This window comes from Poeciliopsis prolifica, unplaced genomic scaffold (assembly GCF_027474105.1).
Source record: "Poeciliopsis prolifica strain line A6 unplaced genomic scaffold, Auburn_PproV2 SCAFFOLD035, whole genome shotgun sequence".
In the NCBI taxonomy this organism is placed as follows: Eukaryota; Metazoa; Chordata; class Actinopteri; order Cyprinodontiformes; family Poeciliidae; genus Poeciliopsis; species Poeciliopsis prolifica.
Window position 1 is genome coordinate 1,951,805 of NW_026562410.1, and position 131,949 is coordinate 2,083,753.

The 131,949-nt window shown below is 38.5% G+C and overlaps 4 protein-coding genes across 6 annotated transcripts; all 4 read right to left on the bottom strand.

Moving 5' to 3' along the window:
• Positions 1-9,107: 9,107 nt before the first annotated feature.
• Positions 9,108-60,965, bottom strand: si:dkey-34e4.1 (carboxyl-terminal PDZ ligand of neuronal nitric oxide synthase protein). 2 transcript variants are annotated; one of them, XM_055052622.1, is made up of 11 exons: positions 60,617-60,965; positions 57,519-57,590; positions 32,543-32,635; positions 32,401-32,459; positions 31,725-31,833; positions 30,573-30,720; positions 28,856-29,034; positions 26,248-26,409; positions 24,825-25,029; positions 22,452-22,764; positions 9,108-12,702 (listed from the first exon to the last, which is right to left on the bottom strand). In XM_055052622.1, exons 1-11 carry the CDS (start codon positions 60,719-60,721, stop codon positions 12,153-12,155), a joined length of 1,995 nt encoding a protein of 664 aa, XP_054908597.1. In that variant the 5' UTR covers positions 60,722-60,965; the 3' UTR covers positions 9,108-12,152. The 2 variants fall into 2 exon arrangements, with proteins under 2 accessions (XP_054908597.1, XP_054908598.1); XM_055052623.1 differs by lacking the exon at positions 32,401-32,459 and having other exon boundaries at positions 31,725-31,805.
• Positions 60,966-64,729: 3,764 nt separating this feature from the next.
• On the bottom strand, positions 64,730-71,648 carry cacfd1 (calcium channel flower domain containing 1). 2 transcript variants are annotated; one of them, XM_055052602.1, is made up of 5 exons: positions 71,021-71,648; positions 69,035-69,107; positions 67,928-68,053; positions 67,664-67,771; positions 64,730-67,326 (listed from the first exon to the last, which is right to left on the bottom strand). In XM_055052602.1, the coding sequence occupies exons 1-5, from the start codon at positions 71,127-71,129 to the stop codon at positions 67,236-67,238; spliced, it is 507 nt and encodes a 168-aa protein (XP_054908577.1). In that variant the 5' UTR covers positions 71,130-71,648; the 3' UTR covers positions 64,730-67,235. The 2 variants fall into 2 exon arrangements, with proteins under 2 accessions (XP_054908577.1, XP_054908578.1); XM_055052603.1 differs by having other exon boundaries at positions 64,730-67,566.
• A 941-nt stretch (positions 71,649-72,589) lies between these two features.
• On the bottom strand, positions 72,590-76,628 carry ptcd2 (pentatricopeptide repeat domain 2). The gene is made up of 10 exons (XM_055052400.1): positions 76,487-76,628; positions 75,483-75,575; positions 75,282-75,411; positions 75,082-75,199; positions 74,899-74,977; positions 74,737-74,828; positions 74,090-74,203; positions 73,921-73,995; positions 73,731-73,844; positions 72,590-73,607 (listed from the first exon to the last, which is right to left on the bottom strand). The coding sequence occupies exons 1-10, from the start codon at positions 76,626-76,628 to the stop codon at positions 73,386-73,388; spliced, it is 1,179 nt and encodes a 392-aa protein (XP_054908375.1). The 3' UTR covers positions 72,590-73,385.
• Positions 76,629-80,524: 3,896 nt separating this feature from the next.
• map1b (microtubule-associated protein 1B) lies at positions 80,525-98,749 on the bottom strand. Its single transcript, XM_055052401.1, has 7 exons — positions 98,316-98,749; positions 96,161-96,262; positions 90,008-90,090; positions 89,111-89,251; positions 83,697-88,830; positions 83,350-83,579; positions 80,525-82,726 (listed from the first exon to the last, which is right to left on the bottom strand). The coding sequence occupies exons 1-7, from the start codon at positions 98,500-98,502 to the stop codon at positions 82,571-82,573; spliced, it is 6,033 nt and encodes a 2,010-aa protein (XP_054908376.1). The 5' UTR covers positions 98,503-98,749; the 3' UTR covers positions 80,525-82,570.
• Between the last annotated feature and the right edge of the window lie 33,200 nt (positions 98,750-131,949).

A 131,949-nucleotide genomic window follows, 5' to 3' on the forward strand; every position in this document is an offset into this window, starting at 1 on the left:
AGAACACCACCAGAAAATTACTTCTATTTTTATTCATGCATATGAAGTGAATGCTAAATAAACCAAGAGCTTCATGGCTGCTGGTCAGCAACATGATCGACGTTCTCCAATAACACACAATCCCATAAAATAAGAAGATAAATTGAAGCACGTAAATCAAGGCTTATCTGTTGATGCCAGGGACGACAGCGAGATGTGAACCTATGAATGTTTTTAGGCACATGTACATCTCCTCTCGTGCACGTACACTTACCTTCATGACAAGTGTTAGACGGAGTGCTGGAAATGAGGCCGGATGTTTCTCCGTTATGTGTCCGTCTCTGGAGAATGAAGCGCATGCTGCCTCAGCATCACTCCAATCAATCTGTCACTGCAGAGCAAATAACCTGATTAATCTTTAGAAGAGAGGAATTCATCTTAAAAAGGTAGATGACTTTTTTTCCTCTTACATACACAGATGTCCTGTTTGTACGGGCCTATTTTTTAGCCTTTTCTTTTTTATAGTCTTGTTCTTCACCTCAGTAAGACTGTTTGTGATGAAGTGAACAACAAAGAAGAAAGGACTTGCAGTTGTGTTAGTATTGTTAAGTCATGAAACAAAATGCGTGTGAAACATTTCAGATCTGAAGAGAACTGAAACAATCCAACTGAATAAAATCAACCTAACTAACATAACAGGCACCCATTAAAATCTGACATCTTAATCTTTGACATCTTCAAAGAAAAACTAATTTCAGAAACTTTTTTGTATTGTATTATTTTTCTTTTTAAAGCAACCTTTTTGTGTTGCCTTGAATCAAAAGGCTTATTTTGCAGATCATTTGGTTGTGTAAGGGAGTTTGCTAGTTAGATTATTAAATTTGATTCCTGTTTGTTTGTTTAAATTTTGTTGTTCTCTCATGGTAAAGTCTAATAAAGTGCATGTTTGATGCCAGTTCTGTGTAAAACTTGTAAGATTTTTGGCTGTTTGAGAGAAATGTCAGCAAAATAAAAATGTTAAACAATAAAATCCAGTGGAACAATTTGGATTTGGCTGCTTTCAAATCAACTTTTATAACCCTGTGAATACACTACTTCACAATGCACCAAACCTATATACCATGCACATACCATTAGGCGGTGGTCTTTGTGCTCACTTGGTTGCAACTCAGTGTGGTTCATTAGATGTCACTACATGAATCCCTCTTCATCCAAAATGTCTTCTGCTCATATGCAAAACAGCTAGAAACTGCTCCTGTTAGCATATGTTTGTTCTTTGAGAAGATGCTTGTTTCTTAAATTAGTCTTATTTCATCAAGCAAGATGTATTTTCCGCCTCAATGAAACAAAAAAGAATTAAAGATAGAAATTCTGATCCCCACTAAGCTTTTCTTCATCCATTTCTCTTTGACAATTGGAGCCAACTGCAATCACAGATGCTGTCATGAAATTCAGACGTTGCTCTACCAAAAGTTCTGATTGACCCAAATCCAAAATTGTAGATTTTACTGAGAAATGTAAGGTTTGACTACTTTAGCTTTCTGATCTCTAGGTAGAATGAACGGGGGGGAAACTGTAGCTTGACTTATGTAATGATGAGGGACCAATGGTGGAATCTTGTGTATCCAGGTACTTTAGTTCTGTTCTTTTTGAGGTCAAGCTGTGAGGCGAAGTAACCTCTGTTGTTTGCAACTGGTACTGACGGTCAGGGATAGGTGGAGATTTCTGCTGGTGCTTTTAAGAAAAGGTTAGATGTGACAATTAGACGTAGTTGAGGCAGTTGCAACAAGAATGGGGTCAGAAGAGAGAAGCAGGCGAACACATAAAGGCACACACAACCAGGTCGCCTTAATGAGATCTCCAAGGTGATACCCACAAACTCCTCCAGGTGGTTTCCAAGGTTTCCCCAGACCAAAGTGTATATATCATCCCTCCTGCTGGGTCTGGGTCAAATCTAGTGTTTCCTCTGAGCAATTAAAGCCTAGAAGACTAAGTAAAGAAGCATTGCAACCAGATTGTTGACTTACCTCCGGAAGCAGCAATCACAAGTTAATTAGATCTTAAGTCTTGTTGAGATTTCATTGTGTATTCTTGAATTTAATTTGTCTTTCACAATATTTTACTGACTTCCCAGATTCATCCACTCCAAACTATTTCCAGTGTGGATGTAGAATGCAACTCTAAGATTAAGAGGAGAGAAAGTCATGATTTACCAGAAGAAAAAAAATATATATATAGATATAAAAAATTAATTCATTAATTAATCAAGACCAGAAATACAAAAGACATGATCTCTAGGATTTTGTTATATTTAGGCAAAAGGGTTGTGGTTCCTGTCTGACCGAGTAACATGAATAATTCTTCAATTTATAAAAAATGTGCAATATTTTCCATTGCAGTGCAACTGTTAAAGCACTACACAGACTAAGATGTCTTTAGGGAAAACAACAACAGCAAATGAATAAAGTAGACGACAAAAAACAGATAAAAAGTTCATTTTCAGTGCAGGGTTTGTGTTGAAATTCGTCTCGTTTGCTGTTGTTGTTGAGGAGAACTTAATGAGTGCAAATGAAGTGTTTTATAAACATGAAATTTCCATTGCAGAGAGCCGTGAGTCACTTTTCCTGATTGTCCATGTGTATGAAGGCTCAGCTAAGCACTCAGTCCAGATGGCAGATTATAAGCAAGGTCACACACACACAGATAAACACGGTGGATCTTAATGAAATGATTCTCCGTTGTTGCAAGTCAATGAGTGCATGTCAGCCTGGTGTTTGTTTGAGTACCGTTTGAGAAAGCTGGCACTGAAGGCCTCACCTGCCTCATGAAGGGTCAAAGTTCATGATCTAACAATAGGAAAGAGACTGGGCAGAAATAGAAAATCCAAAAATTCTACAATATTGTTATCATACATGATTTACACCAGTTGGGAAATTTATTTTTTCATACACGGTGAGGACAGTTTTTCCCTTAAAAAAGATTTTAAAATTTCTATTTAAGCTTTTGTTAGTATTTTGTGTTGATTCAGACTATCTTCAATTCTGAAAACTGTTTATTTTAAGTAGGTGTGACAAAAAAGCAAAAGCATGGGAAATCTCTATATAGTACACAAGTGCCCACATACATTGAAGTAATTGTTAAATAATCAGTAACAAAAATAGTCCCAATGTCCTGCTGCTGGAGCCAACGTTAAGCATTCGGCATGCTAAGGTGAGGAAATCATCAGTGCAGGCAGAGCATTTGCATAGTGTAGCGTAAAACTAAGCATACTCTGCAAAAACACAATATCTTACCAAATATCTTTGTGTTGATTCAGTTTCTATCTTATTTTACTTGGAAAAACAAAACAAATGTACAAGTAACTTTTCAGCAAGATATAAGAGTTTATTATTAGTAAATAATTCCTTTATTATTTGATTTTAAATACAAGTTCCACTGGTAGATAAATTCACTTCTAATAAAAAATCTTTCTCATGTTCTAAGTTGGACAGTGTTTGATCATTATTTACTTAAACGTGAGCATCTTTCTACACCATTAAAATGTTCTATTTTGTACATTTGGGGACAGCAGATGAAAGATATCAAGCATATTGGACTCAGACAAAAAGTGTCGCTTTTGACAATAAAACCTGAGCGGTATTATGATGTCAATAATGTCAGCTGTTAGTTTTTACAATGGGCTTTGAGCACAGCAGAAAGATTACTTCACTTTATACAGAAAGGACATACATCTAGCAACACTCAATACAAAGCATTAGCTGGGTCAGATGAGCTTATCTGAGTGACACTCTTTTGCATGTCTTAAGTCAAATGTTAACCATCTTCAAAAGCAAATTATTTTTGGTGTTTTACACGCTACTGGTACAACGGAGGTTGGAGAACACCTTAACTTCTAATGTCATTCCATTTTTTTAATTAGTCATTCTTTAATTTAACCCATTCACCCGTTTCTGCGGGTGAAGCCAGGTGGAACTGCAAAACTAGTTTTTGGTCAAAAACAAGGAAACACAAATTTCAACCACAGTTTGCCAAAACGAAGCTGAAACAAAGGTAATTTTCCACCTGCTTCATCCAGATGAGACGTCTCACTGTCTAGAATCAGAGCTCGACATTGCAAAGGGTCCAACTTGGTTTTAAATTCTCATTTTCCTTCAGCTGTGTTTTGAATTAATTTTCAGACAAGTAATTTGAGGATAAACATTCTGCTTTCCAGCCTATCCCGTCTAATGGATCGGCTGGATCGTTTTTGGTGCCTCCTCACTATGTTAAAAACAGTGAATAAAATAATGTGAAGTGGACTGATTAAATGGGGCTTGGATTCAATTACACGGGTTGTGGAGGTTGCACAGAGAGCTAGTTACTACGTCCCAGATATTATCGGAGTCACAGAGTGAACATCATCAAATGAGCTTGCGATTTAGCTTGAGGGGAAGTCGTGAAGGAATAGCTTAAACACAACCGTAATCGTGCTCTTGAACAATCGAATGTGGAAAAAAAAAGAGCTAGATTGAGCTGTGTATTGGCTTTATCACATATGAAAACCCTTCACCTAAATTCAGAGGGGTAACGTTTCAAAGGTTTACTCCTCCAAACATTTCCCACACTCAAAAGGAGAGTATCAAGGAGATCAAATGCAACGAGATTCTCTGATTGTTTCATGTATCACAGGAATGATGCAGATCCTTGATGTGAATGTTCTGGGTTTTCTCTGTTGTTTTTTTTTCTTCTTTTTTTTGAGATGTAAATGCTAAATATTAAACATTTGACAGCACTAGAAGGAACAAGCTAAGATGTCCCTAATCATTCGATGTTGTGAACATCGAACGATCAGAAAATGAAAAAGGGAAATTCAGCCTCAATTAGAACAACAAAGACGCCATACTCCTACCGTTTTTATACTTTGTGAAGCCATTTGCAACAGATCAGTCCACAGTTTTATTATGTCCTTCCCATCCAGGGAGAGAAATATTTAAGAAAAATCTCAGAGTTACGCCAGATCAACTCTAAACCTCCAGATTCAAGATGAATCTGGAGGTTACATGAAAGCCATTTTCTTTTGTCAGGACTCTATTTCACATCATATTTGGACACCAGGGAAACAGGACATCATAGAACGATAATTACACTTGCTGGCCACTCTGATCAACTTGAAAATAATACAAATGAAAAAGAAAAATGCTCTAGTTTTTGTAGAAATCTTTCGGGCTACCAAAAGACAAACGACCAAATCTTTAAGAATTTTAAATGGAAATGTAAATTTCCCAATCTTCCTCTAATTGTCACGGCACCACACAATGCAGTCTGAGGTCTGAAGCCGAACCAGAGTCAGCAGGCATTAAAACCGTGTTTTTGTGCAAAAAGCTCTCATTTGACATCATCGCTAAAATTACTCCTGCATTGTATTCATTCATTCAAAAGCATAAACCTCTCAACAATCTGCTGTCCATTCTCCTGCCTATCATATCCCACAATGCCGAGTGCTGAAATGATCGCAGCAGTCAGGGGAATAAAAACACTAATCTGGTGTCAGCAGGGAGCGCTTTCTTTTGTATCTGAAAAAAGCTTGAACACAAGGCAACAGGAACTGCGGAAGAAGTGGCTGCGACCTAAATTACATTTAAATACAAGTGATGTGCAGGATGTCTTCCTGTTGCCATCCGTCTGTCAGGTAAATTCACATAAATCCACATTGTCATGTTTTTTGGGATTTTTTTTTTAGTGGAGCAAAAGGATTTGCAACAGAAAACCTGCTACACCCGCTTAAACCCTACATAATAAATCTATTTAACTACAGAAAGCAGTCTGCAAACAGGCTATTGGGTTCATGTGTACCATGTGGAAAATGGTTTGAAAAATTGTAGAGCATTTGAGTGCGTAACACACACAAAGAAAGAGAATTGAAGAAATAACTCTGAGGCAAACAGAATCACCTAGCTGTTAGCTCTGCTGCAAACTTAGGGTGGCACTAAATTATATCTGTCAATGCTTAAAGGTTGTCACAGAGGGATTGAGAGGGTTGAGCTAGATATATGAGGCACAGTAGATATATGGGTTTGGGTTAGTTATTGTGACCTCTCTGACCTGACTGGTGATGTAGACATCCTGCTGTGTTGCAGAAACTTATGAATCTTCATCATAAAGCAACCTTTTTGTCTTTTTAAACATACGTAAATTCATAAACTACTTCCAGGGCAGCAAAATAACACATCAGTGCACCCCCCCAACCCCCGAGAAAGAAAAAATCACAGAGTGCGAAACATTTATCACAGTTCTAGGTCTTCAGATCAGACTGAAATCTGTGCCAGTTTCTGCTCTGATGTACGGCGCTGCAACGAGAGACGGCCGCGCGTCGCCCACAGTAGTCAGGAGAAACCACTGCACCTCTCAGTCGGCGCTGCCAGAGAAAATATTATGCTGTAATTCCATCGTCCTTGCTTTCTCTGCAGACTATCAATTATCATATCCCAGAGAGGCCCGCTGGATATTTTGCTTACAAAAAAATAATGTTTGCATTGTTATTCATTCGGGGGTAAATCTGTGCAGTTTTTTTTTTTTGTGATTGTTGTTGCATTTTCTCTCTCTGTGTTGAACGAGGAGCTCGGTCTCTACAATACCAACAACAAAAACATTGGTTTGAAACAACACAAAAAATTCTTGTATTTTTCTGTTTTTCTTTTTCATCCACATAGATAAGAGAATGTCCTGTGAGCCACTTCCTGACTCTTTATGTTTTCCGTTGCTTGACGGTAAAAAGCATTTCTTTAACTCTGATTTGGTACTATGTGAAAAAGCAACACACAGCAGCACACAGTTTTTGCATTTTAAGTCAGCCCTCTTTCCTCTGACAACACTGAATAAATAAAATGATCTTCTCTAGTTGTAAAAAGAGTTTCCTTATGTGTTATAACTATAAATGCTGGCCTTTATGGAAAAGTGACAAGAAGAAAGTTGGTGTCAGCTTAAGTTAAGAGCACTGTAAACATGTAAGTGAAAAGTTTCTATGGATTAGTGGAAAGAGAAATTGAACTGTTGGATCTACATGCCAGAAAACTTAATTCGACGTCATCCCTATGGTGAAACATAGAGGACGGAGGAAGACCTGTTAAATGTTTTTTTGATAGATTTAATAGACTTGCACAGGATTGATATGCACACTTTAAAAGCGTTTTTTATTTTCTATGGAAGAGAGTGCGGCTTATTGCCAAATCCTACAACTGTAGTTCTAGTTGCTGTATGACTCACCAGCATGGATATAGCACCCTTCAGTTAACCTTCTTCAGCTCTGACCCTTCCTGTAGCCTTTCTGTTTGCTCAAACATCATGAAAGAAGCACCCCGTCTCAGTCATTGCAAATTGTAGAAAATTGTGTGGCTGTGTCGAATATCAGAAAGCAAGTAGGGAGAGATGCTTGGCTTTCAGAGAGCATGGATGACCTTTTTTCCATCGGGTTCGAATAGTAGAGGGAGGAAACATTATTACTTCTTCTCTCGACCTCAAATAAGAAATTTCTTCTGTGAGAAGAAATATCTTGAACCTGAGGTTATTGTTTCTGCTAGAGGGTCAGACGAGAAATATAGCTTTACGTTCAAGGTACTTCAAAAGGTTCCTAACAGCACAATGATGTCAGGGATGAAAGCCTGATAGAAATTCAGCTAAGAGTATTATCTGTGACTCTCTCATTCTGCTACAGGTAAAAAGGAAAAAAAAGTATGTAAATAAAATACACACTTAAGATGCAGGAGAACCTTAATCCTCTGATTTGTGGTTTTGTTTTTTGGCAAATTCCTCTTTCTGGTTAGTTTGGTTTCTGGCTATGTTCTTGCTGCATTGTCAGTCCTCTGTTGAATTAGTTTTCCTGCTGCTTAGACCGACTGTCGATCTATATTCAGTTCCATCTGTTCCTCATCAATAATCAGCCTCCAAGTATTGGCTTCACGCTGCACGGATCACTTTTCCGTGTTTTATTTAAGACCACGATGACTCGCTTCGCTGACAGATGTACATTAAAAAAACAATTAATCAAAGTGTGAAAAATCTAACGGCCAAACCCTCGTGGAAATGCCATTTAAAAACATATAGAAATTTTCCATACAGTTATTATGTAAACCTGTAGTTAAACCAATATGCACATCCAGTAAAAACAGTAGTACACAGTGGATAGGGTGAACTAAACTGGACTTGTTGGTTTCAAAATAACTAAAAAATAACAAGTAAAGGTCTTATCTTAACTGTTAACTTGCCTGGTAACAGCAGCAGACTGGCCTAAATGATCACAAATTAACAAAACATGCTAAACTTAAAGCATAACACCTTTTGAATTTGCTATGTATTATTATATCAGTTTATTGGAACTACTGTTTATTTCACCCTTCACTATAAAGAAGTAAAGAATTAACGTTTTTCTGACCAGTAAGGCCTTTTCCAGTCATTTAGAAAAAAAAAAAACTACACCCTCTTTATGGTTTTTAGTCTTGACATCTCCTCTGATGTAGATAACAGATTGAAATTTCAGAGCACAAGCCTTCTTGAATAATTAAAGAAAAAAGCAACAATACAGTCAGCCCTGTTTACTTTATCTGCAGACCAACTGGTGGCAGTTCAGAGCTTGTTGAGTTCGCCCGCGTCGCTGTGATCACCGGCCTCGCATTAGCTTTGATCACTGGCAGGCTCGCCCCGGTCTCCTCACACAGGCTAATGCCTCTTCTGCAGCATTAATGACTGCGTAAAGTGTGATGGCCTTGCGTTTTGAGCGTCTGTGTAAAACTTCAGAGCCGGAGCTGCCATGTGGCTCTAAGAGCTGCATCACATTGATCGCAGATCAAGAAGCAGTCCTGGTATTGAACGGGCTCCTTGGAATGGTCGGAGAGAGTGCAGGCGAGACGGCCTGACAGCATCATTGATTGTCCGGTTGGGGAATACCATGTTGGAAGGTGGTTATAAATAGAGATGCATCGAGGCCTTTCCTCGCCATTACCAATTTCTGGTGTTCTCTTAGGTCTGAGCTGCAGATCTGGACTTTTTTGATAACATTTTGCTTTAAAAGAAAAAAAAAAATACATGTAAAGGAATTTCTTTTTCCGATGCAGCAATTTAGAATCTGAGAGAAAATGAAGCACACAAGATTAATATCTATGTTGACATAATCGCAGCAATAACTGTGATTTCCACCTTTATTGGTTCACTTTCACTCTCCTCACCTTGGAATGATTACTGTCTGACTTGTTAATAATAAACAACAACAAAAAACACTTCAATTCTGTTTGGCAACATGAAAGGATCTCAGAAGGTCAAACTCTGCCTTTTGATCATTGGATACATGATAAACGATCATTGGACCACTTATCCAATGATCATTGGACTAATTGGTCATTTATCCAATTTAAATGACCAACATGTCTCCAACAGTGCATCAACAATTCACTCATGGAGTCACAAACAGAGCATCCAGAGCCCGTAGTCTCTGCTTCTCTCAACCGTCGTCAGTGTTCAAAGGCTCGACAGCGGTTGTCAGCAAAATTTGAAGATGTCATTTGTTTTCTCACATACAGTCTGGGATGACATATTTGCCTCCTTTAATAAATGAAACTATCATTTTGTATTTACTCCAGTTATATAATTAGTTGGATGGTTTGAAAAATGTAAGCATCATGAAAACGTACTTTTGAACAGCAGTAGTACACTGAAAATGATGGGAGCTCATGATTGCCTTTAATGTAGTCGATTCTGATCTCTGCCAGATTGATTGGTGCATTTCTTGCTACAAAACATGCAACCGTATCCATAATTTATGCTTGCTGTGCCAAGAGATGCTGCTTTCACTTTTGAGATCCTGGCTGCTCTGGGACAAATTACAGCTTTAATACCTCATAGCAAAGGGAATTCCTATTTGCCTAATTTCTAATAAATGCATTGCATGGAGGCCTTGAGGGCAATAAGCCGTTCAGCCTCGTCTTAATGCCTGGCAGTGACAGCATGTGCTGCGCGTGCATGCTTTTCGGCTTTCGCAAGGCAGAGAGAACTGCTAAGCTTGAAGACAGCACCTCTGGAAAAAGTGACACAAAGCCTTAATGTGACTTGTGTGGAAAACTTGGAGAATTATAAACAAGGAGATCCAATTCAAATGTTATCAACAAACCAGGGAGGATTTCTCTGCTGCTAACTCAGCTAATTCTCTAAAACTCTACCATACGTAAGCTTCTTGGTGCTTTCGGCTCAGTCTGTGGGTCCAATGTACTGCGGTTACAGGAAATTATATAGAAGACTGTCAACAAAGCTGACTTGCAGAATGAAGTACGTGCACAGACAGGTAATTTCAGCAGTCCAGTGAACGTAGGCGTCATACACGGCACATTAACCTTTCTATCATTCTGTGTGCAGGGTAATGTAAAGCCCAGACGAAACCTTAAGGCTCCCTGAGAATAAATAATGGAAAAAAAGAGAGTAAAGTGCCATAGTTTTCAGCTCCACCTCTTTATTGTGTTTTACTTTGTTAGTGTTGTAAAACTCCCTGCTAAACGTGATGTTGGGAAAAGCCTCATCTTTTGGTGTAAAATGTTTCCCTTCAGGACATTTTACTTCTGCACCCATCGCCTCCATCCCCCCGCAGCTGCTTCGCCTCGTATCTCCACTTTTATTGTGTTTCTCCATCTACTAATCAAAGTTCACAACAGAGCACTTTCGGCGAAGCCATAAAGAATAGCAAAGCAGCAAAGTGAACACATAAACTTCTCAGCTGTTTATTGCCGATCTGCAGAAGTTTCTAAATGTGTTTTACTTTAACCCACACTAAGAAAAATGGTCAACCCAATTTTACGATTTTATTTTTTACACTTCCGAGTATAAAATTCATTTACACCCGAAGTAGAACTATGTGTTGTTGCATTATGTGTGTCTACTAATAGGGGAATTATATGTACTTTTTTTGCTAGTTGATTGGAGATGCACAGAACAGAGCTTTGTTTTGGATTGTTTTTTGTTCAACTTTTAGTCATTAAGCTGTTGATATGATAACAAAAATGTAAAAAAAAAAAAAGAAAAAAAGAAAAAAGAAAGACCTGACAGTTAAATGTCATGTCAAGAATTGATCTATTTTCTGCTATAGGGACATCTTGATACAACAAGAACAACACAAAACACGCGTGTGGCATCAAACTATAGCAGTTTTAAAAAAGTGCAGCTTTTTAAAAACTGCTATAGTTTGCAGATAAAGTTTGCAGATAAAGGCATGTTTCAGATTTATTATTTTATTACAATTTAACAACTATTTTCATGATAATTTTAGATTGTTTATTAAATCCGTGCTGCTTGTGACAACATAAAAATGGAAATTTCTGTTTCTTGTAAAGTTTTGACATTGTATGTTGTCTCCTTTTAAGACGTGTACGTATTGCAACACTCCTCGTATTTGCTTTTAGTTTTATATAAAACCATTCAGTACCTCAGATTGTGGTATCACAATACTGTAGATATTGTGATACCACAATGTCATGATCCTGTGGTATTTTACTCTAGCATGAACATTTCATACCAGTCTGTATCTGACTCAACATAACCAAATCCCACTTGCTCTTGACAAAAAAAGAAACAACGAATGTGAGCCTGACCATATTCCCAAGAACAACCATAACAACTAAACTGACTGACTTTTATCTCTCCTCTGTCCGATCACTGACCTCCTTGTTCCTTTCTTCCCATCCTGCACTGCAGGAGATGAAACTTTTCCCAACATCGCCTCGATCCCCTGTTCTAGTCTTAACTGTGAATTTGACAAATTATCGTCCTTTTCCACTTATTTGCACCAAAGTGAAACATTATACAAAACAGCGGCTCCACGTCGACAGCTAGCAAAAATAAAATGTGTTTCCTTTGTTAGTGTAGAATTCTACAGTGAATTCAGTACGACGTCAACAGTGCAATATATTGCTACATGTACTCTGCTTAACATTCTAGGCCCTATAAAGTAAATTAGATCAGAAATTTTATTACAAAAATACTGAATCTATTTATTGGCTAATTACTGATACAATAGCAAGCGTTTTAGCAACACGTGCACTGTGTCACAGGTGAGTAGAACGACTTAAGATCCTGAAATGGAAGCCCTGTGCAAACATAGTAGGGTCTGAAAGCAAATCCTGGATTTTATTTTACGTTGACTGAATAACATTTAAGTCATCCTAACTCCGTGGGGTCATATTGGTGTCCTCCTGGCTGCTCTCCAGAAGCTCATCCTCCGAAAAACTGATATGAAGGCAGGTGTCATTCATAGGAGATGAAAAGCACAGCGGCCGATCACCGCTGTCAGGACGCGAGGCCATGGTGTTTGACTCCGTAATTGACGAATCAGAGGACGAAGCGCCTGCCCCGCCGTGCTGCTCCAGGGGACTTCCGCAGCTGCTGGACGCTGTCAAAAATGCCCCGTGGTCAGCAAAAAGGTCATCATCGTCACGAAGGGGCGACAGCAGGGACTTGGTCTCGGAGCGGACGCCAGAGTCCTCGCTGGCCGAAGACGAGGAGGAGCTGCTCTCACCGTTGCTGAGCGAGTGGAAATCGGTGGACGACAGGGAGCAGGGGGTGATGTCCGGGAAAGAGAGGCTGCTGCTGCGACTCGGGGCTGCAGGCGTGGGCACAGCTGGGACCTCTGACCCCGGAGAGAATGTCCTGCTGGATCGCTTGCGGTTTATGGAAGGTGGAGGAGGGTCAAGTTTGGGTATTTTCTCTTTATACCTACAAGTAGAAAAGAAAGAAAAACCCTATTAATAATAATAGTGGTTGTTGATTTAGGGTGCATTCACACCAGCAATGGTTAGTCCACTTCAATTAAACTCCAGCTCATTTAAATTTGTGCAGAGAGTTCAGTTCATTTGTGTAGGTGTGAATGTGTAATTAAACTCTAATGTAGACCAAAAGAGTGAACTCTGGTCTGCCTAAAAAACCACATATAGTTTCCATTAAACTGAACTCTGGCACAGGTCGAATACATATGTGGATGCAAGCTGATTGGAGACTGCTCCAAAAACAGGAAGCAAACCAAAGGTCATGGGATTCCTGGTAAATACAACCCAAACAAAGGCGAGAGTCTAGCAATAAAGGGAGAAATGGCTTGTGGTCTTTTACTAAAGACAAAAGAGAAATCTTACAATCACCAAAATCTGATGCCAATCCATTTTTGTTGAAATTTCTTGAAGAAAGTTGCTCTAAGTGTTTTCTTTGGGTCGATCCCTCAGTACAGATGAGGGATGGACATGTTTTTCACTTTGGATAATTTGACACAGTACAGTGTGAAAGCAAATTATAACTTCTGAAAATGTAACAATCGCAACTTTGGTCCTCACTCGAATCGAGCTGAATCGAATCTGCACCCAAACTAAGGGTGAGAAAACACCATTAGCTTCCTTTTTTAGCCAATTCCAAGCCAGCATCACTTCCCCACTATGAGGCCTCAAGCCACTTCTCCTCTCCATTATTCACATTATACCTCATTAACCTAAGTGCACGGGACATAAGCTAGTCCTACACAAGACACTGACTCCTGCTCTGGTTCGCCGTTGTTCTGTCTGTCAAGGAACTTATCTACAGCCCACAGGCTCACTGTGTGAAAATAGAAAGCCTCTGGGGAAGAACAAGAGCCAAAGCCTGGGGGATGCGGGTAAGGAAGCGAGAAGAAACAGGACTCGCTGATTTCACCACAATAAAGCCTTGACAAGCACCAGCGCACGCATCCACACACAATTATCGTCCTCCTCTTGGAAAAATGACTCCCGATAACAAGGCCCGTTTCCTCTGAGGATCCTCGCAGTTATAAGACTGCTAACTTTGTTCCCCCGAGAGATCCGGTCTGTGGTTAAGTTCATTTCTGAGTAATGAAATCACAGAACTTGATGATGCCTTCAGTGTCTGATTCAACAAGACGGCGACCAAAGCTAGGGAAATCATCTTTAGACACATTTATCATTTATTTTCTGAACCGAAAAAGGGGCACTGCACTTTACTTTTTATTTTGAAGACTACATGTTGTCAGCTATGCACTATGGGGTAATTGTAAACTGACTCAACAGGACAAGAATGTAAAGCATCGCTGAACAGAGGTGGGTAGAGTAGGAAAAGAAATGACTAGCATTACTTCAACTTATCTTACTCAAGTAGAAAGGATGGTACAGTAAAGCTACTTATAGAAATTTCCCTGAGTTGAGGAGGCAATAATTCATGACAGTGACGTTTTTCAAAATAAGTTGACATGTGGTAATTTGGATCAATGCTGTTGACAGTGTTGCTGGTGAGCTATATTTATCATCTGCTGACTGAAAAGCATAATTTTTGTCAGAAAACTGTCGCTCCAGACAATGGCACAATTCTTAATCTATTAAACAAATGCACCTGCTTTTACACTTAATGCCGATATGAGAAAAAGTAATAATAAAAAGAGTTTGCTTGACTCTATTCTAACAGGAAATTGCCAGGAAGTGTAACTTGGTGAAGGAATGCTTCATATCTAGGTCCGCCAAAGTGAAATGATACTCAGGCATACCTGAAAAAGGTCTGTCGTGGTTCTAACAGTGAAAATAGCTTTTATGTCTTATAAAACAATTACCAAGGTAATATTGTTTTATTAAAATCATAAGCTCTTTGCAGTGGAGAGAAAGAGTAAATTGCTTCTTTTTGTTCACCATTTTTGTTCATTGCCAAGTCGAAATGAAACCAGTTTCTGCCTCACTTACCCACCTCTTCCCAAATTGCTTCATTCCCTCCATTCTGCCTCCAAAATGAAAAGCAAAATGTGTTTGCATGCATCAAGCCTGCCTGGATAAGTGCAGGTGCAGCAGGGAACTTCTATATTTATTGTCTGAGAGCGCTAAAGTTTATTCACCTGTTATTGCGCTAGCATTACTTGAATTTTTTTATTTTCTATTTCATTTCCGGAGAAAATAATACTTAGCGAAATTGTTCTGATGCACACATTGGTACGTTTAACATAAAACAAGTGTGACCTCGGCCTATTCAATGCTTGATTTACTTGTTTAAGTTGATCTGAGTTTTGATAAATACTTCATTAGTAATTCATAATTCCTCTTTCTTAAAGGCAAAAAGACAAAAATAACAAGTAAATATAATTTATTTCAACGGGCAATTGGTTTCCAAGACTTAATATCTTATGTGTGGTGTTTATTATTTTAGCCAGCAATATGGCAGTGTGCAGCAGGAAGCAGGGAGCAATGGTTGTTACTCTGTTTCTCATTTAAATAACAAAGCAATTCTTAAAAGAGTTTGTATTTATGTACATCTTTCAAACTATGTGTGTCGTTGACACGGGGAGCTCCGATGCAAGACTGGCTTGACATAATCCATCTGAAAGAGCGTTGAGTCAGCAAAGCTAAGCATGCAAGTGACAAAGACACACATTTTAAATTGGATCACGAAAAGTGCGAGGGTAAAGCGCGCACACAAAGACGTGCTGCCGCCTCTGCTATGACAGCTTTACCGCTCGGCCTGAACCGCCTCTGATAAGAAACCTGGACAAGAGCATTTATTGTTTGCAAGCGAGTCCATAAAAGAGGAAACCCCACCCAGAGTGTTGGAGAAGGAGCCGCCATGCACCAAATTGCACTGCAGTGACTGATGATCCCCATGCTAATGTGGTTATTAATCTGCAAGCGCAACATCCGCATGTAAATAGAAGTTATTATGCATTCGTTAGCAGAAAAATCTCTGGTGAGTCCCACACTCGAGCCCACAGACACCCACACCCACCACATGCCCAGTCCCATGCTTGTGCCACAGACACATGCTGCTTATGATGAGTAATACTCACACAGAGGGAGAAGAAGGGGAGAAGAGGAGGAATGGGGAGGAAGAGGAAGGGATGGCAGAGAGCTCCCCAGGCTCCTGGGGGGAGAGGCAGCAAACGATGAGAGGGGCGATAGTGGGGACAGAGATATGGAACGCATGAGCTGGGAGGTTTTGAGGCAGCGGCTGCTGGCCGGGTGGGTTTTTATGGGGGGCAGAGAGGGAATTAGAGGAGGAGGAGGATGAGCAGGAGCGGGTCCTCACACCTGTACCAAAGAAAGGCAACAGTTAGACTACGGCCGATCGGAGGAGCCGAGCGAGGGAGGAAGGAGTTTTAAGGCCAGTGAGCATGCAACCATCTGTGACTTCAGAGCCTCTTTTGTGTTGGACATTTAAAACCCTGGCTCCCTCTCTGGCAGAATCTAAAAAGGACACAGTGGGAGACAGGAATGTAATTAAGTAAGTGGGCAGAGCTGCTGGTTTGGTCGGTATTTCTCGCTAATGTGAATTCATGCCTTCAGTGTTACACAATGCAAAAAGACTCTCCAGTTAGCACGGCCGATTTGATCAAACTTTGGAAATATTCCCACTGTGACCAGTTTAAGATTATCTGCTGGACCAAAGAGAAATTTGTTGCAGGAAAAGTATCTCCCAAAATCTTCCCACAGTTCAGGCCTCCATTTTTTTAAGTTGAATAGAGCATTTAATAGTGTTAAGATTATTAATCCATGCTATGTTTCAGTGTGGTATGAATAAAATGCGAGAAATAAATCTATTTTTGGATGAGGAATCATGTTTATCTTGTCACTATGCACAATGAGCTGGACAGATAGGGACATTAAAAAATCCCCAAAGGAAATTGCAGCAAAGAGTGGTGGCTATAACAATGCTTAGACAGATTTTTGTCTAATTTTCAGGCTCTGTTTGGAAGGAAAGTTTGCAAAAGAAGCTTTTCTGTCGTAACATCGCAAATGCAAACTTGTCAAAATGCCTTTGGCTGCTGTGTGCTTTGGCCAGACAAACGTAAAGTAGGACTGGGCATCAAGCAGTCCAGTAAGGTGCCCACTGTACAGTATGGATCGAGCTTTGATCTCATTAGGACTACGGTAAACAGTTTGAAATAGTGCAAAGATCCCTTTCTCTGTATATGAAATGCTGTATGAAAACTGAAAGACAAAAATCTTTCCAATGATCAAAAAGTATTATCAGAAAGGTGCTAACGAGAGTGCTGCAGCTGCAGATTATTCTACTGTTTTTAAAATTGTGCAGAAACTTGCAAGAGGGACTGATCTGTCATATGGTGATGGTGGAGGGGTGAAGAGAAACATGCATAAACTGGCAGCAGCAGCGAGACAGGAACCAGCAGCGTGCAGCTTTACACCAGAAATACATCAGCCAAATCAAGAAGCTATGGCTGAAATAATCTACAAAACATTTGTGAATATTTGACCTTTATTGTCCAGTTCTTTGCGGGTGTTTGCAGAGACACAATTATTTCTCAAGTTTGAACATGTCATGAGTATTCCTTCAACTTAGATTTTATAAATATGCAAACTGACAGCTGTCCAAATCCCAATCCTGTTGTGTTTCTTGCACTACCACCAACAAATATTTGTTTATGACTGGAAACTCACAGGACCTCTGGCAGGATCCCATCAACCAGTGCTGTTTCAGGCTCCTCCCTGCGGGGAAACTGTTTATTTTTGTACTAATTAAATGCCACTGAAAAGTTAATGAGGAGACCGGAGTAGCAAAGGTGCTGCAGAAGCTCCGATGAGTCCCCCCCCCCCCCCATGGAGTCTGAAGTCGAAATGACACAGAGGCACAGCGTGTTTGTCTTCTCCGTTCAATAAGCAGGAACAAAGCGAGCAATCAAGAGGGGAGCATGAATGCTTCCTGTTAGGAAAAGAATCGGCAGGAGCGTCGCATTTCAACAGGTAGATAGGAGGAAATACCGCTGGGCTTCTAAACAGACATGTCCCTTTTTTACTCAAGTCTTTGTTTCAGACACAAAAAGCAGAATCACGGAGGCATCTGAAAAGTGGACAGCATGTGGTTGGTTCGCCTCCAGATAAGAGACCGTGGGTTTTTTGGCTTTGTGAAGAATTTATCACACTTGTGCTTTATTTTGAATGTACGTGGGTGATCAGGAGACTCAGCAGAAGAATGACAACACTTCTATCAGTGATTTTCTAAAGTATGCCAACAATGCTTGACAGAGTCCCTTTCAAACATTATTCTAACAAACCCTTGAGCTCCCTATAGAAGATCATTTTCAGACCATCAGCAAGTCCAAAGGCACAACTGATAGTATCTATTTCCGAGCGAGCTCCACATAACTGTGTGTAAATCTAGCTGACAGTACCGGCTCTGCCTAAACGCCAGGAAGCATCATCTATTACACTCCCATCGAACCTGTGCAATTGGGTTATCGGCCGACAAAATCTGCTGGTGCAGCTCCAGCCGCGATGTTAAAGATGAAGGGGCAGAACAAAAGTGACAGAGGGAAAGGAAAAATCACAGATAATTTCAGGAAATGCGATTGTGCGCCGTACGACACGGCTGGAGCGAAAGGGGGAAGGGGAGGAGAGAGCAGTTCTTATCGCACATGGAGAGCTCATTTGTGAGTGAGATTGTTATTGATTCTCTGGACTCAAATGGTGAGATGGGCAAAACTTATGTTCATATTTGCTAAGTGTGGTCAGGGTGCAGTTTTTAGCTCAATCGGCTCGAGGGATTGCAAACTTTAAACAGATCATCACTTATAGTCAAATAAAATATCTTGGAAGGATAGACATTTGGTACAGCCAGTCATGATCCTTAGAGAATATAATGACTTTAGTCATCCTCCTACGACTTAGTGGAGCTTCTGGAAGCAAAAGTATTTTCTGATTACTACGACATCCTTATTTGATGTTACCATGCCACATGTAACTCCTCCATCTGTTGTGCAAAGTGTGACTCACTGCATGCTAGGCTATAGCTATTAGCAACTGAACATATGGTAGCCAGGAAAAAAAAAACTGGATCATCAAGTGTGGAGTCAATATTTTTGCAAATTTTACATAATACCAATTATTATGTCATAATAATTGGTATTATTATACCAATGATATGAGCCTGTGATGATAAATTTTGCTGAATGACCCAGAAGTTATTGGGATAAACGATATTGTTATTTTGAGATCATTTTTGAAGTAATACTGTATAATGATATAATGGTAACAGTATAATAATTCAAAGAGCAACTTTCAATTCTAATGAACATTTAACACTGGGACTGGAAGAGATCTTAAATATCCAGAAAATAAATAAACAAAAACACCGAGACAACAGGTCAAATTAATCATGACGTTTCTGATAGCAAAATTATCATTCAAAAAGAAAAAAAAAGAGCTATTTGATGCCAAAACACCAGACTGAAGACCTTTACCATACAGATTCTGGTTGAAAGAGAAATCATGTGATTTATTGCTTATTTTGACAGGCCTATATAATAATTGATTTTAGGCATTCAGATTTTTACAGAAACTACCTTTACTACTCAGCAATTTTGCAGTTGTGTAATTAGAAAAAGAAAAAAGTAATATCTTTTTCTGAATGTTTCTCTTATAAAGCAGATGACAGCGTGACTTGAGATTGCATACTTCTTCTTTAAACTGACAGATTTTTGGATTATTTTCTAAATAAGAGAAAAGGCCAAGGAAAGGTCACTTGGTTTTTGATGCAGGCATGTTTGGCTAAAAGTAAACACTTCATTTCAATTGGCAAGCACGGTGGGAGAAGAATGATGGTGATGTGGAGCTAAGAACTCTATCCAGATTATGTTTTGCTGAGACAGAATAGGTCACCCATTGACTCAGTGTATTTTATTCAGCAGTAGTAACGCTCTAGAGTAGAACAAAACTTAAAAGAAGTCAAACAGCACAAATGTGATTAACCTTTTAAGAGTTGTCTGTCACATATTTTATGTGTGGCCCCACATCGACCCCACTGAGCTCCACTCCATGCTGCTATTGGCTCTGTAAAGCTTGAGTCTTAAAAGCTGGCAGGTGTCGGGTATGGCTGGCTTTATTTGCGATACAAGAACAACCAGGGTGGAGCCCAGAGAGGTCGGCGTCACGGGTTTAAGACTGAGCTGTATTTTGATGTCAACTAATGTCAACCACACACTTGATCTGTATGACAAAGCAGACTCCGGTCGTACACGGCTGTTTGCATTCTTCGGCAACAGAGAGGACGAGAGTATGAATGTAGATCACAATGGGAGACGAGTTTGTAAAAGTGAAATGAATGATTCATGGGAAGTCAGGATCCTCTGGTTGATGAAGAGGGGCTGGGGGAAAAGGTCCGACCGGCGAGAGAGGAGCAGTATTAGTCCGCCAGTTTGCAGAACATAAAATCTGGCCACTCAGGCTGTAAACAGTAATCCAGTAGGGGAATCAAGGAAACAAAAGAAAATGAAAGCAATAAAATATGCGGTGCTGCGGTGGAGGAGGGCGGTCTGACTGCAGCAAAGGTGATGCAAAGGAGTCAGGCAAGGCAGCAGAGTGACATATTGGATTTCCCCAAACATTTTCCAACCTCACTTGAATTTTTTATTCTTTAATTGTTTTTAGCTGTTGAGTCACTGCACTAAATTACTGTGCTTCTTAAAAGGTCACCAAAGTTCAGCTGTTGTCATTTCATTTTTCAAAGTTGAAAACAAAGTTCTCCGCTTTTCACTCTTTCTTTCACTGAACTCAGTGTGTTATGAGTAAAATTTGCATAAAATGATGATGATGAGGCAAGCAGAAGTGTACGTGAAAAAATAGGAAGAAACGCTACTTTTTAATCTCGTCAGTGAAAAATGCGACTTCCTCATAAGTTTGTTTATCTGCAGCTTTTGTGAGACACTAACGGAAAATATGGTAAGATACAAGGAGATGAGAAACCATAGCAAGTTACAGAATTTTATTAGTATATGTATTAGTCATAAACACTGAGATGCATGCTGTTGCAGGAAAGAGGTCCAGTTTGTAAAGGGATGAGAACCATAACTGCCTGGGAGTCAGTGCAGTAGGAAAACCACAGCATGGGAGTCGGGCTAGGCTGCAGACTGACAAACACACACACGTATAGAATTACAGCATGCAGATACCAGTAACACACACAGCTCTGCTAAGTCAATCCCAGATCTGTCCTCCTTTCTCGGCTCTGAAATCAACTTTACTATGCTGCCCTCTGAGACAGAATCTGCACAGAATTTTCTGAGTAGAGCAAACCCTGGGAGTGAGAATGAAAACGGAGCATAACAAGAAGAAAAGAAAGACTTTGTGTCCTGTAAAGTTTTCATAATTTCATGTGCATGCTTTTTTAAGAGGATTAAAAACTCGTCAAAATGTGATTATGAGCCTTGGCTCTACAGTTACAATATGAGTCACATATTCCACACATATCCCCAAAAGTACAGAAGTGGAGGTGCTGCAAGTGCAAAAAAGAAAAGTAAAGTTCCCGTACCCCTTAAAAGCTAGATGCATTCATTATTAATCACCCCCATGAATAAAGTGGCTGTTTTTCTCTTTAAATGTGCTTTAAAAGCTGTTTAGAGTGAATTATTAGATTTTAAAAAAAAGAAAGACACAGAAACGGGAGTTAAAGCTGACAGAGTAACAGTGTTTTTCTTAAATCTTCTACTCTTACAGGCTGTTCTGATCCCTGCTATTAAGCTCAAATCTCATCCCTTCTTTGTTCGACTAACTCGAGTTTTTCTTTTTCTTCCCAAAATAATCCCTTGATTACACTTGTTCTTTCATTAAGTACAGCCGTTTTCTGCTGAGCTGTGCCGCTCTCCAGCAATAATAATAGTAAAAGCAACTGGATGTTTATGTCACTATCGCCTGGTTGCCCCGAACTGCGTTTGGGTTGACTTGATGATTGGCGAGAATTAGCCCAGATAAGAAAATGGCTGACTCCTTCAGTCCAAAGGTCACAGAGTTGACCTACCAGAATTTTATAAAGCGCTACGGATCAAGTTCAGCCTGGTTCGGGCCTTACAGTCAAGGGAAATAGATGCATTATATTAAGTTTAGCAAAAAGTTGTGAGAAATGTGATTTTCCAGTCAAGATTTCGCACGGAGATATATAAACAAACAAAACACCCCCACCTATACTTCTGCATCGACTAATGACTATCTGGGTCACGGAGCTACAATACCTCTATAACACATCACAACGAAGTATATGGACTGCAGAAGAACGCTTGTCGCAAGGATACATTGCAATTTATCCAGTAACACAACAATTTACAACAAAATTATAAAACAAACTATAGTGTGTGAGTTTTGTTTGATTGTTCAGGGACATCTGCTGAGTATTTTATAAAGTTGATGGTGATGGTAACCTTTCCATCTGTCAGTAAAGTAGCAACAACTTGTAGGTTTTGACCATTATTTACATTGATTGTATCTTTTTAAAAATATACTCCTATATATGTGGTAGGAGTACAATTGCCCCACTCCTAGCTCAGAATACATAATTTATGCTGGTCAACTATAATAATCCTAAATAAGCAGGATGCTTTATGTAAGGTTGTTTAGTGTTAGTATTTAAAGTTGCTGCGTTATCCTCCTGCATTTCTACACCAGATTAATGTTAGAATCCAAACCTGCATGGACCCGTGTGTGTAATCAGCATAAAATCTGAAGTCTTACTTTTCATCCAGGTTGGCAGAGTTCCTCGATGAGAACTGGACAATCTCACTGTTGGAGCTCTCCTTGTTATCCGCTGTGCCATTGGCTCTGATGAAAGGGTCCCGCTCGGCAAACGAGGCTGCTGGTTTACTGCTGTTCTCCAGGTTCAGCAGGTTCAGGAAGGACTCCACGCAGTCGACCTGGTTTGGAGAGAGGGGCCACGAGGCCGTGGAGGAAATGAGCGGCTCCAAGTTCTGATTGTACGGATTCTTCAGATTCAGGGATAATGGTTTCGCTGATGATGATTCCCAACTTTGTGTCGTCTGTGGAGCATCTGGAACAGACAGAGAGTACAACATGCTGCCCTTAGACTCCACAGGAAACTAAAGGCAGAAGTTGACTACAAATTGAATGTTGGCTTATTTATTATTATTATTTGCTTTGTAATGATCCCCCAAAGAGCTGACTCAGCCCAGAGGAGAAGCTGGCAGGGTCCCACTCGCCCCACTCAGGTCGTTTTCTATCAGAGGGGATGACATGACTAATACAAGCATGAAACACAACGTGACAAATTAAACTGCACACACACACAGAAAGAAATAAGAAATGTGCACAGACACATCCATGCACACTGCACCAAGTGAAACGGTGGTCATTTCTGGCAAGATCAGCCTTTTTCTTTTAATCTGGTGTAAACAGATGTATAAAAACAAGTTACAAAGGCCATAAAAAAAAGGTTTTAAATCTTATGAAACTCTCCCTTAATGCTAATAAAAGGCAGTAAAAACCAACTCTGCACAGTTTGAAATGTGAAATCGTGTTAGAAAAGATTGGCATATAAAACGAAGACGAGTCCAGGAACATTTCTCACACTCGGTTATTGGACCTTAAAAAAGTGGCAACATTGCAAAGTAAATGTTGCGTTTAAAGCAACGCCTTCTCAGCAGATCATTTTGTCTTCCGTTGCTTGTGGAGGACATCGGCCTGAGTAGCAGTCCGTGTTTACTGCTTAATTGATGGATGTCATCTTGCTAACATTCAACTACCACCTTGTTCTCTGTGCCTTGCAATTACAGCCTTTCTGCTGCGCTTCTCGTAAACCATCTACCAAAATCATAAGCTAGTGAAAAAATTTTGAGACCTTGATTCAGTTCAGACTATTGCAAACCTTAGAGTGTCAAAGATGCCAGAGATTTATGAGACATCTACATGCCCAACGGGGATGATGCTGCTTTATTGTGCCGCTCACCTTGCCAGTTTCAGTCTGAACCATGGTTTCTATCAAGAAGACTCTGTTCTAGCTTAAAAATAAGACCACATAAAAACCCTGGTCAAGCAGCTCACTGCCTCGACTAGATCTTGTGTGTTTTACAGCAGGACAAAGTTGTTTTGTTTCATGGCTTCCCAGAAATAAAAATCAACTTATGAAGTCACGTTGGAGCCAATCTCAGGATTTTCTGGTCCTTCAGCAGCTGACCTTCAGGTCATGACTTTATGTTGTTGTTTTTTTTTACAGAAAACAACATAATTTATTGTGAAAATGTTGTTTGTTTTTCATCATATTAATTTTGGGCTTTAAATGTATAACTTTGTCAATTGTTTTTAAGACACCATAGCCTCCACCATTAAACCGAATTTGAATGGTATTTGTATTATTGCTTATTCTGATTTTTCTGTCAAACATTGGATTAATGTTTCTGGTTGTCTAAAATGTATCTTATGAATATTGCTTCCCTAAAATGCTGGGTCAGGATGAATCCAACATTTGGGCTGCATCAAAATATTTTTCAAAAATGGTTAAATTAATAAATGCAATTGGAAGCTTTATGGAAGCATACGAGCTAGAAGTCTATCCAACAGCACAAATGTGAATTAGAAATCTAATCTGCCAAGTCAAACAACGGCTCAAAGTAAAATGCTTGGACACTGCCCGGTTTGAAGCCATGTTCTGTTTCACTACATAATAGCCACTTTTATTCTTTCTGTTTATTTTTGGAGAAAAAAAATCAAAGGCTGTGCCTCCTCTAAAAAGATATTTTTAGCCAAAAATAATAGTAATATAAAAAGCCCTGACCATCATCAAGGATTTATGGAATTGCTCTTTACTTGTACCTGGAGGGCAGTTTCCTTCTCTTCTGAACTGACAAGTGAAATCCTGAAAGTAGCACTAAGGGAAGGGTGGACTCCTAACAGCCTCTGCACCATTAAAACCCTTCCTTTAAATTGGCAGACAGCCACAGAAAGCAAGTGATGCTTGTGTTGCTACTGTCTGCTTCACCCACAGGCGAAGACAGGAGCGAGCAACAATGACAGCAGCACCTGAAAACGCTGACCTGACATTGTATGCATGAAAGACTCCTGGTGTCCCTTCCAGTCGTCCATCGGGTCACTTACTGTGTCCGTTAGCCTGAGTGTCCTGTTGCGACTGCTCTTCTTGCGCTCTCATGGGGGAGCGGCCCTCCATCTCTTTCAGCTGCTGCACGAGCAGCGCCAGGTGCTGCAGCAGGTCCCTGTTCTGCAGCAGCAGCTGGTGGATGCGGGCCTGGGCCTCAATGCGAGCTGCAGTCTCTGCTGCCACCTGGTCCTTCAGCAGCTGCACCTGGAGCCGCAGCGAAGGGCACAACGGATATGCTTGTGTGTAAATGTTATCCATTAAAAATGCCAATTTGATGATCTTCCCTGATCTACTGCTGCGTCTCACCTCCCACCACATCCACAGAAGAGCTGTGTGACTCTAGAACTGGAATTTTGTCATTGTCCTTTATGCTCATAATGCTGATTGACTTAAATTTGGTAGTTTCACATACATACCAATTTAATGCAGCTTTCAAAGATCCCATTAATTGACATTCATTATTTTCTGTACTTATTCTTGTTCCAGTGCTGCCTCCTAGGGGAATAAAATCAACATCTACTTGTTTTATAATTGCAGGTGAAATAAAACCTGAAAGATTTCAAGTCGTAAAACAGATTCAACTGGCAGATTCTTGATAAAAAATTAAAGTCCTTACTGACTAACATCTAATGAAAGATGTTTGAAACTTAAAATATTCTGATGGCTTTTAAAGTTACTGGCAAAGAGATGCCACTGGGCATGTTTTCTACACAAAAAATGGAGGAGGATGCATTTCTTACTGTTGTTCAGATTATTGTTGTATTGTTCAGCAATGGAGACTGCTGGGAGTCTATATTTAGTCCCCTCCAGTTTTTTTAAGGGCTTTATTAAGAAAGTTGGATTGGATTGAATCTTGGAGCTACAGGTTCTGCAGGAGCATCAAAATATTGCTACCCATTCAGAGATGTTGCAGCATGCATCCCTCTAGGCTCAGGGCCACATAATTAGTCAATATCAATACTTATTGATTCGTTCTTCTGTTTTAAATATCTGAAAGACTGCCAAACTGGTGACCTGACCTTTCCTGGTTTATCTGAAGTTTTTACTCCATGCCATTGTTTCCTATGCTAAAGCAGCTATGGGGCACGTCACTGCTGCAAGGCAAGTTACTCAACAGGTTGTTGCAAGGTGACTAGAGACTGTTGGTTGATGCCACACACTTTGTTTAGTTGGCGGTGAGGTGTTGAGCGGCTAAAGTCTTTCCTCTGCCTACATCCCCCAGAATGCTGTGGATTTTTAGATTGGAGTTCAGTGAAATTCTTGAATCTTCTGTCAGACGTATTGTCTATTGATATTGATCACGTCTCTATCATGATATTTATTTAAGTATATAGTTATTGATGGAAAGAGCAAAATTGCTAAATTGTTTCTTTCAATTTAGCAATTGAAAGAAATGCGTGTGGCTGCCGCTGTGTGTCCTACCTGCGCTACGGCCACCTGAGTGTGCTGCTGTTGCTGCTGCAGCTGCTGCTGAAGGAGCTGCAGGTAGTGCTGAGAAGCCAGTGGAGTGAGCGACGAAGAGCAAGGGCTGCTGGGAGTGATGCCTTGAGACGTCACAGTGAAGACGGACCGTCTGTCGATGTCCTGACAAATATTATTAAACACAGACAGAGATCATGAGTGTTTTTCTGTCTTCTTTTTTCAAATCCCACAGCTATTGACTGATTGATTGCTAAATCAATTAATCAATGCCACGGATAAACTGCCAGCACAGGGATCTGGGTGGAGATCCAAATATCAGATCTCAGACCAGCTGTGTCTAATAACAATAAACGGAACAATTCAAGCTCAGTTTCAAATCGTACCCATAAATACTCTGGTTCGTGGTTCTCCCTTTTTACCCCATGGGAATTTTAAAGTGATTTTCCAGCTGATCTCCAATACCATAATTTTCCCTGAGGAAAAAGTGCAGTCACGAAATTTGACCAGCTTTTTCTTTCACACCACCAAGACGAATGGAGAAAACGAGTAAATCAGCATATTGTCTGGGATCTCACTGAGAAACATAAGTGTGTAGTGAGAGGATGTGTTTGCACAAAAACACATGGGATCTATATTTGCACCTCTTCTTTCTGCCGGCATACTAAATGAGTCTACGCAATTCTGTAATGCCCATATTCCACCACTAGAGGGAAACGCAGCACAACAAAAACTAAAGGAAGCTCAAGGTGAATGACTAATAAGAGGCCTCTTATTAAAACAGCCTCCTTGCCTTCTGAAAAAAATAAATAAAATGCCAAAAAAAATAAAAAATAAAAAATAAAAAAATAAAAAATATATATTTTTGGAATATAAATTAGATATTTTTACTAATTAAAATCACATATCTAATTAATGACATAAGTGTCACGGACCACAACACATTTTCTTAAAGAGCCTGAAAGCATATTTTCCAATTAGTCTATGTAAAATAAAGATGTGCTAAAAACACAACTTTAGGCAAAATGTCTGACACATGCACAGACTCCTCAGCGAGAAATCCTCATGGAGTCCTAATTAGGATATCTTATTGTTCAACATATCTTTAACAGGCAGTGATTTAAAATCCTAGTCCTGAGTTATCACTACACAATTTTACTAATCCTTGTTTTAGTTTATGATACCACCTTTTATTCAAGTCAAACAGCAAAAGCTCTCTAAAGGAGGCACCAATCACAGAAATCCATGTTCATTTCTGGAAGAATTCTTTTCTCAGAAAAAAAATTAAATGAAAAATGTTCCCCACCCACATGTGGCTCACCTCCACACCTGACACAAGCATCACTTCCATCACAGTGTTTAAGTTTTCAAAATGTCATTGTTCAATCCCCACGTGGCTTTCTGCTCATCTTCCAGAGCAGATGTTTGATAACCCTTCAGATGGATTACTGTGTCGTTTCTGAGAAATCAAAGAGAGCAGACGGGGTTTTTGGGATTAGGTCTCCCCCTTTCTAGAAGGCGCGCAGGAATATTCAGGTTCCGCATGCTAATCCCTGCCTGTCTTTTTGCAGCGTAATAGTTCCATCTCCCACAGGGTCGGTGTCCCGTCTGTCAACGCATCAGACATAACTGCTTTACACTTTTAAATACAATGTAATCTATTTATCGGCTGCAACAAGGAGCTAGGCTTTTCACGCAAACATTATCTGGTATTAATCAATGGAGAGCTGAGGGTAATGATCTTGTCAGATACTCTACAGTTGCTAAGCTTAATGAGCCATCTGGAAGCTCTGTGCTCAAAAAGCCAAAAACCCGACGTTCAATCGCAGGAGCGGAGTCAATATCCTGCAGGAAACTTGCAATCATTCAAACCAGGAAGACTCTTACTACTAAAATGAAAATAAAATCAATTCCAAACTTTACTGTTGCCAGTTTCCCGACTTTGTTCTGTGATTCAGCAAAGGTTATATCTTCCTAGGGATTTTTATGGCAGACTAAAAGGATTTTCCTTGGCAGACTATTGCTCTTTTGCTTTTAAAGTAGAGCCACATATCTTTGAAAATATGCACTCTTTACTGCCTGGAGAGCACCCGAGAGCTTGTGTGGCTGGCCTGCAAACAAATGTGCGTTAAAAACTTGTTTCAAAATGATGTCAAAATAAAACACTCTGAGTTTTAAATGCTTTTTACAAGCACAAAATATGTAACTGTTTATTCTTTTACAATCTAAAGCATAATATTCCAAATATATACATTATGTGCTATTTATTAAAAGCCACTCATGAAATCTAATATATGTGTAGAAATTCTATGATAGGCAAGACAAGATGCAACAAAAAGATGATTTAAAAATTGTTCAAATTATTTAGAGGGACACCTAATCCCCCAAACCATGAGTTCTTTCTGAAAATACAGTAAAATAAGTATCAATTTACAACTGCAACTACATCTGCTCAAATTAAAAAGCACATTTCAAATACGGAGCTCCGTAATTCGAAAGCACAAACGTTAGAGCTGTTAATACTGAAGCAACGGTACAACTCACAACTCCTATTTCAGTTTACGTCGCTCTACTGTTTCAAGGTGTGACAGTATGTCCTTGAACATCTCACCATGATTGTCTGGCCTGGTTTGACCACATTGAGCTCTGCCAGGCTCTGCAGGATCTCACCGACTGCCTTCTCGCACAGCGAACCATCAATTGAAGGATCTCCTCCTCCTCCTCCTCTTCGCTCTCTTTCATCTGTATCCTCGTCCTCTTCGTCCTGCTCAGTTGCTGTGAGTTTTCGAGCTGCGGAGGAAGAAAAAACAAAAACACATACGCACACATGCACAATACTCCTATATGTGAAAATGTCTGATGGTAAATTATTCATTAAATTCGTATTACACGTAGATGGCATGACAGCTGGAAGCTATTTTTGGAACAAACAGTAATTTATCCAGGCGTAATGAAGAGCTTTTCGATCCCAGGGAGCTACGGACTCACTGTGTAAATTACAGTTATTAGCTCAGATGAGTTTCAGCCCACAGAAACTGGACTGTTGTTGTCTTAAGTTTGTGCCACATCATGTGTTACCAGGATGTGGCACAGGATATCCTACAGGATGTGCTGTAGGATAATTGGTCAAAATTAAAAAGTTTGATGAAGATATTACCTCTAATAAGACATAGACATGTAATTTTAGAAGCCCCAGTCAAATTTACTTACCGAAACCAAATATTTAGAGGTTGAAGTGCCTTGTGGTGGTGAATGCATGGTAATTCAATCAATCTTATGGTTTCTAGTACCACAGTGTATTAATTATAATAACAACTCTGGAATCATCTACAATTAAGATTTGAAATGAAAAAAAAAACAAAAACATAATTGAACACAAAATAAACCAAGTATCTCAAGCCATTTGTTTTTGTCTGTTGCTTGTTTTGTTCCACTGAGCAGCTGGAGTTCGAAGAAATGAAAAGCAATTTATCCACAGCTTCTGAGGTTACAGTAACTAGAAAAATAACACCTTTAATCCCAGTCTTCTTCTGTTTCTGCTTGAGACTGAAACAAAAAGTCAACTTTTGCCCCCATCGGGCTTCGTATCCAGGTCAGATCACTGCAGCGAATTATGCATAAACAATCAACTTTGGACTCGTTTTTATCATCGACACACCAACAACCAGCAGGTAGAGATGCCAGAGCTGACAGATTCTGGATTAATCATTGATGGTGAATTGGATCAGAGCTAATTGTGTCACCACATGTGTGTCAGATGTTCCCAACAGGTGCCGACATCTCACCAAAATAACCCACAAAGTTTGACAATTACTGCACTTGTTTTCTCACGTGACAAAAACAAATTCTGGAATGCTTACATAAGAATCTATGTAAGCATTACAGAAATTAAAGAGAGAAACCCTGAGTTAGACTTCAACTTCTTAAATTTATCTTACTTTAAAGTGTATCTTGTTTGTCTTAATTTAAAACGTCTCCAGCAAAGAATTGATTTTTTTTGTGTGTGTGTCAGATTTGCTCAAATTCTGAGTTGCGTTTTAACTAGTTACTGCTCAGCTCTGCATTTGAAGTACTGGCTTTTTCCTCGCTAGGCGGCCTTTCAGCCGGTGTCAGTTCAGAGCACAGCGGGCCTGCAGGTGGAGACACTCATTCACCAAACTGCACACAGGACTCTCCAGGAATTTCCTCTCCACACTATAAATCCTTCTCGGCTTCTCTGCCAGACAAAGTTAATCTTCCGGCAATCAGACAGCACCTTGCATTAGTTTTCAGCCCAAACGTCCGTATTCATCAGTGTGTTTTTTCTGTTACAGAAAGCGTGTCCTCACCGTGGTTGCCGGACTCCTCCGTTGACTTGTCGCTATCGCCGTCCGCCTGTCCGTCGGCGTACTGCTCCTGCTCGGCATGCTGCAAACTCAGCTTGTGGCAAACCTCAAACGCCTGACCCACAGTTCGCACAATACGCATGGCCTGAGTCTGAGAGGGAGGGAAAAGTTAGGTCACGGCTGACATGGAAGAATATCTGTTTATTGCTTCTGCTTACACAAAAGAGAAGTAACACAGAAACATATTTTACTATTCGGTTATCTTTTTTTTTGTCAAAAAGAATATATGACTTATATATGGAACAACTGAGCTGAGATAATATATGACAGACACAAAGGAAGGTCTCTAAAGAAGAAAAGGACAAGCTGGTTTTCTAAAATGTCCATTTGTACTCCTTGTCCTTTAGCGCAGCTGGTTTGTATGCACTGCAGGCTATCATTCTAAGTGGGCGAATATTAACTAAGCCAATGAAAATTGAATTCAAGATCCAATTTAAAACTCAAAACAAATAGTTGAGCTGCCATGAACAGAAAATGAATTTCGAAAGGAAACTTTTATTAAAATTAAAGAAAATTAAGTGCCATGGAAAAAGCATTAAACCCTTACAGATTTCTACTGTTTTTGCCTTTTTCTCAAACTAAAATGTTTCAGACCATCAAAATACTTATAATATTAGAGAAATAAATATATGATACATAGATTTCAAATAACTTTATTTAATAATTTGACTGAGAAATTCAAACCAACATGAGTTTGGATAATGGGATTAATCACATATTTTGGTTCAAATTCACTAGAGGTAACAACACCTGATGACTGCCAAACAATGACAATGAAAATATTACCTATATATAAGCTGTCTGACAACATAAAGTAGGATAAAACATCTAAAAAAACCCCACACATAATAAATAAGAAAGGGAAAAAAAATGGGCAAATAGTTTAGCACTGGACTGAATACAGTGATTTTAATTAGCAATTTTTATCTGTTTTTTAGTGTTTTGGTGAAATTCCTTCACTAAACTACCGCAGTCTTGTGCAGCTTGTGGATTAACATCTTGAAAGAGCATCACCCATTTTGATCCCATCAATAAGCAACCATAGGTGCAAGTTCTCTGCAATCTGCACTTACTGAGGAATAGACCAAACTGTACCTTCTTTTTAGATTTGAAGACATTACATCTGAATGAATTACTGGAGCCATCTCTTGCAATGTAGCTGAAGATCTTCAAGTCCTGGGAGTCATGTGATACATAGAAAATCCTGGAAATAATGACAACAGGCTCAAATTATCAGTGAAATAAAATCGTCAAGAGGATCCACAAGGCCCGCTACCACTGACTTTTAAAGCTAATAATAATAATGACATAACCAAGCATGAGTAAAAGTGTGAAAAGTTTAACTTTTTGACTTTACATTTTTTAAAAAACAAAAACAAAAACAAAAAAAAAAACATAATCCTCTTTAGCCTGCAAGTTGGTCCCAGTTTGAGGTCTTTGAGGGTTGACACTGGGTTAGATTAGATCATGGTTATGCATGCCCAGTTCAAATCTGAATCTCATTCAGAAGCTACAGTAAAACATAAAAAAATATTAAGTTCAGAAATCCTATCCATCCAATCTGATTGATATTCAGAAGAATGGGCAAAATCCACTCCCAAGATACAAATTCAATCAAAATAACTCAGGGAGGGATGAATGCAAATAGTCACTCCAGATTTATGTATTGGCATATTGTTTATCAAAACAGGTCCGGGTCGTTTTATGTTTCTGACCAATTTTGGAAGCCACAAGAGGAGATCTTTAATCTACAATTGAGTTTTCAGCTTACCTGTATATTGGATCATGCATGATTAACATCTTGTTCTCATCCCATGTCCATTCTTTTCTCTGTATAAAACATAAATTAGCATCGTTACACATAGATACAAAGTTATAACTTCAACTAGTAGAGTTTTCTGGGACTGGGACACCTTCTGCTTTTTCCTCAGTGCCACCTTGACTCCATCCACAGACACCACAATGCTGACCTTCTTCTTCTTGATGTTCTTGGCTTTGAATTCATACTGGAAAATAAAATCAAAACAGGAACAGATTATCAACACAAGACAATTGTTGGTTGCACTGAATTCTTTTTAGGGGCCCCACAGCAAAGGGGAATAAACGCAAATCTAGTCCCTCCTCTTTTTATTTCTGCATTGGTCTGCCACATAAATCCCAACAAATCACATTAGAGTGTATGCTGTTAATGTGAAGCAGTTCAGTGGGTGTGAATACATTGGGAAAAGCACTATACTTTTGTAAGCAGGCATTTGCTAGAAGCTGAACACATTGACATCAATACTTCTTACTGGATGGAGTAAAATCCTGTTTTGCCAGGACATCAATCAGGAGAGAAAATATTTCAAAAATAACATCTTTGCTAAGAAAACTGAATTGTTTTCACAAAAAATCTCATAAGAAATTAGGTTTTAGAGCTAGCTAATGTTTTCTCATCTAATAAAGTGTACCATCCAAGCTGAGTGATTATCCTTGTTGTGCTTGCTTAGTGCAAAACAAAAGCAGTGCATGCACTTAACACGTTTCCCTCTCGTCAGCTAGCCGCAAGGTCTGCTGAGGCACCTTGCATGTCTGCTCTGTCACCTCAAATCAGCGGCCAATTTAAACAAGAAGCACTTAGGTTCCTTCCAGTTGCAATCCAGGAAGGCGTACAGTGGGACTATTGGAAAACATGAGCTAAAGCTGTTCTAATTCAGCGGAGAGGAGACTGCTTTGCTTGGGGACTTGACTGCTGAATGGGCACTTAATGAACATGTATTTAATGTGATGAGAGGTCGGTTTGTTCTCATGTTTCTTCTGTTTTGCGTGTAGCAAAATGTCTACTGTTCTTTGTAAAAACTGGACAGAGAGAAACTAGCGAGTGTGTCTATCTATGTGTGCATTAACATAAATTGTAGCAAAGCCGCTCATGAGGAGAGTGGGAATGTGCATCACACCAGGAAGCATCATTACAAGAAGAAGATGAAAACCATGGACCTTAAATATTAACCATGATGCACTGCCTCTGCTGTAACACCTGCACACCCAAACTAAAGTTTGTTGCAAAGTGGATGCACTTTGCAACAAAAGGATAAAATCCTCTAATTAAAAAATTAGCTGCTGGGAAAAAATTGGCCCATATTCTTGACTGAACTCTCAAAAGTACATTGAAGTAAAGTTTTTTAGGGTTTTCTTTTTGAGTGGCTAACCTGCATCTTTACAGCAAATAAGGTTTTACTAGAAGCTTCATACTTTTTAAAAGTTTTATATAGTGGTTACCAGTCACTATGGCGTGCTGTTTTAAGAATATAAAGCTTGTAATACAGTAATAAGTCTGGGTTTTCAAAACATAATTTTTTCACAAGGCTATGTGACCTTAATTCCTGTAATTTGTAATTTAGTTGCAACATAATAGGAAGATCCATAATAGTTTAATGGTCACTTTTGGAGGTAGAGGACAATAATTTGCTGTTGCATAAGCTGCTAGGTTTCAAGGGTAATATAGTCATACTGCTAAAAACAACCTTTCTGATCTCCAAAGTAAAAAAGAAATAACTGCTGTATCATAAATGTTGTGGAATATTAAGTAGTCAATAGTAGTATCATGAAAACCCAAATCTACAGTCAAAGCAATTCTTAAAACTACCAAAATAACTGGAACTGTGACCCACAAGATATTTATTTTTCCACTATGCATCGGGAGAAACATAGTACAAAAAGAGCTCCAAAAAAAAGCTGCCACACTTTTTTTGTGAGACCACTACAATAAAAGACTAATTTGAAGGTTCGGTATCAGATGTGACATATATACCTGGTCCATCTACAGTAGCTTTAAAAGGAAAAGTTGGTAAATTTGCACTGTCAAAAACTGTCAATTTCAATGTCGGTTCTTTCACAACAAAAACTATGCATGGCTTCGTTTACAAACTTTTTTCTGGACTTTGAAATAAATGCATCTCACGTAAAGCATATGGAAATACAATATTCTTGTCAACTATCTGTTAACATTTCCAATGACGTACTGCTTTATGAACTCTGTAAGAAGGAAGTAAGTCAAGAATCACCAAATATTCTTGAAAACTGGGTGTCTGCAGGGCCTCGTTTCATATCTGTTTGTTGCGGTGGGCGTTGTGTCCGGGAGAATAGCCGGTGCTATAATTAACAAGTGCTATGCACACATAGTATAATATGTACTGTACGTTAAAATGTGCAATAAAGAGTTGGGCTGGGCTGCATCAATGTGAATAATTTTTCAAGGAGGTTTATTATGCAAATGAGATGTTGCAACGAAATAAAACAAATGTCATCACGGAGACCATGACCACTGTGAGAATGAAGAATAAAAGCGATGATTTGGACATTAGAAGACGTGACAAAAGAGGTGGGGTACCATCATCATCAATGGATCTCCTGGGAACTGCAACCTTCTCATTCAGCTGTGTGATGCTGCTATGCAACAATTAGCTCAGCATTATGTCAACAAGGCCCCTCAGAAGCCATTAGACGGCTATTGTTCTGTTTTCTTGTGCAACGCTTGGATATGCGCACTCTGTTTGGACAGACTGAGAGCAAATAAATGGTTCAATATACCAAAGCAGTTTTTTTTTTTTTTTTTGCACAATGTTTTACTTGCATGTTCATCCTCTGCTTGTGTCCGCTTTAAAAGCTGGGCTCTCCCTGGCCTGAATCCACGGTGATTAAAGTTTCAGTCGCTAATTACCCGGACCTGAGTCCTGGGAGAGCTGATTAAATGGAAAATAGGCGGGAGAAGCTGAAACACACCAGAGACACTAAAATGGAGTAAAGGGGTAGCTAACATGCCGAGAAGTGAAGTGCTGTTACCATAAGATGAAAGCAAAGTTTCAATAGTGAAATTCAGACGAATTTGTCTTTGGCTTCATAGAAGCTCATGCAGCCAATGAAAGAAACACTTCCTGTGTGGATCTGGTTCTATACCTGGAGTTTCTAATGAGTTGACCTAATTCAAAATAATGATTTTTGTTTGTGGTGTCAGCTCCCAAAAAGATGACAGAAACATCAATCTATTAAGAATCTGAGTGTCAAAAAAGACATTTAAATGCAAACAGTGCTTTGAGGAAAACATTTGGACTGTGTCCTTTGCACTTTAAACTATTTTTCTGCTCTTTAATCAAGTATGACATTTATAAATTCCCTTTTTGTTGATTTGAGGATTGCCTAACAAATACATCTACAATGTTAATTCCATTAGACACTTAGAAGAGGATAAGAATCTAACCATAAACAACTACTTTATAGTCAGTAAAAACAAATGGAGCAAGTAAGAAAATTGAAAAATTGGTGTTGGGATGATAAGTGCATTATTAATTTAAAATAATCATTAAGGAACACTGTCATCCTTGACCACAAAAATAAATAAAAATAAAAATAAATGACATTTCCTTTTGACAAATGTGACCTGTATAGCATTTGAAAATAATTAAATAAAATGAAGCTTTTGTTTCTGCTGGCACTGAGTCAAACTTTGTCTCTCCAAATCTCTTGGCATCTTATGAAAAGTGTCAACAAAATGATTCAATGCCCAAAAACCATAAGTGGCATAAACAACGACAAATAGCATTGATGTAATTACTGAATGGTTTTCATATGAACGTTAACCCTCACCATGTCAACTTTATGTAAACTGTCAAAGCTGTACCAGCTCTGTGGGTTGGTCTGAAGTCAGCATCAGCAATAAAATGAAAAAACGCGACGTCTTTTTCAAACAAACGTCTAAATTTACTTCAGTACTCATGTCAGAACAAAAACGCAGCTTTTCCATAATTGAAGCTTCATTCCAACATTATGCAGCAGCAAAATTCAATTTTCAAATTGCATCTGAAACTATGAAATTTTTAGCATTTCTTTGCTTAAGTGCAAACATTTATTAAATATTTATGCTTCTGATGCAATTATAGTGTAACAACAACAAGAATGCAATCGGCATCTGATGAAGGAGAAAGATATTTAATCTGAATGGGTTTTTATCCTGATAAAATAAAGGTAAAATAGTATTATATATATATATATATATATATATATATATATATATATATATATATATATATATAATATATATATATATATATATATATATATATATATATATATATATATATATATATTTTTTTTTTTTAATTACGTTAGCATTAAGAAATAATGCTAGGTTTAAGTATAGAGCTTAAACTTACTCCACTGTGACAGTTGGACAAACCCTCTGAACTGCAACAAAAATATTTAGGGTGGTAATTACGGACATGCAAACGACTTTGGCTTCAAGTTCTAAATTGCTCTCTTTAAAAGATTTGTGCTAAAGCTGTAAACTGAGCCCAAAACCCACAGAAGTGACTCGTGTTGTGGTACATGAGTGCAGAAGCTCACTGGAAACAGAATGGGAGTATTCATTTCAAATGCTGGCCGTCACCATTAGGACTGTCAGCCTCATCAGTCTCTTGATGCAGTGCAAAACATTTCCGTCACTTCTCCTCTCTGCAATGTATTCTAAAAGTGTCAAAGAGAATGGTGATGACTACTATTGTCCGCACTGAGTGAGGAAAGAAAGCTGGCTCTCACTACAGCCTCTGGGTTATGAGTTATGACAGCTTAAAAAGAGAGACAAACATTTCCTGCTGTTTCTATTTGTCATTCTGAAGCAAATCTATAAAAAACAACTTGGAATAGTTTATTTCTGCATCATGGCCGTCCTGCTTGCCCACTGTCCGAATGTTTTTGATGCTTTAAATGTGCACAGCATGTGTTTGCCTTCATCTGATTTTGCTGATCAACAGTTAATAATGGATGCATTGATCGTGATTAACCCCCAAAGGCAAATATGGGGTGCAATACTGGTTTCCATTCCATGTAAGGACCTACCAGTGGGTTCCATTGTGAAATAAACACGTGTAAGTCATGGAATGAAAGAATGATCCAAATGGGGCCTGTCTTTACAGAACTGTTTGCACTGATTATAAATCAGCTGGGCTGCCAAACATTCACAAACACCTTTTGTTGCCTCAATATGATATTGATGTTAGTGCCGATATATCAAGGCATACCTTATATCATCCCTGGTTGTTACCTTGAACCAGTATGTTTAATCAAATTGTGTCATATGTGATGCACTCTTTTGCAACCAAAGCTGAATGCTGCATTATTCCTGAGAGTTACAGTTGTTAGTAAATTAAGCTAGTTGCATTACTGTAGTCCTTTTTGGAGAGTTAATGTCATAGACAATCCAATTTGTGTCATTAAAGTGTGTGAACGCACTCCAGTCCTCCAGAAAATGTAAAATAAAACCAATGACTTAATAGACAAGACATAAATAGATGTAATAGTGTTTCTTATATCATGGAAAACCAAGCTGATTGTTTTATTTTGATAATTGGCTTTAGCACTGGCCATATTGCAGTGGAAAATCCTTCGCAGTGTCTCATGTTGATGTGAGGAACAACATTCCCACATTAGTGCATTCACCAACAGTGTTCCAGCTTACAGCAATGATTCCCAAACCGAGTCCTGAGGGCCCACAGTTCTACATGCTTTGCATAATGACTGACTCAAACATGCCTGATTCAAATGAACGAGTTACCTCTTCAGGCAGTCAGGAAAAGTTCTGCTGAAACATGTTAGAAACCCATGCTATTGAATCAAGTGGGTCGAAACAATGGAAATTAACTCATTCATATGTGCGACCCAATATCTATGCATGATTGATGAATGCTAAATAACTCCAATTCCTGCATTTTTCAATGGCAACCATTCCATGACTCTTCGTTCTTGTTAGTTTAAAAGCTTTACATTTCTCAGTCAGTGAAAGAGCTATTTTATATTTCACCATACTTTGGTTTACACCAATAAGCAGTCATTGAGTGTAGAGTCAGCTTCATCCCGGTAAACTACTACAGCCCTGCCCAGTAGAACCAAACCTTCCTATGGCATAAAGGGTTTAATATTAAGAATCTTTGCTTTTACAGTGTAATGTAACTCAGATCAAAATGTTACTAAAAAAATAAATTTTCCCAAGTGCAACTGTGTGAACAAGCCTCCCATTAGGTTGAAGTGGTTGTACTGTGGCTATGGTAAATAAACCCTTTGGCTCTAATCTGTCGCTGCCAACAACCTCTTAATTACAGGCCACTGAGTCTTACAGTCATTGTTACTTCATTTGTCTTTGAGAGGTCTTGCTTGAGAGAAAGTCAAAGGGTAAAGCTGAAAAAGGACCAGTGTGTGTCCACATGTGCTGCTAATGGACATCTTTAAAATGGATAAAACAGGCAGATTTAGCACCAGCAAATCACAGAAAGCGAAATCCTGGGGAAAGTGCCAAGAGACCGAGTGAAAAACAGTGGAATGTGGGTGCAATGTGGGTCACTGATGCTCCCTGTTCAACCATTAAATCCATATAGGAACCCACAATAGGCCCTATAGATCGCAGCCTAGCAACCCCTTCATTATAATCCCAAGGATTTGGGGAGTTCCAGGGAATTTCAATGCTTTTTCCCTGCGATTCAGTTTACAAGGAGCAGCCTGTGACAGGGCTACTGCCCACCATCTGAATCTAGAAAGACGAAAACAAAGTTTGCAAGTCAACATATACCCTTTACATCACTTGGTTCATGACTATTTCATTTGCTATTTGCTATATTTCTTCACAATTAACCAACCCAAACAACTGCTTCTCAGAAGTTCTTTGAAATGATAAAGTAAAAAAAAATAAATAAATAAAAAAAGCTGAGCTTTGATCACAGCTGCTCTGCTGTGATCTGCTGGTCTCGAATGAATGTAATTTTCCTCCTGGCCATGCAGGGAGAGCAGAATTACTCCCATGACAGCGGAGATGAACAAACCTTCAGAGTGAATTGGTACTTTTTTGTCATCAGTGAACAGAAAAGAGGAATAATGTCCTCGACCTTCACCACTGATCATGACCTTAGTCTTTATGACCATGTACAGAGAGTTGTTTTTTGCCTGAAAGTATCAAATCTGTATATGAATACCATTTATTTCTTTTAAAAAAAAAACTCTGTATATAAATAAAAACTCTGTATAAATAACAAGCAAATGCAGCAAAATAAATGCCCTCATAAAACTAAGAAGGCAAAAAGGGAACAAAAAAAAAAAAAAGATAAATGTGACCTGATCTGCCTGGTGTGTTTTGGTGTCAAACTGAAGCACTTATAAACACCTGTGAGAACCAAGCTGAATATTTAGCCCCTCTGGCAAACCACCAGTTTCAGATCTTGTCAGAGTAATCAGCTTTGCCCCACTGCAAACCCAGGCAGGCACTCCAAAGGCAATGACGCCCTTGGAGTGAGAATGGACCAACGCTTGAATGAATCGCTGAGTGGCACAGCAAACGGACAGCCAGTCCCAGAGCGCTGACGGCAGCTTCTTTGGGCTGGTCACATGGGGCCTGGAGGAAGCACAAAAGAACAACCTAAAGATGCCAGAAACTTGCTTCTAATAACAAACAACAGAGAGGTTTGCAAGGGGTTGAAGTTGGTGTCTCTAATGCACACTGAAAATAAAGGTAATCAGTGCTGACATAGGCCTGACAATGTTACCAATGCTAAATCAATTCGACAGTTTTTGAAGTCCAGTGAGTTGAAAGTTTAATAATACCAACATATATTTCAAACAAACCAAGATCCACAATGAGGAAGTAGCTGTGCTTTTTACAAACTCATATTAAGCCAATATAAAGCCGTTTTTAAGGTCATCTGCCTTATTTTTTTGCCTAAAACAGTAACCGGTGAAAAATGTGGTGATATTTGAGCAAACTCTACATACTTTGTGAATGTCTGCTTTGCAAAGCAGGCATTCTTAGTACACGGAAAGAGACACAACACCTCGTGTTCATTTCCTGTGAAGGTCAGGACACGAGAAAACTTTACAGTCAAGTGAAATGTGCTTAAGAAAAACAAGATTACTTGTTTTTATTAAGAGTAAATACCAACCAGGAGAGCCCAAGGAGAGCCCAATATTACAATTGAACTCAACAGATTTCAAATTAAAATAAATAATTGAGAACAACATGGAACTGACATGTTCAAATTCAACATGTTCAACATGTTCAAATTCCTGTTTTGTTTTTACAATTTTGGCCACTAAAGCCGATTCTCATTTTTACTCAAGCTATTACAGATGGAAGTGTGAAACAATGCAGTAATTAAATCACAAAACAAACTGTGTCTAAATGTCTTATGAAAATGTGACGAGTATAAAGGCAAATGAAATGTGAAACAATGCATGCCATTGTTGTATCCTTTCGAAGCAACAATACGATTAATAGGATTACTGGGACAAACATTGTCAGATCAGAGTCGCTAAAATCCTCTTGCCCTATGGAACGATAATTTGTTACCAACACACATCTGTACTGGTAGTGCAAGTTAATGCTTCATACAAACATGAACTCAGTAATGTGACAATTTCTTTCAAGATAAGGCATTAATCCGCAACTATTGAAATCAGCCATTGTGTTTTGGCATTTTCAGAGCCGCACCATTGAATCCCCAGTTTCAGCAGTAATAACACAAGCATGAGCAATGATATATTGTGTTACCAGACAACTTAGATAAGCTGCTGGGAAATAAATAGACCAATCAAGGATTATGATCTTAATTCCAGTACTCAGATGAGCGATTAAAGACCACCAAGGACCAACAAGAAATGGCTTGCATGCATAAATCTGTAAACATATCAGCAAACAGTGGGACTTAACATGGAAATCTTCACAACACACGAAATAGAAAAAGGTAAGACTCAATGCACATGTGAGGTGAAGGATGCTCAACTAGGACAGCTGGGGAAACAGACAAAAGGCATAACATTTTTAACAATGTTTCTCACAATGACAGGCATAAGCTCAGTGCTTCAGCACATGCTAACCCTGTCTTAGGGGGTCAAACACTGGGTGTGAATTGGGGCACCATCTGCGACTCACTTCCAAATTTGTTGCGAAAAGCCAGTTAAAAGAGGCATCGACAGGCTATGAGGCGTTCAAAGACTTCAACCACAAGTAGATTGAATGTGTGTGTGGGATAACTCAGAAACACTTGTGGGGCAATTTAGTAGCAGAATGTTGAGCATAATCTATCATAGTCAACCTTTTTTAAAGCCTACAGTCTAAATATGCATACATATTAAATATTTGCAGAAATATTTAATAGATTGCTCCCTCCAGGTCAGGACTCAGCCTGTGTCTCAACTGTAGCAGTTCAAGTATCTTGTTAATATGATAAGATGAAGCAGACGATAGATGGATTGAGGTGAAAAGGGATCAAAAAGAAGATTGCAAGGGCATTGCTAAGCATGTTTGAGATATCTGCATAGCTTTACTTGGAGGTTGTGCAGGTAAATCCTAGTGTCAGATCCAGAACATGCTGGAGAGCCAATACAGCCAAATCAGTCTAGAAATGCCTTAAGATCCTCTGGTCTGAGCTGGAAAGTGTCACTTCGTAAAAGACAATTCCTTTCTGGATCTGTTAACTCCTCAATGATGTCTTGGAAAAGTGAGACAATGGATACCTGGATACATGTCAGAACGTGATACTGTAAATCACCAATATCTTGCCTATTATCGTACATTTACACAAATTGAGCAATGTGCTTTCACTTTCAAAATAAAGGTTGGAGATTACCTGCTAAAACCTGCCTCTGAGTGCTTCTCACTGGAACGAGACCCTGTGGGACACCCACAGTGAGCCCCAGAGAATGAACTACAGCAACTCAGGGTTACTTCAGATAAGTGGAAGACATTTGATGGATCAATGGATTTGCTGTATATTTCTTTTTGGTAACACTTTATTTGAAGGGGTGATGTAATACTGTCATAAACATGATAATACATGTTGTGAACATGAAGTGTCATTTGGTAAATAATGGCACGTTCAATGCAAAGTTGACACTTTGTGGACTTTTAATGCATTAAAAGTGCAATTATTTATTGAAAGACACTTCATGACATCAGCCATAAACATTCATAAAGACTCCATGTTCATGGCAGGAGTTATGTCATGTGTGTCTTATGCACACACCGTCAAATAAAGTGTTACCTTATTTTTTTGTACCATTTACATTTTATTTAAAGAATGATAAAGTTGAACGACAGTGTGTCAAAAGTAAAATGCAGATTGGCACAAAGAGCAATTGAATCAGGCCTCTATTCAGTTAGTTGAAAGAGTCAAGTTGTTTTCATTTGATGGCCCTTTGAGGGCATCTCATCCACAAACACAGCAGCAGATTACAGACATTCAATGGGAACAAGCTAGATAAATGTCTTTGGTGTAGAATCAAAGGACTTTCTGGAGATGTGCAGGACGCAGACTGATAAGTGGGACGACCGCTCTGATGCTTTCCTGTTGTTACCGCGAGGCAAGAAAAAGGTTCTACATCCGCATGAGATCAGCTAAATTTAAAGGTCAGCTTGAAAATGTGCCTACAGTATCAAAGTTGTTTACCAGCATCAGTGTTTCTCTGCTTACCACCTCATGTTGGCGAATGACCTTTATGGAGCTAGATGTTTCAATCATCTGGAGACAGTCCAGTTTTTTTTTAAGTACAATGTGGTGAGTGAACCAAAAGCTGTTTAGATCTTTAGCCTCAAATGAAATTATGGCTCTGGGTATCCTGGGACCTATGAAACGGTGCAACTGCTGTCAACACCTTGCATGCAAGTCTGGCGTGGGTATTTAATCCAAGGACAAATGCTGCCTTGTTTAGCTGAGTTTTGATGATGTGAAGGAAAGACAAACACACACCTAGCAATAATAGACAAAACAAATCTCCAATCTCAGGAAAAGACTAAACTAAGATTCAGTTGGAATAAAAAAAAACAGATTCCACTTTGGTAACATGAAAATGTCTCCGGCGAATACGATTCAGGTCTCCTCTCTCATTATTCATTCAGTTTTTCTGCCCTGATTGGCTGATGTTCTGAGAGGAGATAACAATGAAAAAGAACAGAGGTAAATGTTCCCTGCAGTGGATCTCGGTACACAAGTAGAAGACTTTAGACAACATAAACTTCACAGTTTTCAGATGCAAGTTTCAGACAGCAGTCTAAAATTTTCTTAAATCATGCTGTATGTAGATAACAGAGTGACCAAAGGATGGACCAAACTGAATGACAGAGTGACAATCTCAACCTCATCATTGAGTCAACAAAAATTTCATTCACACAGCTTAGAAAGTATATAATTAGCTGTGCTTTATCATTCACTTTGTGACATTAAAGAAGAGAAAAACCAACCAACTATAGAGAGCAAGATTTCTAATTCTGGGAAATTCAAATTCACACAAGTTCAACATTATAAATACTGACCCAAAAACACATACACATTCCCACTCAATTTTAGACTGATATCTTTTTGCAACTCACAGAGAAATTACACACTCTTTGTAACTAAGAACAAGCTTCATAATTCTGGCTGGATACTTGACTACTTCTCTTGCCAGAAATGATGAAGCTCATATAATTTATGCTATCAATCAGTTAAACTGTTTAAGTGGAGTGAAGAAAAAAAATTATTTCTTTAACTCATATAAACTTTTATAACTCATAATTCTTTTATTTTCTTATGATTTTTTTTCTTTCTAATTCCTTACCTAATACCTACATAAAATAGTTTTCCTATTTTAATCCATTTTAGAGTTTCACCATCATACAACATGTGACAAAATAAACAAGGAATATACCTTGGAGCATATTCCAAGGTTTCACTGTCATAGGGGAAAAAAAATGATTGACTTATATGGAACGGCTGATAACCAGATGAAAGTTATTTAGTCATTCCAAGTGTTAAACAGGGAATTGTTTGAGCTACAGCAGCTCTGTGCAGGTAAGTGTTTAATGGAAATTTTGACACCAGGATGTCTGCAGAGATTTGAGCTTGAAGCTTTTAAAGCTCATCAACTTCATGCATGTTTAAATGAACACCAACCTGAGTGAGGAGGAGAGCAAAAGGTGCCACAAGTTTTATGATGAGAGAGAGAGAGAGATAAAGTTAAGAAAAAAAAAAGAGTGTGGGGAAGCTGAGCAACAGCAATGGGTGAACGAGAAAATTTCTGAAGAAATTTAAACAGGGCCTGCCAAAGTGCACATCGGTCGGAACTCAAGTTTCTGATGCTACAAATTAGCATCAATGCTAATGTGAGCTGCAATATACTCAATAACATACTGAGAGTCACAAGCATGTCAAGTAATATGGACTTATGCCATTCAGTGTGTTAAAATTAGTGTGCAGACGGGCAGACAAAATTCTGTCTACTCAAGAAAGTTTTGCTTTGATTTGAATTTGGCTCGTTTTTTTAATTATGTCACCTTAGTTACTCGAAATGCCAATAAAAGTAATAACTCCCCTCACAGGATCGAGCTGCACGTGTTGATATATATATTCTGAGGGTCACGCAGCAGTAAGAGCTGCATTAACGGTAGTATGAAGAAGTGGTTATTTTGAGGTGTAGAAACAATAGGTGCTTCGCAAGCCAGTCACTGCTCTCCCAATGACACCTTCTGGTTTTCTATTAGGATGACTGGAGGAAGATGAGAGAAATGAGATGAATAAATAAAACAAACACACACACACAGGGGCATAAATCACATTTAGAAGTAGGGCAGCCTATGCTGGCAGCTCAAAGGCCTGGAGCACTTTCCTGAATCATTATCCAACAAACGACACCATAACACAATGAGCTAGCTTATCTGCCTACTCATGCTTCCAGAGCGCTCCCCATGCCTGAAGGCGCTGCTTACAAACGTCTTAAGTGATATATAAAAATAACACAAGTCTGGTTAAATGAATGATTTAATTTGTGGAGAATATAAAAAAAGAGCTATATGAACAGCAATTATTTGACAGAAAATTATGCTTTGCAAAGTGTAAACCTGCCCTCGTTGCAATTAAAGTCTACCCTGGTAAAGATGTGCAAAAAGGCTTCCAGTAAATTTCCAGACGCAAGAGTTCCACTGAAGAAACATTTATTTATTATTCTGAGAGAACATTTTAACAAATTCATATATAATCAATTCTGTCTTCTTGGTTCCAGAAGGGAATAAGTAAGATGGGGAAACAAAACGGAAACGTCAAGAGTGATTGTCAAAAGTTAGGAAATTACAACAGAAGGAAATCTGCAACTATTAACTACAGCCTGTGTGATAATTAAGAAGTTTATATCAAGTGGAATTGTGATAAACAAGGCTGGAATAGGAACAAAACTAATCTCAACAATCTTTGGGGGGGTCAATAAGTCTCCATGACACAATTGCCAGCTGGCTAAAGTACCACTGAAATAATTTTGTTTCCTAAGTCCCCTGGAACTTTGCCTGGATCCATTTGGTATGTTTGGGTTGATTTTGGGTTCTAGAAATTTTTTATTTCACCTAAATTTCGGGTCATAGAACATTTTAAACTATCTGAGCCATTTCTTGTGCATTTTTTCCACCATCAGGTCCAAATGCATGCTGTTTATGTAGATGATGTCCCCTGACAATAAAAAATACTCTTTTCCTGCAGGAATGCTGATGCAATCTGCGGGACACACAACAGCAGAATGCAGAATGTGATTAAAAACGATTAAATTAGACCAATGGAGTAATATTACCAGCTTGTTTCATAGTAGTTACATTTCGAAAACCAAGTACTTTGTGTAAACTTTGCAGAAATGTGCAATGACAACTCCAGAGAACAAGAACAGGAGAAAAGGTCATGGAAATGGTGCAAGCTGAAAAAACAAGAAAGGAATTCCCTGGTGCTTTATGTTTATTCACTATTGGAGAAAAGTAGGGAAACTGCAACAGCTTTATTCTTGCTTAATATCTTTGCTACTTCCAAAGGCACAAATTCGTAAATGAGTCCCAATCTTGGGGTGTCGTGATTGTTTTCATTGCTTCTCAGAACAGAAACAGTAAAACAAGATGTACAAAGTTTGACCTGATGTTGCTGGACTTGTTTTGTGCAGCACTGTTGGCAATTTATTTTTATCATTAGTTAGGCGTCTTAACAGCCACATTTCTTGAACACTAAACTTTCTTATGATAGTAGTAGTTAGGACCACATCTATCTAAGTATTTTTATTCAAAATCACACTTAGTACCAAATCAAAAGGACAAACTTTAAGGGAAGGGGAAAAGTTCAATAAATCTAATAATTCTGCAGGATTATTCAGGACGGCCATACTGAAGCTGCAGTTTTACACTGCACAGAAATTGCTTTGAAGAAATTCAGATGGAGCCAAAAGGGAAAAGGAGTGAAAAATGTAAATCCCTCAAGTTAAAGAGTTCCACCTCCTTTCTGGCAATATAAGATACTCAGAGCACACAAAGTGGGGACTAAAAAACGGCTCTCATAGCCACAGCAGGCATTACAACATCATCCTGCCATCATAGCACGAATGTTTAAGGATTACCATTCACGTTATATTTCTACCTCAGCATCATCAGACATTGATGTTCTCCAGTGACTGATCTTTAAGTTGAAATTTGACCTGATTCAGCCACAAGATCTTAGATCTTACATTTCCTCCACTGGATGTTGCAGGAGGTTATAAAAAATGTCCCTTCAAAGCAGAAAAGTGAACATAACAAAGGTGACCTGAGTGTGTATCAAGTCATATCTTAACAGACAGGTAGGAAGATTCAAAGAAGCACAATGGGTTGTTGATGTCGATGTAATGTCAAATGTTAAATAAATAACATAGGGTAAAAAAGTATTCATGCCCTATAAATGTTATCACCTTTTCTTACATTATAATTGTAGATTTTTACGTATTTTAAGATGTTTTGTGGTAAAAATAAAGTATTTTAAAGTGGAAGTAAAAAACGTAAAAGTAACCAGGTGTGGCATGCCTTTTGTATTTAATTCCCTCATGCTATATCTTACTGCCTCTGCAATTTATTGAATATATAAAAATACTCTGTTGTTTGAAATATATGAAGTCCTTATTTTGTTTGGGGAAAATGAACATCTGCCCTGAACATGCAGCCATAGTTATAATAAAACAGATTTAGATCAAATCCTTTTCATGTGTTAAAATGATCCAGTCATTTTGTATTTGTAAAAAAAAAAATAAAAATAGCTTCAACGCGCATCACTTACTTCCATTTCTTAATTATTCGCCACTTTGTGTCGGTCCATCAGATAAAAACCAAAGGAAATGCGCTGAAGCTTGAAGTTTTGTTCCCTCTTTGTAATTCATGTTTACAAGCTATTTTATTCCACCGTGATTTATTAGTTCTAGACCCTATTTTATGGGTGCTGACTCACACCAAACAACACACGCCAACAACATCTTTCCAATAACGACACAAAAGCGGGAGCTCTTCAGCTGCCAGTATGTTGACTTTGCTATATTTGCACTTTAGATTAGCTACAGCAGACTCTGTGGCAGCCAGAAAAGGCACAAACAAATAGGAGTGTTCACAGGAAGCGCCCACTATAGCATAGCTATGAGTTTGTACTTGCAGACGTTCTGAAATACCTCTAAAAATGGAGCATCAATAATAGTGTAATCCCTGCTGCTGACCTGGTTTAAAATGTCACAGGTAATCACATCGGTCAAAATTTCCTGATTTTTTTTTTTTTTCCTCTTGAGAAAACTCACTTTGGACATCCTACATTCTTATAAACACTGGCGGCATCAAGTCTTATATAAGAGACATGTTTAACATTTTCATGCTGAGGCTTTTTAATGGTTAGGGAATGTTTGTAAAGCAAAACGCAGCTTCAGGGTGTGAGGCAGGATTGAGTTTTTGCCTTTTAGAAAGAGTTCTTCCTCAAGAGAGAGGTTTGTTTTTTATTGAATGTGATGGCATCAGCGTATATACACATATAACTTGAATTACACGTGGCAATAAAGGACAAGACAAAGCCTTTGGGTGGATTATGAAAGCAGAGATGTGTGCGCTTATATACTCCAGGGAAATAATAGTGGCCAAGAAGACTGAGACAACCAGATTGTGAGGTCATTCCGACGTTGGAGCGACAGACGTCTGACTAACCTCCAACATCCCTCTCGAAGAGAAAATAATTATTGGCGTTTCAAACTTTTAATGGGAAACATCTACTTTCTCCTGTTCTAGTTAGGCTTTATGAAAATAACTTCAAGGTCTACAAGGAAAAACAAACAAACTATTTAAAATGTTTTCCTGCGCCGTATCATTCAGGTGGCAGCTGCAGGACGGCAAACGCTTCCAGGTCAATGGCCAAATTTCTTTTGTGATGCCAAGTGTTAAAATGATTGAAGTTTGCCAATCTTTTACTCTTCCACATCACAGAGTTTATGTGAAATCCCAAAGCAAACCTAAAAGCACCTGAAAGCTGTGATAAACTTTAACACATTGCCTTAGGAGAGACTAAAAGAGAAAATGTAGGATTCACAGAGATTCCTACACATTTCATCAACTTGCAACCATTAACCTGAACATGGTACTAAGATTTTTTTTATTATGATAAAACAAAACACAACAAATCTAAAAAAAAAATATGGCGGATGTATTCAACTTCCGATAGTATGGCACCCTTAAATAGAATCCAGGGCAACAATTTGCCACAACAACTTAAATTCAATTGGAAATCTGTGCTCAGATTAGAAAGAGATTAGATCACAGATGAACACTCAGTCTTTATGTGTTCAATACATTTTTAGAAACACAACCTAAAAGACTTTCTGCTGTAAATACAACCGAAGGAGGTTATTCTTCCAAGTACTCACAGACTTTTAAAATTGTATCCATTTTCTGTCACTTCACAGTTATGCACTGCTCAAATATCATTCCAATAAGATACTGTAATGTGATAAAATGTGACAAAGTTAATGTGGCATAAATACTGTAGAAAGCCACAGTCATAGTGGACTCACGCTGGTCTTTATTATTATTATACAGACATTAATTTGGGTCAATGAAAACAGAGAAATATGCAATTAATTGAATTGAAATAAGTAATAAACACAATAGTCATGACTCAAAGTTGCTCAGCTACAATTCAGCCAGGCCTTGGATGATAATATTGTTCTTCATAAAAATATGCTTGCACTTTGAAGCTTGTGAGCATTCATACATAACACTGACTGACAGATGGGTTATTTACCATCTGTCAGTCTAACAAGTTATTAAGCATGAACACAGCAAATCCTGCACTAATGACACCTGATTGTAAAATCGCTCTTAATAAAGAAGAAAATAATCCTCTTTCTTTTTTGTGTTTGCACAAATAAAAAAACAGCACCGGCATAAAGCTGAGATCACATCTAATTCAGTAAGCATTTAGGTCACCTACTGGACTTGTGCGTCTGCCATTAAGCCAGCGGGAACCCAAAGTGAAAACAAAGCCTCCCATTGTGGTTCATCCCTTTTTAAAGACAGTATGTGACTCAATCACATGTGAGCCAACTAATGAACAGACAGACAAATCTGTCCACTGCAATTTTTATATGTAAACATATAACATATATGTATCTGAACAACACCAACTTCACCCCTTACTCAAACTCACCACCATCAACAGGTCGTGATATGTAGTAAAGAGTCTTGTACATCCCTGTGTATTACGCCTCTCTGCCTAGCAGAATATTTTAATTTCAGCCGCATTAAAGATTTTTCCCTCTTCTGATCGTTAAAGTCTATTTATGATGATACCAATCAGACTTAAGTCCAGATTCAAAATCTTCCTTTTGTTTGATAATGATTTAGATCTTGGTTCTGCTGAGAGCAAGCTACGCTAATGTGTTTGTAGAATGGAATAAAAACCTTTAGTCATACTGTTTCTCCTGCAGTGTTGCAATGTGACAACACTGCAAATATTTCTTCTTGAGTTTTGTGGCGCACCAGAAATTAAATTGTTGGAGTCCTGAGTTGCATTGATTAGCACCACAAGAAGGTTGCTGACGTAAAAGTTTGCCGGAGTCTCTCTGTTCAGAGTTTCTATTCTCTGTCCATGGCTGGGTGGGTTTTCTGGTGCTCTACTTTCCCTCTGCAGTCCAAAGGCAAGCTTACGTAGGCCTGTGATGAGCTGACAATCTGACAAGCCTTGTCTCCTGCCCTTTGGCAGCATGGAGAGCATCCACCACCCCCATGTTCCCAACAAACGATAAAGGAAGAGACTGGAAAATTAAAAATCTTCTGCCCTTCAAACAAACCTGGCCTTATTTACTAGTATTTGTCATAAGAAAACTTTTTCCCAACCTGTAGGATTATAACAGAAAAAGAACCTGACAAAAAAACAAAACAACGAAAAACAAAACACTCTTTTTTCCCCAGTCTGTCAGGTCCGGAGTGACTGTGACTTCGGGACAGATTGGCAGTAAATCATCTGCATCTCACCGAGTCGTGACAGTTCAACGAGCTCACGTACGACTGACACAGACTCAACAGTTTGGTGTCGAAAGCCAATAAAAAATGTCAGGGGTACCTTCTTCCCCGCACACTCAAACAGAGGCCCGCTCAGAAAAAAAGTCCCAAAACAAACAAAATCTTCCCCCTGGCAGACCACGCCAAGCAGGCTGCATCCTGAAGGACATGTGAGGGAGCCTTAAAATCCCATTAGAGCTGCTGAAAATTCAAAGAAAAACATGCATAGCCTGCTCTCAGCCCCAAAATCTATTCCTGTCAGCACCGAGTAGATAGCCAGAGATGGGCTAAATTGAGACAGTCTATTTTGGTAGGAAGAGAGTGAGGAAAGGGGGGAAAAAAGCAGTGGAGCAAAGTGAAGGAGTGGGTGGGGTAGGGGTAGAGGATAAGACACGAAGAGGGAGCTGGAGAGATAGGCAGAGGTAGAGGATTGCCTTCAACTTGTTTCTTTTTTTTGTGTGTGTGTGTGGAGAGACACAGATCCTCCTCTAAATAGAACATGTTCGTTTCCCAAAGAAATTCCACAGCACACACTCATGTCCCTTAGAGAGCCAGCGAGCCGTGGAGACGCCAGATCTGTCCATGTGCATGGAGCAACACCAGCCTTTGTTGTTCGACCTCGTTAATCGATCGAGGAGGGCGCGAGAGGTCTCGCCATAATGGAACGACCGCGGCTCTCAGGGACACACGCACACACACTGAGCGTGCATGCAAAAACATCTCTGTGAGCGCATGCTTTCTGAGCCACCGGTCAAACTGAATGCATCAAATTCTTAAAGACCAGCCCAGTGGGAGCGGTTGGCGATGATTGGGGGCGGGTGGGTGATTAAACAAAAAAGCGTTGGCTGAAAAGAGCCGCAGGATGCAGACTTGTATCTTTTCACTTCGCTGCCAGGAAAAGAGCGGGCGCATGGGTATGGGAATTGCTGACATTTTGCTCTGTAACAGCCACAAATTCCATTGGAATTTTATGTGACAAAAAAGTAGCATGTTGTAAAATGGGATTAAAATGAACCGTTTTCTTTATAATTTTCATAAAAATGGAAAATGAGTTGTGCAGTTGGATTCAGTCCCTTTACTTGAATATCCTGAATAAAATCCGGTTCCATCTGTCAGTCTCCTGAACAAAAAATAGAGTCCATCACTATTCCCATCACAAGACTTTACTTTGTTGTGCTAATTTTATTTTTCTATTTTCCCTGATTTACCCAGTACTTTGCTTCAATAACTCAACTCCCTGCCTCCCCAGTTGTCTCTCATCTGGTCATTATCTCACCTTTCTGGCATTCCAGAAATTGGGCTCCTCGACACATCCTTGGTTTTTCACAGTTTGTGTCAAATTCTCCAGCCTCAGGATTCCCAGTTTTTCTGTGAGCTTTTGTGTGATTTTGTACTGTGAGTGACTTTTATGAAATTATAAACACACACCATATTTTCCGGACTATAAGTCGCTCTGGAGTATAAGTCACACCAGCCATAAAATGCATAATAAAGAAGAAAAATACATATATAAGTCGCACCGGAGTATAAGTCGCATTTTTGAGGGAAATGTATTTGATATAAATCCAACACCAAGAACAGCCATGTCATCTTGAAAGGTAATAAAAATAGAATAGAGGCAACAACAGGTTTAATAATTGCACAGTATGCTAACGTTACATGACACATGAACAACGAACTGAGAACGTGCCTGGTATGTTAACATGACATATTAAGAGTTATTCAGGTAACTATAGTATAAATAACATGCTAACAAGTTTCCCAAACCATCCGTGTCTCCCCAAGTCACTAAATCGAATGAAATCTTCGTCCTCGATGTCGCTTTTAAACAACTCTGCTAACTCCGAAGGTAGAATAACACAGGCCTAGAGGGCCCTCTTGCGGTCTAGTGTGAAAATAACATGTGATATGATATAATGATGTGTTAATTTCCACACTTATACATAAGTACAAGTCGCACCCCCGGCCAAACTACAACAAAAACTGCGACCTATAGTCTGGGAAATACAGTACTCGGTTTGGTGCACTGTATACTTATATGCCTCTTGGTTAGGTCATTCTTGTAAGAGACAAGAAACAAATTGTCCCTGTAGTGAAGGGGTGTCAAATTCCAGTCCTCAAGTGCCGGTGTCCTGCAACTTTTAGATGTGTCCCTTGTCCTTCACGTTTGAATGAAATGACTGAGGTGCCTCACTAGTTTGCAGTCAAGCTTTAGAGAGCTTTGCTAATGAGCCAATAGCAGAGCCAGTTTCCCTAAAACAGAGAAGTCTTAAAGTTGCAGGACTGGCGCTTGAGTCCACTGCCCGAATACAATAATCTAAGGTGTGAGAATTTGTGTCCATGCCTGTGTTGCTGTGAGTCAAGAAATATCCAGGTCTAACTTCTGCTAAACGTGTCTCTACTACAAAGTACTGACTCAGGCACTGTACACTTTCTAGATTTTAATTTGTCTAAAGTTTTAAAACTATTTATTCTTTCCTCCCGTTCTCCGATACATGTGCTACTTTGTCTTTCACATTCTGTCCCTGTGAGTTTTATTATCATATTATGTGAAAGTGAATACTTTAGCAATAAACTTCACTCGACAACACTGAACTCCTATGTTCTGTCACACTGCCGTCCTCTGTTGACGCCTGCCACTGTTTTCCCACATTGACTCGGAGTAAGAAGATTAACTGAGGGAGACGAAACCAGCGCAGCTCTGCCAGCCAACACACGATCTCTCTCCGTTCCACGACTTCCTCCCCAGTCTTTTCTCCCGCCTCCATCAAGCTCAATTTTCAGCCTCTTTAATTACACACAAAACTCCAGTCAATCTCGGTTAAAAAGCCGTGCTTCCAAAATGAAAAGAGAGGTGCTTCAACTGTATGTGAGAAAGAGATGAAGGAAAAGTTAGAAAGGTTAGTCGATATTCATCTATTGCAAAGCTAACTGCATTTGATTTGGCAAATAAGCTTAAATGAGCTTCAACAACCTTCATCGCTAACATGTGTGTGGACTCCGAGTACGTGAGAGGGGTCGTAAAGCTCCGGCAAAGAAATTCCTCCCACGTAGATGAAACCAGCGGCTGAACAAACAGCTACTGGAGCTTGGACTTTAATAAGAGGTGTTAAAAGCAGATGGCGAAACCTCAAATGGAGGACATGACTCAAACTTCACAGCCCATAAATGAAAATTTACATTCATTTTGATTCATGAATTTTTCTTTTTCATTTCTAACTCAAGTTGTTTGAAATTCCAACAGCAACTTTGATACCGATGCCTAAACTTATATTTGAGCATAAGAACTAGAATCAAAACAATAAATGCATGTTATAGGTCACATTGCTTTACCTTTTAATGTAAATTATTTCTACTATTTAGGAACAATGGAAAAAATGTAATTTTTTTTTGTTTTACATAAAAATATGTGATGTTTTTTTTTTTAATGTATATTAAATTTTACCTTCAGAATCTGATAGAGCCATACCTAAGTGTCAAGGTGTTAGTTCGGTCTGTGGATTTTCATCACCATAATTGATAATGCCAAATATAATTTTTTAAGATTTTATCCTCTATGTTTTTCCAAAGATTCATGGCAAAAGTTGTGCATTATTTTAATTGCAGCATGTGCAAAGATTCTCTTCCCTGCAGTCTGTAGATCTGTGTGTGTGTCTGCGAGTGTGTGCCTGTAAGTCAGCTGAGTTCAGCTTTGGGTGCATTACTATTTCATATGAGACCTAGTGGAAAAAACACCTTAATTGTTTTTTTAAATAAATAAAGCTCTTTAAAGTTTACAAAGACCTAAGGGAGTCAAAATATCGTGCTAAAAGTTAAGCCGTAATGAATGAAGATTTGGATGTCCTGTAAGTTTTGCTGCAAACTGCAACAGTGAAAGAGTTTAACCAAGGTTAAGTGAGAACTCTGTCTCCTACGTTTTCATTGAAGGTTACACTAATTAGCTGCTTGCTTGTTTTCATGTGTTGATCTGTCTGCTTGTGCAAAAGCCAAATGTTAAATGTCTGGATCCCATTTTTATCACGTTAAGATAAAAAGGATGCCTAAATAGGGCAACAAATATTCTCCTTTTGAAACTGAACTTTCTATTTGTCACTAATTCAGTCCTGCCGTATTTAGAATTTTAAACACTCACACTTGTTGATTTTACATATAAAATCCATACTTTAAATCACATCGACTGAGTCTTTAATACTTTTGGTCCCATTGTAATGATATTTGAATGTTTTTTTTTTTTTTTTTTATCTAAGTGTGTTGGGAAAAGTGTGCCTGGCTAATGTTCTGCTGAGAGTCGGCCAGATGTGAGGATCTTTCCCACTCTCATATTAAATCATTAAATATTAAACTGACACTTACAGACTACAGACCGAGTGAAGCAGGTGGGCCGACTCTCTTTAAAAATAACAAAACCCAACCGCCACCTCGCTTACACTCACTGTAGAAGATCAAATTTAAAAGCCAACAATGTAATTGGAACTTTTCTAGCTATTTTTATTTTGAAACAAATATAACCTAAAAGATCTGTTCAGGTTTCCCTTCTGTATATAGCTCCATCCATCTTTCTATAAGCTCAGGCAAGCTTCCTTATTCCTTCTAGGGGAAGTGAAAAAGCTTCTCCTCACAGCATTATGCTGCCACCACCATGCTTAACAGTGGAGATAATGGAGCCTAAGGACGTTGTAAAATTATCAGAAAAACATGTGCATAATTGTCTTTCCACTTTACAATTTTCACATAAAGTCTTCGGTGTTCGGTGGTAGAATACCACCGAACACTATTTGCAATGCTTCGTATGGCTGATTTTCTTTTAACGCAACTAAATCCAACATCCATCCCAGCCTTTTGAAAGGACACGTTATTAAAAATTAAACAGTGATCAAAGTAAGAAAAAGCCCTCATCCATAAATAAGCAGCTTTGATCACTGCCAGCAGAGATCATGTCAAACGCAAATGACAATTTAATAAACCAAAAGACTTTTTGCATTAACCGGATCACTTAAACTCATCACATGACATTGCTTCTTTCATCAGCGCAATCAAAACTGAATTGTTCTGCAACATGCATTGAGATTTAATGTGAAAAATACATATAAACATGTGGGATATCAATTCCATAAACAAATGTTAAAGAGGTGGATTTAGTCTCTCTCCATCTGAAGGTTTCAATTCGTATTCCTATACGTATAGCAGTCTTTAACGAACCAATTTAACTGAGAGAAAAAGAAAAAGAGAGGAGAAAATGTTGGATGTACTTAATGATTCATCAAGGCATAGCTGCCAATCACAAGGAATCCCACATATTTCTTTTCCGCTTGTTTATTCAGTCTGATCTGGGAGGCCTGTCATTTCTGAAGCATGTTAGCCGTGTGAGTCACACGTAAATTACAGAACCGTCCACGGCTTCCTGTTTAGCTTTTGGTTGAAAGAAATAACCTAATTATTGCTGTGATATCATAGGGCAAATAAAATGTTCATATGGCAAAAAAAAACAACAACAACAAAAAAACAAGATGGAGCCTTGAAATAAGACCAACTTAACTCATCTGAGTTGATGTTTGGGCAATAAAAATAAGCATCACTTAGTTTAATCAAAAGCAACAACAAAAAGCGACACACACTTTACACCCTCATCCAGAAAGGCTTGCAATCCACCTCACTCTTTTAGTCGTTTCCTTTTTGTAAAAAGGCCTCTTTGGATTGCTTTCAAGTGTTGTGATCTGTTGTTCGGCGGCCAGTGAATGCACCACTGCACTGCCTGTACAAATTGCATCTGACAGCACACGCTTTTTATTCTGTGTGATTACAGTTTTAATGTTAAAGGCGTCTCCCTCCTCCATCACACAGTCCTCCCCAAAGGACTTCAGATGAGGGAGAAAATCCCAGCGATGTTTGTTTTTAGCAGCCTTAATGACAACACGTGTTTTACCAAATGCCAGCTATAACCCAGGTATGTTCATACCAATCTATTATAATGCAAATGACTGTTTATTTTTTTAAAGGAAATATCAGGCAACGTCTATATCTTGAACAAAGCACTCTGACAACAAGTAATAAATGCATGGATTCAGCTTCAGGACTTCCTGTAAATATAAAGTTATTTTAAGAAGTTAGGAAGATAAAAAGTCATGACCTGCTGTGTGTGTTTGGTTCAAATAACATCACAAGATGTACAAAAATCAAGCTAAAGACGATCATTATTCTCCCTATTGTAGCCTAGAAATCATCAGAACCAAATTCTGGCATAAATATGTAAGTTTCCATCTGTTGCATTATCTGCTAAGACATTTACCAATGCCAGCTCATCATGTTGATTCCTGTACCTCTTGTGATGTCACCAAATACACACAATGTGGAATCAAGTCTTTTCTGAAGAACATTACTGAAAGCTTTATTCTGTGAAAACCTAAAACGGAAGTCATTTTTTCCTTTCTTAGCTGTGTTTTCTTCATGAGTGTATATTTTACTGTTGGAAAAATATCTAATATCTTCAAGATGAGCCCATCTTGGTTTCACAAGTCTTTGTAATCTGATCTAAGTGTTGACCTTACCCTGATTCTCCTCATGGCTGCTACGATCTCCATCCGACTGTTGGGCCTGGGCACGTCAAGACTCCCCACATACTGTGCCAAACACGTACACACACATGAAAAAAATGAATAAATAAAAATCAGTCATCCATGGCACTCCGCACTGCAAAATGACAGTTTGACAAAATCAACTATTTCCATGCAAAAATGCACAGATTGTTTGACGTGACCAAAGTTCTGCTAATAAAGGCGCATTTTTAATCTGCATATTTTTTTTCTTATCAACTGTCACTCAGACTAGTAAAATTGCAGTCACAGTAACAGAATAACACAGCACAATCCCTACAACTGATCTTCCTGCACACTGCTAGTCAGCTGGCAGAAAGAGGCCTGTAGCACATTTGGTCTTAATTACAGTGAAAAAACAAAAAAAAAAGTTGGTTCGCATCAAAAATAAACTTAGAAAGTTACGAGTGGTACGTCAGTTAAACAGCTGACAGCAAGCTGGCTACATGAGCAGATAACCTAACTACTTAACCAGATAATCAGTTTGTATTTGATTACTCCATTAGTGTTACTACATTAAGTGCACAATGTAGTATTTTGTGCAATAATATCCTTTATGGAGGGTTACTTCATTTATTTCTGTACTTCAGTATATTATGCAACAATAATAATTAATTTTACCAATGTGTAAAGGCCTCTAATTTTTCAAGCAGAAGAAAGACCTGTTGCTGTTTCTATGATAAATGGAAACATGTAAATTGTTTTGTGTATGTTTGTTTTTAATTGCCATATTTATTCTGAAAAACCATGGCGTTTTTGATCAAGTTACCATATCATGATATGCATAGTCCCAAATACTGTGATAGATTCTGAGGCTTATTTAATTATGGACATTTATAAAGTAAGTCTTTAAAAAATTACCTTTTTTGATGCACTAAAATATCTTTGGCAAAAAAAAAGAGAAAGAAAACATGGTATTTATGTTCTAAAGTGAGATGAAAAATTGTATTGTTGCTTTTGGCTGAAACGACAGCTTACAAATGTTGAAAAATGGAACCAGTGGAAAGAATTGCAGTCAGTAGTACATCTCTATTAGCAACCATTCTCTGTATACAACACATACTAATCATTCAAGTGTCAGCATCTGCAGCAGAGTGTGCCTTCAAAAGAGATCAATGTGTGTAAGACGCTGCAAAACAATGACTTTTCATGCAACTTGTCAAATATGTATGGTTCTGTTTCAAAGATGAGTTTAGTGTGGTGCAGATGACACAGCCTTCCCTTATTAGTAAGCTCTTTGCGGCTTGCATATATTTGAATTCATGAGCGGCCCTGGGGAGCATGCTGCCTTTGATGTTGCTCTTATTTTGATTGCTGTAAACGGTCTGGGAGCAGAAAGTTTGTACCACTGACTTGGTAAAAAATAAGTCTTTGGCTGTTTAATATTTAGAGATTCACTGTGTGCACTCATTCAGTTTTATTCATTCATAATCCTGGAGTCAATTTATTAACTGAGATGTTTTTCTTTCATCAAAAAAAAAAAAAATGCGATGCTTATCACATGCACTTCCTGTTGGAGGATGGTTCTGACGCACTCCTCCATTCAGCTTTGGTGCATTGATTTTACTTTTAGTCGCTAATAATCTGTAAAAGTCTGGATTTTACACATGTACATTACATCAGAAAAATGTACATAAGCTTCACAGTTTACTTTTTAGACCTTGTACATCCTAACTTTTAGTTTTCTGGCACAGTCTGTTTTTGTTGTTGTTTCGTCATCCACTGAAGAAAAAAATGTTCCAAAATCTGCATGGGCTCAAAGCTACATCTGATGTGACCGTAGGGTATGTTTGCCTTTTTGACATCATAGTTTTCAAATAGTTTTTGTTTTGGTTATCTACTTTAAAATCTAACAAATTACAACACTTGTCAGTGAAAAGGGCTTATGAGTTATTTTGAGAAGTTTAGTTTTATAAATGTAAATAATGTTGTGAAAATATTTTGTATTGAAAAAAAAAGAAAAGTACAAATTCAGAGCTTCCCAAAAGCATGCGGGCAAAACCATGCTCAAATCCAGATGTAAAACTAAGAATTTAAGAATATCAGTTTTCTATTACTTTTGCACTTAAAGAACAGAACATATTTCTTATAAGCCAAAAATAACCAAATAAATAAATGTTCTCTTTTTTTATAGAAATAATAAGTAAAAATATATACTATATTAAGAAAATGAAAATCAGTGTTACTGTTATGGACTTCAGTCACAGGGAGCTTTACTGTTGAACAGGAAACAGCAATTTGTTAAAAACTGTTAAAACAAGGGAGTGGCACAGGGTCAAAGTTCAACAACAGCACATGCATGCTTTAATCTTTTCAACTTTCCTGGTATATAACTTGCCTGAATATATATATATATATATATATATATATATATATATATATATATATATATATATATATATATATATATATATATATATATATATATATATATATATATATATATATATATATATAAAGGTATGAATTGCTTTTGGATGAATAAAGACATTTCCATTAGTAATACAATAAAAATAGATGTTAAAAAGAACCAAACCAAAAATATTTTCATCCTGTCTATCGGTCTGAGATAAGTTGAGTATAAGAAAAACTTTTAACAAAGGATAAATGTAAAGTATCTTTCATGAAAAAAAAAACAACAAAAAAGCTGAATTTCCATGTGTATCTTGAAATTTGCATCCATAAGAGAAATTGTTTTATGCAAGGCTAGGCACCATCCCTGCCTCTTGCCCGGGGCTCACATCAACTTAAATTTGGCCCTGGTGCCAGTTTGTTAGTTGTTTTCCAATTTAGGACTCATAATTGAACGAGTTTGGGGAATGTTGCCAATGGATCAGCTGTTGTTTTGAGATTCCAAAGATAAATCCAATCAGAGGAACGTTCCTGGGATAAACCTGGAATAAATGTGGGAGCAGCTGCTGCCATGAGTTTCAACTTCATAATGGATCCCAGCTGCTCCGTCCAGTACACCTGCCACCGCCACATGGTTGGGGAGGGGAGGCTGGGGGGAACCAGACTGCCTAGAAATAACGAAATTGACCAGGTTATTTCACCTTGGCTTGGAAGTAAATCCCATGCTGGTAAGCCACCTCGTTGTGCAGCGGCAGCCGCGAGTCCGCCACATCGTCCACCAGGTTGTACCTGTTCCTCATGGGCATCCCGGGCTCCCTTTCCTCTTGCACAGTAAATAAAAAAATAAATAAATAAATCACTGAACAGAAGCTTAGCGGATCGATCCAGAAAACGCTACAACAAGCCGGGTGCGCACGGCTGCGTGAGGCACTGCTGCGCGGTGGGAGCGCGGTCCATGGCCGCTGCCCGGGGCTCCAACCCGTCCCGACCTCAGGAAGGACAAGACTGCGCGGCTCTTTTTCTCACACACAAAAACAAAAGCAAAAAAAAAAAAAACACACAGAGGGTGTCCCCTGCACGTTCAACCTGCCAATAGGGCAAAAATAAATAAATAAATTTTAAAAAAGCAGGCAGTGTGTGCGTGTGTGCTTTCCCAGGGGAAATCCTCTCTCTCCTCAGGTAATGAATCCCGCTTTCCCTCTGAGTCCTGTTTGCATTCCCGTCCAGTTGGTCGGGTTCAGCACTGTTCTGCAGACGATCAGAGAGCGTCCACCCCCCTGCGCACCCCGGTCCCGCTCCTTCCCTCCCTCCGCAAAGCACAAAGCGACTCCCTCATTGGAGCGAAGTTCCCAGGCATGATGCAACCGGGAGCCGGGAGGACAGCCAGCAAACAAAGTGAGCCCTCCCCTCAGGAGCTAGACGGGAAAGAAAAGGATACAATCATTTCGATGATTTCACTGTGGGAGGGCAAATTCTCCACATATGAGACGAAAATGAGTAAAATAAGTCCGGGAGGTTACAGAGCCTTGCAAAATGCACCTCAGCTACAAACAGAAATCAGATTTTTTTATTTTTTTTTTTAGACAGATCAATGTAAAGGGAACATTATATTCAACTTTGAGGTTAAAAAAAAGAGAGAGATCTGTGTTGCTTTATCCACTTCCTTTACTCTGATACCCTTTTCAATCAAAGTACAAAAAACAGCCTGCAGAGTAACACAGCAGACAGGTCAAGGTTAAAGTTGTGGAGGTTTAAACCATCACATATTTAGTAATCTGTTAAAAATGACAAGCCTAGAGGGGAAAATGCCTCAGTAAGAGGCCAGAAAAGAGCAGCAGTAATGAGAAAAACTATCCAGAGGCCAAGGACCCCTCTGCAGGAGCTTTAGAGGTCAACAGCTCAGGTGGGAATCAATTGACACACCAACTATTGGTGGGAAGTAAAAACAAAAAGTATTTATGAGTAAGAGGTAACAGGAAAGTTATTAAAGCTAAGCAGTGAGACGTTCTTTTTGAAGTTTGACAGAAGACAAATGACTGATCAAAGTTGAACTTTTTTTGAGCACAACATCAGTGAAGCACGGCAGTGGCAGAATCATGCTGCGACATCAGCTTCCTTGACCAGAAGATGATGAAGCTGAATAGCGGAAAATCCTGGAAGAAAACCTATTGTGGGCTGAAAACAGAGGGCACAACAGAGGATTAGCTCAGATAGAATAGCCTAGTCAAAGTCCAGTGCATCCGTTTTTTGGATTTAAATGTTTTTTTTTTATTTTTTATTTTAGATATGTGCTGTAATCTAGCCATTACTGGTTTTCTTTCATGTCTGGGTTCAGTGAGCTTGTTGCCTTAAACACAGGATCATAATGTGACGTCCAGCTCAATAAGTTGGTAGTTGAAAATTTAAGTGAGAATCATTTTCTACATGCATACTGCCCTTATTTATTTATTGTTTTGTTTTTCCAATGAAGTATGCCTGTCTTCCCTCAATTAAATAAAACAAACAAACAAACAAACAAAAACTCTTCGTTTCCTCGTTCTCATATCCTGAGATTTCTGATAAAACCATTACAATTCTCACAAACATCGAAGATATTGTTTTAATCTTTTGCTTTCTTTCTGAAGAACCCCCAAATAGCCACTTGACAGAGACTGGTACCAGTGTACCAATAACACATAAGCTTAATTTTAAAGTGGAAGTGCTGTTTGACACTTCCCTTTCTCACGGTAAAGTTGCGAAATGGTAGAAATGCTGTTGATATTTGCTCTGCTTTTGCTGATGGACTCTGTCGTGTCCCACCCAAAGATCTGCAAAGATCTTAAAACACCAATTGACAAAACATGATTATCCCCTCTTTGTTACTGCAAAAGAAAGATCTTTACTCTTTTAGCCTATGATCAAAGTTAACTTACAGCGCCCTCTGTTGGTTTCAAAGCTGACTACAATCAAAATATAGTTTGTGTTTTTGAAAACCCTTCCCATCTGAAGGCCTGGCTTGAAGTAGATCTAGATTTGGGAAACAGAAGAAATGTTCTGTTGATAAATCATATTAAGATCTGCTCATCATGGTAGTTTTAAAATCTGTCCAGTTTTGAAAAACTTGATATAAATCTGGATTGCTGTTTCTTTGTGTCAGAGCGAATTTCAAAAATAATCAATAAGACAACATGGCTATACATTGTTGGAGATTTGAGTAGCTTTTCTTCTAAACTTATATAAATTAGTCCTGAGGACTTTGTGGTCCACCTAAACAGAAGCATTTCTACTTGGATTCCTGCAGATCTCTAGATGTTTTTATTGGCACTGTTTTGTGTTTGTTCAAATTTAAAGCCTGGATACTTCAAAAAGTATCTATTAGCTGCAAACTGGAAAAGAGAAGAATAATGAAGGGTAGATATGCTGTAGTAAACTTGCGACCTACTTCAGAACTTTAATAGCCCACTTCAGCGGGTGGGAAATACAAAGATGTTTTAAGATTTTAATTTCCATAATTTAATTCCCTTTACTTACATATCGGCCTTTTTATCTGGGGCATAAAGATAAATTACCAGAGCATAACAACACGAGTTATCTTGATTTGAGACTACATTACAACTTTGTGCAGCTGGCAGGAATAGCAAAGCGATACACAAGTGTACAGAAGTACAATGTGAAGAGTCTGGATTCTGTTTTGAAGAGCAAACATTGTATTATCATTTGTAGAAAGATGATAAAGATATATTTTTTTTTTCACAAAAAAAAGCAACAAAAACATTTCAGTTATGTAATATGTCACTGAGTTTTATTCAGAGATTTTATGGGTCTTAGAGCAAAACTTGAAGGGTTGTGCATCATCACCATCCCAAAAGTGTCTTTTCATGGAAAGAATACCCTTCATATTCTATGAGTTGCAGTCATGAGGCGTAATTTATGTCGATGTCATGTTACCAGAGGCTTTGTCCTTTCATAATACATTAGATTGTGCACTGAAATGATGCCGCTGCTCTTCTCTAACAGTGAGTCATACATCACTGCAATTACGGTAATGTCTTTTGAGGACTATTATGGTCAGGACCACCTATTAGTTGCATAGGATAGAGGTTCTGGTAACACTAGGTCCTGTGGTCCTGATGTAACACTAGACCTAAAATTGATCTGATTACATTGATTCTCTTTAAAGTGGAGATTATAAAAAAAAAAAAAAAAAAAGAAAATCTAAATAAAAGTCTAGTTTCTTCCAAGAATGTAGAACATATCTTGGGTTTTGATGATATCCTCTAGGCTGCCAACAAATGCATTGTTGTTTTAAGTCTTACACATAAGCTTAAAGGTCTGGTTTCTGTAAGAGACACTGATTTCTTTTAAATTAATAAATACATTTGGAAGCACTATAGTAGTGTGGCTATTCCGTGGAAAATCACATTACACTAACAAAACTACTAACACATGGACTGCATATGATTAGTGTACAGTCTCCATTTAGGAAGTCATCAGTAATATTGTCACTTTCTAGTAAAATCCTGTAACTTCGAAATAGCACCAAGTTTTCATATTACATCCACATTTTCACAAATTCAGACAATAACGGATTTTATCAGGGTCACGTAAAGAACTTTGTCAAGCAAAATCGCAAAAACATAATCTTAAGCACAAACCTTTTGTTCAACCCCTTTTACTAAATTCAGGGATGTCCAAAACTAGTTGGGTTCAGAAATCAGTCTGATCAATTCTAGCAATCAATCTTCCGAGGCTAAATCTGGTTTTGTGTGATTCCATTTTAAACCATAAAACCTTGGTGAAAAACTTCACGCAAAAAACACACACAAAAAACAGCGCTGGTAGTAGCAAGTTTATTTCACCAAATTCAGAATCAGACTTCACATCACAACACACAATGACTGTACACGTACCTCTTACAGCTAAAATGGCATTAAACACCCGCCGGCAACAGATGAATCAAGCGGGCGAATTGCTTGAACTAAATAAAGACAATAAATCAAAAGTGTGTAGACAAGGAGGATAAACAGTGATGTTCCTTAAATATTCACCAACACCGGAGATTGCTAAAGTGTTTCAACCGGCTTAAGTTGTTTCAAAGTCGTGCAGCTGGCGCTGTTTCTGTATGATACCTGAGAGCTGTCCCTGGTGGTCCATTAAATAAAACCTGATCAGAAACTGACAGAATAGAGACTTTTAGACAGCAAAGGCTGTAAGAGACACATGCAAGCAGCATTCGTTTTTCTGGGGCAAGGCAATAAAAACAGTTAAATCGTACAATCTCCATCTTGCTTTAATATGATGATGAAGGTAAACCATCACTCTGCCTAATGAGAGAATACACACCAAAACAGTCCCTGAAGAAAGTCACTTCCCTCCATTAATAATAACCTAATTCATTTAAAGAAACAAAGGGGGAAAAAAAAACAACTTAAAATGTTTTACAAATGAGCACACATCCCTGCTCACTATTGGCTACACAGGCTGAGCTACACTAAATCAGCTCATCCTGGGATACAAAAAAGAAAAGGACACAAGGTCTAACACAAAAATAATAAACCTCAGGTGTGGAAATCTTTGGATAAACCAGATACATTCAATCCCTTTTGCTTTTGTTCATAAATGCCCACAAGCCACACTTCAGAAGTTTTTGTGTGCCATTTTATTATACTACAACACCTCTTCCTATTATGAGCTCCAGGTTTGGCTGAAATAGGGTTAAAAACTCTGGAGATTAAGAGTCTGAAACTTTTAACAAGAATTGATCATAGCCCATAAAGTCAAAACTGTTCAAACAGTGACAGGAATGCAAGATTTCTCATTTGATCAAACAACAAAATTCAAACACAAGTTGTGACAAAAGACAGTGAAAAGGTTAAGGAAACACTTTAGGTGTTAGTGATCTCCATATTTACTTTCACCCCGGATAAATATGCATTGAAAGCTTTGAAATAGATTTTAATTTTTGAAGCAGCATAACCTCACACCGGAAACTGTCCTGAAGTTCTCAAACACATTGAATCAACATTTCTAAGTTCATCCACTGCCAATCCTCCAAATGTATGTTTGGTGGGAACATAAAATTTGCTCAACACAACCTCAGTTTTTTTTTTTAAACATTGCAATTATTCTTCTCGCTGTAGATTTTATCCAAATTTAGAAAAGAAACCCACCTGCCTGACTTGAGCAGTATATTTTCATGTTTGCCCCCATTTGGACATTTTTCTGTAGGAGGCTATTGTGGTGCGGTAAAAAATTGCATTCACTTTCGGGCTTTTTAAACATCGTTGCCTTCACTATATCTGGTGTGATTGGGTCCTATAATATCAGTTTTAAATAAAAACTGGCACAACAACAAAAATAAGGAATAAACTAAATGCAGACACCATCATGATTTATGAAATTGCACTGCTTTACTGCTCTTTTATTTAAAATTTGCCCTTTTCTTTTTTTACAGAAAGCATCAAACATTTGAACGTCCATATAGTGGGGCAGACCTGTGGGTTGTTTTTGATATACACTCAAACTTTATAACAGAAGCATTTCTGCATGTGTACAATTTTTTCTTTATTCTTCAGACTTTATCATTCTTCATATTATATTCCCAGTAAGACTCAGTAGTTTCAAACAACATAATTTCATTTTCCTTAAAATGCAGCCACACATTTCTGTAGTTATGAGTGGCCTTTTCATGCAGACCAGAAAATTTTAACCTCCGCACCACGATTCTGGCTAGCTTGGCTTTTCGCTCCAAGTCAGGTGGAGGTTTCATGTAAAAATATATATTTTGCAGTCAAATTTGTTTGCTACAGCTGGTGGGTCTCTATCGGTCTTATTGTCATTATTAAATGAGAAAAATGTCAAATCTTTTGCTGGTGAGCTTCCGCCCCGCACTGCATTGCTAATAAAAATGCCCAACTGCATGTCTCTACATTGCCTGAATAAGCTGAGCTGAATTATGTTTCTATCACAATCATTTCACGTGTAATTTACTGGAAGGCTTTGGGGGAAAAAGTTTTTGTAAAGTAAATGTTGGCTCAAAAACAACAACAACAAAAAAAAAACAGTCAAAAACTAAAATCTAAAGGAAGAATTTAAAGCACAACCTCAAAAACATTGAGCCATGGTGATAAATTCTATCGTTTGGATTGGAGGTAAATAAATAAATTCAACATTTGTTGACCGTATTGGTTCAAAACAAAAGAAATGCACCAAACACCAAAGCAGTTAAATAAACAACTATGTAGTGTTGGAAAGAAGAGCAAGACAAAAGGTAGGATGAATGTGGAGGTCCAAGTATAAAAACTGCAAAACAAGACGAGGCGAGGAGGAGAAGAAGATGCCTCACTCCGGAGCTCCATTTACTGTCCCTGCCGACCGCTCTTCGTCTCCCTGCTTCTGGTGCTGTAGTCTGGCGTAAGTCACAGCGTCTCCCCTAAGATGGCAGGGAAAAACAAAGAAGAAGGAAACAAGAGAGGAAACGGGATGCAAAGGAAGGGTGGTAATGAAAATAAGTGGAAATAAAGAAAAAGCAAGTGTACGAGAATCAGAATTAGAAGGGATTAGTACAAAACTCACTCAGTTTAAACCTATTTGCGTCAATAAAAGGGAAGGTCATTAGGGTGGCATTGTGTTAACTGATTAAAATGTTGTGAACTGCATTCAATGTGAGAACCTGTTATAATGCGAGTCGTTGGGAAATAAAAAAAAGACATGTTTAAATACAAAGGTGTAATGTGTTGCATGCTTTTAACCTATAGAAGCCATCTCACTTTTTGCCTAAAGATGCAAGGCCATAAAGAACTCCTGTGGCAAAGGCGATGGCGTTTCCAAACAGCGTTGTAATGGAGAAGCTCAGGAACACGGGAAACAGGGCCATCCTGAGGAGAAGCGACCAAAAAGGACATTAAACGAAAGACAAACGTTCAGAACATGCAGAATTGTTGAAAAACAGCACTTTGGTACATAAGTATTTATGCTTAAAAGTCCAGATTTCTCGGATGCCAGCCGTTTTGACAATGGATGCTTGTTCTTACCCACAGTAGAAGAGGGCTTTCTGCCAGGGCTTGAGTTTGTCTGCGCGGGCTGCGATCGCATTTGCAAACTCTATGAACTGGCAGCAGAATGGGACTTCACAAAGGAATAGCACAAAGGCATTCAACCTTGAGACGAGAGGGCGGGGCCACAAGCACAGCAGAACAGGGAATTATTGGCAGCAGCGTGTCAATCTCAGAAACACAAATCAATGAGAAAATAACATAAGCAGTCCAAAAAAAATTCTTTAACATATTAATTTATCATTAATATTTATATTAATGATGAATATGCCTCGCAAAACAGAGGGTGTGAACAAACTTACAAGTGACTCTGTTTGGGTGTGTTTGTTGGAAGGCTTTTCAGACAGACATAACTTCCTGTTTTGTTGTGGTCTTAATGCTTAATATTTGATGTACTATTCTAAATGTGAGCCCTGAAATTAGAGGTTTGACTCTCAATACACATGAGATTGTACAATAAAAACCATTCTATTCCATTAATGCTTCTCAATATTTATGTTTTCACAATAAATCCCAGTTAGAGTTAGGTCTGGTCTTTGACTAGGCCACCTTAACATATAGAACACACTTTCATCTAGAGCAGTGGTTCTCGATCCGAGTCGTCAGGGCCCACTGTCCTTCATGTTTCTGATGTGTATCTGTTCCTGCAAAAGTGGTTTAAGTAATTGCATTACCTCCTGCAGAAGCATGCTAATCAGCTATTTTTTTGTAAATCAGGTGTGCTCTCACCTAATATAAGCAGTGGATCAACCAGCACTGATTAAAGATTCCACTGAATCTCTGGCTGAAGGTTTATTGACGTTGTCCAGCTGGAAGGTGAACTTTCACCCCAGTCTGTAACAGTTTTGAGTATTGGCCATACTTGCTAGCAATGCTTAGAATGAGTAAATATGTGCATGAAACAGATTTATTATAAAATTTAACCTCCTCTGTATTATTTGGTTGGGTTAATGTTTAGAAAAAAAAAAAAAAAACAATGTGATTTTCATTTTGTGATTTTCATTTTGTGCTCAGCAAAACAAAATGAAAAAGAAAAACAAAATCACATTCAGGTGAGAATTTCCAAATACAACTTTAGAAACTTACACCATCCACACTCCAGCAGCGATGTTTAAAGGGTTCACGGTGACGCAGTTCCACACTCCCGAGACAGCGCAGGCTGTTTTTTTGTGGTAAAGCAGATGGCAGGTCAGACGCAAAACATTACGGCGCACCACAAGACATTAATCTGTACAGTAAACTCCTCAGAGGAGAGGGGATCGCTAAATGAGGCTATGAAAGAAATCGACGTCAGCCACTTTTGAGTTTAATAAAAACAAGACAAGTACTGCAGACAGCAAGATGTCTCTTGAAATCAGCACATTTACACTCCAAACACACCTGGAACACACCGACATCATACATCATATGGGAACGTTTTATCACAACTTTCGCTTCAAATAACTATAACAATAAAAAAAATAATTACAACTGTTTTCGAGGCTAAATATGTTTGTATCTTATGAGTAAGACTAACCACTTCATGACAAGAATGACTAATTTTTACTAACAGCTTTTTAAGCTTTTCTTATTCTTAGCTTTAATAGCAGGATGCAGGAGTGGTTAATCTAAACAAAATCTGACAAAACATGACATGCATAAACATCAGAAATGAATACGTGTTATAATATAAGCTGACTTTAAGCAATTATGTTGAATAAAAAAAACTCTGAGATAAGTGAAACACGAGTGTTGTGTACATATGTTCTAGGAAAGTTGTGAAAAAAACTCAGAAACATGATCAGAGTGGAATTAGAGGGAGAGGGTGAGAACTGGCATAATCTCACATTGCAGAGGCGTGAGAGATACAGCAAATAAGAGCAGAAAAAAAATAATGAGATTGTGTATTAAACTCCTCTGGTATTCAATTACTGCACTGCAAAAATGATAGAAGAGAAACTTCTAAATAAGGATAAGGCTTGAGATCAATCACGATTCAACAGTTAGAAGGAAAAAGTCACTGCAAACCAAGAAACATGTAAGTATTCTAGTGTAGCCTCGTGTCTCCGTCCGTTTTGGGGTGGAAATCTGAAAAATGATTCATGGCTTAGTTTCAAACGTGACGTCTGTGATGACAGAAAATTAAAGCATATCAATGGTCATAAATGCTGCCATTGATATGTTTTTTTCAACTGGAATTAAACAATCCAAACCCATATCACTGAATATAACAATACAGTCATATGGATACAGAATAACTGTATGAGACTGAATCTGAATTGAAGTATTTGAAAAATGTTAAGTGATTTGAACTGAATCTGGACCAAATTGGAATCTATACATATATGGATCTGAAATTGACGTGTTTGCCTTGAGGTGACGTTTGTTGTGAATTGGCATAATATAAAACGACTTGAACTAAATGTAACTGAAGATTTTCACCCTATTAAAAACAAACATTATGCACATCTTAATATTGAAGACATTTTAATTTACTTGGAAAAGAAATGAGCCCACCTGCCACCTATCTTTTGCATTTTCACCATCCACTTTTTTGAAAAGAACTGCTTCAGCACCAAACCTCACAGAGTCTCGAACACTGGAAAAAAGACCATTGCTCCCTTCCACTGTCCATCCCTCTTAATAATACAGAAGTCATTGAATATGCAGTGGTTCATTTGATCCAGGGACTGTGACTCTGGTGTCACTGGGGAGGAGACAGGGAGGGGACGGAGGGCTGCAGTACTGCTGGAAAACTGCAAAGGCAGCACAAAATCTGTCTCATGCCGAGATGGATTGTGCTTTTCCTGAAGGGAATATTCAGCTAATTAGATTTTGTGTCGCTCTTCTTCAAGAGTATTAAGGCAGGGGTGAAGGGGGGAAAGCAAACAAAACAGGCGGCGCCCTACTGCAGTGAGGGGACAATGAACAAGCAGCAGGGACAAAAGACCCTGTCCCAACACAGCCAGGAGTAAATACACAAAACAAATTAAATATACCAATCATAAGGACAAGAATAAACTTGTTACAGTCTGGCAAATAATAAAATTATACGTAAAATGTATAAACTTGAAGACAATAGAAGCTACTTACATATTCCTCCCAAAACCCCTGCGATTTTGCAGAGCCATCTGTACCACCAGGTCATGCCATCATCCTCCGGAGCGGCTTTGCTGGGCGCTGCTGTCTCTTCAGAGCTCATTGTGTTTCTGTTTTTTTCCTGCTACGGCTTTCAAAACACCTTCTGGCAGATTTCACAGCCTGAAACCACCCAATAATATCCAAGTTAAGTTCGCTCCAGGCAACAAAACCAGCTGCCGACTAGCCTAACACGCTACTGCGCTCCAGGTCGGTGAAACCAGATGCAATTCAAACTTTCTGATCTTTATATAAATACAGATATTTTCCTTTTTGTGTGCTGGTGTCGGCTGCCTTCGCCCACGGTTCTGTCCCCGTCACTCCGAGCCAGCTAAGCCTGGGCTAGCTGATGGTCACAAGCGGTAGCATCGCCACCAGCAGCCGCTAGGAGCGGATGTCACCGACGCGTGTGTCCTGGAACTTCCGAGCCGCCTTGTAAATTAATAACACATCCAATGCAAACACCTTATTACATCGGATAAGAGTTGATTTAACGGGTTTTGATTAAATAAAAGCAGCTTCGTCTTGTTGCTCACGGTGGGAGCTCTGCCAGCGTCAGCTGTGCGTGGTGGGAGGGGCTTAAACTGCGTCATCCTTTGTTTACAGTCAGCAGAGCTATCTGTATGTTTAGCTTTAATAGGTTTATGCTTCCTTAATGTATTCAAACCACAAAAGTAGTGGTAGTCATAGTATTATCGCGGTCAAAACGTATTATTGAAATTAATTTCAAAGAGTACTAAAGAGTGATATACTTCAAGCCCATATCTGTTTATTTCCAAGAGTAGGCTTGAAACTGAAGAAATCCCAAAATGCAACACTCAAAAAACTTGAATAGTAAATAACACCATTCAAAAAACATTCAACACAGAAATGTTAAAACATAAGCAGTTGCTCAAAGAGCGCTCCATTCAAGCGTCACAATGGAAAGTTCAGTGGAAGGAAAACATGAAGGTATACAAGCAACAGGAATTGTAGAGATCCATGTCATTTTCTGGTGTTGGTTCACTGTGTTTCATCAAGTTCTACTGACACATTTTCTGAGGTCAGAGTTGGATTTGTAAAATGTCAAATATAGAAATGTGCATATTTAAAAAGGTTATTTTCAATTGCACTATTAGCCTTTATTTTGAAAAATAACCTTTAAAAATATGTACATTTCTATATTTGACATTTTACAAATAGATTATGTTGTACTGGGGACAAAAAGCAGTTCTGATGCAATATCCCTTTGGAGGCTTGGAATGTCTGAGATTTTAGAACAACTCTGATCTCCATAAAGCCAGAAAGAGTGTCAGTGTCACCCCAAATTGTCTTTTTAAACAATCTTTGTTTTGATTGTAGTGCAAGTGTAATTGTATGGATGATTACAATTACAAAAACATCAGTGACGCTTTAGATTTATTTAGAAAAGAAATCCTAGGCTACTGAAAATAGCAGAGGTGTTGTAGTCATTCTGGGGAGCATCAACAACTTTATCTGCTCTATGATTTAAATCAGTTCAGAGTGAGATACTTAAGGCATGTGTCCAGGCTGAAGATATTTATTGGTAATATTTTGCAATCTTATCAGTTTAATCCTCTGCATATGATTTTACACTCAGCACACAATGACACCAAAGAAAATCTTAATTTCTTAATTATGTTCATTTCAAATCTATTTTATTGTTAAATATTTGCTCACCTTTAATCACTCAGACATCTATACCGAATATACAAAAAACAACCCCCTCAAATCGCTCAATGTTAACACAGGATTCTTGGAAGAATAATACAAATACTGTCTTCTTACAGACGTTTCAGCAAATGAGACATGGAGCCAAAGAGCATACATTTCTCTCAGAAATAGATAATTAAAGGTAATAGGGATGTGCAATGTATCTACAGATTACACTTGATCTGACTCCAGGAAGTATGATAGTTTTGATTTAAACACTGTCCTTTTCTTAAAGGTACACAGGGGCTTCAAATAGCCATAGTTATTCTAGTTTTTGTTGATAATAAGATCATGTCTGACCTGGGAACAAAGACAGAAACGATCTTGATCCCAAGATCATGGGATCCTGACGAGATTTGTGTTGGTAAATTTTGAAAAAATTCTTCAATGTTTAAAATAAAATAATAATAGTAATGAAAATAAGTACTGCTTCAGTCTTATTTATCAAATTTAGCATTTTTCTGTCTGTATGAGGTAAACAGCACTGGCTTTCATAATTCTGCTGGTAACAGAGCCCATATTAATAGGGTGTAATAACATCCCCAGAAATTTCACATTAGAGTTCATCACCAGTGAGAGAGTTGATTTTAGGTGTTCGCCTCTGGCTTCACTCTGACAACAGATTGGACTGCAATGACCTCAGAGTCCTTCGGCTGGTCCTCCTCATCACGTTCATCACAATCGGTTTCCTCTTCCCTGTCGGGACACGGCACAGCATGTCGTCGAGTGTCTCCTGGGTCACCTGACCGGCCTGTTGGAGCTGAGTCACCACCTGCTCCACTTTCATCTTGAAAGGTCTGCCTTCACTCCTCAAAAGGAGCAAATCGACCTGAAAACCAGCCAATAGGAAAAACATTTTTCTTTTAAAGTCTGCATACCTTAGGACCTTTTTCCATCTTGTCACATTACCACCGGTCATATGACAAATCTGATACTGTTTGTAATCACTTACCACTTCCTGGGAAAACTCTGGCTTTTTCACAAGAAATGACAAACTGGGTGACATCGCTGCCGACAGCACAGAAACAGCCTCTAAAACATCTCCTGACATGGTAAGTATCAAAACCTATCACATAAAAAAACACATATCAATATGTATACTTGACCAAAAAAACCACCAATAAATATATATGCACACTTACGTTAAAGTTTTGGCACAATTTGGAGTCAGTGCTCATAATTTGTGTATACAAAGTGTGTGCCTTTTCTAGGTCATTCTGACACAAAAACAGAAGAAAATAGGGGATTTTTTATTTTAACAATTTGCACGTATTTCTGCAACATCATTAAAAGAGCACATATTCAACTCACCTGTCTGAGTGCTAATGCAATAGCAAAGCAATATGCATGGCGAGTGACGACTTGGCCTCTGGTCTGTTGTTCTTCTATTAGTGACATACTGATTTTGTAACATTCTGCTGTGTTCTGAGCAACAAAAAACAAAAAGATCAAACTCTAGACAGAGAAAAACTTGGGATGGTAAAATGCTAAAGCATGGTTAAAAAAAACAAACAAAAGCAGTACTACTCCATTAACTTTTCCACATTTTGTGATCTTAAACAGTAGCTTTAATTTATTTTAATTAAATTTAAGGTCATAGACAAACAAAAAGTAATACATTATTGAAACATGTACTCAACTAATTATTAATTAATCTCTATTAACTAATTATTTATTATTTGTTTCCTCAGAAAAGCTGTACAGTCTAAAATTAATTCTACTTACTATTAATGTAATTTTATTTTTAGGCAACTGAGGCTAATATTGGAAATGCATGCCACACATTTCCAATATTGTATTGTCACTCCTCTTCACAATTGTAGATTATTAAATTTGTTCTTTTGCACTGCTCGATCCCATAAAATCCCAGTAGAGCACAAATTGTGGCATTGATGGGACAAAATGTGAAAAAGTTTAAGGGGTGTGAATAGGGCTAGGTACTGTAATTTAATCATTACCAGTTTATAGCAGGTAGCAATCGCTAGTGTGAGTGTGTCTTTGTTGAATGGTACTCCTTGGCTCCTCATCGTTCTAAAGACGTCCATAGCGCCTAGAACAACAAACGTTTTTTAGAATATTCCCTCCATGTAATGATACATGTAGGCTGACCTGTTCCTTACTTTCATATGAGCCTTTAACAAACAACATGTTGATGGCGATGTTAAAAGAGGTTGAATCAATAAAAAAGCCTTTCATATTCTGTACAGAGTAGAAAGAAAGAAAAAAAAACATTATTTGTACAAGTTGTTTTTATTTTGTGTTGTAATTTAATATAATTATTTATCATTTTTTTGACTCGTTACCTTATCAGTTAAAGTTGCAGCAGCCATTTCCTCCATGCCAAGTTCATAGCAAAGCCTCATGAAAAGTGGGCCAAACCTGAAGTCTCCATACAAAAAGTTCCGGTTCTCCGCATGATACCTTTTCACGAATGGAATTTATAGTTTTCTAGAAATAGTGAAGACTTTAGTCTAGCTTGCGTGTAGGACAGAGTAGCACTTACCTATAGATGGCTTCTCGGGCTACTAGCATATCGTCTGGCTTTTGACACAGGTGGAGAAGCAACTTTAGGTCATCTCGCAGAATCAGCTTATTTTGTTGCATCTTCTTTCTGAACAGCTCAATATAATTGCCTGTGTAGGTGTATTGACAATTTTAATTTAAGCAGATTTCCCATTAAAATTGAGGCTGAGCAGTTTCTCACCATCTGATCCTGTAACAAGGTGAGCCACAGCTAACTTTCTTTGCTGGAAATCTTCCAGTTTGATAACATCTTCTGACAACAAATGCCTCTTAGCTGTGGATAGAAACGAACACAGGTAAAACTAAGAGTGGGAATTTTTTTTAGTAGTAGCATTTCCAGATTAAATGAAGATTGCAAAACCTGCCTGAATTTACAAGCAAAAGATCAACTGTTTTTTTATTAGTAAAATTAGCAGAAAAATCAACAACTGCTATAAGTAATGCGGAATATTGTGTGTATTATTAGATGATAATAATTAGCAAATATTACCGAAGAAAAAGCAAACATATTGTATAAGATGATTGTCACTCATTTGGTGAAAAATGTAAAAAAAAAAATCTGCTTGAATAAACAAGACAGGTTTAAAGATGCTAAAAATTCCAAGTGAGGTTCCTCAAGGTTTAGTGCTGGGACACATGTTTCTTCTGTATCACCGATCATACTTGAAAAGTTCATGAACTATCATTTGTGGTGCTCACAAATGAAACTGAATTATTATGCTTTCTCCACTTCTGTTTTGGGGGAAGAGCTGAACAATATTGATCACTTTAAATGTGTATTTAACATTAGGATGTTCAAAGGGCCTCCACAAAGTTGTGATGTTTGGCAATGCAATGCTGCTTAACATCGTCAGAAAAGTCCATCTATGGAACACTTTCAGTAATTAAATTAACAAATGTAAAATATTTCAATATATATAGGAATGTTTTAAATTTCAGGCCACTTTGAATTGACAGCTGACACATTTTACAATCACAATCATTAGCCTTAAAAAGCAACTCAGGCCTTTAAGACATTTTTTTAAAGCTAGTTTTTCTGAATAGGTTCGTTTAATGTGAATTAACATTTGCTGTGCTCTTTTCACGGTCTACAAATTGTAGCTTTACCCTGTCCTGTAAGTGTCTACAATCATGTGTGCCGTGAAACAGGACAGTCGCTGTCGATTTTCCTTTGGTTTCTCTTACCTCCAATGCGGCCCTGAATCCAGCTTGGTCGTAAAACTCCACAGAACAGCCCCTTGCAGGGTTTAGAAAGTAACGACCGACAACATTTAGCAGCCAGAGTCCCCAGCAGCGCCATGACACTCGCGGACCGAACCGTTGACATAGAAACAGAAAGGGTGGTACGTTGCGTCGTCTTCGAGCTCTTATCAGTGAGTTTACTTCCGCTCTCAAAATTATTCATAAACCTCGGAAAATACTTTAGAGATTTAATTCATCTTAAGTATTTTTGAACAGGTAGCACCACGGTTGTTTGACATATTTTGTTTTGCAGATACATTTTGGTATCTTCCAACATGGCGCCACACTCTGTGATCTTAATTTATTTAGTTCTCAAACTCTACCTGTAGATGGCGCTGTGATACCATTTCTGGTCATTTCAGAAAAGTGTTACAATGAACATCTGTATTACATAATAATAATAATAATAATAATAATAATAATAATAATAATAATAATAATAATAATAATAATAATAATAATAATAATAATAATGTGAAGAGCCATATTTTTCCTTCTTATTTAAATTGTCCAGATCCACAAAAGCGACATACCATTTTAAAACGATAAAATTAGAAGTTTCATTGTTTATTTTATTATTAAACTTACATTTTAGAGTTTCAGAAAAGAAAATGGAAAATAACAAAAAACAAAAACAATAGCAACAACAAAAAAACAAAACAGCAAATGAATCAAACCTGTACAAAAAGAGTATGAATAGATTTCCCCCCCACATTTAAGTCAAATTTCAGAAAAATAAACATATTATATTCAAATGACTAAAGAAAAAAAAACTTGTTACTTTTTATTTCTTGCACCATCAGTGTTATTCTGTTGTGGGATTTCAAAGCAACGAACAAAGAAAGACTACACTTTTTTTATAATCTTTATGTTTAAAAACATTGATTTGTTACTTATAAATTCTAGTCACTTTCAAGAGCTACCCTAAAATAGTAACGACATTACAGATTATTGCAATTGAAAAAAAAACCTTCAAGCTATGTATGGTATTTTATACCAAATGATTATGATTTAATACTTTTTATAGTTTATTATTGTATCATAATAGGCTTGTCTTTGATATAAATTAGACTTAATGATTTAAAAACTATGAAATAGGAAGGTTAACTGTAAATTTTGAACTTTGAGATAAAATAGTGGAATATAATCTGATACAAATAATCGTGTCAATCTGGTCTAGATCTACTGATTCTTCATTACAGGAGGCTGCAGGAAGCAACACTTCCTGCCTTTTTAGATTTGTGCCCCCGCTGACCTGGCAGGATTACGTAACAGAAAAGGAGCGTCCTTAAAAGGTTTCTGTTGTATTTTTCTTGTAATGGCTTGACGTCAACACACATTTAAGATGAAACCAAGCCATAAAACAAGTTGCAGTCTTGCTGTTTATTGATGCATAATTCCAGTATATACATCTCAAAACTAAAATGTATCGGGCATGCTCCCTGCAGGCTAAATGAATAATACATAGATTTTTTAAAAATGCTTTCTTTAAGTCCTGTACAGGCAGTGGAAAGGCTTTGGTGGAATTACTTTCAAATTTGATGGCATTTTAAAAAGGACACTGGTGAGTTTTGAAAAATTAACTCTCCACATTGGATGCTTCCACAATAAACTCCAATGATAAACAACAATGCAGAGAGGAAGAACTGGGAGGTTCCCCACTGTTGCCCTAGCAACATGATCTCAGCCCATCCAGCTGAGATAGCTCAGCCAATAAGATACAGGTCCCTTGGATAATTTATGGCATCCTGGAAGGTGTATGAGTCTCTTTCTCTCCCAATTTATCCCTCTGCATAAATATAATTCCATTCTAATTGCTCATCTGTACCTAGAGGCAAATAATTCAAAAGAGAAATATCATCATATATGTGGATATTGCAACACCCAGTGTCTGATTTGACCAGACAAGCAGCCAGGTTGAGCTGAGGGAACCGCAATTTTTATATCTTCTTTGATTTATCCTTACATGCACTTCCCTTTGGTTTTGGAAAGTGCCTCGGGTGTCCCGTCATCATTAATGAACATGCCCACTGAAACGGTTTTGAAATAACCTGAAAACAGCTGGAGCTGACTATACCACTGCTGTTGAAATAAAAAGACAAAGCCTCTGTTGAAAAACGGAAGATCTGGGTTTGTTGCCAGATGTTTATGAGATTCACGTTGATAATAAATGCCTGCTGGTGGACGCTTTATCTAGAGAAAGTCTGGGATGTTGTCTCATTCGTATAATTTTTTTCAATAATATTACAGTACGTGAAACGAGACAGAAAACACGTTCACTTAAAGACTCTGCCAAAATAACCAGAAGATTGTAATTTAGCTTTCTAAATTTGCTGTAATTCTTATAAAACAAACAAACAAAACATAGAATTACAGCTGGAATTAAAGCTTACTAGTATGCTTTTTCAAATGCCATCAAATTTGATTCTCATTACTATATGCACAATTGTTATTTTTGCTTTTTATATCTAAATCAAAATGTATGTCATCTTAAAGCACACAGGAGCTGTTCAAGACATCTCAAATTTATTAAAGCTTTATTTTGTTCTGAGCTTTGGGGGTCTGGAAACTGTCTTAGCTGTCACCAGTGAAGAGGTGGGCTACAGCCTTTGCAGATTGCCTGTCTATCACAGGACCAGAGCAGTCATGCACGTGATAAACAACCTGAGTTTGAGATCAAACTAAAACTGCCAATTAACCTGACATGCACACTTGCAGCTTCATGACAAAGCTTAAGTAACAAGGGAATAGCCATGGGCTTGTCATGAGATTGTTATGGTCTGATAACCTTGACAAAAAAAATGCCAGTTTCAAGATATGTAATGTAACATGTGGACTTATATTCAACAGTGGCATTTTGAATAGACGGTACACATACAGCTATTAAAAAAAAATAAATAAATAAATGAAGGGGGAAACTTGCACATAGAGATTTTAAATATTTATATTTTCTACAGTGCAAGCAGGACTCAGAAGACATTTTTAGCTCATCTGTCAGCAGTAGTTAGCTGAGAAAATTTAGAAGGAAATGGACATTTTGTCCTTTTTGCCAGATATAAGTTAACATCTCCTGATGTTAACTGTAAAATATTTCAACATTAGAAATGTTGAAATATATATATATATGTAAAAAAATATATATATATATATATATATATATATACATATATATATATATATATATATATATATATATATATATATAAAAATATATATATATATATATAAAATATATATATACATATATATATATATATATATTTTTTTTTTTTATTGTAATTCCATAATGATATCCTGACAATTTTAGAAAAATCACATTTTCATCACACAGCTGCTATAAATACAGACAAACAGGAGACAGATTGATAAGGCAGACTGGCATAAACACATTAGGATGCATGGAACTGGGGAATAGCTCGGAATTTCATGTCAGATGAAAATTGCTTTTGTCAGTCCAATGTCTCGCAGTATTCTTGAACAAGCATTCAGACATTTCCCGTTTTTCCATGACACCTATATGCTGTTCTTGTCCCCATCAGCTGGACAAGATGCTGTCAGAAATATGTCATGAATAATAAGTACTAAACATGTCACGTTTTTTTTTTTTTTTTTTTGGCTTAGAAAATATTTTTCCCTGCTGCCAATCAGTGCAAATCAACATCAGCTGGTCAATTGATTATATAAAAAGTTGTGGCATTATTAAGGCATGTTGTGTAAATTGTCTAGATCCAGCCCTAAAAGCTTCTTTGAGATCTTTTTAACCGTTTTGTTGTAAAATTTTCAAATGGTACTGGTTGCATTTCTAAACTTGAGACGCATTCCCAAAGATGAAAGAACACCATTTTAACATAAACCAGCCCTGGTCAGGATGATATTGCACATTTACTCATTTTCTCCTCTTTCTTTGTGTTATTTGTTAAAAACAAAACAAACAAAAAAAAAAGCTTTAAACACTGAAAAGAAACCTCAAGAAGACAAATCTTTATTCTTTCACAACAGATTTTATTGTGGCTGTCCTTTCATTTGTGGTTACTCTTACATAAGATTTGCCATAACAGGTACTGTAGAGGACAGATAGCACACAAATATCTGAAAGCACTAAGTAAACTAATTGCTATAGATTATACATGAGTGTGGGGAAAAGGCAGAAGGGATGCCAGAATCACAAGACAAACATATCACACAGCTGCAAACATTTTTAAACTTCTTCCGAGAGAAAGACGTGATGGGAGAAAAGGCAGATAGAGATTCAGAGAGAAAGAGAGAGAACTAGAGGAAGTGTAGGGAAGGAACCAGAGAACAGAGAAGAGAAATGTCAGTTCAGTTTGACAGTACGTTCGTGGTGATGTGGTGGTTTTGAGGTTCCCTTGCGGGAAAACCAGTCTGTGGTGGTATCATGAAAAGCTGACGTCATTTAAGAAATACCCAATGAGATTTCATTGGATAGCCCAAAATACCAGAGCATGTAATCAGGATGTGGTTGCTTAAATGTTCCTCCATATGCTGGCCTGTCAGAGTTGATTAGTGGCCAGAGTTACTGTAAGTTTGATGTGAGTCATGTTTGTTTTTTTAAAGTGTCTAGTGTTTGGTTTTACATACTTTTGTCAAAAAACACACAAGCCATTCACTCTCACTTCTGTGTGCTGCCTCCCTCGTGACCGAGATTCTTCAAGAAGTTGGTTTGTCGTCATTCTCACCCATGTTTTTTTTTGGCTGAGAATGAAAATGTATGACACATTGTGCCCTAAGTCATGTTTTCTGTTACTACAGTGCCACTGGCTTTTGTTGGAATTTGTGTGGAGTACATATGTCACTGAAAACTTGCAAAAATTGCTGATTGGGTGCATTTTTTTCCCTTTTCAAAATTAGTCTTTTGTTCTCTCATTGTAATTTCTTGTAGCTCTTAAAAGCAAGTGTGAGCAAAAACCTCATCAAAAGTAAGAAAAGTTCCAGTATAGCATAACTCATGCATGCCTCCCAACCACTCTATTGGCCACAAAGCTATTTATAATCATAGCACAATTTTGAAAAACAAGACATTGTAAGGATTATGAAAATATCCTGCTTTGCCGGCTTTACAATGGGAAAAGGCTTTAAAGCTCACTGATTACATAAAAAACACTTCTAAGAAATAAGATTTTTCTTGAATTAGCATAAAATCTGTAAGTAAAACAGATATTCCAAAATTAACACCATTCTTCTACATTTCTTTTACAGACAATGAAGTCTATAAAATGATTTTTCACACTGTAGAGTTTTCTGAACCTATTGATTGATGTGAAAATTAAATAGTCATAAACAAAAGTTTTAATTCACTGTTATAGCTCATTGCAAAACAAAAAGTTACATAAATAATAAAATTCAACTAACTTAAAAATTAAAGGAAAAAAAAATTTCTATCGGTAGCAGCAGTCATTATATTAATGATCATTAAACTCAAGCATCTCAGTCTATTATCATCATCATTTCCCTCTCTAGCTATTACCATTTAGTATTTATTGAGTCTTCAGAGTTGTTCATCCAATCAGGTCTTCTACATTCACTTTGACTCTCTAAGGCAGTTACAGAAAGACTTTTTCCTTCCATTTGGTGTGGGTGGAAACCACACCAAATGTGGTTTTCTCCCTAACCAAACGGAGCTTGTTAGAGTTAGAGCTTGCCAAAAAGCTCTAACTAAATATTACAGAGCTTTATGATAATACATCAGAATCAATAAATATTGACTAGAAGACTCAGAGGCCAACAAAAAAAAAAGTACCATCATTATGTGACTATATCAAAACCGGCAGGTCTGGACATTCAGGGGGTGCTGCTGGTTTATTTGGGTTTTCATCTCTTTGCTGTTTGATCCTATTATTAGGATCAAGCTGAAACATGAAGGCCCTAATCTTCTTCTTTTGGTAACATTAGTTAACGGTCATTACAGGTTTTCATTTCATTCAGTGGTTTTGTGTCAGTTCAAGGTTAGTGCTACATGAGTTTGGTTTTCTTTGAAAACAACACTCCTTTCTGGTGTTTACAATAAGGCTACAGCTCTATCTTACAAGCTGGGAAGGACTCATCTTGCATGACAACTGTGCTGCTGCTGGCCAGAACCATGATGTTCAGCTCCTGCTGCTTGTCGTGGGTCTCCTGGTACCACTCCCTCATCACATCTGTGTCATGGGTTGGAATTAGAGTGACCTTGAAGAAGCAAAGGGGAATTATTTGATGAGAGTGCATTTCTCCATCTGGTCAGTACAGTGATTGCAGGTTTAAAGGAATAGTGCATATTTCTGCCATGGGGTTGTGTGGAGTACTTTTGAGTTTTCAGTGACTGAAATGCAGTGGGCAGCATTTCAAACCTCAAAAGTGTTGTACTTGTTTGTCTTTATTGTGAAGTTACTCTGAGTATTATTAATCTCAGGGTGCCCAATTTATTAGCAAGTTTTTCATGAGACAAACCCATGAAAAACAGTCTCATTGTATGATAAGAAAATTTAAAAAATATTTATTGTGCAGGACAATGGCAAAACCAAGAAATATAAAACCACAAATTCAATGAATGTTTTTCAGTTTCATCTAAATCAATTATTCTACTTGGAATTTATAAAAAAAAATGTAATGTCAGGTTTTCCAATGTTACACCATAGGTATGATTCTGATTAATCTTAATTAGTCCAAGAAAATCCTTCTTCAAAAACAATTACGTTTTTTAAACGTAATTGTTTAAAAAACAATTGAACAAAAAAATTGATAATTTTTTTTCTTTTTACAGATTTAAGCACTGAATGTATTTACAAGCTCACTGGTTACTTAAAACTTACCTGAATGCCGTTTCCCCACTGGGATTTTCCTTCAAGTAAAGCATCCAGGACAGCTCTGCTGGGTTCCTGAGCTGATTGATTGTTGCCACTGACTACATAGTAAGAGGAGCGGACACGTTTAAAGAATTCAGCATCCACATTCTTGGCACTGCAGTGATTGGGAATGTAAACCAAATCCATGTACATAGGAGGGCAGTTGGACAGAGGCGGCACTTTCCCACTTCCAGTACCTGAAAAAGATTTTTTATTTTTATTTTTTTGGTCTTAATCAAAATTTCAACTGCATCAAATACTGTACATACGACAACACAAGCATAAAAGATGATCTTGATTAAAAGAATACACACCTAATGCAGAGCTTTTCACACCTTTGGATGCAGACGTATTGGTTGCATTTTTGACATCTTTTCCTTCTCCAGCACCCTTCTTTGGAGAAGCAGTCTTTGAGTCCTTAACCTTTGACAGACCACTCTTCCTGGCTGGCGATGAGGACATTTTTGATAGCTTTTTCTTTCTGGTCTTGTCTCCACCATCTGTATTCGCATTGTGAAGGTTTTCTTCAGCCTTTAGAGCTTCTGGATCCACCATACAAACATCATGATTACCTGAAGTTGGAGCAGAGTCCCTGAGTGTCAGTGGAGGTGGATCGGCATGCCTGTATGTCAGAGTTCTGTCACTGGGTAAAGTTTCAGAGTCATCTTCAGAGTCAATGTTTGCATCTGCTGTGATGGAAGGGCACTCTTCTGTTCCTGGAGGTACATCTGAGTCTGTCTGTGATGGGGCAGATTCACTGATGGATGTGGGTGGGGTGTCCTCACATTGCTTGGCGGACAGCTTACCTCCTGGTGGCGGGGGTCCACCACCTGACTTGGTCAGGGGTTTCTCCTCATCCAAGGCGTTTTCTTCATTAATAAAGTATTCTAGAGGGTTTGGGTTGATGAATGACGGTGACAACTCAGTCTTGGGGTGACGGTACTCACAAGATTTCACAAGGCAAAGATCAACATCTGTCTTGGATGGAGGACAGGGGCTCTTTTTAAGGGAGTCTGGTTCCCTAGAGCCACAGGGAGAATTGAAATCATAAGGCTCAAAGGAGAGAGGTAGCTCTGATGGTGAAGGAACTTTTGGACTTGTAGAGTTCTTTTCAAGTATAGAGTCATCACATTTGAATGGATTTGTTTCTGTTTTTGGGGAAACAGTGTCTCCTTTTGAAATATTGAAAGTTGTAGATGGGGATGAGACTTTGGGAGGTGATGGTGAGTTGTCAAGTTTCCCCTCTGAATCCAGTTTGGCTGTGGTTTCTGAGACTGGGCTTTTGCTTGTATTAGCTGGGGGACCTCCTAATATTGGGGAGGGTTCATTGGAATGGGGAGAAAGGGTGAGAGATGAGGCCTTTGGGGTGGATGGAGACTTATCTGTCTGCTCCACAGCAGCATGTAGGTTCTCTGTCATTTGACATGGAGTTGTAACAGAAGACTGAGATGCATCTGAAGGGGTTGCCGAAGTGGTGCGGGCTGAATCACCTCCTTCAAAAAGCAAAGGGTTTTCTACACATTTTGGTTCTCTAGATGCCTTTATCTCTGTTACATCTGAGGGACTGTAGTCCACTTCCGTTGGACCATTTTCTGTAGCATGAGAATTGCTGCCCAGTGACTGGTGCTCTGGAGATTGCTTACTGAAATCCAGGGCTAAGGAATGATCGGGTGACTCCTGGCCAAACTCTAAAGACATAGTGGAATGCTCTGGAGATTTTGTGTCCTGTGTCTGCACTTTGCTTTTAGTCTTGGGTGAGATTTCTGGGGAGATAGACATAGGCCTTGGACTGTCTTCCTTGGTTGGTGATCCCTCTGCCTCATGAAAGGTGGTTGGAGTCTGAACCACTGAGACAGACAAAGAGTCATCAACCTCGGTTGAGTGAGGTGAGCCTACCTCAGCATGCAGAGAAGGAGAACCAGTAGTCGGTTCTGGCAATGAACTAGTGGCCAGGGAAGCTGTGGATGCTGAGGCTAAGTGTGAAAATGTATCTTCTGCAACCACTTCTTCAAGGGGAGTTTCAGACTTATCTGATGTAGTGCCCTCTGAAATAGACATTTTACTCTCTTCTTTAAAAGTTGTAAAAGTCCCAGAGTCAGATTCATGTTTGTTTAGTGGTGCTGAGGACAGCAGTGAATGGCTGATCTCTTCCTGTTTCTTAGCTTCGGCATCGATGGGTGATGACTCCTGTGGGGATTCAGGCTCAGGTATGGATGGGCTTTGTGGAGCAGAATCAGTCCTACCTACTGGTGATGATTGTTCTACTACTGGATCATTAGGCTCAGGAGTAACTCTACTGTAGGAGTCTTCTTTATCACTTGTGATCTCCACAATAACTGGACCCTGTGAGCTGTCCTCTGGAAAAGGTGGTAGAGTTTCTACTTTCTCATCAACTGGTGACTGATAGTAAGGAGTGTGACCAGAGGACTGAGGCGAACTAGCTCCTTCCAAAGGTTTGTCATCAGGGCTCTTGTAGGAATCAGCTGCGGCTTGGGTGCAACTTGCCAGGGTGGATGACAGTTCTATTGGAGCAACCGTCATTGAAGAAGAATGAATGATGTTCTTAACTTCCACTGAGGGAGAACGAACAACAGGAGATGATGTGGATACCGAGCTAAGTTTTACTGAGTCATGCCTTTCATTTGACTCTTGATCAGTTGGAAATTTTTCAGCTTTTCCACCTGATGAAAGCTCTTCACAGAATTGATCTCCTTTTAGAGGTGAAGGGGGGGATACTGTTAAAGCAGAATGGTGATAGTCTTGGCCTTCTGTGACATCACTCTGAGAAAAACCTGTACCCGGTATATCTTGAAGTGGAGAAAGGTTCTTTTTCTCAAACTCTCCTGACTCTGATTTCCCAAACCTTTCAACATCCTGTGATGGAGATCCTGTATCATCATTGGGTGTTTCATCACTCAAAATGTCCCTGGGAGTCAACATCTCATCCATGGGAGTGGGCAAACTGGAGATTTCCATAGTGGACTGCGTGTAACCTGATGTAACTGTATACTCTTCTGCTGGTTCATCTCGATTCTCTTCATCTGAAGTTGTGAAGCTTTCAAAGCCAACAGGAGGGATTTCATCATGGGTACATGCTGCAGGAGAAACTGGGGAAGAAACTTTGGGTGAAGCTGATTCAAAGAGTTTTTGCTTCTCTCTTGTGTCAGGATTTAGATGCTCCTCTACTACATTTTTATTTGTGATATCATCATTGTCCTTCGCTTCATCTCTTTGTTCCAGTTCATCATGTTTGGCTTGGTGCTCATTTTGGTGGTTATTTTCATCTGATTCTGCTTCCTGTGGCTCATAAACCGCCTCTGTCTCTCCCTTCTCATCATAGTCTCCTCCCTCAGATGTCTCCTCCATAACAGTGCCCTCATCCTCAAACTTCTCACAAGCACTGCCATTGAGCTTGCCTTTCAGGACTTGCTCGTCTGGAGTCCCTCCACTGTCACCTTCTGCCTCTGTTGTTGTTATGCCCTCATCCACAGACTCTAGTCCTTCAGGTGACTCTTTGGTTTGTATCACTTGTTCGTTTTGGGCCATCAAAGCCACTTTCTCCCCATCTTGCTGTACAGTTGCATCATCCTCAACAAACTCTTCAGCTCTAAGTTCCTCAAAGTCTTTTGTGAGGTCTTCTGGGGAGGACATCAGAAACCTTTCTTCCTCTGGGTCTTCTGCAACAATGGCAGTACTTGCTGCTGGTTTGTTTTCTACCTTTGTTTCTTTTTTTATCACCTTTGACTTTCCTTTATCTTTTAACTTTGATGCAGCTCCCAGATCTCTCTTTGAAGAGTCATCCTTTTTCAGTGGTTTTGGTTTTAGATTTTTTTCCTCACCTGCATTGGAAGTCTTTTTAACATCTTTGGAGAGTCTTTTTGCATCTTTCTTTAGTTCCTTCTTTTCTTCCTTCTTCTCCTTCATTGGAGAATCTCTTCTTGTATCCTTTTTTAAAACTTTCTTTGCCTCGTCCTTCTTTATTTTTTCTTCCTTTTTAGCTTCATCCTTCCTTGCTACTTCTTTTTTAAACTCTTTTTTCTTTTCTGCTGATGGTTTGGCTTCCTTTTTAATTTTTTCCATTTTGGACTTTGCTTCAGATTTTTTTTCGGGAGTTTCATTTTGTCCAGTTTGATCTGCATTTGCTTTTGGTTCTTTCTCCTGTGGCTTTGCCTTTTCTTTTTTCAAGGGGACCTTTTCCTTTTTATCTAACTTCAGTGTTTTCTCAGGAGTTGATTCTGTGTCTGTCTTTGCCTTCTCTGGTGTTTCCTCCTTTGAAATCTTTCGCATGGCTTTGCTTGGTGATGGCTTTGGGGTAGACTTTAGGCTCTCTTTACTGTCTGTTCTGTGTTTCATCTTTGCTTGCTTCAGCGTTGGTGTGGATGGAGTACTGGAAGGCATAGTTTTTTGAGTGACAACTGGCTGCTTCAAGAACTCTAAATGCTTTAGCTTCTCTAAGCCTTCAAATATTTGGTCCTGGATGGCATTTCCAGGAAATAGAACCCGTACAACCTTATCGGAGGGATTTGCGGGATGCCACACAATGAGTGAAGAGATTGAAGTTAAGTAGGAAAGAGGGAATTCAGACTCTTTTCCATTTGGTAGAAGAATGGAGGTAGTGTCGTTTTCACTTCCTGTCCACTGCTTCATAAAGTGCTGCATCTCCTTGCTGTTTTTTGAAGGATTGAGCACATACATTTCAAGCCTTCCAACACCCATTTTCTGAAAAAGTGTGATAGGTTCTATAGCGTTTCCTACAGGCTTCTGCAAAGGCTCGATCCTTAAATTTAGCTTGTTGAGGAACACCTGGGTGAATGCTGCCTCCTCAACATTCCTACACACTTTGTAATCAGGTTCAGGGTTTTCCAGGTTCTCGGGAAAATTCACAAAGACAACGCCAATATCTGGAGAAATCATATTCTTCACCCAGTCACTGTTAGCTGTCGAACCCTGCGATTGCTCCTCCTCAAGCTCTGCAATTTTCCGCTGCAGCATACTGTTGATGCCTGGCAAATTGTCTTCACCAATATGAGTCAAGAGGATGGAGTCCACCCGATCTAGATGTCTCACCAGCTTCCAAAAGCACGACCTCCTGTCGGAGCCACCGTTAATGAGCATGTTGAAGCCATTTACAGCAAAGAGAGCAGAGTCTCCTCGACCACCGGGGAAAATATAGCAGCATGGCTTAGAAAGTTTCAGAAATCCACCTGAGGTTGGGGGCTCCAACATGTCAAAAGGAGAAGGGATCTCTACTGATTCTGATAAATACTCTGTGAACTCTGAGAGACCCTCCATTTCTGGGAGGATGAGAGCCGAGTTTAGTTTCATGTTGATGAAGTCCTGTAGGTTGTGTTTGTCCAAGTTGGAGTTTTTCCAATCTCCTTGTTCGGGGCAAGAGAGTGTGAGGTTGGCTTTGTTTGCTGGGGGGATAGTACTGAGTAATTCACCAATCTGTGCAAAGGAAAGAAATAAATGGAGTTTTATTTTTGAACAAGAAATAAATCCACATTGTATCTTAGAGACACTACATATCTTAAAACAGAGACACTACATATCTTTTTCACAACATTTGAATTTAGACTACGTCTGATCCTCCAACCATCATCTATAGTTTTATAATTATAATGCTACTGTTAGCAGAGTATGGCTGTAAAGATTTTTGGTGATGTTTGGAAAGTGTAGTGATCAGTTTTACTGTCGAGCTACCGTACCTGGTTCCTGACTTACTCACCTCTTGATCAGTAAATATATCTATGAAATTGCAGAAAGAGAAAGATCCAGACTGAAGAATCAGTTCCCCCGTTTTTTCTGAGCACTGCCCTGAGAGGACCAGTAGCTTGTGTCTGGCTGTGTCAGAGATCATTAAGCGAGCCTGCAAATTGAAAGAGAGAGAAAGCAAAAATAACAGCTGTAGTGATAGGAATACACGTGGGGGAGGAAAAAGATAAATTACAACATCTTCAAGTGCCTTAGCAACAATGGATTTCCACTTACTTTTTTAGAAAGACAAGTGGTGACACACGCAAGCATAACATTAATGCAAAGCCAGATTGTTGCAGCAATCAGCTTAGTGGTGAGGTTTGTATTAGACACCACCAGTTATGTGTAAGTCAGATCCATTAGCTAATTAGCTGACACAATCTCTCACTGTCCACTCACACTGTATCTGCTTTCCCCTCCCTCCTTGTATTTTGCTCCACCTCAGCAGCATTAGCCACTCTGGCGACAGGCTCAGTGATTCTTGCAGTGCTGTCGCATATTATTAATGCACATTAAATTATAGCCATAGATGAGGGGCTGGCGGCGCCAGTTAGAGTAATGACACAAAACAAACTCTTGTTGGGCCTCTGCTCCTGATTGAAGTGCTAAGAACCAAAAACATACATAAGCTGAATAGTGAAACATTAATCCTCCCTGTAGGTTTATTTCCTCCCGACTTTTTCATATCTTTTTCATTAACTACTAGAGCAATCATTCTTGTCGCACTGTAAATCGTCTGTGAACGTCTTAATGAACAAAACAATAGGAAGTCAAGCTAATTATGTGATTGTTTTTTAAAGAAAAAAAGACAACAGAAGAAGATATAAGGAAATGAGACAATGCCAGCAGCGGATTTGGTTCATTTTACCTCGGTGCTGACGGCTTCATCTGAAGGGTTAATGAGCACAACCGTCTCGAGGATGTTACTTTTATGGTGAAGAATTCGTTGCCCTGAAAAGAACCAAATGAAATATAATCAGTGAAGACTTGGGCTATGTGCATTTGCTTCCTAAGAGATTCATTTTCTGCGTTTTTGTTGATGTTTCAGATAATCCGTCAAATGCTAACATGAGCAAATGACACATTATACGAAGTGAAAAAAATATTCTTCTTGGATTCCCATGCATCATCCACAGTTTGTTCCTAGGGCCGCCGTTTTGGTCCAGTTCTCTTTCTATTTCATGAACACTTGCCTTAGCTGTAGCAAGTGAGGCCTGCAGTCCTTTTAATGTTCTGGTTTCTTTTTTGACCTCCTGTATGAGTCATTGGCTTTGGACTAATTTTTGTAGGCCTGATACATTTTTAGAACGATGCTTTACATTCCCGTATTTTCTGTAAACCGGAATAATGGTTCACTTTGGTTCTCTGGAGTCCTTAAGAATAATTTGCAACGTTTTCCAGCAGATTAAATGTCAATATTTGTCATCTATTTTTTTGTTGTGATATTTTTTTTTTGCCTACTTCATGTTGTCAGACTCGTGCTACTTTAGAGATTTCTTGATCACAAAAACAGTTGTTTGTTCACTCAAGTTATCTTTGCCTGGTTATAGTATTTGTTTGATGCTTCCTATTATGGGAGATGCACTTTAACCTTTAAGTCATGTAAATAGCATTCAACATCTTGACTTTTTGTACTTTTGGCTTGATAATTTAAGCAAACATTTTGGCGATTAAACAAGAAAATAATCATGATTTGGTTGGTTTCAGAATCATTATGAACAAACAAAAAGCCTTTCAAAGTCACACTGAACTTAGTTATTGTGTGTAGGAGCTGTGCCCAAGTCAGTTTATCATCTAATTTATCAACGGTGGATGTCCTGACAGCAACAATGTGACTGTGCAAATGTTAACAGCCTCTGCAGTGTGAAGCAAGATGGATGAGATCTCTGAAGGGGGGAAGGACAACACATTCCTTAATATGAGTTCTTGACATTAAAAACTGTCTCAAGATTAGATTTCTCTTTATTGGAAATAGGTGGCAAAAAAAGAGAACACAATTTCAACAATTTGTCTCGTTTTAATGATTTAATTTTAAACATCAATATAGTTTTACCTTTAGGGATTATCAAACATTTCTTTTCACATAGCAAATCTGTCAATCTGGACAACTATCGGACAAAAAGTGAAAGGCTCTCAATCACCTCTGGTTCTTGGTGATTGATTTTGATAATCAATGTGTTGATTAGGGGTCAGTGGGGGTGGCTGGAAACAGTTCCTAGTGAGCCTTTACTGAATCAATCCCACATCTCTCTTTGTATGTTTGAACTCACAGATCAAGCATACAAAATAAAAACAATGGCTTTTACCAACAAATTATGATAGAATGAATGGAAGTGATTGTAATACTTTTACTCTTTATATTGGCCATTATAACTGATGCAACATAGGGAATGTTTAGTTTAATGTCAGACTATGAGAATTACAAAAGTAACTTTATATTCAATGTATGTAAAGATCTGTTTTCAACTATATATATATATATTTGCTTTTCAAAGACTATACCAGAAGTTTAAGCTGGACTAGAAATAGGTTGGCAAGCTATGCGACCACAATCAGTGTTTGGGAAATTAATAGAAATATTTTTGGGTGTGGTTGGTGCTCAGCAATACCAAAGAGCCAAATGTGAGTGTATCATATTTGCATCAGTGTGATGAAAGTTTCATCTCAGCTGGAGTAAAGTGTCGGGTCGACCAGGACCGCTGTGACTTGTTCTGAGAAAGTAGCTGTCCAAACTGATGATCCGAGCTCTTCTGAGAACAGACGAGAACAATCTCTTGACAGTGTAAGTGAAATAGGAGAATAAGCAATCTCCCCAGTCTAATTTTCATCCCACTCATGCGTCTATACCCTAGCAATATATAAATCTGTGATCGATAATGTATTTATAAGGAGCGCCTCATTTCCCGATGCCTCTCGCTGTTAGTTCTGCTCCAGCTACTGGTATGGAACATAAAACACAGAAACCCTTAAATAACTTGCCACCAGGCAGCCGACCATCACTGTTAGTCTGAGCCACTTCATCAGAAATGACAGATTCTGCCATGAAGCTCGTTTGACTCTGCCATTACTTTGATCAAAATAAAAACATCCAGAGAGACTCTATCTCAGCAGGAGTTAAGGTAATGTGACATGCATCGCCAAGCATTCTCCTTCCGGCTGAATAGAAAATGTGAGGCTGGCACAGCGATCCCACTCCGGACTGAACCGGATGGGAACATTGATCAGGATGGCACCACAACAAAAAAATAAAACCAATTCTTACAACAGCTTAATATCTACTGCTTCTATTTGACTTTTTTATACATTTCAGAATGGTAAAGGAAGTTCATCATTACATCCACTTAGAGTCATCTGGTTTTTCTTTGGCTTTATCCCAATGGACTTTCAGTATCACTTGTTCCTGTGTCCCCAAACAACCGGGTTAAAAACGAGAACCAGCACATCTAACACGGCCAGTTCATGAAGATAATGGCACCGCTGCTGCTTTTGAGTGGCCTGACTTACTGATCAATCAATCCACTGCACCATGTTATTGAAGCCGATCGAGAGCATCTCGAGCAGTCATTGTCGTTTGGTGTGAACTCATTATATCCTCAATATTCTGGGGAGATTGTTTTATATCCTATCCAACCCTTTCAGAAAAAGAAAAAGAAATAAAAAAAATCTAATTTTTGTTTTCCATTATCTGGCCACAGATCCACAAGCAATTTTCATATTCTTTTATGACCTATTTTCAAACTAACTAATTAGAACTAAAAATGCTTTACTCTAAAATCCCAGAGGCAAGCAAGCATCCTTAATGGAGTTGAGGTATAAAGACGACGCTGAGGTTTCATTATTTTCTCCACCTAAAGCACAGGGCTGGGAAATCTATAGCTGAAGCATTTAATATCCAGAAGGAGGAGACTGAGGGGCTCCTGGTAAGGGTCAAGGCTTCCTGCACACACTGTAATGGATGCTCTGTCCTCCGTCAGGCTGATGGATGGTTGCAGCTGATCCCAGGGTTCTTCTAAATACTATTCCCATATCAGTGAAGGTGCTTAAAGCTATACGACTGCTGAAAAGTAGGAAGATATTAAATAAAATTATTGAGCTTTTTTTTTTCTTTTTTGGAGTTAATTGCTTTTCTTCAGATGACTATGAATGAGGGATGCAGAGGTTGCTTGGAGATTATTTGGTTGACATTTTGGGATAAGCAGATATACACTTAGGCTTTTAGATTGATGAGAAGCTGCTTCCGAAAAGGTTATTATGGATTATGCTAATTTATTTAAAAACCACTGTGATTAATGTTTTTGTTTTGTCCAACAACCTCTTTCTTGTGGAATACACAGCACCCTCCAAGCCTATCAGCAGCCAAAAATCATAAGATAAAACGTCTCACACTGATTTATTTTAGAAGATTACAGCAAAGAGTTGCATCTTGCTGGGGTTTCACTCAGTCGCCATAGCAATAAGTTACAAACTAAATGTATCTTAGCTTGTAAGATACAAGCTCTCATTCTTTAAACTAGAGAATGAGAGCATTTTTCTAAGTTCTCATAGGCATGAAGTATAACAGAGAATATTTTTGCACCATTTTTTGCAATAAAATATAACCTTGTTTTGAGCCGTTAAGCTATATTATTATTGCATGCAATCACAACTGACTCAAGTGGCAAAAATCTCCTTCTGTAATTCTCAGAACAAAGCAAATTTTAAACAAAAGGTTTTTGGTTATTTGCACAAATTTCCTGTTGAGGATGGACTAAGAACATGATTTAATCATTTTAGAGTTTAGTTCAAATTCAATTTGAGAAAAGATTTGAATTTACACAGTGAACAAAACAGGAAAATATATTAATCCGACTTTTACTCTTAGACAGCTACGGGTGAAAAAGCCATTGCTTCTTTATGAGATTTTAATCTGCCATTTTGTCTTCATCTTTCCCCCTAATCTTTTGCATTTTATCCCCCTTGCAGTCACCTCCCCCTGGTACCCTGCTTGCCTCTTCTCTCGCTTTTACATCCTCCCCCTCCCTCCTTTATGTTCACGGACAGACCCTCGCCACTGGGGATCCCACGCTGCTAATTACTCCCAAATCAACTGTGCATCCAGGCAACAGCACATCGGGAGAAAAACGGAGAGCAAGGAATGGAGGATGGGATGGGGAAAACTGGAGCGCCTCTAAACTTCATTTTAGATTGAGTTCTGCATTAGGTGTAGTCTAGTTATATTTCAGGACAAAATAGAACTGGTCCTTTCATCTGCTGCGTTTGTTGGCCGGATGAGTGTAGTTCGCGTCCAAGGAAGTGTTAAATCCTGCTGGTGAAGCAGAGCCAGACAGAGGCTTTCATTGCCACGGGGGTCAAGGCCATGTTACACACTGACAGACCACATGTCTGGGTTGGTTTAATGGAGCTGCTCTGTCTTTACAGTGACTATTTCATTTTTACTCAGCAAAGGGTGGAGACGTTAAAGCACGACATCACAAAAAGTTGAGAGGGATAATTGGGGTGAAGGTTGGTTCTGTTTCTAGCTGAAACAGAAGCATGAAAGGATGAGAAATTAGCTGTTTTGGATACTTTTATGGCATAGGGGTTCTCAACCTTGTGTCACTGGTCTTTAATTCAAAATATATTATCATTAGCACAACTACAATCAGCTGATAATGTGCCTTTTTTGTGCTGAAAGCTCTGTGTTCTGACAGTGTCCCTCGACCACGCCCTTTCTCAGACAGACCTCAGTTACACAGAAAAGACAAGCCAATGACGTCTATCAGTTGTTGTTTTTTTTTTGCTTTTCTGTCTAAGCCACTTAAGATTTAAAAAAAAGACCTAAATCCACATAATAGGTTTGCCAAGATGTCTTTGCAATCGTTTTATTAAGACGCCAGAGAGTTTATCACCATCGCTTGGAAAGATATGTGCCCATAAGTTATTGTGTTACTGTGCCAAGACATACATAAGCAGACCGAAAGGTAATGACTAAAATGTGGGTCACTAAAGGAGGAGCTTTAGACTGAACAGAGGAAATAACAGCTGCATTTTGCTTTGTAGTGATCTGAAGAGCTACCCCTGCAGCATTCAGCAGCAACGGGCGTGGCTGATCAGCCTCTCGAATTCACCTTGTAGAAAAAAGACAAAAATCCTAGATATGCTAAATTTTCTCCCATCCATCTCATGATAGTCTGTACAACTGTAAACTACACAACAGATTTTATTGCAAAATTGAAGTTTTAAACAGTTCAGTGAATATTGTTGCTTTTATGATCTGGATTTACAATTTTTAATGTGTAGAAATTGTGAGTTTTTTTATTTCCAGTCAAACAAACTCTCTGTCCAAAACGAAAGAAAAAAATATTGACGGATATAATGTTGAAGTTATTCATCCTCTTGGCAGATAGAGATGTTTTTTTATTCAACCTAAAACAAAAACTGTTTTATAATTACATTTTATTAAAAATAAATATGCTGAAAATTGTTTATTATTCATTTAATTCCCTTGTCAATAATCAACAGGCTTCCTACGAAGATTCTCGTTCAAGTTCATTTTTATACTGCCTAAATCATCCCGAAAAGTTCACATTATTTACAATCTAAATAAAAATGTGGGTCAAATTAAAAGACTATATTAAACTTTAATTAGCGTGTGATGTGAATGATTTTCAAGTTATCTATAAATTGGAAAAGCTACAAGGACTGCATTAATTACCATTTTTAATTTAGTAAGATTTCAGGTCCAAGATATTTTCAAAGACGTGTTATTTTGGACTCATTCATTACGTTCTTAGATTAAGAATACAGAAACCCTACCTTCCTTGATACAAATCAAAATCTACAGCAATCGATTTCTCTAAGAGGACAAATGGACACAAACCCTGCCAGTAAAATGCCGCCCACAGAGCCAGCATTTCCCCACACAGTAGGGCAAGATTGGGATTCCCATCTTTTCCCTTTAATCTGTCTCCCATCTGTGCAGGAAGCTGAGTTGCACGTGTGAAATTATACCAGCACACACCGAATTTTAGCTCCAGTTTACCTTTGACGTCTGCGGAGAATCGAGCCGAGTGTCTGGAGACAAAGAGCTTGAGCTCCTGGTCCAGGTTGCAGTCAATGAGGTTGGTGTCCCATGAACGGATCCCTGGAACACACATACAGAAATGTACCTCCTGCATAAGAATCGTTCAGATCACACAGCATGTATAACACTTAGAAACCTCTCCACCCACACGTCTATGCTGTTGATCCTCTGCTTCCGGTTCATTGGAAAATCTTGGAGCGATCGTGTCTAGACTTGCTACAGATTTGGCACGAGCAAAGGGATCCATAGTGGGAAATATCTATAATGCTTTTTGTGCTTTGCCCCAAGGCCAAAGGCGATGATGGCCTCAGTTCTGATGAATCATAGTATCATCCAATCTACACTACTGTATATATGAAACAGTTGCTGCCAAAGAAAAATCCATCCTACTGGTGGGATGTTAGAGAAAAAGTTGATTGTACCATGTTGGTAAAAACAGATTTCAAGAGCTTATTACTATTTCAGAGTCATTTTCTATCTTCATTGCAAATTAATTCTTAATTTCCAGTTTTATTGCTTAACTTATAATTGTTTGTTTTTTTAAGTGAATAGATTATGCCTTGCGATGACCTCATGATTAAAAAAAAATAAATCAAAAAATATGTTTTGGGAACCCGGATGGCCAATTCGTTTGAGGAATGAGGCTCTGTTTCAACTATAGTTTGTTGGAACACAATGATAACGTGGTTAAATGTGAAAAACAACATAACTTTAACACAGGAGTAATTACACTGATGAAACACATGGTAAGAATTTAACCAGTTAAATTGATATTTGTTTATTGATCAATATTCATGGATGTCCTTTAATATCTGAAATAAACACAGGCCTCTTCCTTAACATCACATAGCTGGGCAGTAGAATAATTAAGACTTAAAAACCTAGCTTGCTAGCAAATTTAACGTTAGCATCAGCATTGTCGCTAAGCTAACTAAAGCTGAAGAGCAAAGAACCAAATTCACAAACTGGGATGCATTATTAAAAGTTCAATCATTTAAATATCCAATATTAAATACAGTCCAAAATTCATTTTTATGGTGCACACAATTTTTTTCACTCTAATTTACCAAGGCCAAGAATCAATGTTTACAATCAACATGACCAGAACATAGAAATTTAAGGCTACAGGCTGTACAAAAAAAAAACAAAAACAAAAAAAAACAAAACAAAAAAACAAAAAAAATCCCTGTTCCTTATGAAGAAGCATAATCAGAATTTTAAGTTAATAAGAAAGTCAGGATGTCTTTTATAGAAAACTCTGTTATGGTGTTAGTGTATAAGAAGAACTTGATGAGTTGCCATATTCTTCTCTTCCTACTCCCCTTCAACACAACACAATGCACTCTGATCCAGAAGGCAGGCCTCGGCAGTAACTGTATTAAAATCATAATAAAAATAAATAAAAAATACCAGCCCCACTCAGCCCAAAGATGGGTCCTCATGGCTATCCGTAGGGACCGCAGTGCGGACTGAGCCACGCCCACAAGCCGGTGTGGGGATGAGAGAGCTGGATGCGGGATAAGGATGATGATGATGATGATGATGATGATGATGATGATGATGATGATGATGACGACGACGACGATGATGGAAACATGCTCCCGCATGATGCACGAGAGATGATTAGAAATCAGATCAGTCTGAGGACACAAAGCGTAACGCAAACTCCGAGCACAAAATGAGCGGCCACATGCCCCCACCGCCACCACCCTGCTGTCTGCTCTCAACTGTGGAGTGAGGAACAAAAGCCCACGCATCTGCAAAGAGCCCGAATAAGGGGACAAAATCGCAGCTGCGCTGGACTTGCAGCGGTGTGTGATGCGCTGCTTTCTGACGCAATGTCCAGATATGGACCTGAATCATTATCATCAGCATGTCTCCAATGCGTGGATGACAACAACCAGGCCGAGAGGGGTACAAAGGAAACCCTACTGATGCAAACCGCTCAGATCCGATAAGGTGGAGCGCTGGTATATTGAATAAAATCATCTTTAGATCAAACCCTATGAGAAGTGGGAGAGGGTCTTTACATCTGAGTAATTTGCGCCGTGAGTAAAGTCCTGCAAAGCAAACAGATGGGAGGGGAAATGTCAAGTCATGAGCTCCACCTCACCTTTCTCTATGTCCGCAATGGCACACTTGAGGTGGTCCTCTGATATGATCTCCCCGATGACCACCAGCAGGTAAAACTTGCTGTCGTTGAAGTGCTGTGAGGGGCTGGAGGACGTCGGAGAAGCCCCGCTGGTGTTGCTCTGGGCGCCCAAGGTCTCCATTTCTGCACATTCTACTAACGTGGCCATCCTTCTCCTTTCTGTTTTCTATACGTGTCTGCGCTTTTCCTATGGATCCCACCAGCAGCCTGCCTGCCCCCTCCCCTCTGTCTTTTTTTTTAAATATATTTTTTATCTTAGCCTGCTCCTCGCCAAAGAGCCAGACATGCGAGTGGAGCGCTGATAGGAGTGGCTCCAGCTTTTTATACCGGCAGATACTGTGTCATGCTCAGTAACCCGGGAGAGAAGAGGGCGCCGGGGCTTTTTCTTTTTCTTTTTTCTTTTTTTTTTTTTTTGCACACTCACTCCACAGCTGATGTCATGCGCGACGAATCAAATGCCGCCGGAAGTCAGCGAGATGATGGTTTTCGCATATTCACCGTGGAGCTGGAGATATCATTTGTCCCTCGCACACTAACATTTGACTGGCAGAAGACAACAACAAACAAAGAAATGATTAAAAAATAAAAACAAAAAACTTCTCCAACAAAAAGCGCCATCAAAGAAACAAAGAAAGCAAAGTTAAGACCGGAAAGACTTCTGTTCAGCAGCTACACTTTGACATGTGTATCATTTTATAACTTTTTAAATCATAACAGATAAGAACAATATGTGTATGGAAAAAAAATCTCCAAGTTAAATCAAGATGATTTTATAAGCAGTTACTTTGAAAAAGTAACTTTAATCAGATTACTGACAACTCCTTGAAAAAATAACGTAGGTTACTGGTTACTTGATTTGGAAAGTAACTAAGTTACAATAAAAGTAACTTTTTAGTTACTTTCAGCAGCTGCTAACAACAACGCTCTGCCACCTGTAAAAATTATCAACATCATATTTCCACTTATCAGGTTGAACTGAAGGGGAAATTGTTTAATGGTTACAACAGTACAAAAGAAAAAGTTCGTAATTTGTGAGTTTTTGTGTGGTCCAGTGTTGTCTGGAAAACTCTAACAAGGATTTTAGGTCTAGAAGAAAAGGAAAAAAGAAAAATGGCATGAAAAAAGCCCAGAACTACAAACCACAAACTTCAAACTATTTCTGTTAATCAGCTCTGACCAGCATGATGCTGCCACTACAATTTGGGGGCCTCATGCTTAGGTAATAGAGTTACTTTTCTAAGGATATAGACCGAAAACTTCAATTCTGGTAAATTCTGAGCACTTTATAAATGCCAGATTTGCAAAGTGTGCAGCTAACAGTTATACCTTCCACAGCGTTTCCCACTGGGGCTGCAGAAGAAGTGATCTCTGATATCCATGATGCTGAATGAAAAAGCTCACCATGAAGATTCTGTTTACCAAAATACTTATGAAAATCAGAAGAATTCATAACTATGCATTACATTGTGTTGTTTTTTCTTAAAACATAAAAGGCAGAAATTGCAAAAATGTTCAAGGGGCACGTTGATTTTTCCACAGTTACTTAAAATATTCTATTCTATTAGATGTCCTGAATAATGATATTTCCTTTTGTTATATGATGTAATGCAGAGAGACATGCGGCATTGTGCTTCAGCACCCCAGTCTAACAGGGAGTTTGGAGAGATTCTCTTTGATTGTAGAAAGCTTCCTCCCAGCACACAACAAGTGTTTATATGAAAGAAACATCTGATCAGAGAGAAGGTTAAAGACGGGCAACTACAATGAATTGCAAATGAAAAGCACTGAGATCACAGGCTTCTCCTCTGTCGCGTTTCATTAGACAGGAAGTGTGTCTGTGTCTGTGTGTTTCTCTGTCTGTAGATGGTAAAAGCAGTGAAATCATTGCCTTTGATAAGAGTGTTAAAAGTTTCCCAGTTTTCCCCAGAGGAGAATGGAAGAGCACTGAAAAAAAACAAAACACTCCTCGCAGTGTAATAACCACAACTGTCATCGTAGTTTCTTGGAAAAAATTAAATAATGATAATAGTCACAGTATAGGATGAAATCTGAGCGAAATGAAAATGATTTATTTTTTCAACACTTTTAAGAAATAAAAACTACGATAAATAAGTACAAAAATAAAATAATATAGTATTTAAACTGTGGCAAGCACTACAATTCAGCCCCCTGCACTCTGATACCTCACATTTCAGTTGAACCAATTACCACCCACATAGTAAATCCAGCTGTTTTGTGAAGGCCATAGAGCTTTATGGTAAAGCAATTGAAGACAAGCAGCATCAGAAAGACCAATACAGCGTTCCTTTACAGCAGGGAAAGGCAGTATAACAATATCCTAATGTCTGAACGCTGAAGAAAAGGCATTAGAAGAAGTCCTGTTTAAACTGTACACAACCTATTTTGAAGACAGTGTGGAAAAAGGAGTTCCAGTCAGATGAAACAGTCATCCTGAGCACATCATCCACCATCCAGACTCATGAGTGGCACTGATGCTCATGGCATCCTCATAGAGGGAAAATGGTCTGAGTTGATGGGAAGATGGTCTACCCTACAGCAGCATTGCCCAGGTCGATGTTGTTTGTGAGAATGAATTCTCAAAATGTCACTAAATGTCAAACTAAACATACAGCTGGAGCTACTGTGAAAGGTCTCGATCAAATCACTTTCATGTGCCAGTCAAAGTCTTACAAAGTCTTACCTGGCAACGCTGGTGTGCAGCAGCTCTTATTTGTGGTAATAAGTGTACATGTATCCCTTTCTTTCTACTTTAAAAGTCACAAGTTTGTGTTGGTCTATCACATAAAACCCAGCTAAAATATAATAAAGTTTTCTGGAACGTGACATGTGGTTTAGTATTCATCTTGTTGTCACACAGACAACTGTCTCTTCTCCATCAACCTTAGAAATGAGAATGGTTAATGGGGAGTTTGTCTCTGAAAAATCAGCAGCTTTTGAGTCTTCCTGCAGAGCAAACCAGGGATGCTCGACGGGACTGGGAATTATCAGGAGGAATCAATGCCTTAGGCATCTTTAGCTGTGCACAGGTTTTGCACAATGGAGGGCTACATAATCCTGCTGGGGGGAGTCTTGCAGTGTTCAGGGGTTGTGGTCGGTCTCGGTAATATTGATGTTGATGTTAAAGTAACAAGATCAATGTATTTGCAGAAAATCATAACCGATGAGTAGGCATAATCATACGTGCAAAGATGTCCACATGAATCTTGATTTTTTTTTTTCTTACATTTTCTTTGGTCCTTTGTGTTGTGACAGAATACAGATGGGGGGTTCACTGCTGGTGTGTTATTGACTTCGCAGTGCAGGCTGCTGAATGTGAATATTTCACAGCCTGTGTGGCCTGGTGGGCTGAGGTTGCTCTCAGTCTCCCAAGGCCACGGGGGTTGTATAAAGCATTTATTACAGACTTCTGGAAAATGAGGAGACATTAAAAATACAACAAGGTGCCACCGGTAGTCTCTAAGACAGAAGCAGGAATGAGGCGGATGTGTGTGGATGGGGGCTGAGGAGTGTTGTTGATTTTGGGTCAATGGTTGATAGACTGAACAGTGAGGGTTTTGCTTACACATGTGCGTTGGCTCAGAGGCACAATGTCTTAAAACTGAAATGGATGGATTTTAATAATTCAAAACAGCTCAAAGTCTGTTGGATCCATCAAAAAACATCAACCAAAGCACTTCTTTAGTTCTCTGCCCTGTTCAGTTTACAGTATAATGTGCTGAGTGAGTCAGGGACACAGAGAAATTCAATACACCAGCAACATCTTTGAGAAAATCTGTATAAACCTTACAATCAACTCAGTTCAAGCCATTTAGATGAATGCATTCAGCAGTTTAATACCTCCCACTTTTCTTTTCTTTTTTTAACATAGATTACTAATATTTCATTAATTTTTTTACATGCAGTCCCCTACTTTAGAAACATCACTACTGAGAGTAATGTTTGACCCAACTCATCCTGCCAGCTAACTTTGCCACATGTTGGAGTTTTTAAAAATATCCTTTATTACGAGTGCAAAGGGAGATTAAAGTGTACTTCATGAATCAATTTGAGTCTCTGAAGTATGTGTCACTTCTTCTAAACATCTGCTTTGTACATGTCAAGAGTATTTTAATGAAAGGGTGGTTGGAGTCTTATGTTTACTGGTTTTTCAAGTACATAATGAACATCTCATATCAGGGAATGATCAGTGTATCAGATTATTAGCTGAATTTATCAAAAGATAACAGCTGTTGCAGCTTCTTAACTCATTAGGAATACTGAGGAGAGTGGATCTTCATTAGTGCAGACAGAACATTGGCAGAGCACAGAATGAAATTGAAAAAAAATATTTTTTTTGCTGCAACAATTGCGGCGCCCTTGCGTAAATTATGCGGCCGTCATGACTATGTAGGATTCCGTGGGGAGTTTTCAGCAAGGAAGGGGGCTGGTGGCGATCTCCAGTGGTAACTATGAGAAGTGCACTGCTAGCAGGTTGCCGCTCCATCAGCAACAGCAACCCAACCCCATCTCATCAGAAACAGGCAACACAGAGACAAACTCCCGTAGAGAGACGGATATCAACTGTCTCCGTCTTTTAAAACCATGAAGTATGATGTTAAAGTGTTCTTTACCAAAAGCAATGTACCTTTTTCTCATTTCTGTACCTTTGAAATGCAGGGCAAATGTGCAACACAACAACGAACAAGTAAAGTTGGGACAACTTGGTTACACAGGTTTAATGGAGGGTCTTCAGAGTTATTGCTATTTTTATAATTTTGCAATGCTTTGGCTCTTATGTATTTGGATAAACAAAAATGTCTGACTAGTTGAGAGATATGTGAAAACCTAATTTAGGATATTTTACAAGCAGCTTTGACATGTATTCAACACATCATTAAAATATCAAAACCATTCTTCTATTTGTCTTTTTTAATACAATGTTTGGAAGCCTATCCTCAGGCTAATGCACTGAATGATTTACAAATGCCAGGCAGAAAAAAAAAAAAGTCTGACCTGCTTTACTAGACGTGCTGCACAAAGACAAGCTAACTGCACAGTTAACAGTGTGTGTGTGTTTCTGTGTGTGTGTGGGTGGGTGAACCAGCTCAACCTTGTTCTATTTGTGATTGTCGACTGCTGTGCAGGAAGACACTGGCTGCCTTTCAGACTGCTTCAGCCAACACATTTCTGCTCCATTGCTTCTTGGATTTAGTTTAAACTTAAACGCCTCAGAATCTGTTTGTCTTACTTTTCAAAGTGCAGACAGAGAGCTGCGTGTTCTTGGGTCTTAGACATTTTGATAGGAGCAAACATTTTCCTTATGACATTTAAACATCTTGTCAGCCCATTAGCACAAAATGCTTTCCTCCACTTACAACTCAACTCACTTCTTAATCTCTTTAAATATTAAAAACGTCTTGGTTCAGCACAAATCCTGGCTCTAATTTAATACTTTGATGTCAAATTATAAACAGTAAATGTCAATAAACCATTCCGGCTGTTAGAACACATCAACATGAGAAACAAAACAAAGATGCACAATCGTAAAAGTTAATTAAAAAAAAAATATATACAATAAATGCCCATCAGGACAGTCTTGTAAAAGACAAGTAAAAGAAGCTTTTCTCAATTAATGCATTTTTTGATTAAAAAAAGAAAGAAAGAAAAATCCAGCAGCTCACAGAAGGGCAGTGGATCAAAGGTTTCACTATGAGGTCACATTTATTTATAATGAAATTACTGGAAAATAAAATAGTTGAATGTTTTTAGTGATCAAAATAAAACAAACCCCTTTACCTCTAAATGAAAATAACTTGTACAGTATTGGTAGTTTTGGTGGTACATGTTCAGAAGCGTCGTTAAATAACAGCACCCTCTTGTGGTGATCTTTCAGAACTGAAGAAAAAACTATAGGTTCTTAAATAGTAAATGAAATCCCTTTCACCAAGACAGAAATATGAGGAGCAAGACACACACAGTATCAATTCAGGCTGAAAACCTGTGCATAGTGCATCATTGTGTGACTTTATATTAATTTCTTTATCCGACAAGTCTGTTCAAAACATGACAAAAACTCTGGGGGAGAAAATAAGAGACCACTGTAAAAAATATCCGTTTTTGCTTTTAGCTCTTTAGTCCTCCGACAATATTTCCCCTAAATTCCAGATTAAATCTTGCCATTTCACACATGGTCTCGAAAAAAAAAATCTAAATAATTTATTGACTTGACCTAGAAGGAGCTCATAAATCAGCATGGGATGGATAACCCTAAATTTTGAGGAAGTCGCACACATATTGAGCTCCTCTCCATCACTGTGCAGCTTGTATCCAATAGTCCTCAGAGAGCATTATTTGCATGTTTTAGTTCTCTCCCTGGTACAACACACCTGAATCAAATGATGGTCAGTAGCAGCCCATTGCAGAGCTTCATGGGGAGGGAGTTGGGCCATTTGAATCAGGAGGGGATCGATATTATCTGGTTCTTTACAATATCGTCAGTTACCTTTATTTCACCACAAAAAGCCAATCAAAATATTAATCTTTTTTAAAATGTATTTACTTTTTGACTCAGACATGAGTTTCAAGCAGAGAAAACCTTATGAGTTCTTGATTGTGTAAAAGTTTGTAACTACCACAGGGGGGCGCTGAAGCGCTGCGGCACGAAAAAGGAATCCATTTAAATGCACTGTCTATGCCAATCCCCATTAGAGCTCTCGGGACATCACCACAGTGCTTTAATGGCTGTTATGATGACACATCGGTGGGAAACTCAAGCACAATAAAAATCTTCATAATTAGGTTACATGGGGGAGAAAAAAAATCCTGTGAAGAATTACTTATTTATGAAAATAAAATCTACTTATAAAATGAATGCAGGACAGAATTCTCTGTGTGTACTATAACTCATATTTATTTTTTTCCCTTCTGTGTTCTACACAAATAAATTATGAATAATCCTATGCCATAATTGACAGCCATTAATCTATGTCACAAAACCCTTGGACTCATATGTAGCGCCAAACTTTTACAATTCAGAAAGCATCAAATGTTGGTCAGTTTTACAGAGTGATGACACATTTCCACTGTGGCCGACAGCTAACAGTTGCTGTGAGCAATGTCTAAAGTGTTTCAAAAATGCATTCACCATTATTGGACTAATGAGACACCGCTCCACATGTTTTTGATCAGGGGTCCTCGAATTCAGGTCTCAAGGCCCAGGGCCCTGCAACTTTGAGATGTCTCTTGTGTATTGAACTCTAGTTAGAGTCCAAAGTTAAAACCACTTAATACAACTAAACTTACAATTATTAATCTGGATTTATGCAACATTTTGCATAAATAAAAAATGAGATTTGGTTAAGCATTCTTTATTTTACTGCCAGTTTGTATATCCTTTCTGCCAACACAGACATGGACAAGTTGTCTAAATGACCAGGGAAAGTGATACCTTCATGCCACACTGAAAGGAAATGGCAAATGAGAAACAAAAGTCACTGACATCTGTCATTTTGGAAAGTGTGAACACTAATGAACCACACCATCATGTAGAAATAGAGAAAACATGGAAGAGTGGAAACTCTCTCAGGATATGGCCCCAAGCTGACTCACCCAAAAGACAAAAAAATAACCCTGAACATGTCAAGCACAAGAGGAAGCTCAGTGACCATGATTTGAGAAAATCACTGCTGACCAAAAAGATCACAAATTTAACAAAAACAGGTTGATAATTCCCGAGACTTTTATGGAAAATATTCTGTGGCTTTAAGAGACAAACAGTGTAACTTTGTGGTAGGTGTTCTTACAGTTATATCTGATATAAAATCAGAGCTGTCTAAAAGGTGAAAATAATTATGCCCCAACCAGATCACGAATTGGCAGGATACGTCTCCCTCAGTCTGTGTTTTCACGGTCACTTTTAGAAAATAAAACGATATGGAAATTCCTTTATTCCTTCAGCTTCCAAGTTATTGATTTCCAAAGCAATTGTACTCAGTTGCAAATGGGGGTTTTAAACTATTTATTTGCCTTTCATAAAATCTTCCTCATTGGGCTTTTATCCACTACCACAAACACAATGAGCCCTGCAGGCCATATATTTCCTGTTCAATGTTTTATTATTAGTGTAATTTGGAAACCTGACACTGGTCTGATCTGATCTGCACTGTGTCACTGGCATGTCAACGGCATTGCTAGATTTCTGGCTTGCTGTCTTTTTAATTATGATGTAGAGTTTAGTCTTTGTAGCAAAGGGGTCTAACTACATATGAATTGCCTTTTGGGATTAATAACGTTTTCTGAATTTCTGGATCTAGTGTGATGTTAGTAGCTTCTTCTCACTTTTTCCAAGGAATTGGCAACTTTGTGTACAGAAAGACAATTATATTAGCAAACAATTTTGCAAAATAAAAACATACAAACCGTCCATCTCTTTTAAAACTCAACTTTTGCTCCTTTTTGCACTTTCAGGTCGCAGCTTTTTTGTCTGAGCTGGAGTCAACAGTTCCAGATAGCGAGGCCTTGCAATGTTCTTCTTCTTGATAACTGTGGACAAGTAACAGGCTGGCGCTTGGATAACTTCAGAGCGTTGCACCCAAAATAACAAAAGGGCACAAGGAGCAGGGCTTGGTACAAGAAAAGCACCGTCTGCTTTTCTTGCTGGCCAGTTACAGATTTCGGCCAGTTGGTTTGGTAAACTTTTTATTTCTCACTTAATAAAACCACATTTATAAAACTGCATTTTGTATGAACCAGGTTTTCTTTGGTAGGTATGAAAATTTTATAATGAAACCTGAAATATTTCATAAAATAGCAAAACCGCAAGACATCTATGAGAGGGCAAAACATATTTTCACTCACAGCACACGTCTTCCAAGCCTTTTGAATTTTTACAGAAAATAGTTCAAATGCACTCAGACACACATTCACACACTGATGGAGTGTGAATTGTAGCCACAGATGTCCTGGGGCAGACTGACAGAACCGAGGCTGCCATGAGTTGGCGCCTCTGACCTTCATCAGTAGCCAACGCGGGTGAAGTGCCTTGCTCCAGGACACAGATACTCAGATCAGTAGAATGGGGGTTTGAACCTGCAACCCAGCTGGTACCGGATCATCCCCTTCTTCCTCCCAGACCTCTAGTTTGTTATATAATAGTCGTAACAAATGCATGTATAAAACACTCTATATTTATGGTTAAAACTTTGCAACACTCTGCAAGTCCTCCTATTTATCTGCCCATGTCCAACCGTGCTTATCTCACATATTCCTAAAATACATGTTGCTCTGTTCCAACACAACATCCATTCTGTCCTGTATGCCGCTCTTTGGCTCTCCATCCTGGTTCCTATCACTTCAAAAGGCTCAGCTGCGTCTTATCTGACTGCTTTGCTTCAAGTTATCTGCCAGCAAGCTGACTGATGTTCATCCAAAGGTTTCCCACAAAACCTCCCACTCACACTTTCACACACACATAGGTGCATGCTCAAAATAAGCTTTACTTTGGCCGACTTTGTTTTCATTAACCTGCCCAATGAGGCTGTTCAGCTAGCTGTCAGCAACGCTCGGAGGTTCAGCAACGCTCGGAGGTTCACCCACCGCACGGTTGCAGCAGTGAAAACCAACACTTCAGACACAGGAAGAATATGAATTGAACAGAGGTGCTGATCTGGTAAAGCCAGGGGTCCGACACCAAAGTGCAGAAAGTGCACATTTCCTGAAGAAAACCCAATAGAGCGCTGTGCATTCTAGGCTTGTCCATGGCTGCAAGACTAAAAATCTGAATTTTTAACACAAATTTGAACTTAAACTATTATTTTGCTGTATAAAAAAGAGAGCAAAATCTTCAATGTTGTACATAAAATTATCGATGGAATTTAAGCTACTCAATTTCTCCCGACGACAATTTTATAGCAGAATCTGTAAATTGTACTCCCTACTACTAAAAACCATTTTATTTGCTCGATGAAATGTTTATTCATTTCCTTCTGCAGTGCAAAATCCCAACAGAGGGGAAGGCAGCATTCTGCTTGTTCAGCATTAGGCAGCACCACAAAGGATATTAGAGTAGATTTAGGTTGCTGGTGATGCTCTGATACTGAAGCAGGCGAACAGAGTTCAGCATCTGCATCGCTGAGCAGGCAGAGCTGACCCCTCAGTCTATTTTAATCGCTCTGTAATATTTCCTAGCGTTTGTAAAACAGAAAAAAACTTCCAAAGTGAAGACTTTTTAGTAGAAAAGTTCAACAAACATGTGGTCGGATGAAACCAAAATTGAACTTTATTAAGCGTTTAAGAAAACTCTTTGTGTGGCCAAAAACTAACAACATCTACAGATCAGCCGCAGCATGAAACATGATGGTGGCAGCATTGTGCTTTTTTTCTTTGTGAACTTATGGGAAGATGCATGGAGTTAAATACAGGAATGAAAAAAAAAAATCTGCGAAAGGCTGCAAGACGATTTGAGAGAGGAACGGAGGTCTCAGCTTCCAGCAGGACAGCGACACTGAAGATACTCCCATCTACAAGACGGAACCACTCAAAGTCAAGTTGAAATTTGCCAAATGTTTCAGTGTCAAGGATGAGTTGAAATGCGATGTGCACAGTTGCTTTGTGGTATTGTACACACACATCAGTAAGACGTGTGTGTCTTACTGACACACACGTGTCACTTATAAAAAGAGAGAGCATTTCTATGAACTTATGGACCCTGCTCTTCCGAGGGCCGAGGGCTTCTGACAGATGGCCTGTGTCTCATGTCTGTCAGCAGTTAAGAAGGGAAATTACCCTCTTCAATGGTCAGTTTGACATGCAAAAGTCAAAATGACTTATCTCTTGCTGTGTGTGCACCCCCCTGACCTCCCGGCCCTCATCAGATCCCCAAAGCAGGAACGCAGGATCTGCTTTGTGCATGTTTCATCCATCTAGACCTGCCAATACGTGACAGAACTCTGTTTATTTCCAAGTCTACAGTGGGATTAGTGCGGAGGGACGTTTATTTTTATTTTTATTTTTGAGATAAGAATCACTGGGAATAGATTTTGAAAAACAAAATGCGCACTCTCTAACCCCAGACGAGAAAAAAAAAAAAAAAACTGACTGGCGTATCATGTTTTCTAAGTTTATCCTCAAGAACCACAATTATGCTTCTCGTTAATCTCCTGTAAATCAAACTGAGTGGGACCACATCAAGCATTGCTAGTAAAAAAGAAGAGCACAAAGTTTGTTATAATCAAAATTCTTCTGTCAGGATGACTGGACAGGTAAACACTGGTGTAAGATGTTTCTAAACGTTTTTAAAATAAATCCGGACACTTTGGAATGGGCTACATTTTTCAGGAGGTAATCAATGGACAAAATTAGCTGAATAATAACCTTTTCAATCCATTAACAATAACAAATGTATTACATAATACGTTCCAATCCCTCTTGTCAAAAGGTAATGAACAGCAACATGCCTCTCCAGCAATCTTGCATAAATTTTTGCCCTCCGACACGCAGCGTAGTCGGTCTTAAAAGACCTATCATCAGACTCAGCCCCAAATGCACTCGGCCGCAGTGGCATTAAATTTCCCTCCCTTCTCTGGGAAAGCATTTATCTTTCACAGATCACAAACAGAAGGTTAGCTTGAATATTTTTGGCTATGAAGGGACATCAGAGCCTCCACCCTGAGTTTCAACCCCTTTCCCACAGATAAATGGAACAGATGTGGTCTGTTGCTCGATTTTGTGCTAATGGCCCTTTTGTTGTATCTGATCGACTGCGCAGCACACGAACAGTAAGCAATAATGACGCCAACAATCAACGTTCACAAATTCAGCTTGACAGCTCAATCCACACTGACCCCAATTTTCAGATTTGTTGTTGTTTGCTGAATACGTCTTCAATAGTAGGGCATTTTCGAAACAGTGGGTGAAAAGTGAACATCAGAAAGCTGCACTGTAAAAAAAAAAAAAAAAGAAAAAAGTTTAAAGCAGCTGGAAGTGTGATACCTAAGAATACATGATGACAAAACGATATCTTGCCACTTTGGAGGACAGTAAGGGAAGAAAACATGTTCAAAGGTCATCATTAGAGATCTACAGCACCGTCTTTGCGTCAACAAGTTTGCATAACAACCATTAAATAAAGGGTCTCAAACTTCACGCCTCAAGGCTCGGTGTCCTGCATCTTTAACATGTCTGTGCATTGGCTCACCTGGCTCCAATATTAACTCACTTGCAGAGCTCTATAGAGCTGGACTGGATGCCAGTGAGGCAGGTCAGTAATTTAATTCAAGCGTGTAGGACAAGGGACACATCTAAAAGTTGCAGGACTCTGGCCCTCCAGGAATGCAATTTGAGTCCACTGAGAAAAGCTATCCACATGCTAACTGGCTGTCAGCAACAAAACTATTTCTGTCCAACCATCACAAATGTAAACATGCAGAGTTCGCTAAGCTCAAATCTAACTAGATCTGAGCTAGTTAGATTAAACTCAGCTGAGACGGAGTTTAAGTTTTTGACAACAAACCCTCTGGGTGGGTTTGGGAATAATATGTTTGAAAGATCTGTGATGCTGTGGGCCCTGCATCACTTCCAAAGACAAGAGATCATTTTAGAGTACATGACATCATCAACTCTGAATGTTACATTTTATTTTTGATAATTAAGAATGAAAAAAAAAAAGAGGCAAATTTAAATTGGAATTTGGAAAATTTCAGCACCACAGATTTTAGCAGTTCACTGAAAGCAGGGACAGGTTTGTTGATATGACAATGAAACAAAATATACAATAATTCTCAAAGACAAAATGGAGCAAACTGCTACCAGGGCTTAAGGTTCATTTTTCAGCTGGAGTAAACATGCAGCTACAACAGAAATGTTCACATGTTTGAAATCCCCTACACGATTTATGTTTAATTGCACTCAAAAATCTGGCAAGACTTTGAAAAATGTTACTCACACCAGGTTGCTGTCCAGTTTGACTGTAACCAAATTGATTTGACAAATCAAAATGGAGAACAATTTCCAGATGTGTAAACGTCAGAGGGACACACCCTGAGTGACCTACTTATGAAGAAACGTGGTTCACACACCACACCGTTCAGATTTATGTGTTTCAAATAAAAAAAAGAACATTGAATTATTTTCTGTTTTATTCTCTCCAGTTCAGTCATGCAGTACATAATCTTGCGGTAAAATACAAATGCAGCACATGAATATTGATTTGATTTGATCTCTGCTGCTCATTCTCTGAAATGGATTCAGTTCAGAACCCGCTCAGTGTCTCAAGTGATTCTTACTGTTCCAAGATTGCAGCTATTCTTAAGAAAAGCTGCACGAGAACAACTTTCTTTGGAATCGTCAAACGTAATAAGTGCATCCTTTCTGTGTGCCGACAGACAGAAAGGATGACATTTTTTACGAGACTAAATATCGTCTCGCACATCCATTTTGATGGTGTAGATGATAAACTGCTGTTAATAAAATTTCCGTGGCTACTGCACTGGTCAAAGTGTTGCAAGTGTAGCTCTGGCTCCTTATTCAAGCACTAATTTTGCTCCTTATCAAGCAAAATAAACACAATCTCAAACCCTGCTCATGTCTCATTATCTCTTTCCTGGACCGCAAGTGCTGATGTGATTCTCACATGTAAAGAACAAACATAGAAAAAATACATTACTGCTGTAACAAATCAGACATGCAGTCTAATGTGTTCTGGCGTTGAGAAGAATCTACTTAGAATCTAATTTTCTAAAGAAAAAAAAACACAAACAAACCAATCTGAGAGCAAGTTTGTGGTCTTTGTAAAGTCTGGCTTATCAATTAATCTGTGTAGAGCCTTTTCAGGGAGCAGTTCTTTCCATTCTGCTTTTGTTAATAAACATGGACTTCAAATAAGGTTTGACACCAGTCCAGCTGTTAGCACACTTGGTAAAGACATAGACGGTTATAAATTAACTTTTTACTGCAAAAATGTTGATTTTTGGATCGTCATCCTGCTTAAATACCGAATACTGACTGAGATTCAGTTCTTTAGAACAATATTTTCAATTTTCAGTGTCCATGACGCCATCTATTTGCACAAGTTTTCCAGCGCACTTGGAGGAAAAACAAAACCACACCATCACAGGTCCTATGTTATGCTTCCATCTTTCCTCATTTGGTTCAAATCTGGTCAATTTGGAGTCAACGCTTCTAAATTATACCAGTAAATTCAAGATTAAAAGCTGGGTTACCTCCGGTAACGATGCTGAAACCTGTTCCATCAAAGAATCAGGCTCAGTTTGCTGAGGTCTTGTTCTTTGTAATATTAAAATCAGGTGAAGCATATGTACATGAAGGAAGAAATGTGCTTAACCAAATCTTGATGTTTTTAAATCAATCAACACTTTGGTTAAACCTATTCAAAAGAAAAATCAGGAACTGCAGCAGAACAATATGGCGATTATTCAATCAGGTAAATGTTGGACAGCAAGACATGTGAGGACATTCTGCAAAATATTATTTATTCCACACAATATCATTCACTTCAAGAATTCCCAAGTGGTTAATGAGAATCTTTTGAGTGAGATCAGCTGTCCGCTAAGACAGCCCGGCTGCTTAGTTTGAACATAATCTGCTTCAAAACAGTGTCGATTTCAAGCACAAGCTGCCATGCCTTTGTGCCCTGATGAAAAGCGAAGCGCTTTTAGGAGAAACTGGATTTGAAAGCCAAACTCGCTGTGTTAAGCCAGTAATCCTGTTTTGTGTCCGAGGCCTCCCGTTCACCCAGGTGCCATGACGTACACTGACATATACGTTTCAGCCATGTTGACTTAGCCTGTAAGAGGAGGACACCGGAGCAGTCAGGCGGAAACACAACGGTGAATTATGACATGAATAGGGGAAAGGACACCAAAGACATGTTGAGCTTCTGACAAACACAGGAGCAAGGAGCCGTTTCACAAAATAAGAACAAGGCAAAGAGAATTTGGCAAATGATTGACAAAAAACAAACAAACAAAAAATTGGTGAATACAAGAGAGGTCTCAGTGGGTTTACTGATATATATATACTTTTTTTTTTTTTTTTAGATTTGTCTTGCATTTTTTTATTTCAGAATGATGTTGTGCAGATCTGTCACAGAAAATCACACCGGTTTAGTTAAGCAATTCAATTGACTTAATTTGATCACTGAGGAGAAAGAGAGATAAGTATTCATAAGTAAAGCACCGTAGATCCAAAATGTGCCCAAACTGTCCAAACAGGAAATGAAACCAAACATGATGACATGAGATCTAGGAACCGAAACAAACTTAAAGCTCACTGAGGATTCAAACCTGAGACTTTTTAACTCCTTAATACTTTCACTGACATCCACTCTCTCCAGCTTAAGAGAAACTTGCAATGTGAATATGAAAAAGAGAAAAAGTCAAACAGAATGTTCAAATTTGGAGCTTTTGCAACAGATGCATCAGGGAGCATCATGGGCTGTGATGTAGGACGATTGACAGACTAAAATATATGTTATGTTCTTGCAATAAAGGGTACTGTGTTTAAAGTGAAGGCTTTATTGTTCATATAATTCGAAATGTTTGGACAATGCATTATCACTATACTGCACCACATTTAATTTGTACAGACATAAAAAAGTATCCTGAATTTTTTATTTACTCTGTGTACATTTGTTTGAATGTTTGAAACCTACATAAAAAATAAGTTGTTCTCCTTTGTTTTCCTGTGTGTTAAAAAAAATATCCATGTCCTTTAATAATTTAAAAACCACCATCCACACTTGGTTCTTATACTGACAGGAACTGAAAGTTTCTGTGAGGAAAAAAAAAATCTCTATCTTTTGTGCACTTCTGTTTGTGTCAGAACATCTTTAAAAGAAAAAAAAAATACTTTGACCGAATGCAAGAGAATCACATTTTGCACCAGCACTCAATCAGAGCTACTCTTTGTGAATTAGGAGCAGATACAGGGAAGGTACACAAGATGCTCAGAATGGATCCAACATAATACATTATAGTGAATTAAAACCATCAGACTACTCAGTTTTTTAAAGTGTCATGATGTTGTTAAAGACGTTGTTACGTATGTCTCCATACTCTACTGCTGTCTTAAATTTAGCCTTCATCTCAGTCAACATCATGTATTTAGATTTCACACAAACATCAGTTGATCCAGCTGTGTAGTAATCTCAAACAAGCTTTCTGTTTCAGGCTGTTGGAGTCAGTGTGAGAACCAGCAGGTGGACTGTGCAGATATTCCCTCCAACAGGTCATGCACTGACGTTAGCAACGTGCCAGCAGCGCCTTCGCATCTGAGAAACAGTTGAAGGCTTTGCATATCTTTTCAAAAGATATCGCTGTGTTGCAAAAACAATCGACACAGTGAGCTTTGTATTGGGGAAAAAAAAGAAAGAAAGAAAAAAAAGACCTCCTGACAAACTGTGCTCTAACGCTATCTCCTCTCATGCACGAATGCCAGTGACACAGGGTGGACATTCTGCCATGTTTGTTTTTCCAAGATCTGAGAGATACCGCTTCAGCAGAACTTTCTCTGAGTTTTTGGTTGCTGTGCACAACCTTTGCAGGCCGGTGTTACAGTCAGGAAGTCCCCAACTATAACAATTGGGAAGTGCTTTTTTTTTTTTTTTTTCAGAAAATATTTCATCACCCAGTCTGGATGAGCCAACGGCTGTTCTGAAAGGAAAATTAACAAATGTGTCCTCTGTGGAAGATGGAGCATTCTGTCTGTCAAGTCCTACATTTTCTGCGTAACTCTACCGCAGAGTGACAACTCGACTTGAATCGTTTTACTGCGTTTCTCATTAGGGTCATGTGAATCAGCTTGTATTTTTATTACTCCGCACATGCTGTAAAACATTCTCCCATGAGGTCATGTATAAATTCAGGCTGGGTAAACTGGCAAGAGATGAGTTCAGACCTAAATCCAGTTGAAACCTGTTTTACACTGTACGATTGGACCCACTCCCTTGTTTTTCTTCCTCTATCTGACATAAAATAAGACATTAAATAGTATTCTGTTTTAATCACTTATGCTAAATGCAGTAATAATATATATGTATGTTTTTTGGCATATTTAATTCACTGGTGACTTCATAAACTTTAACGTTATTGTCTCTATACTAATTGGTAGGTATCCTCCAACTGGAAGATCAATTTGTACCCAAGATTCAGTTTTCTGCCTGATCTGTCTTGAGATGATGAGACAGGATGATGTTACCACCTCCGTACTCCACATTTGAAGTTTCTTCTTTTATTCCCCTCCAAACGTAGCAATGGTCATTATGACCAAACGCTCTAATTTTAGTTTCACCAGGCTACAGCACTGGATGCATAGAAATGCTGGATGCATAGAAATTTGTAAATTCAAAGAACGATTAGGTGAAAACATATGACTTTGACTAGTTTGAGTTAAATAAGCTCAAACTAAAGCTTTCTGCAGTCAGATATTAGGCGTCTGCAACAATGCTGCACCTGCATTTTTTATTTTTTATTTTTGCCTTTTGTGTTTTGGCTAAAACAGAAACAGAATGTTTTCTTTTTATATTGTATTTATCCTAATATTTGTAGTGCAAATACCACCATCAAAGTTGAAACAGAGTCATGGGAAAGTGCCATTACGAAAGAATCTGATGTTGTCAACACGAAGCACTGCCAGTATTTATTTGAAATGGCAAAAACGTTTCCAGAACAGAACGATCTGCTGCCTTTTTTTATTTACCTGTTCTGAAACAGCCAACCCAAGACGTAGGCTGTGCGAAGCAATGATGCTAACCCATCAGCCTCGTTTTTAAACTTCATTGAACTATTTTAAGTCCTGCTATCTGACTTATTTCTTCCCTCACTCACCTGTGATGACGACATCAGCTTTGTTGGGATGTGAAGTAAATCTAAGCGACACATCGTGGATCATTTGTTTCTCGTGCAGAAAGCAGCACAGATTAAATCGGGGAACAGGGTGACTACGGTTCTGACAGGCCTCACAACGAAATGCTCTTCATGGTGATGACACGTTTCCCCTTCCTTTCAGATGTTAGTTAGGGTGTGAAAGATGAATGTCTTCCCAGGGAACCATCGTTTTTGCCAGATGGACAGGAATCTGTCTGCAGGAAAGGAGGTCAGACAGTTGCAGAAAAGTGGCACACGCCCTTCCTCCTCAGCCCGAAACTCCACCGGACGAACAATTTTTTCGTTTCTTTTTAAATATGGTGATGCGGATGTCATTTATTAAAAATGTTGTTGCAGAAGAGGTCGGGGCAGAAATCCCTTAAGTGCGGACAGAGACCCTGAACACACATTGGAAGCTGAACAAGAAACATATGGCCTAGTCAAACTCCAGACCGAAATCCAGTGTGTGACAAAATTTGCAAAAGCTGAACAAATGCAAATTCCTGCCACTGTTTGTAACGGCAGTAGATTTATCAGAATATTTGAGTAAACTTTGCCACATGGTTTAGAGCTGTCCCCTTTAAAAATAAATTGTAAACATCTTGTTTAATATGTGGCAGTTTACTTGTAAAAGGATATAATTGTTCTTATTTTAAATGAATAATAAATTCTGAAAAAAAATTTCTTACATAAGTAAATCTAAATTATCTCTTGTTATCTCTTGTTTCTTCTGTGGCTTATTATTGTTTAATTCTCAATAACATTAGGCAGCTGTGTGCAGTAAAATGCAAATATCCTCAATAATCGGATTTTTGCGCAGAATTAGTGGAGGTCAAAGGTGAGTGGAAAGAGACAGGTGAACTCTGAAAACTGGTTTCTGTGGTCTGTTCTATGTTTTTCTGAATCCGTAGCTCGGCAACTGCTTGCAAACAAGGTCTGTACATTTACAAAAGTAATAATTCATCTGCTGCTGAGCATAAATGTGTGAGTAAGCGTTATACTGCAAAACAAATAATAATTATTTAAAATGGACAGGGCAGGAAATGTCCACTGGTCTAAACATAGGGCTAATGTCCAGCATAGATGGTTAATTTGCATTAATTTCTGCAAGCACATTGAGATAAAACAGTGCCTGGCACTTATTGTCCAACTCATTTACACAATTATTGAAGAAGCAGGAATAAAAAAAAAATCGGTATAATTAACATAAAGTTTAATGATGGAAAATGCAATTAGTTTCTTTTTCTAAATACACTCGACCTCTGAAATTGATCTCTTTTACATGCACATCCTTATTTTTAATTTCCAATAATTGCCTTTGAAACCACCTACAACTTGGTTTTATACTTTTTATGATTCTGTCCTGCTGTTTCTTTGTGTTTTTTTTTTTTTTGTTTTTTTTTTGGGAGGTGGGGAGGGATGGGGGCAGGGTTAATGTTAAGGAAAGCAAGTAAATTTAACTTTATCAGCGGTTTTGGTCATAGAAGGTATGCTAAAACCCAACTACACCAGGTTCTGCATTTTCAAGGTTCTCTGCAGAATAACCACCCCAGGAATATTTATCTAGTGTAACAGTCAAGCTTGAATTCTTGATGTTCCTACTATTTGTCCAGCACAAAAATAAACATATCACCACTTTTCATGTTAACTCGAAACAGACATTTCTTTATTATTATTTTTTTTGTGTCTGAAAGTGAACTTATATTTCTGCAATGCGTCTGAAGCTGAAACGATGACCCCCTACACCTCTAGGATAGGAAAGAAGTTTGCAGCTCTAATTCGATGCAAATTGAGTTTAATGCTCTGCAATTATCTTAGCTTTGGCTTTCAGGAGCAACTCTGCCAAGAGCAATCTCAGCCACAAACACCTAATACCAAACAAATAAACAGCAGACGTTTGGTGTGTCTCTATAAATGACCTCTTTTAATTTGTTGGCTAAGGTCTGTGGGAAAACCCAGGTGCCTGGGGAAAACCTGGAATACTCTAAAGCTCAACTAATCATTTTCCCAGCGAAGGATGCCAAATCAGATGTCTGATTGGCGGTTTGTTTAGACAAAGTTTGCTTTTTGCTCCCGCAGGTAGAAGTTCGGTGTGTTTTGAAACCTGCGGTACGCCTCCAGGGACGAAAGATTAATAAGAGAACATTCTTACAGTGTTTAAAGAGGTAAATGAATCTACATGTTTTTACAGTTTGACTTCTTATCTTCACCGTTTGAAATGAATCTTAGTTGCGGGAAATGGGAAAACAGACGTGTGCAGATATAAACACCCTTAAACATTTATTTGAGTTTTAAGTTAGCGCCTACAAATTAATCATTAATGGCATGAAGATCAGATTTATGGAGTACAAATGGGTAATAAGGATCCAAATCAGTTATATTGATAGTTAAAACTTATTTTTTTTCTTTTGTACAAAGAGATCCCAAAATGAAATAATTCCAAATGATGATTTTACTTTCGTAAAACTTTCAGAAAACATTTTTTAAATGCTATTTGTTTTCTACTTCTTGGGGATTTGTTTGTTTGTTTTGTACTTTGTGGATTTTAGAATTAATTGTTTCTTGCCAGATACAGAAGGAGAAAATATCAGTTTTATGACCCCTGAATAGAGGGATAAAGAACAATGTAGATAGAATTGATATTTTAAAAGAGACGTCGATGTTTGCACTCAGAACTTAAGCGGCTCAAAAAGTCGAAGCCTCTTTTAAAATAACATACAGCCCGACACACTTTTGTAGGTCCTGCTTAAGATGTGCGAAAAGCCTCAAAATAGCTTCTGCTTAGCTTGAGAAGTTTATTTTCAGTTTGAAATCATTCAATCTCCATTTTACATATCTCTAAAATAAATAAAAAAAGTCACTGTGGGGGGGAAATGAAAGATGAATGTCTTCCCAAGAATCTGCAGTCTAGACCAGATGGACAGGAACCTCACATGTCTGAGAGGAAACGGGTCAAATATTGACACACACCCTTCCTTTTCTTTACTCGATTCAGACATAAGCAGAACTGAAAAATGTCTTACTTATTGAAATTTCAATAAGTAGGAAATAACTAGATCTATTAAAAAAAATCTACATGCCAAAAAGTTGTTTTAGAAGACCTTGTTACAGCGGTGCCATCTTCTCCAGTTTGTTTCACACCCATTATTCCATTTCACCTGATTTCACCGCAGGCCCCACAACAAATACATACGGATGCAAACTTGTCCATTGGGTTGGGCAGATGCAAATAGTTTGCATCTGTTTTTGCATCACTTCGCAGCTGCTCTCGCTCTAGTCACAGAGGAAGCAGAAGTGAACAGAGATCCAGAATAAAAAAAAAAACAACATATTTCCTAACGGATTGTTCCAGGTCCTGATAAGATCGAGGCACTCCTCTAACCTTAACAACAACAAATGACCGTATCAGAGAGGAATCGTATTCCGGATGGTGTTTCTAAATCAGAGATATGAATCTTGATAATGCATCACTGCAGATCGTAAAAGACAGTGAAATGATTCATCCCTTAAACTCCTTAAGGAAAGACAAATAAGGATTGACTTCAGTTAAAGATAGTTTATACAAATATGTTGTACTATTTTTATTATGACCTCAGAATAAAAATAAAATGTTACACTTTCTTGATCAGGATTAAAGAGTAGCATGCAATTTAAATATAAACATTGCTTGATAAAAAACAAACAAACAAACAAACAAAATTCACAAAGATTTCAGGCAAACCACTAAATTATTTGAGATTATGGTGATGAAATCGATGAACAAGGCTGTGCGTCACCAAGGGATCTCTTTCATTTAGCAGAAAAATCTTTGCTGAAACTGCTGTCATATTTTGCTTTTCACACCGTAAGTCACAGCGTTAACGTGTCACGGGAGTCAAAACAGGTTTCCTGGCTAACAACCTTTGTCTTCATATACAAATATTGAGTTTAGAAAAAACAAAACAAAAAAAAAAGACATGCAAGACAATCCTTTATTTGTTCTTTTAGATAAACCATCAATTGTATGAACCCTGCCATTCACTCGGCAATGTATTTTTAATTATTAGGTTAATGCCCGGGGGAAACAAAGCTGAAATTCCTGCAGATTTACAAGACTGTCACCACAGCGTCGGTTACCGGCATTTATCTTAAGGAAGGATCTTCATTTGAGTTCTATTTTAAGGACTTTTGCTGCTGAAGTTGCCTGAAGGAGTTCATGTGAACTTACAAACGACAGCCGGGTTTGAGTAGAGTAAACAGCTCGGCTCGGTCAGACGAGGTCAGGTGTTCACATAGCAGCTACCTGCTTAGGCCTGTTGGATTGTGATTATAGCAAGGTGAGGTTTAACTTCTTCTGACTGGGTTTGTGTACAGAATAAAAGGCACCGGGGAGGTTTTGGCTCCCTTTTTGGCAATTATATAATCCAACCCTGTCTATAAAAGTTACACAACGTAAAGTTCTCGATGTTTTCTCAGCAAGCGGCCTGAGGGAAATAGTTTGCCACTGTTCAGACCTGCTTGTTGTGTTATAACCGCACCTGACTGTTGGGCTGATGAGCATAATTATAGCTAGAAGTGTCTAAGGAGCATTGGTTGAGAGGGAATGTGGGGAGATCTGAAAGACGCAGCGATGGAATAAACTGGTGTCAAAGATTTCTGTTGCGCCAAGGAAGTTGCAACAAACCAGCGAGGCATCCAAGAAATCTACACGGGCTGGCGAGCGGTGCCACCGCTGGGTCTTATCTTTTGAGATAAAAACCTGCTTTTTCTGTTCTGAGTGTGAGTTGTCAAGATGGTTATGAACAAGTTAAACCTTCGCTCTTCAGAGGAAATGGTTTCAGTCAGTGAGTCACGATTCAGGAGTTCTCAAATGCTCAAGGGCGTGAGGCAGAGTAAACATTATCCTGTGTCCTAACAATTGAGCGTTGTACTGCTGGTGTCTCCTGTGTATCACAAGGGTTAATTTTAGCTTTAAGTAGGCCACATAGATTAGGAGTCAGAAAGAAAAACATTAAATCAGAAACAAGTGCATCACACAGAATAAGCTTTTAGCAAAGGAGGCAAACAACCCGATCAGAAAATTTGCACTTTAGGGCTCCTGTCTTTACTCTCATGGACGCCGTCTTATCAGCACACAGTGACAAACACAAATAGCAAGGAAAAGTACACCTTCGGGTTCCAACAATATGTTCTTTGTGATCTAAATCCACCTCAAGCACCAATTCAGAGGACCTACTTTGAGTTAGCAAATGATTGGCCAGAGTGTGGCCATTGCAAAGCATCCTGTCGTCATTCTGGTCATCCCCAGAACCAGAACCAAATATGAAGAGGCAGTATTCAGCTTCTACGCACTTCAAATCGAGAACAAACTTCCAGAAAAACTGCAGAGATGCCAAAACGATGAGTTCTTTTAAATCGAGGCTTAAACCCCACTGGTCAACATTTGCTCGATTTTTATGATGGCATTTGACAAAATGTAATGTTTATTGCTTGTTTCATAATTGATTAATGTATGATGTTTTTAATGCCGGAAAGCACTTTGAACTGCCCTATCGCTGAAATGAGTTATACAAATAAACTTGACGTGTCTTGACAGTTAAACTGTCCTGTGTGTGTGATATTAAAACATCGGTTATGAACAAGAACTAAAAGAGGAACTGTGGAAAAAATATCTTCACATCTACATCTACTGTGTTTTAATAAGCAACTTCATTTTGGAGTTGTAAAGTTGAGCATTCGATTCCAGCTTCGCCTCGTCATATGAGCAAGAATCCTCAACCCAAGTTGTCCACCAAGCTGTGTTTTGAGTGTAACTATGAGGAATTGACACGTGATTTGAGTGGTCCGTGTGGCCTCACCTTAGACCGACTCTAAACAGCTTTCCTGTCCCCACTGAGAAAGACCAATGGGGACAGGTCTTTCTCTGTGGTTTAAACACAAAACCAAAACGCTAAGGGTGTTTTACTGCGTCCATTTTCTGTCACACATACAGCATTTTAGACGTTGGGCCGTGCTGTGTCCTCTGCTTCGGGGCAGGGGGAAGAAGTGCAAACGGGACTTCTTCCCATTGTGACATTCTCTTAATTTTGTTGTGACATTCTCTCAATTTTGACTTTCCTCTTGCCTTTCTTCTGTAAAGGTTAGATTTATGGAGTGCATGACTCACTTGTCCCATTAACACTTTCTCCCACCTCAGTTGTAGATCCCTGCAGTCATCACCAGCACTGTGGGTGGTTCAGGCAAACAATCATGTCTCATTAGGGTTTCCATATTATTTCCATTTGCAGATGGTAGATTAAACAGTGCTCCCTGTAATGCTTAGCTAAACACCGATATAAGCTTCTTCAGTATCTTGTCCTCCGTGATGCTAGACCAGGACCTCTATATTTATATTTGTGAGTGTTGGGCGTAATTGGTTGCCCAGGGTATTAAAGTACCTGGGACTAACGACAAAACACATTTCTGAAAGAAAAAAAAAAAAACATGGATAATTTTAGTTTTTCCTTCATGTTGGCCTTAAACAAATCCAGATACATTTATGATTGTAAACGGACAAACGGCAAACAAATTTCATGCGGCCTGGAAAGTTTGACGAAACATTTTGAATTATGTCCCCTTGCAACTCTTCACTGGTCAGATCCAGACAAGGCGGTAAATTAATAAATCTCATCACGGCAACAAAAGCATGAGAAAAATCCAGCAAATTATGATTTATGATAATCCTGACGTTAGGCTAATTACCCTTTTTTTTTTTTTTTTTTTTGCATAGCGCTTTGTGTTGACAGAAACAACCACCTTTTTGCGATTTCTGTGTCACCACCCAGTGTAATTAGGGTTTTATTAAACGGCACAAGTAGAACGTGGAGAAGATAACAGTGGAGGGTCAATGTGGCTCCCTGGGTGCATTTGTTCCGAAATGACCACCCCTCAGAAGAACCTTGGATGAGCCCGTTTCTGGACCGAAACTCTGGGAGTAGCTGGGTCATCCCTCTGCAGAATGTGCAGCCTTGAATTGTTGCCTTCAGATGTCTCAGTGTTTACAGAAGTGCTTCTCATCACGTTCAAACTCTCTGGTCTCTGCGCTGATGCAATTTCTAAAATATTTAAAACGTGGAAAACGTCCCTTCTCAAGAGTTCCACCTCTAACCCAACATGTTTCAGAGGTTTTTCTTTTTTTTTTTAAACTCCTTTCTAATAACAGGAGAGGGTTGCGTGGGAAGTGTGATTAGTTTAACTTTCTCCAGAGCAAACGCATAAACTGAAGAAAAGAGTCATTTATCGGACATGCTTTTGTTGTAGAGTTGTACAACTTGTTCTTCACATAAACGTATAAAATTTGATTGAAAGGTTGCAGGTACTGACTTGCAAGCAGCGGCAAATCACGACTTGCCGTTCAGTGATCTCGATCCCTTATTTAGAACAATGATCATCTTTAGGTGTTTATAGAAACTCACGCATGTTATGCCCATTTGGGCATAACATGCATAGTCATAAACCACAACAGTAAAGTAAACAGCAAAGCACAGATCAGTACTTGCAAGAGAGAATCAGGAAGCAATCTTATATTATAAACGTTATAAATAGAACAAGAAAATTACGAGCATGAATTCTGTCTTAAGGTTAAGGTGAAGTTCAGCAAGGTTTTTTTTTATTTTTTATTTCATTTTGTATATGTATATAAATAGTGTTTTGATTGAGTCCCTGTAGACTCCTTCAAAACCAAGGAATCTGAGGCTTGGTCACATCAGTTGAACTACACATGACCCAGCTGCCTCAAAGTGGACCTGAGTTAAAACGGGAGGGTGATCAACGATGGGGAGTCGTGGAAGACTCGGCGCTAATGCTTCCCCAGGGAGCGCAGAAATGTTCCTGGTTTTCCCAGGCAGGAACACGACTCATTCTCAGTGTTCATTTATCCTCAAATGTAGAGTTGAGGCACCAATGCTAGTTTATTCGACTTTAACCTTCCTGCTACGTTGCGGGTCAAATTGACCAGTTTTAAAGTTTACAATTTAAAAAAAAATAGTTGGAAGTATTTTTTTCTGCATCAAACTTGTTCTATTTGTCTTAATAGGGACACGCTACATATAAATTGAAAATGGTTCATTTTACACATTTGCAACCCCCCTGCGTCTACATATTACGTAAGTCTGCTGAGTGTCCACTGAGTAGACACTCAGCAGACGTGTGGGGAAACGTTAATACTCTCTGCGTGACTCATTTGTATTGATTTCAATCAGCGGGTCGATTTGACCCTGATTGGGATTACGTGTCTCAAGTTCAATTATGAGGATCTAAATCTAAATGTAGTATTAAAAAAATTACAAAAGATCAATTTCAAAGGTAATTATTATTTTTGTGTAAAAAAATTTTTGTGTGAAAAGATTCAGGTGTGTTAAAAAATGCAAATGCCATTTTTATGTCCAAATGAGTAAATTGTCATCATTGAGCCTTTATTTGTGAGAAAAAAAAAAAAAAAACATTGCACAAATATTGATTGAAATTGTTAGTATTGGAGTTAATAACCAGACATAAAAATGTTTTGGAGGAATTTTTGGGTTTCTAATTCCACAGGTCAAATTGACGAGGAACATTGTTGCTGTACCTCAGAAACAAAACATAACAGAAGGTTTAACTCGGCTAAATGAGCTCCTTGTTCCGAACATGAACTTGGATTCCACAATATAAAGGGGACATGTCAGTAAATTATTATTTTTCATTCTTTTATTTGAAACAATTGTAATAAAAATGAAAATTAAGCTCTATGTGAAGAAATTACCTGTGGTTCTGCCCATTTGTGAATACCCAGAAGCAACCAGCACATGGTCCAGTTTATCAAAGACACACACAGAGAGAGAAAAGATGCAAACGCCACACGAACAGACGCCGGCCAGGATTCAAATCTCCTCGACTGCGAGGTGATGACGATAACAACAAACTGAATACTTCTTCCCACTTATCAGCAGACAGCAGGACTGCAGAGGAGCCAGACTGCATCAGCGTCAAATCATGCAAACCATTTTGATGTCAACTAGAGCAAGGTCTTTCCAATGTATTTATTTCCAGTCTTAGACCAAATTATTTGCTGGACAAATTGAAAAACAAGACATGTGAAGCAAATAGTGTTCTCCAAGGACTCTGCTACAATTTGCGGATGTTTTTTTAATGCATTCTTCCAGTCTTTAGCTGTGCAACCCTGCAAGCACCAAGTAGTCAAACAGCGCCTTGCAAAAAGTATTCAAACGCATTTCACTTTCAGATTTGGTCACTATGTAACCATACTCTTTCATGTTTTCTTTTCACTGGAATTTTATACGACAGATGAACACAATATGGTGTATAACTGCAAAGTCAAAGGGGAAAGTACAGTGTTGTTTTTGCTTTTTTTTTTTTTTTGGGCCTAGATGCAAAGCATTATGTGCGGCACACAAAGGACTTCTGCAAAGCGACTGTGAGCACAGCGTTCCAGTGGAAGAACATGCTGCTGACAGCATTATGCAGTGCAGGTGCTTTTCTTCACAGAGAAAGGAGAGCTGGTCAGAGTGGAAGGGGAGAAAAATGGAGCTGGATAAAGGGTAATTCTGAGAGAAAGCCAGATGGAAATAAAGAAAGAGACTAGAGAGGGACAAATAAGTTCAATTTACAGATGATTATCCTAAAACTAAAGGTAGAGAATAAAAAGCACTCATGTTACAGCACAAAAAGCATGCCACGCTTGTCGGATTTGTATTCACAAACTGTTTTCTTCCTGCTCTCAATTACGTGCAATACTTACTTTGGTTTATGTCTAAAGTCTCACTAAAATGTCCTGAATGACCCCACTGTGGGACACTAAAGTATATTTCTATTTCACTTTATGGTTGTGATGTGTCAAAACATGTCAGCAAAAAGTTGAAGGGTGCGATGAAATTTGAACAGGATGGAAAATTAATTAAATTGAATCAATTTTGAAATGAATTAAACGCAGCTGCTTTCTAACAGTCTTCTCGCTTGTGCGGCTCCAGTTTCACCCACACAATGAGCAAACGGCAAACAATCGGGATGCATTAGCAGCATTACACTGAGTGTCTGTCTAGTTCCAGGAAAATGACCAGAAAGGTGAGTCATGTGCCATTTTCCCTCTCCTGGGTTCATGTTTGAAGATTTTCGTTATTGCCCTCTCTCATTTGAAAGTCAATTTGTCTTCTCCGCGACAGGAGAGGAGAACAGATTAAGCAGATTCACACATGACTACATGGAAACCTGACTGACCTATGATGCATCGCACTCCTTTCCCCTGCTCAAAAGTCATTCGGCTCTCCTGCAGGTAATTGGTTCGTTTAATCTGCCTTCTGACCTCACGGATGCTGCTTTGGGTAAACGTTGTAATTTTGTGTTGCATCAACCTGCCTCAATAGTCAGAACACACGATCCTGGTGACCGGATTCCTCCTCCTTCCTGCTTCCAGGGCGGTTTTGTTTTTAGATTACCAAGACTGGTGACCCTAAAACTATGAACAGTTTTGATATTAGGGCAAAAGAATAGCAAACAAAGAAAGAAAAATGTCTTCACGTGAAAATGCACACGAGAAAATAACTTGATGCTGTCCGGTTATTGATTTTTCCGAAATGTCCAGCTTTTAAGACACATTCTCTTTCTCCTAGATCTGTATGTGATCGATCAAAACAAGCGAGTCTACAACAAGAAGTTGATGGAAAATGAACTTTTAGATAGTTTTTAATCAGTCTCGAACTGAATGTTACTTAGCTCTAAACCAACCAGACTCTACGTTGAAAGAAAAAAAAAAAACAGTGAATAGGAAAATTTCAGGTCTTGAAACAAACTCCAACTTCATTTTGTCGTCTACTTTGACTGGGCCACTCCAACGCATGACCTTGCTTTAATCAAATCTAATCAACTGCAGCTGTGACTTTGTGTTTATGGTCACCGATCCTCTCATCCTCTGCTTTAATCTTTTGACACTTGCATGAAATTCACTCTGTCGACCTCCATCAGTGCTCGACAGCTTACAGCGGCGACCGTCATGTTTCATGTGCCGTGTCTATGTTTAGGGTGATGATGGGTGTTAGCTTTTACTGCTGTAACATGTGGTAGGTTTGTGCGTCAGGTTAGCCTTATGTGTGGTGGGAAACTGTGATATTCGGCACATAATAAGCTGGACGTGTTTCATGTTAATGGCAACAATGAGAATAGGGTTCTAGAAGAAGCAGGGTGAGACTAGCGAAGCATGCGCCACAATGTTTCGGTGGTCGGAAACAGGAAATAACATCAGCCGCCTGAGCTACATTTCGACTTACTTTATACCTGCTTACCAGACTCTTCCTGCATATGATGTTGCTTTTTAAATAAATGCATTGCAAATTATTTTATACAAAGTAACTGAAGCAAATTTATGCTAAATGTGTCAGCAAAGCTAATTTTTTTATGTCAGTACTTCCAAGAAAATCTTTCAAAGTTTCTGGCCAATCACAGCAAACTGGATTAAAAAAAGAGAAAAAATTAACCACAAAGATCAAACACGTTTATTTAAACCACATCTCCTTTTTGTTGACATGTAAAGAACACCATGTACTTGTAAACAGTATTTTACTATTAGTTGTGATGGGCAAGAATCAGACATCTCGCCTCTGGCACATGTGCAACCTGAGGAGCAGGTTCCCCGGTTGTTCCAGTAAGAGCTGCTGTGCTGCCTGACACAGATAGCAGACCCGACTGGTGGCTGTGGCAGAGTGGCTGTACAGAACATGCTGAAGCTTTTGTTCGCAGTGACAAAGGCTGCGGCACATTTGCTGGTTTCTCCACTGCACAAATGCGCCACCTCGCTCTGGGTGTGTGGTGATTGTTAGTTGCTGAGTTTCAAAGTTCCAGTTCTGCTGGAGCTTTGAAACCCAGCAGAGAAATGCAGAGTCTCTTGCCAAAGCAAACAAGCGTGACGTGTCTTTGCATGTCTAAATACTCTGATAAATGAAATCCGGTGGAATCAAATAGCTTTATATGTCACGACAGAGAATTTGTGTCATACTAATAAAAGATAATAAAAAAAAATAAAATTATGAGAACAAAATCATAGTATTACCAGAATATAGTGGAAATAACCTGACGACTATATTGTCGTATTATTGATTTTGTACAGGAACTGCAGAAATGAACTACTCCAGCAGGAAAACCTTTTGACAGGAAAACTAATTTACAAATACAGTCTTTATGAAAAAGTTGCACAAAGAAAACACAAGAATGTACATTTAGATATTGCCACAACCTGTTCACTTCGGACGAGCCAGCGTGTAAAATAAAGTCCTCTGCTGATGAGAGAAATGTAACCTTTTGGTCTCTGTGCAAAAAGCAATATGTGGCAAAAGAAAATACCCAGCAAGTGATACATGGTTGTAAAAGCGTTGTAGTGTGGGTAAGTTTTTAATCAGCATTGCATGGGAAGTTGGTCAGACTTGATGGGAATATGTTTGGAGCTATAAACAGGGCAATAAAGAAATAAAACCTGGTTATTTCAAAAGATTTGAGAGAGGCAGAGAGATTCACCGTTCAGAAGCACAACGGCCTTAAACATACACAGTTGGCCTGGATTAGACTTACGCAAATTCAGTTCAGTCAGAGTCCAATTGAGAAATCTTTATTTATTTTGCTCTTTTTACATGACTTTAAAATAGACGCCACTTTGCTAATAACAGGACGATAAAAACGTTATTCTTAAATCTGGCAGAAGACTTGCAGCTGTAAATGTGGTGGAAAGGTCTTTCTAGATCCTCCATTTATTACTTTCCTTCTACTGCAGAATAATACACTACCCATGATACCTTAAAGTGTTTGGTTATAAGAGTTACAGAAAAAGTGAAAAGGTCAAAGAGGAATGAATATTTCTAAAAGTCCCTCCTATTTTCTTGCATAGATTTGGCCAATATGTGACGTTTGATGTTGTCTGGTTTCAGCTGCTGCGTCTCCACATTTTACCCAGCGAACAGTCTAACGTGATCAGGCTGAATTACCCCTTTAAAAGAGGCCGAATGAGGGGACATGGTTGTGCCACAGAGGCACAATTAGATTGTGTTTGAAATGTCCCATCTATCCTGGAGGAAACAACATGTTGAGTAAAACTGCTCTGTAACGACACTGTTCAGCATCACTTCTGCTTTATATGATGCCAGTACAAACAAATGAAAGACAGAGAGAGAAAGAGAGAGAGAAGTGAAGGACAAAAACTCTCATCAGTATTCAGGAAAGCCTTTGGTTGAAAGGATTTCATTTACTTACGATATTCCTAACTTCCCCTGCCAGTGTAAACATCTAACTTGGTTATGTTTTTATGAGCTGGCAGTACTTGTATTCAAAAAAAGAATTGACTAGAAGTTACATTGACATCAACATCAAGTTTCACAAGCCACTTCATTTAGTACAACCGTTAAAACAAAAACACAAATCAGCCAATCAGAAGGCAATGACTCAAAGCACGTATGCTTCTAATTGCGTTAAAGACGTCTTGATGAAAAACAAAGCATCAGAATGTGGTTGAAACAGGATATGTGTGACGCTACACACCTCAGCCTTGTCTGGTCAGGCAGACAAGCTCGTCTGCGAATTTCAGAAATGTCTGATCAAGATTTTCATGCACAACGATAACTGGCTTCAGTGAGCAGCTCCAGTCTGGACACAAACTGCATTATTGATTTCAGAGGTTAGGGCAGATTGTGCGGTGACAGAGAGCCGTAAGTAGCTCTAATAACCACTTTTCAGAATACCACCTCTGAATGCAGATTCTCACATATTTAGCTCTGCAGCAGAAGAAGATCACATCATGGCCCACTCCTGACAACTAGAAGCAGAAAACTGAGGAGACAATTAAAGCAAATTCATTGAAACCAGACAATAAAGTAGAAAAAGCGCCCCAGTGAGTTTTGATTTAATCTTGATGGTAGAATCACACAACATGAAAAAACAAGCAATCATGTTTTGCACTGTTGGAGGAAGCTGAGGTACCCAGAGAGAAACCATAGATTTGAACAAAGGACCTCCTTGCTACAAGGCAACAGCAATACCAACTGCACTAATATATTTAATGTTATGTTTATTTAAGGTCAACATGTTTTTTGTTAATTCTGGTAACAAAAGATACACTGTTGAGAATCCCAGGCCAACTTCGGTTTTATAAACGGGACGGCTTTCACTCCTTCCTTGTGTGCCACAAAACCTCACCCAGAGGTCAGAGGAAGTGACACCTCTGCGTTAGTTCTGTATGTATTTTACCAAAACATAAGATGCATTTCCTGAGCGTGTCACAGATCAAACCTCCAGCTTTGTTGTTGTATACATACAATAACATCCTATCCCAGAGCGTGACGTTTACAGTACGTTAGCCCATTCTTGGTCTTTCAATACAGCTTGAATCAGCCGTTATCACCCTGACTTCCTGTCAATTTCTCAGACAAGTAGATACGTTGGTGTTAGCTGCTGTTTCTGAGGAAAGCAGAATGGAGCGTAGCATGAAACAGTCACTGGTGCTATGTCATGTTTTTGCAAGACATGCATGTGTGCTCCATGTATTTAAAATAAGAGCATTTAAAGATCGTTGCTTGTGATAAACTCTCACTAAGCAGATAACTATCGTCAAAATGTTTTTCAGCAACTTTGTGGTCTTGAGGTGACTCAACTGGAAACTGCACAAGATGCAAACAGCAGGTGAGAAAAGTTCTCACTAGGAGAATAAAGGTTCTTGTGATGCATTTTAAGCCCGCTTGTTTTTTATTACAATGCATAGAAAAAAACAACAACAAAAACACAGAAATTATAGAATATTTTTTCACATTTTCTTTAACAATGTTTGCGGCGTTAACGGCCATGCTGCCAATTTCCATCACCGGATGATCACAGAATATTGAAATGCAGTGGAGAGTTCAGTTTGGTCACACTCCTCTGATGGAAAATGTTAAGACTGAACATCTTCCCCTTTTGATTGGTGGTTTATTTTAGTCTGTTATTGACCAGAGGGCAGCAGCTCATCTCATCGGAAGGACAGAAATTTATCAGAATCTAACAGGACATTTTTAATCAGCATCCGCAGAAACTCTGATTCACCTTGATTAGAAGTGCTGACAGAACTGTCTAATGTTGATGTGAAAGGTGGAAAGTTCCAGATCAAACTGGGGTCATTCTCAGATCATCAGGTTTGTGACATATAAATGACTCTCAAGCAGAGCAATGACCCTGCTCCAGTCAGAATGCCTGGAATTTCCCACCCACCAGTCAGATAAAACTGAGGACGCCTGACCGACAAAAGGTGAAACGTCTTCTGGAACCAAAGCCAAAAACCCACACCAGGTGAATCACCTCAGAGTTACTCTGACTGGAACAGCAACAAAGGGGAGTCCTGAAGAACTCAAACTAAATCCTTTTAGCTGTGAAAAAAATGTCAACACTAAAGATTTAACAATACAGAAGGGTGGTGTCGTAAAAAAATAAAATTAAAAATTAAATAAAATTAAAAATTACACTGCCCGTTTTACCGGGAGTGGGAGTTCGATATGTAGCAGCTGCTGCTCTCCAAAAATGAATCATGTATGACACATTTGCAAAAAAAGTTGCAGCGACACACAGGAGTGTTTTTTTTAAATAAGTATGGCTGACGCTTCAATACAATTTTTATTTAGTATGAAAAAAGAATGGAGTGTGGTGGTGGCATCATGATTTGGGACTGGTTTGTTGTGTCTTGATCAATTTATATTCTAATT

Excerpts from the sequence above, each read along its gene's own strand:
- ptcd2 (XM_055052400.1), bottom strand. The coding sequence starts at position 76,628 with ATGTCAACGGTTCGGTCCGCGAGTGTCATGGCGCTGCTGGGGACTCTG. Across the intron at positions 75,576-76,486 it reads GATTCAGGGCCGCATTGGAG|CTAAGAGGCATTTGTTGTCA; the intron begins GTAAGAGAAACC and ends TTCTATCCACAG. Across the intron at positions 74,978-75,081 it reads CTGCAACTTTAACTGATAAG|AATATGAAAGGCTTTTTTAT; the intron begins GTAACGAGTCAA and ends TACTCTGTACAG.
- map1b (XM_055052401.1), bottom strand. The coding sequence starts at position 98,502 with ATGGCCACGTTAGTAGAATGTGCAGAAATGGAGACCTTGGGCGCCCAG. Across the intron at positions 89,252-90,007 it reads ATGAAGCCGTCAGCACCGAG|GCTCGCTTAATGATCTCTGA; the intron begins GTAAAATGAACC and ends TTCAATTTGCAG. Across the intron at positions 83,580-83,696 it reads TGTGAAAAGCTCTGCATTAG|GTACTGGAAGTGGGAAAGTG; the intron begins GTGTGTATTCTT and ends AATCTTTTTCAG.
- si:dkey-34e4.1 (XM_055052622.1), bottom strand. The coding sequence starts at position 60,721 with ATGCCCATGAGGAACAGGTACAACCTGGTGGACGATGTGGCGGACTCG. Across the intron at positions 32,460-32,542 it reads CACTGAGGAAAAAGCAGAAG|AGAAAAGAATGGACATGGGA; the intron begins GTGTCCCAGTCC and ends TGTTTTATACAG. Across the intron at positions 31,834-32,400 it reads ATGCATGATCCAATATACAG|GATTTTCTATGTATCACATG; the intron begins GTAAGCTGAAAA and ends CATTATTTCCAG.
- cacfd1 (XM_055052602.1), bottom strand. The coding sequence starts at position 71,129 with ATGAGCTCTGAAGAGACAGCAGCGCCCAGCAAAGCCGCTCCGGAGGAT. Across the intron at positions 68,054-69,034 it reads GCTGCTGGAGTGTGGATGGT|GTTGAATGCCTTTGTGCTAT; the intron begins GTAAGTTTCTAA and ends TCTCGTCTCAAG. Across the intron at positions 67,772-67,927 it reads AAAGCCCTCTTCTACTGTGG|GATGGCCCTGTTTCCCGTGT; the intron begins GTAAGAACAAGC and ends GCTTCTCCTCAG.